Source organism: Stomoxys calcitrans, chromosome 2, assembly GCF_963082655.1.
Source record: "Stomoxys calcitrans chromosome 2, idStoCalc2.1, whole genome shotgun sequence".
Taxonomy (NCBI): Eukaryota; Metazoa; Arthropoda; class Insecta; order Diptera; family Muscidae; genus Stomoxys; species Stomoxys calcitrans.
The window spans coordinates 58,807,690-58,944,733 of NC_081553.1; the positions used below are offsets into that span (position 1 = coordinate 58,807,690).

The 137,044-nt window shown below is 36.6% G+C and overlaps 1 protein-coding gene across 1 annotated transcript; it reads left to right on the top strand.

Moving 5' to 3' along the window:
- The first annotated feature begins 31,970 nt into the window (after nucleotides 1-31,970).
- LOC106087126 (serine-rich adhesin for platelets) lies at nucleotides 31,971-117,026 on the top strand. Its single transcript, XM_013252047.2, has 7 exons — nucleotides 31,971-31,985; nucleotides 83,372-86,861; nucleotides 106,791-107,561; nucleotides 107,620-107,765; nucleotides 107,830-107,967; nucleotides 111,669-112,489; nucleotides 115,758-117,026. The coding sequence occupies exons 2-7, from the start codon at nucleotides 83,456-83,458 to the stop codon at nucleotides 116,188-116,190; spliced, it is 5,715 nt and encodes a 1,904-aa protein (XP_013107501.2). The 5' UTR covers nucleotides 31,971-31,985; nucleotides 83,372-83,455; the 3' UTR covers nucleotides 116,191-117,026.
- Nucleotides 117,027-137,044: the final 20,018 nt, after the last annotated feature.

Genomic DNA, 137,044 nt, shown 5'->3' on the forward strand with positions numbered 1-137,044 from the left:
TTTTGTCATGGTACGTACACTAATATTAAAGGCGATGCCTTAAAAATCACTAATTTTTCCTTAGCTTTAATTCGTTCGCCTTTGTATTCCTAAACATTGAACTTCAGAAGAGTTTAATCACGAACTTTTCTTTCAATTCACGTTCCCCTCGTCATCTATGTATATAATGATTAATTAATGTTTGGTATACCATAAATAATCGAACAACGACAACAAAGTAAAAGCTACAGCAGTTTTCTTCTTTTTTTTTCTTTTTGTTTGGAGTAGGATTCCAATACCCTGTAGAGACACTGACTTCTTGGATGATACTCTAAGCCGTAGCTTCACCTCTAATAAAATGTATTAAAGTGATGGACATCAAATGTTTAGTTAGACATTGAGTTTCCATGAACAAGTTCGAAAGTCGTTCATTTGTTAATTAGATTGCCATTCATCTGAGGCTGCTGCTGCTGCTGCTGCTAAGGGAGCCGGAGCAATACTAATTGTCTATCGTTCAAATCATTTATCCATCAAAGTGCTAAGTTATTGGTAATTTAGCAAGAGGAACAGACAGCAAAAATGCTTGGCTAAATGAAGAGATTATGTTTTCATAAGCAATAGGTAAAATTTTCTCTTGTTGCAGTTCAAAGTCTTTAATCTTTCTTTAACTTTTCAACTCAACCTCTTTTTACCCAATTGGGCAAGCATAGCTAAACAATTGACACCAAATGCTGTAAATAACGATTTAAATGTGGGGGGGAAACGAAGTTAAAACCATAGTCAATACACTAGTCAGCAACAAATCTGTAACAATTAAAACCGTGCTCGACAGGTTCGAATCTTATAAATACTCCACCGTGGATAGCATATGTCAAGTTCCGGCATATCTTTATAGGCCAACAAGGGATTATGAATTAGAATTCCTTGGGACTGGGCTACATCAAGTTATGAACCGATTCGGGTAATAGCAGAACAATCCCCTAAAAGCTCAAGAAGTGAAATCGGGAGATTGATGTATATTGGAGGTATATCAGGGTTTGAACTGATTCAATTCATACTTGACTCATCTGTTGAATGTTGTACAAAATTTCAACCAGATCGGAGAATATTTGCGGCCTCTGCAGGTTCAAGAAGTCAAATCGGGAGACCGGTTTATAAGGGAGCTATATTAAGTATTGAACCGATTCAAACCACATTGAGCAACGATTCAGACCACATCGTTTTGCAAAATTTCAACCAAACCAGACAAGAAGTTCTCTCTCTAGAGGCTGAAGAAGTGAAGTCGAGAGATCGGTGTATATGGGAGCTGTACCAAGTTTTGAGTGTCATAAAACACATGATGTTACAAAATTTCAGCCAAATTGGATAAAAAATGCGCCCTCTGGAGGCCCAAGAAGTAAAATCAGGAGATCGGCTTATATGGGAGCTAGGGTTGCCCAAAAAGTAATTGCGGATTTTTCATATAGTTGGCGTTGACAAATTTTTTCAACGGCTTGTGACTCTGTAATTGCATTCTTTCTTCTGTCAGTTATCAGCTGTTACTTTCAGCTTGCTTTAGAAAAAAAGTGTGCGAAATTTTGTTTACATTTGTTTGTTTGACGTCAATTTTAATATGGAGCCCACAAAGGAGCATTTTCGTCATATTTTACTTTATTATTTCCGTAAAGGAAAAAACGCGGAGCAGGTTGCTAAAAAGTTACGAGATGTGTATGGTGATAAAGCCTTAAAAGGAAGACAGTGTCAAAATTGGTTTCGCAAATTCCGTTCTGTAAATTTTTCACTTAAAGATGAGCCACGTTCAGGTCGGCCAAATGAAGTTGATGATGACCAAATCAAAGCATTAATCGAATTGGATCGTCATGTAACTGAGCGTGAGATAGAAGAGAAGTTAAATATACCAAAATCAACCGTTCATTATCACATAAAAAGTCTTGGACTTGGGAAAAAGCTTGATATTTGGGTACCACATGTATTGAAAGAAATCCATTTAACAAACCGAATCAACGCTTGTGATATGCACCTTAAACGCAATGAATTCGATCCGTTTTTAAAACGAATCATAACTGGAGATGAAAAATGGATTGTTTACAACAACGTTAGTCGAAAACGATCATGGTCCAAGCATGGTGAACCAGCTCAAACCACTTCAAAGGCTGATATCCACCAAAAGAAGGATATGCTGTCTGTTTGGTGGGATTGGAAGCTGCTTGCAAGGAACCAAATGATTAATTCGGATGTTTACCGTCAACAATTGGACAAATTAAATACAGCCATCAAGGAGAAGCGACCAGAATTGTTCAATCGTAAAGGTGTCATATTCCACCAGGACAACGCTAGACCGCACACATCTTTGGTCACTCGCCAAAAACTGAGTGAGCTTGTCTGGGAACTTTTGATGCATCCACCATATAACCCTGACCTTGCACCATCAGACTACCATTTATTTCGATCTTTGCAGAACTCCTTAAATGGTAAAACTTTCGGCAATGATGAGGCTATAAAATCGCAATTGGTTCAGTTTTTTGCAGATAAAGGCCAGAAGTTCTATGAGCGTGGAATACTAAATTTGCCAGGAAGATGGCAAAAGGTTATCGAACAAAATGGCAATTATATATTTGATTAAAGTTCATTCTAAGCTATATTAAAAATGCATTTATTTTCTTTAAAAAAAACCGCAATTACTTTTAAGGCAACCCAATATTTCTGGTTTTGAACCGATTCGAACCACACCAGGTACATCTGTTAATTGTCATACGAAACTTCATAGTACAAAACTGCATCCAAACTGGACAAAGACTGCGCCCTCTAGAGGCTCAAAAAGTGAAATCTGGAGATCGATTTATATGACAGCTAAATAATGTTTTGATCCGATTCGGACCATACTTGGCACTTTGTTTAGTTGTCATGCAAAATGTAATAGTACAAAATTGTATCCAAATCGAATAAGAATTACGCCCTCTAGAGCATCAAGAAGTCAAATCGGGACTTCAGCTATATCAAAACATGCATCGATTGGTCCCATTTACAATCTCAACTGGACTGCAGTATTTGTGCTTTCGACAGACGGACATGCCTAAATTGACATACAATGTCAGGACACTCCATATTTTGTTGGGTCTCTGATCATTATTTGGATGAGTTACAAAGGGAATGATGATATGCTGATTCAATGATGGAATTGCCCTATGGTGAACATAGTCGCTCGGTACTTCATTGTTTGTTATCTAAATCAGGAGTGTACCCATAGATCACATACCAAGGCAGTAAAAGCGGCCAGATAAAGAAACCACTTTTCCAGACTTTACCAAGATGGTCGAGTTAGTAGAAGCAATCAGACAGAGAAACCTATATTCACCTAAGCTACACTAGACGACTCGAATGTTTTGGGCACTCTTAGTGATTTTGAGTGCCACCATATCTTATGGGAATGATGGAAAGCGTACCCTCTTATAATGGTTGCTCTATATCATTCTCATTTTTATGCTGGGCACTCAGAGAGAACATTCAAGTTCTCTCCGAGTGCTCGAAGGATGTCTGATCAACTAAAGGAAGTACAGGTATCTTAACTGTAGCTAAAGGAAAATTGGCGCCAATGGTTGTGGTTTTATATAACATCTTTGATGTCATACTTTTAACCAAGACTCCTCATTGAGGGAGGTGGCCACTCAATAAACTCAGTAAGGCAACAGGCTTCTAAAAAGTAATGTGCACGATTGGAGCTCTCAGAGATGTGTTGGAGATACTTCTAAAAAGTAATGTACACGATTGGAGCTCTCAAAGATGTGTTGGAGATAGTATGGGCGGCTAGAGAAAGAAAGCTACACTCCAGGCCAGATACGAAAAAGTCAGTACTATAGCACTTTTTCGATTCGAGGAGTATCGTAGTACCCTCGGGACCGATTTAGTACCGTTTAAACTACAATGTCAATGCTAAGAGTCTTGATATATCTGAGCAATGCCGGATGACTAAGTGATATTTGTTTACGGTGCAACATAAGATATGGGAAGGTATGGCGAGCATCTTCATTCCGTTTGCAACATCATAAAATATTGGCAACGAAAAGCAGAGGTTCGCATGTTCAACTATGACGCAGAAGATTGCGTGGGTTCAAACCCCGAAGTGAACATCAGAATATATTTTCAGCGATGGTTATGCCTGTACTAATGCTGGCTACATTTGTGATTTATCCTGCTATTTTACAACTGTCAACTTCAAAAAGGATGCTCCTTATCATTGAGGTTAAATATGAGAGAAGTATCCCAATTACGATAGATAACTGCGAACAGAAATGCTTGATATACTTATGACATCTCTGCAGTCATCTCGTCAAGAGACTCGGAAAAGGTATAGCGGCAACTGCGGCAGGTTATGCTAAGAGTAAAGGACAGACAGGTCTCCCAGGTCTGTGCATGGCCAAAAGATCGTTATGATGACCAAGATATCGGCAAAATTTTAGGGGATCCGATTGAATACAAAGCTAGCCTATGTAGAGCAAATCCGGCACACGATGACAAAGGCCGCGAGGAAAACGTCGCAAATAAGTCAGCTGATTGTAAATCTGAGCCTTTCTTGAGCAGGCGCGTACTCTTAATGGATACTTGCCATAGCATCCTCGCATATGAGAGCGAATTACGCCGACAGCCAATACACACAGCAAGCGTAATTCCCGGTCTTGGTTCAGGGGACGGAGTCTGCAGCTCTTGTAATAGCTGATATGGTTACAATAGACCTATAGGCCAGGAACCGCCTAGGCTTTACACCGCAAGGTCAAATCTGAGAGTAGAGAAGGTGATTGTCCAACGTCTCATGAGATGAGACATGAGGGTAGATGAGTGAGATCCGGGACAGGTAGACGCTACGATTTATCCCCAAAGTAAGTCGTAACAAAACTCTTCGTGCCAAATCGGCTTTCAAGGGCTCAAGAAATAAAATCAGAATATCGGTTTATATGGGAGCTTTATCGAAATCTGAACCGGAATGGTCCATTTGCAATGCCCAACAACCTACCTAATAAGAAGTCCCTGTGCAAAATTCAAGTGGATGTCTTCAATTGTTCGACCGCTATCGTTATTTCGACAGACGGAGGAAGGGACTGGCGGACATGGCTAGATCAAATTAAAATGTCAGGACAATCCAAGCTATGCGCTTTCATTTTTGCACAAATATTTCCTATAAGTGCAGGTCGGTTGGGTTTGTAAATGGGCCATATCGGTCCATGTTTTGATATAGCTGTCAAATCGATCTTAGATGTTGACTTCTCTAGCCTCTAGTGGGAGCAATTCTTAACTGATTTGCCTGAAATCTTTTTTGGTTTGACTTCCAACAACTTTGCCAAGAAGAATGGTCTTAATCGGTCATAACCTGATACAGCTGCCATATAAACTGATCTCCACTTCTCGAGCCTCTAGTGGGAGCAGCTTTTATCCGATTTGTCTGAAATTTGTGGTCAAGGTCTTTTGTTTTGATTTTCAACAACTGTGCCATGTATGATTCAAAATAGTCCGTAACCGACCATACCTGCTGTATAAACTAATTTCGGATCTTGACTTCTTGAACCTCTAGAGGGAGCAATTCTTATCTTATTTGGGTGAATTTTTTTATGTTTTGACTTCCAAATCGGTTCATAACCTGGCATTGCTCCCGATCTCCTGATTACACTTCTTGATTCTCTAGAGCGCATATTTATTATCCGATTTGGCTGATATTGTGCACAATGACTTCTCCATCTCCAACATCCAAATCAAGTATGGTCTGAATCAGTCCATAACCTGATATAGCTCGAAGAGCAGGAATTCTTACCCATTTTCCTTTGTTTGCCCATAGAGAGATACCGTGCAAAGAACTTGACAAATGCCATCCATGGTGGAGGGTATATAAGATTTGGCTCTGCCGAACTTAGCACACTTTTACTTGTTATACTCTGGGGGTGTTTATCCCGCAGCCAGGGGCCTTTCTACGATTATGGCGTTTTCCCATACTGGGCCTCAACAACAAATAGGTTAGGTTAGGTTTTCCCATGCACATACCCCTAAGCCTGGAATGCACTTGTTCCGCGCTCTAAATACTAGAAAGTAACATCGAAAAAGAAAATTTAAGTCAGGTATTCCATGCTGCGTAAAAAACCCCTAATTGTTTTTCATATCACGCCTTAGTTGGTTTATGTCTGATATTGTGTCTCCACCTAAATGCCGGCGTTTGTTAGCCGCCAAAGCCGTGCAATGCCATAGGAAATACTCCAATGTCTCAACATGTGTAGCGGCTATCACTTGCCGCGCCGATTTTGAAGAAGTGAGCTCGTAGTCCTATGTGTCCCGTTATGATACCGAAAGCTATACTGACCTGCTGCTTGCTGTCTTTCTCACAATGCGGAACAAAAAAATAAAAAAATGGTTTTTCTGTTGTTGTTTTTGTAGCTACATTTTCATTTGGACGTAGCGATCCTTATCATACACCTGTAGGTGAGCAGGCTTGTTGTGGTTCAATCGCCGCGGGAACAGGTTGGCCATTGGTTATTTAAAGGCGCCAATAATTCACCTTGTCATATCGAGCATCACAGGCACCCAGTATTTGTGCAAGATCCGGTACCAACTGACCTATCACTGAGACTCTCCGCTCAATAGCGCTGATTGTCCCCGACTGCCGTTGCAGCGACTCCGTATAGAGTATTCCACTATTCGCAACCTGTGGACGCGCCCGGTAGCTTACAGCTAAGCCTCTCGTGACAGCAATGAACATCACACAGATCGGACCTTAATGTTCCAGCCTTTGTGGTGCTCCCAGCTATCCGGTGACGGGGGCTTTCCTAATTGATTGGGGTTGATGTTCTCAGTCATTTCTAATACATCTACCACAACTCCAAGGGTTGCAATTGTAGATCTTTTTGCCAGGGAGCCAACTTATGTATCTGAGAGCCAACCCCCGTAGAGCAGAGGTAAGCCTGTCCGCCTATGACGCTGAACGCCTGGGTTCAAATCCTGCAAAAAATTTTTCAGCGGTGGTTGTCGCCTCCTAATGCTGGCGACATTTGTGAGCTACTTTGCCATATAAAAACTTCTCCCCAAAGAGGTGTCGCTCGGCGGCACGCCGTTCGGACTCGGCTATAAAAAAGAGGTCCCTTATCATTGAGTTTAAAATTGAATCGGACAGCACTCATTGATTTGTGAGAAGTTTACCCCAGTGACTTAATGGAATGTTCATGGGCAAATTTGCATTTGCAGTCAACCGATCACCCGATTATTTTATAATAGTCGACCAGTGTACGGTTATGTATTGCCAATAATCCGACTCTATGAATTTTTGTGGTATTTCATAGGCAGTGAAAAGGTTAAAGGTTCCATTGATTTTGATTAAAGTGTGGTAGGCAACAACTTAGTTTGCCAACAGCATACAACTGAAGAAGAAGTTGGAAACAAACCAAAATTGCCATTCATTGTTGCCCATGATCCAAAAAAGCATTTTCCAATAAAATCATCAAAAATTTACTTTCGTTTTTAGAAAAAAAAACACCAATATGAGTTTTCCTCTGACTTTCTGGGTTTCAAAAAGTCTTACTTGTGTTGTGTTTTATGTTGGCAGACGCCAGGATCACTTTCCTATCTGCTCTGTTGATCTCTAACGTCATTGTTTGACAAAAAATCGTGAGAAATTAAAGCATTATCTGTGGCATGACCCAAACACATCAACTCCTTTGGAAACGGCCAACGAATGCTCCAGTTTAAGTCATTTTCAAGTTTTTAAACATAAAAATTACAATATGCTCTTTATCTAGTGTAGATGTTTGCTGTTGCTATTGCCATTGCTTTTTCGGTGCTCTTTCAGTTTAATTTTGAATTGCCTGTCAGAGGAATTTCTCCTTCTGCTGTGTAATTAATTTTGTGTTACATTTGAGTCAATCTGCTCTGCGTCAATTTGGAAAACAACTTAAAAAGTGAATGAAACTTGCTTAGGAATTTTTTAAAGTACTTTGCAAATGTTGTATTTGAAAGTTTAAGAGTATCGCAAATGAAAAGGAGAATCGGTAAGCACAGTGGAAGTTTTTTGAAGAAGTTTTAATTACTAAAAGAATAAAAATTAACTAAATGTTAAGTGAATTTTCTTTGATGGAAGTACACCTTATTTACTGAAAAATTTTACTAAAAAGGTTTCAGGAGTTACTAAGGAGATGTCAAATCAACACATTATTGTGGATATTGCTTTCCGACATGGTTAAGCCTTGGTTAATTGAATCATGGTTAATAAAATCAATCAATTTTTCAATTGAAAATGATTTTTTGTTCAATTAAATTTTTAATTGAAAAATTTTTGTTGATTTCTTTTCTGTGAACATAAGATTCTAAATCGTTCTTATGTTACTTCAGAGATTAAATTAAAAGAAAAGCATTTCTTTAACATTTGTAATAATAATTAATAATCTTTATGTTCTGCTAATAATATGTTAATATTGAAATTAATTGTAATCATTATTTCTTGTTAATTCCACATGCATGCCTTTTTCCATCAGTTTCCTTGTCAAAACAATTTGTCGACGAGTGTCGAAGACCCTATCATAACTCACTGTCCCAAATTTCGGCAAAATCAGACAATAAATGCGCCTTTTATGGGCCCAAGGCCGTAAATCAAGAGATCGGTGTACATGGCAGCTATATCCAAATCTGAACTGATCTTTGCCTAATTGCAAAAAGATTTCGAGGGGCCTAACACAACTCACTGTCCTTAATTTCAACGACATGGGACAATAAATGCGTCTTTTATGGGCCAAAAACCTTAAATCGAGAGATCGGTCTATATGGCAGTTATATCCAAATCTAAACCGATCTAAGCCAAATTTCAAAAAAATGTCGAGTGGCCTAACACAAATCACTGTCCCGAATTTCGGCGACATCAGACCATAAATGCGGCTTTTATGGGCCCAAAACCTTAAATTGAGAGATCGGTCTCTATGACAGCTATATCCAAATCTGAACCGATTAGGCCCAAATTGAAGGAGGATGTCGAGTGACGTAACACAACTCGCTGCGCCAATTTTCAGCAAAATCGGATAATAAATGTGCCTTTTATGGCGGATCGGTCTATATGGGGGCTATATCAGGATATAGTACGAAATATTTTGTTGCCCAAAAAGTAATTACGGATTTTTTAAAAGAAAGTAAATGCATTTTTAATAAAACTTAGAATGAACTTTAATCAAATATACTTTTTTTACACATTTTTTTTTTCTAAAGCAAGCTAAAAGTTACAGGTGATAACTGACAGAAGGAAGAATGCAATTACAGAGTCACAAGCTGTGAAAAAATTTGTCAACGCCGACTATATGAAAAATCCGCAATTACTTTTTGGGCAACCCAATAGTTCATATTCGAACTTTAACCTAATTCGGTCAAATATTGCAGCTTCCAGGGGCTAAAAATGGGAAAACGCTTTATAGCTATACCAACTTATAGACCTATTTGGACCGTACTTATCACAGTTATTGAAAGTCTTAAGAGAACACCGCATGCCGAATTTTAGCCAAATCGGAAAAAATTGAGGCTTGTAAGGACTCAAGAAGTCAATTTATATCAGGTCAAGAAGTCAATTTATGTCAGGTACCTGGCACAGTTGTTGGAAGTCATACCAAAACGATATGTGCAAAATTTCAGCCTAGTGGGATATGAATTGAGCCCTCTAGAAGCTTAAGAAGTCTAATCGGGAGATCGGTTCATATGGCAGCTATATCAGATTATAGACCGATTTGAACCATACTTAGCACAATTGCTGAAAGTGATACCGAAACACGCCATACAAAATTTCAGCCAAAATGTATAGGAATTGCGCCCTCTATAATCTCGAGAAGTCTAATCGGGAGATCGGTTTATATGGCGGCTTTATCAAATTATGGACTGATTTAGACTATACGTGCACAGTTGTTGGGAGTTATACGAGAACACATGCAAAATTTCAGCCAAATCAGATAAGAATTGCGCCCTCTAGAGGCTCTAGAAGTCAAGACCCTAGTTCGGTTTATATGGCAGCTATATAAGGTTATTAACCGATTTAGACATTACCTGGCACAGTTGTCACGTGCAAATTTTCAGCTCAAGAAGTCAAGACCCAAGATCGGTCCATTTACAGTTCCATCCGAAATTTGTTCAAAATTTCAAGCGCCTAGCTTTACTCCTTCGATAGATAGCGTACTTTCGGCAGACAAACAGACGGTCGGGCGAACATGGGGTGAGGATAAGAATATATACACTTTATGGAGTCTTAGCTTGAGGTGTTACAAGCTGAATGACGAAATAAGTATACCCCCATGCTATGGTGAAGTGTATAAAAACACAAAAATATCACCCAAATCGGATAATAATTGGGCGATCGGTTTGTATAGCTGCTATATCAGACTACGGCCCAATTTAGACCATACCTGGCGCAGTTGTTGGAAGTCATAACGAAACATTATGTATCGGATTAGAATTTCGCTCTCTAAAGGCTCAAGAATTATTGTTGGAAACATGGGCCGAAATGACCCTTTTACCGTCCCAAAACGGAAGTAGTAAGGATATGATAAGAAGTATTTGTGCAAGATAAGAAGTATTTGCGCAAAATTCCAAGTACCTAGCTTTACTACTTCGGAATTTAATGTGCTTTCGACAGACAGACGGACGGATATGGCTATATTGATTTAAACTATCATGGTGATCAAAAACATATTCACTTCGTGAGGACTTAGACCAATATTTCGATGTTTTACAAACGGAATGACGAAATTAGTATAGCCCCATCCTATGGTGCAGAGTGTAATAAGGCAGAAGGAACTGCTGAGTTATCAGCTCATGTGAATAATGCACAGGAACAGGAGAACGAAGATGCCTTCTATCATATCGCTTGATCGCTTTGAAAAGACTTGCGAATGTTCACATCCGTTAAAACACTCAAGTTCTCAAAGAAATGAGAGTGGAACTCCTTCTGCCTTACGGTACGTTGTTGTTGTAATCTTATTTTCATGTGGAGGTGGCGATCCTTGTCAAGCTCCTGTAGGTGAGCAAGCTTGTTCCGGTCCAAAGGACCGATCGCCGCGGGAATAGAGTGGCCATTGGTTATTTAAAGGCGCCAATAATTCGCCTTGTCACATTGAGCATCACAGGCACTCAGTATTTGTTTAAGAGCCGGTGCCGCCCGGCCTCTCACTGAGACTTTCTGTTAGATACCGCTGATTGTCCACGAATGCCGTTGCAGCTACTCCATATGAAGCATTCCACTATCTGCTACCTGTGGACCCGCCCGGTAGCTCGCAGCTAAGCTTCTCGTGACAGCAATGAACACCACACAGACCGGACCTCAATGTTCCAGCTTGTGTGGTGCTCACAGCTATACCGTGCCAGGTGGCAGTAGGGGACATACACACAGCAGATGTTCTATAGTCTCTGCCTCCTCGACGTACTCAAAGCTTCTGCAAAAGTCGTTACTTACAACCTACAGTCTATCACCATGTTTTCCGATCAGACTGCGACCTGTCATAAAGGACACAATGACTGAGACGTCGGTTCTGGCCAAGTAGATCTCTTCAAGTCTAGATTGGGTTACATAATTTTGGAGTTTTCACAGCCACCCCTTTTTTTAACCATCTGTCATTCGTTGCCCTACGAGCCTGATGCTGAAGACATAGCTTACATGTCCACATATTCCAGTTCTCCCTAGTGGAATGTTCATGGGCACAATTTGTAATATGTTTACTCTTGATCAAAAAGCAGCTCAGGATGTGTATAATCCATACTGCCTGGGATATTAGACATTGTATCAAGGTGTAGGTGTAGCATTAAATTCAGTGCATCAGATGGTGTCGTCTTCAGTGCGGCTATGATGCACAAACAAGCCATACTTTGGACCTGGCTGAGTATTGAACAGCAGGTAGACCTATCAAGCGCCGTCCACCAGACCACAAAACCATATAGCATAAGAAAAATGATTTGTAATGTAAAAGGCGATTCAGTCAGCTTCCTTGATTCATTACCAAAATACCTCGCTCATGTAAAAATTTTGTGAATTGTTGGTGCCTGTTAGATTTCAATTGCGTCCTAAATAGTGTAAAAACCTCATGTACTACCATCTTTTTACAACAAGAAAACTGCTGTTGAGCTGCTTTTTAGAAAAAACACATGTTACAAATTTTTAACTTTTTGTGTGTTCTCTCTTTGCCATAATTGTATGCAAAAAAGTCAGGCAAAACAGAAAAAAAGCATCCAACATCCGAATAAGATAGAATTTCATAATTTTTTGTGTAAGCGAAACCCACAACACATAACAACACTTGATGGCGCCCTCATGGGTCTCCCCTACCCAAGTCAAAGGCGGGCCACATGGTGGTGATGTAGTTTGCAGTGAATTCGCACTGAAGAGTTGTTTGTAGAACTTTGTCATTCGTATGTGGTTGCAGCGTTTTTTTTGCTGCGTATTTCAATTTTGTTTTCATTGCACAAATATTGTCGTCGTCGTCGTCGTCGTCGTCGGCGGTGTTTCGCTTCTCTTATGTTCTGTTCTAGATTCCTGTGTATGGCTTATAGAACTCAAAACCACAACATGGGGCATGGGGCAGCAGCACCCAACCAACCAACTGCATTCAGTCACCGAACATTTCGCTTAATTAGGAAATGACAAGTCGTTGTTTTTGGGGAGAAGGAGTCCTTCAAGTACGCATTCGACATTTGTTTGTTTTGCCATGACTTAAAAAATCAACTCAAGTTGGTTTTAAGTTTAGTATGGAATGCATTTTGCTTTTTTGTTTGTTTGGTTTTTTTTTTGTCGCTCAAACTCGAATGGTGGTAATTTATTACAGAAATGAGCATAAACAGCAAAAAAAAAAAAAAACACACAAAACATCAACTAAATGATGTATTTTATGAATCATTAAAACGAGGGCACTGGAAGGCATACAAATTGTGATGATTAGGGCGGTGGTGGTAAAACAAAAAGACCTTGAAAGCATTTTTATGGACTTGTCGTGTATTTGAGAAGGAAAAAGTGCACTAAAGCTTTAAAAGGAGGAACAAGGAAAAACACGGCAAACAACACGCAGAACAAAGTTTTCGTCTATTCCTTTGCATTCTTCTCTACAATAGCTTTCGCTTAATTCCATACTTAAGTACCCTATTTCCATATTCTACAGTCATTTTTCTTTAAAAGGGATTTTACCGAAAAAGGTTAAAAACTTTTCACAGCTTTTTACATTATTGAAGATATTTCAGAATAGATCTTTCCTTCTTAGTTTACATGTTTCTTTCTGCTTTCATTTTCTAACAAATTTTATTTTTTCTTTACAGGTATGTATCGTTGGCAAAAATAATTACACATATTTAAGTAAGTGATTCATTAAACATTTTTTTCAAATTTTGGAAAACAATTGACATTAGGTTGAATCAAATTTTCTAGAGATAGTTGAAAACAGAATTTATTTTTTTTATTAAAAATTAATTTTTCTATGAAAAATTCATTTTCTATGAAAAATTAATCTTTCTATGAAAAATTAATTTTTCTATGAAAAATTAATTTTTCTATGAAAAATTCATTTTCCTATGAAATATTCATTTTCCTATGAAAAATTCATTTTTCTATGAAAAATTCATTTTTCTATGAAAAATTCATTTTTCTATGAAAAATTCATTTTTCTATGAAAAACTCATTTTTCTATGAAAAATTCATTTTTCTATGAAAAATTCATTTTTCTATGAAAAATTCATTTTTCTATGAAAAATTAATTTTTCTATGAAAAATTAATTTTTCTATGAAAAATTCATTTTTCTATGAAAAATTCATTTTTCTATGAAAAATTAATTTTTCATAATAAAATGAATTTTTCATAGAATGCATGAATATTTCATAAAATCCATGAATTTTTCATAGAATGCATGAATTTTTCATAGAATGCATGAATATTTCATATAATGCATGAATTTTTCATAGAATGCAAGAATTTTTTATCTATCCATTTTTCTATGAAAAATTCATTTTGCTATGAAAAATAAATTTTTCTATGAAAAATTCATTTTTCTATGAAAAATTCATTTTTCTATGAAAAATTCATTTTTCTATGAAAAATTATTTTTTTTATGTAGACGGGCCGTAGCCTCGAAATGGGGCCTGAATACTAGGATAGTCCACTGGCTCTACAGGAGCGTGATTAGACCAATACTTACTTACGCCTCAGTAGTTTGGTGGACTGCTATGGAGAAAAGGTGCAACATAAGGACCATACAACAGGTTCAGAGAAAATGTCTTGGCATAGGCGGATCGATGGGGACCACGCCCACTAGGGCACTAGGGACTTTTCTAGATATCCGACCCATTGACATACAGATTATGTGTGAGGCAGCCACTGCGGCTATGAGACTTAAGGCGATGGGAGAATGGATTGATGATTATACCATCGCGGTTTAATCAAAGAGACGATAGGAAACCTGGAAGGAAGGGAAGAGGTTTCCGATCGGATACCTGAGATGAACATTGAAGTCGAGTGCGGGGCACTTGCCGCTATCGGCACAGTCGTGGATTGACGGAACCCAAGTATTGTCATCTGGAGGATCATGTTACACGGATGGATCAAAGCTAAATGACAGAGTAGTCCGGGGGGTTTACATTGAAACCCCAGGGACTGAGATCCGTTTTAGATTGCCTGAACATAATACGGTCCTGCAGGCGGAGATCCGGGCGATCACGGAATGCGTGAAGTGGAATGGTGCTCATTTTCTTAATATTTTATCACCATTTAGCGAAGAAAGCTGGATTCAATGATTTAAGCATAAAATGGAACCTGATGTCAAGAGAAGCCATCCGTAGTGCAGAGGTTAGCATGTCCGCCTAGGACGCTGAACGCCTGGGTTCGAATCCTGGCGAGACTATCAGAAAAAATTTTCAGTAGTGGTTTCCCCTCCTAATGCTGGCGACATTTGTGAGGTACTATGCCATGTAAAACTTCTCTCAAAAGAGGTGTCGCACTGCGGTACGCCGTTCGGACTCGGCTATAAAAAGAAGGCCCCTTATCATTGAGCTTAAACTTGAATCGGACTGCACTCATTGATATGTGAGAAGTTGGCCCCTGTTCCTTAGTGGAATTTTGAACAAAATTTTCGTTTGATTTTTGCGATATAAAAAGTTGGCGACTTTCGACAAGCCAATATTCCCCCAAAAACATGACGGTAAAAATTGTTGTTACTGGTTTTAGTCGTCCACTTTACACCAATCCAAATGTCATTACGATACCTCTTTCCTAACTCTAGCTAGAATTCTTCTAAGGCAGCTCTATTCTTGGGTATTTTTCGTCGTTTACGCAAACCTGGGCACACGGAGCAGCAGCAAACGCCGTAGCCGTTGTCTAGCATTCGAAGCTAGAAAACTTCCAAAAGATATTTGCAATCAGTGCAAAATTCACAAATATTACATCTGATGATTGCGTACCTGCACCAAATCGCGACCACAATTTTCAAAAAAAAAAAGAGATAACTTTTCTAATTTCACAGTCACAGAAGAATTTTGGCAATTTTCGATTTTGAAAATATGTCCTGGCTGCGTCCCTGGCTCCCATACAAAACCGATCTCCCGATTTGTCTTCTTGAGCCTCTGGAAGCCACAGTTTTTATCCAATTTGGCTGAAATGTTACGCATAGTGTTCTACTATGACTTTCAACAACTGTGCTTAGTAGGGTCCGAGGTATAAACCGATCTCCCGATTTGACTTCTGGCGCCCTTCCAAGCCGGAAATTTTGGCCGATTTGGCTGAAGTTTTGCACGTCGTGTTTCGTTACGACTTCCAACAATTAAGTCAAGTACGGTCCGAATCGGTTTATAATCTGATATTGCTCCCATATAAGCCGATCTCCCGATTTGACTTCTTGAGCCCCTTGAAGCCACAAATTTCATTCGACTTGGCTGAAATTTTGCACATAGTGTTCTCTCATGACATCCAACAACTGTTTTGAGTACGGTTGTTATACCCTCCACCATAGAATGGGGGTAAACTAATTTCGTCATTCTGTTTGTAACACCTCGGAATATTCGTCTGAGTCCCCATAAAGTATATATTCTTGATCGTCATGACATTTTAAGTCGATCTAGCCATGTCCGTCTGTCTGTCCGTTCGTCCGTTCATCCGTTTGTCCGTCCGTCTATCTGCCTGTCGAAAGCACGCTAACTTTTGAAGGAGTAAAGCTATGCGCTTGAAATTTTGCACAAATACTTCTTATTAGTGTAGGTCGGTTGGGATTGTTAATGGGCTATAGCGGTCCATGTTTTTATATAGCTGCCATATAAACCGATGTGGGATCTTGACTTCTTGAGCCACTAGAGGACGCAATCCTTATCCCATTTGGCTGAAATTTTGCATGAGGTGTTTTGTTATGATTTCCAAAAACTGTGTTGAGTATGGTTCAAATTGGGCCATAACCTGATATAGCTGTCATATAAACCGATCTGGGGTCTTGACTTCATGAGCCACTAGACGACGCAATTCTTATCGGATTTGGCAGAAATTTAGCATGAGGTGTATTGTTATGATTTCCAACAACTATGTTGAGTATGGTTCTAATCGGGCCGTAAACTGATATAGCTGTCATATAAACCGATCTTGGGTCTTGACTTCTTGAGCCACTAGAGGACGCAATTCTTATCCGATTTGGCTGAAATTTAGAGTGGGGTGTTTTGTTATGATTTCCAACAACTGTGTTGAGTATGGTTCAAATTGGGCCATAACCTGACATAGCTGTCATATAAACCGATCTGGGGTCTTGACTTCTTGAGCCTCTAGAGGACGCAATTCTTATCCGATTTTGCTGAAATTTTGCATGACGTATTTCGCTATGACTTCCAACAACTGTGGCAAGTACGGTTCAAATCGCTCTATAACCTGGTATAGCTCCCATATAATTCGGTCACTCCATTATCCTTATTCGGTTCCTAGAAGCTTAAATTTTTGCTGGTTTGACAGAGGTTGGTATGTAGAATAAAATTATGCCCTTCCACGGAATTTAGTTTGCATAAATTTTTAGCAGAATCCATGGTGGTGGGTTCCAAAGATTCGGCCCGGTCGCAAGCTTTTACTTGTATTATTTCCATTGTCTCTTGTATTGTATGCAATTTTTTTATTCGTATAGCGTTTATTAAGTTATTTCGCAATATTTATTAAGATGTTTTTCTGTAGGTGTTATAGTTTTTTCAGTCCTACGTTATTATGTTTAGTTGAGGGTGTATTTCAATTTATTTTCAAGCAAAATCCAACAAACCAATTAACATCACAACTCTATTGTCTGAATATGAATATAATTGATTAGCTAGCAATTTTTCATTTATCAAGTTATTTAACAAATTAAAAATTATAATAAAAACATACATTTATTCTTTTAGTAATTTGTAAATTTTGTTTTGTGTTTTTTGAAGTGTGGGCCTAAACTCTACGCGGAGGTTTAGCGTAACCATCTACCATGAACATAAGAGTTGCATATGTTTTTCAAGTGATATTCGTGAATGTTTTAATCTTATGAAGTTATCAAACGATCAAAGGAAGAAGCAGAGTTTTATTGAGAATTGATATAGAAAATTAGTTAGGCCAAAATAATTTCGTCAAAACAAAATTTTATATTTTACCTTTTCTAGAACTTATCCTATGGGGAAATTGGATAGCCCTCCTCTAAAATTTGTTGTAGTTATTTAGAAGATTTAACAATATCTTTTCAAAGTTTTTAACATTTTGCTGTTAAATTTCTTTGTCCAGCTGAAACCAATAAGCTTTGATTTTACTTCTAATTAGAGAAGAAAAAAAATAAAAAATTAAAAAAAAAAATTTTAAAAGTTAAGGCAAAATGTTGTATGCTATAAATGCATTCAAAAGTCTACGGAGATCGCCTTTGCGGAGCTGACCAAAGCTTCACCATAAGTTCACTAAGCCCCAAAGATTACATGCTTCCACTACACACTTATTAGTGAGCTGACCAATGGTGGCATGTCTCTAAGAGTTTGTTAAATTTTAAGGGAAAATTTCTTTGATGAATGATTTTTTTCTTAATATTAAGAACATTTTATCCTAACTAGAAGAATAACATATCCTCAACTTTCTTAAAAATTGAATTTCTTGAAAATAAGATGTTTCAAATGGAACTCCTTAGATTTAGTAAATTTAGTACGGAAAATTACATTCTTGAAAAAGAATTTCGTTCAAGTGAAATACCTTAGATTTTGTAAATTTTTTCACCTCAAGACAAAAAATTCCCTTAATAATAAATTTTCCTAATATAGTATTTTAAACTAAATTTTTTAATGTGAAGAATATACATCCCGTACTGAAAATTTTTATATTTGTTTTAAAGATTTTTTGTAGGAAAAAATATTCTTAGGTTAAGGATTTTTTACTAAGCATTAACGATATTGTATACTACATGGTAGTATATCGTATTCATAAAGTTATTCAAGTCAAATCACCTATAGTTCGTTAATTTCAATGTTTTTTTTTAAATAATTTTCCAATTATATTAGGAATATATTCCTTGGATATAGTATTTTTTACTTGCTATTAAGGATGTTATATCCAAAATAAAAGTAATACCTATACTTAAATTTATTAAAAATTACATTTCTCGAGAAAAGAACATTTAAATAAAATACCCTAAAATACGTTAATTTAATAAAATAATTTCTTAATTGTTTTAGGACTAAATTCCTTAGGTAAACAATTTTTTACTTGGTATAAACCACACTCGATAACCCTGTCTATTAGCTGTACTTTTCCCAATTCATGTATTTTTGTGTAATGACAGACATTCTTTCTGTGACAAATTACACTTCTTCCGTACTACACATGATTTTATGCATCTGTTGGATGTTGTATTGATGGCTTCGAACGCGAAGAACCTGCACGCCCAGGTTCGAATCCCGGCCGGGCTCTGCCGAATTTTTCATTTTTCAAGTTTTTTGCCTGTTAGGGCGAACATCATTAAATTTTGCAGTTTCTGTTTGTTTCTCTTTCGAGACGAACTCAATTATCGGAGATGCAAATGGAAGAGGAGAGCCAAAGATAGCAACACACCAATATGGTGTGGTTGGTGTGTGAAAATTTCGTTAAATTTTGACAAAATTCTAATTTTATGAATATTGTAATTTTATAAGAATTTTGTTAGTCAAATTTAAAATTTTGGGAATATTTAAACTTTAAGAGAAAAAAATTGAACATTATGAAAATTTTGTCAAAATTCCAATATTATGAAAATCTTGTCAAGCTTTGAATTTTGTGAAAAATATGTCAAAATTCCAATTTTTTTTTTCAAACTTTGAATTTAATGAAAATTTTGTCAAAATTCCAATTTTATGAAAATTTTTTCAAAATTCCAATTCTATGAGAATTTTGTCAAAATTCTAATATAATGAAAATTTTGTCAAGCTTTGTATTTTATAAACATTTTCTGAAAATTTTTTAAAAATTCCAATTTTATGAAAATTTTGTCAAAATTCCAATTTATGAAAATCTTGTCAAAATTCTAATTTTATGAACATTTTGTCAAAATTCTAATTTTATAAAAATTTTGTCAAGCTTTAAATTTTATGAAATTTTATAAGAATTTTGTCAAAATTCCAATTTTATCAAAATTTGGTCAAAAGTCCAATTTTTGTGCAAATTTTGTCCATTATTGAATTTTATGAAAATTTGGTCAAATTGAATGTTTTATGAAAATTTTGTCGAAATTTAAGTTTTACAATGATTTTGTCAAAACTTTTATCTTATGCAAATGTTGCTAAAATTAAATTTTTTTAAATTTAATGAACATTTTATCAAACTTTAATTTTAATATATTTTTTTTTTATTTTATAAATTCTGCACATTTTGATTTTTTTTTTGTAAATTTTATGGACACTTTGTTAAAATTGTTATTTTAGAAAAATGGTCTCAAAAATTTAATTTTTATAAAAATTCGTATATTTGGAGTATTTTTGTTACATGAAAATAAGTTTCGTTTGTAATAATTCACAGAAAATCCCATCAGCATTGTTTTTCCAAGAAAATGCCATCCTAACCTTCTCTTATTTCTCATTTTCAAACTTCCTTCCAAGTAATATGCCAACTATAGTTGGAAACAAAAACTAATTACAAAATTCTGCCCAACATAGTTGCAATGCTTTGCTAGCCATTATATTCTTGCTATAAACTTGCATTTAATTAAAAATAATTTCTTTGTGCCAATACAAAGTTTAAAACAATTGAAAGAAAAAACGAACAAAAATCAAGTATACCAAACCAGTATCAAACGTCGATAACAAGCATAGCGCATAACAAAAAATAGACAAACTTGCAACGAACAAAATGCAAAAAAAAAAACTTGGAGAGGCCAATCAATGCACCATCAACATGTCAAAGATGACCTTTAACAAAGGAGAAGTATAATAAAAAACGACAACAAACTTAACTAAACAAATAATAGCAGGCTGCCAGTAGAACATATAGACCAGGGGTTAGTTGGGGCGTATGAGAGGTGGCGAGAAGAAAAACATAAAACAAACAACATATAAGTACACTCTTTACAGCTTATTAAGAAAATGTATGGGGGCAAAAACAAAAACAAGACACTATTATTATTACGTTTTGAACCCAGCAAACATTTTGGAAGCAATTCAAAAAAAAAAAGGAATATACATATTTTATCATGACACTAGGCCTCTCAGAAGAACATAGCAATGATGAACAATGACGTTAAACGCCTGAGTGAAAAAAATTAAAAAAAATTTCTTTTTTTTTGTTGAACACTAGCCAAACCGGGCCCGCTCCGCTGCGCCTTCATTAACTCTCTAATATCTATTTAGGGTGGGGACACTTCGCTCTGAATGCAGATATCGAATTCGTGCCATTATAGTGTATGACGCTGAACGCGTTCGAATGCTGGCGAGCACATCGGACAAAGCGGTGTTTATCCCCTCTTAATGATGGCGACATTTGCATGGTCATTTAAAAAAATTGCCCTAAAGAGGTGTCGCACTGCGGGACTCCGTTCGGACTGGGCTATAAAAAAAGGTCCCTTATCATTGAGTGTAAACTTGAATCGGAAAGCACTCATTGATTTGTGAGAATTTGCTCCTTCTCGGTTCCTGGGCAAATTTTGACTCTACTCCCATACGGCTTTCTTTAGAGTCCTATATGAGCGTTTTGGTTTTATAGAAAATTTTGTCAAAATTTTGTTTTTATTGAAAATTGTGTCAACATTTTATTTTTATAGAAAATTTTGTCAAAATTTTATTTTTATAGAAAATTTTGTCAAAATTTTATTTTTATAGAAAATTTTGTCAAAATTTTATTTTTATAGAAAATTTTGTCAAAATTTTATTTTTATAGAAAATTTTGTCAAAATTTTAATTTTATAGAAAATTTTGTCAAAATTTAATTTTTATATGAAACTAGCCGAACCGGGCCCGCTCCTCTGCGCCTTCTTTAACTCTCTAATATCTTTTTAGGATGGGGACACTTCGCCCTGAATGCGGATATCGAATTCGTGCCATTGTAGCCTATGACGCTGAACGCGTTCGTACCCTGGCGAGAACATCGGACAATACGGTGTTTATCTCTTCTTAATGTTCATGTCATTAAGAGGGGATCATTTAAAAAAAAAAATTCCCAGAGAGGTGTCGCACTGCGGGACGCCAAATTCGTTCTTTATTCCTTATGGAAATGAAGTTCAGTTTAGGGGGTGCTTTAGGGCGTACCCCAAAACACTTGGCTCAAAAATTGGATATCAAATTCGTTTTCTACTCTCAAATACCTTTCATTAGAGTCCCATATTGTCATAATGGGTCAAATAACCCTTTTGACATATCTTAAGGAAGAAAAGCGCCACCTAGACTTGAACGCAAATTTTAATGTCACATACGTAATCTACTCCCTAATACCTTTCATTTGAGTCCCATATAGCCATGGTCGGTTAATATTGCCATTTGGGGATATTTAGGGGTGAACGACCTCCCTTTACTTGGACCTAATGTTTTATGTCATATTTCCCCGAATACTTTTCATTTGAGTCCCATACTGACGTGAATTTCGAATAAATATGTTTAGAGGAGTTTTGGGGTTGGGGGGCCGCTGGGTACTTGGACCCAAATTTTAATACCATATTCGTTTTCTGATCTCCAATACATTTCATTTGATACCCTTATTGTGCCCAAATTTCGGATATAGGTGGCGGAAGGTCAGCCTCCACCCGATATCTAAAAATTATATTGCCTATGTTTTCTTCCAGACAAATATACACAATTTATGAAAATTTTAAAAAACTCGGTTCAGCCAAGTATCATATAGTCATAATGGGTTTAATGGCGTTCTTGAGGCTTGGCTTGACCACCTATACTTCGATTTGATTTTGTATGCCAGATTCGAAATCTACTCCTAGATACCTTTCATTTGAGCCCCATATTGAAATGAACGCCCAATATGTCAGTTTTGGGGTGGGTCGCCAACCCCCCCCCCCCCCCCAGGTACTTGGATCCAACTTTTATTATGAAATTCGTTCTCTACTCTTGAATACCTTTCATTTGAATCCCATGTTGTCCCGATCGGTCCACTTTTATTTTTGGGTAGGACTTTTGAGGTAAGGGGGAGGGTCCGCCTCCCCTCCCGATATCAAAATATTATTTAGCCATAATAGGTCGAATAGCGTTCTTGAGGGTTGGCGTGATCACCTATACTTCGATCTGATTTTGTATGCCAGATTGGAAATCTACTCCCGAATACCTATGTTTCCTTCCAGACCAACCTACACATAAGCGAAAATTTCAAGAAAATCGGTTACGACATTTTTCAGTCTATATGGAACAAACAAACCGTAATATGGGTTTGAGGGTTTTTGTGGGGATGGGGTGACCACCTATACTTCGACATGAATTTTTATGCCAGATTCGTTATCTACTCCCGCATAATTTTCCTTTGATACCCATATTGTCCTTTTCGGTCCACTTTAGATATTGGGTCGTGTTGTTTTTGGGGTAACGGTGGAGGGTCCGCCCCCTTCTATTATCAATAATATATAAAGCCTATTCCTATTTCCTGACCATATTCGTATTCTACTCCCCAATACTTTCCATTTGAATCCCGTATGGTCATGATCGCCAAATAAACCTATTTCAAAGGGTTTGGGGGCTGGGTCGCCCCCCCACCCCAGGTACTTGGATCCAACTTTTATTATGAAATTCGTACTCTACTCTTGAATACCTTTCATTTGAACCCCATATTGTCCCGATCCGTCCACTTTTATTTTTGGGTAGGACTTTTGTGGTAAGGGGAGTGTCCGCCTCCCCTCTCAATATCAAAAAATTATGTAGCCATAATGGGTCTAATGGCGTTCTTGAGGGTTGGCGTGACCACCTACATTTCGATCTGATTTTGTATGCCAGATTGGAAATCTACTCCCGAATACCAATGTTTCCTTCCAGACCAACCTACACAATCTGTGAAAATTTCAAGAAAATCGGTTCCGACATTTTTCAGTCTATACGGAACAAACAAACCGTAATATGCCCATTTTGAGGGTTTTTGTGGGGATGGGGTGACCACCTATACTTCGACATGAATTTTTATGCCAGATTCGTTATCTACTCCCGTATAATTTTCATTTGATACCCATATTGTCCTTTTCGGTTCACTTTAGATTTTGGGTGGTATTTTTGGGGTAACGGTGGAGGGTCCGCCCCTTCCGTTATCAATAAATTATAAAGCCTATTCCTACTTCCTGACCATATTCGTAATCTACTCCCGAATACTTTTCATTTGAGACCCATATTGTCATGATCGTCAAATAAACCTATTTCAAAGGGCTTGGGGGCTGGGGCGGCCCCTAGGTACTTGGATCCAACTTTTATTATGAAATTCGTACTCTACTCTTGAATACCTTTCATTTGAATTCCATATTGTTCCGATCCGTCCATTTTTATTTTTGGGTAGGACTTTTGAGGTAAGGGGGAGGGTCCGCTTCCCCTCCCGATATCAAAATATTATATAGCCATAATGGGTCTAATGGCATTCTTGAGGGTTGGCGTGACCACCTATACTTCGATCTGATGCCAGATTGGAAATCTACTCCCTTCCAGGCCAACCTACACAATCTGTGAAAATTCAAGGTAATCGGTTCAGCCGTTTTTGGGACTATACACAAATTGAATTTTATATATATGATAGGTTTAATTTAGCGACACTAGCACTCCAATTATGGATTTCAGACCTCTACAGATTGTTCAACATTTTTAATTTATCTGGGTTACGTTTTGTTTTAGCCTAAGCCCCAACATAATCTATATTCTCTTTATACATGTGTGGTTATTTTTTGCGTAAAATAGACTTTAACATGCACAAAGTAGACTTGACTATGAACGTTCATAGGAAAAAGACAGGCCCAAGAAAACGCAACAAAAAAACCTCAATCTTTGCTAGACAAAGCAGCACACCAAGAACCACACACAATCGTAGTAACGTAACATTGTACCACTATCTACCTTGGCTGCCTTAATTGGTAACTCGTATTACCAGAGCATTACTTAATTTGAGAGAACGCCATAGGAAAATGGCAAAAAAAACGACCCAAAATCTCCTCTTAAAAAAACATGGCATGAAAAACAATTCTCCCAAAAACAAAAAAGAGAAGTGAAACCCATATCGTAAGAACCTAACCTAAGAGCCACAACAACAACGATAAAATAATAAAGTGACTTAGTAGAATCCCTTGTTTTCTATGCTCATCCAACCATCATTGGATAAGTACCCACATAGGAACAAAGGAACAAAGGGCAGAGGTTACAGGGTGCCACAATTGTTTGGAGTTTACAAATTAAGGATAATGAAAAGAAACTTTTTTTTAATTTTAAAACACTGCACTTATTGATATGAGAGAATTATCGCTTGTTCCTTAGTGGAGTGTTCATGGGAAATTTACTATTGAGTTAGTTTAGAGGTTAGCATGTTCACATATGACGCTGAACGTCTGGGTTCAAGTCCTGCCGAGAACACCAGGAAAAAAATGTCCGCGGTGGTTATCCCCACCTGATGCTAGCGGCATTTGTGAGTTACTTTGCCATGTAAAAACTTCTGCCGAGGTTAGGTTAGGTTTAAGTGGCAGTCTGCCATCAGACTCACTAAGACGTTTTCGTCCATTGTAATACCACAGGAACCGAAGAAGGAAGATCCCTTCTAGTTCCTAAGTTGAACCATCCAAATCGTTTTAAAAACCCCAATAACTTGCGAATGATCACATCCTTTAGCTTTTATGACGCTAGAGACATATCCACAGATTCCTGTATCACTGAAATGTGTAAGTTAGTACCTAGTCTAGCAAGCCCGTCCAGTTTACAATTCCCTGAGATATCTCTGTGGCACGGCACCCAGAACAGTTGAATTTTGAACTGTTCAGCCATCTCGTTGAGAAATCTGCGAAAGTCGAGGGCGGTTTTTGTGTTCAGAATTACGTTCTCCAGGGATTTAATGGCTACCTGGCTGTCTGAGAAGATATTTACGCAATCGTGCTTGCGTAGGAAGGGCGTTTCACGCCCGCTTTGCTTTTCATCTTGGGAACCTACCACCGTGGATTCCACTAAAATTTTATATAAAATAAATTTATTTGAAGGGCATAATTTTATGGTTATTTGGACTGTAATTGTCACAGTTGTTGGAAGTCATAACAGAACACTATGTGCAAAATTTAAACTAAATCGGTCGAAAATTACGGCCTTCAGGGGCTCAAGAAGTCAAATCTGAAGATCGGTTTATATTGGAGCTATATCAGGATGTAGACAGATTTAGACCACAGTTGTTTGAAGTCATAACGAAATACTTTGTGCAAAATTTCAGCCAAATCGGACAAAAATTGCGGCTTATAAGGGCTCAAGAAGTCAAATCGGGAGATCGGTTTATATTGGAACTAAATCAGGTTATACACCAATTTGGACCATACTTGGCATAGGTGCTGAAAGTCGTAAAAGTACACCGCATGTAAAATTTCAGCCAAATTCGAAAAAATTGGCGCTTGAAGGGGCTCATCAGGCGGGAGCTATATCAGGTTACCAGCCGAACCGGGCCCGCTCCGCTGCGCCTTCTTTAACTCTCTTATATCTTTTAAGGGTGGGGACACTTCGCCCTGAATGCGGATATCGAATTTGTTACATTGTAGCCCATGACGCTGAACGCGTTCGAATCCTGGCGAGAACATCGGACAAAGCGGTATTTATCCCCTCTTAATGTTGGCGACATTTGCGATGTACAATGCCATGCATGGTCATTAAAAAAATTTTCCCCAAAGAGGTGTCGCACTGCGGGACGCCGTTCGAACTCGGCCATAAAAAAAGGTCCCTTATCATTGAGTTTAAACTTGAATCGGAAAGCACTCATTGATGTGTGAGAATTCGCCTCTTCTCGGTTCCTGGTGGTAATGGGTACTTGGACCTTAATTTTTTATTCCAAGTTCTTTTTATGGTCTCCAATATCTTTCATTTGCTACCCTTTTTGTGCCCATCGGACCACTTTAGGATATTGGTGGAATTTTTGGGGTAAGGGGGAGGGTCCGCCTCCACCCGATATCTAAAAATTATATAGCCTATGTTTCCTTCCAGGCAAACGTACAAAATCTATGAAAATTTTAAGAAAATCGGTTCAACGAAGTATTATATAGTCATAATGGGTCTAATGGCGTTTTTGAGGGGTGGCGTGACCCCCTATACTTCGATCTGATTCCCGAATCTACGAAATCTAATCCCGAATCTACTCTACTCATTTGAGCCCCATATTGAAATTAACATCCAATATGTCTTTTAAGACGTATTTTGGGGTTACTTCGACTCAAATTTTTATACCATATTCGTAATCTACTCTCCAATACCTTTCATTTGATACCTATATTGTCCCAATCGGTCCACTTTTGATTTTGGGTTGTGTTTTGGCATAAGGGGGAGGGTCCATCCCCCTTCCAATACCGAAAAATTATATAACCTATGTTTCTTTTCAGACCAACTTATACAATATGCGAAAATTTCGAGAAAATCGGTTATGCGTTTTTCGGTCTATACGGAACAAACAAACCGAGTCCCATATATCCGGGATTGGCGAATGTGCCCATTTCGGGCGTCTTTGTGGGGGTGGGGTGACCCTCTATACTTCGAAATGAATTTTTATGCCAGATTCGTTATTACACTCCCTGATACTTTTCATTTGATACCCATATTGTCCTTATCGGGTTCTCCAGGGATTTAATACCCATATTGTCCTTTAGAGTAACGGTGGAGGGTCCCTCCCTTTCCGTTATCAATAAAATAAAAACCCTATTCCTACTTCCGTACCATATTCGTAATCTACTCCCAAATACCTTTCATTTGAGTCCCATATTGTAAGGGGGAGGGTCTGCTCCCCTCCCGATATTAAAAATGTATATAGCCTCTGTTTCCTTCCAGACCAACCTACACAATCTGTGAAAATTTCAAGGTAATCGGTTCGACCGTTTTTGAGTCTATACGGAACAAACAAACACAAATTGAATTTTATATATAAGAAGATAGACCGATTCAGACTGTACTTGTCACAGTTGTTGAAAGTCATAACAAAACAGTACATGCAAACTTTCAACCAAATCGGACAAAAATTGCGGCTTCCAGGGGCTCAAGAAGTCAAATCGGGAGATCGGTTTATATGGCAGCTATATTAGGTTATAGACCGATTCAGACCGTACTTGGCACAGTTATTGAAAGCGACAGCAGAACATTACGTGCAAATTTTCAACCAAATCGGACAAAAAATTTCAGGGGCTCAAGAAGTCAAATCGGGAGATCGGTTTATATGGGAGCTATATCAGGTTATAGACCGATTTGGACCGTACTTGTCCCAGTTGTAACAGAACACTCTGAGCAAAATAACAGAACACTTTGAGCAAAATTTCAGCCAAATAGGACATAAATTGCGGCTTGTAAGGGCTTAAGAAGTCAAATCGGTAGATCCGTTTATATGGGAGCTATATCAGGTTATAGACCAATTCGGACCGTACTTGGCACAGGTGTTGGAAGTCGAAACACTATGTGCAAAATGTGAGCCAAATCGGACAAAAAATGCGGCTTGTAAGGGCACAAGAAGTCAAATCGGTAGATGGGTAGATGTGGGAGCCATATCTAAATCTGAACCGATATGGCCCATTTTCAGTCCTCAATGAACTACATCAATTTGAAGTATCTGTGCAAAATTTCAAGCGGCTTGCTTTACACGTTCGACCGCTATCGTGATTTTGACAGACGGACAGAGGGAAGGACCTGGCTAGATCGACTCAGAACGTCGAATCGATCGAGAAGATATATGCTTTATGGGGTCTTTGACATATATTACGAGGTGTTACAAAAGGAATGACTAGATTAGTATATCCCCATTCTATGGTGGTGGGCATAAAAATTTTAGTTGTTTCGACCAAAAATGCATATAAACATAGATAATTTGATGCCGCATGGTTTCGCAACACCCTGTTAAAAAAAGTTTTTATTCTTCTTCGGTACCAATAACATGGTAAAGTAACTTTGCTCTACACCGTACACCATAGAAAAACACAAACTTGGTTAAGAATATGAGATTGTTTGTTAGACATATTCAAATAAATGCAAGTGTATGTGTTACTTCAAACTTTATGTTTTTTAGTTGTTTTTAAGTTGTAAGTAAAACTAAAACAAAACTGCAATAACAACTACTCAGCCATTAGTTGTACTTTGGAAAAATAACATTTCCAAAAAACAAAAACCTTTGCTTGTGGTTTTAAAACAATAACAGAAACGACAGCAAAGATCTATCTCTGAAAAAGCAAACAACCCCCACAACGGATTTGACAAATTTTCAACATTATTTCAACTTGTTGTTGACACCAGACATGACGACAAGAAGGACAGACGGACAAAGACCTTTATTGTTTTAAAGATTTTTGGTATCTTTTGGTTTTTTTACTTGGGGCTAGGAAATGTCAGACAAACCATTTGTATTGACAACATTGAGGAATAAAACGAGAAAAAAAGTTTATGAAAAAAAAATGTTAAAAATATCTTGTGACATATTTTTTTTGTAAACTTTTTTTCGTTGACAGGAAGTATGGCATTTCTTTGAAATATGGTTCTTTTTTTGTGAGACAATTTTTTAGATATTGTAGAACTTGCTAAGCTTAACTCTCAATTTGGTATGCTTAACTTTTCTGTTTTGCATAAACTGCTCATATTTGTTTCTAAGCTGAACTGATTCAGTTTTTATACCCTCCACCATAGGATGGGGGTATACTAATTTGTCATTCTGTATGTAGCTCCTCGATATATTCGTCTAAGACCCCATAAAGTATATATATTCTTGATCGTCTTGACATTTTAAGTCGATCTAGCCATGTCTGTCCGTCTGTCCGTCCGTCTGTCCGTCTGTCTGTCGAAAGCTCGCTAACTTTCGAAGGAGTAAAGCTAGCCGCTTGAAATTTTGCACAAATACTTCTTATTAGTGTACGTCGGTTGGAATTTTAAAAGGGTTATATCGGTCCACGTTTTGATGTAGCTGCCATATATAAACCGATCTGGAATCTTGACTTTTTGAGCCGTTAGAGAGTACAATTCTTATCCGATTTGACTGAAATTTTGCATGAGGTGTTTTATTATGACTTAGAAAAACTGTGCTGAGTATGTTTCAAATCGGTCCACAACCTGATATCGCTGTCATATAAACCTATCTTGGGTCTTGACTTCTTGAGCCACTAGACGGCGCCATTATTATCCGATTTTGCTGAATTTTTGCATGAGATGTTTTGTTATGATTTCCAACAACTGTGCTGAGCATGGTCCAAATCGGTCCATAACCTGATATAGCTGCCATATAAACCGATCTGGGGTCATGACTTCTTGAGCCACTCGAGGGCGCAATTAGTATCCAATTTGGCCGAAATTTTGCATGACGTTTTTAGTTATGACTTTCAACAACTAAGCTAAGTATGGTTGAAATCGGTCTATAACCTGGTATAGCTGCCATATAAACCGACCTGGGGTCTTGACTTCTTAAGCCGCTAGAGGGCGCAATTATTATCGGATTTGGCTGAAATTTTGCATGAGGTGTTTTGTTATGACTTTCAACTGATGTGCTAAGAATGGTTCAAATCGGTGTATAACCTGATATAGTTGCCATATAAACCGATCTGGGGTCATGACTTCTTGAGCCACTAGAGGGCGCAATTATTATCCGATGTAGCTGAAATTTTGCATGAGGTGTTTTGTTATGACTATCTACAATTGTGCTAAAAATAGTTGAAATCGGTTCATAATCTGATGTAGCTGTCATATAAACCGATCGGGGGTCTTGACTTCTTGAGCCACTAGAGGGCGCAATTAGTATCCAATTTGGCCGAAATTTTGCATGACGTTTTTAGTTATGATTTTCAACAACTGAGCTAAGTATGGTTCAAATCGGTCCATAATCTGATGTAGCTGTCATATAAACCGATCTGGGGTCTTGACTTCTTGAGCCTCTAAAGGGTTCAAGTATTATCCAATTTGGCTGAAATTTTGCATGACGTTTTTAGTTATGATTTTCAACAACTGAGATATGTAGGGTTTAAATCGGTCCATAACCTGATGTAGCTGTCATATAAACCGATCGGGGGTCTTGACTTCTTGAGCCACTAGAGGGCGCAATTATTATCCGATTTAGCTGAAATTTTGCATGAGATGTTTTGTTATGATTTCCAATAACTGTGCTGAGCATGGTTCAAATCGGTTCATAAACTGATATAGTTGCCATATAAACCGATCTGGGGTCTTGATTTCTTGAGCCACTAGAGGGCGCAATTATTATCCGATTTGGCTGAAATTTTGAAATCGGTCATGACCATTAACATACGTGTCGAATATTGTATGGATCGGTTTATAGCGTTATATAGCTCCCCTTTAAACCGATCTCTCTATTTTACTTCTTCAGCCCCTAAAATGCGCCATTCTTACTAAATTTGGCTGAAATTTTACACAATGACTTCTACTATGGTCGCTAATATTCAATTCAGTTATGGTCCGAAATGAACCATAGCTTGATATTGTTCCAATGGTGGTGGTGGAAGGTATATAAGATTCGGCCCGGCCTAACTTGGTACGCCTTTACTTGGTTTTTTTTTTCTCTCTTTAAAACATCAACTGAGTCATATGAGCCTAAATAAGCGGATTTGTTATTGTGATTACATTTAAAATTGGCCAGATTTCACACTCTATAATAAATTAAAAATTTGCGCCTTCAACATTTTGTAATCTTCTCGAAATGAGCTCATAAAATCCGATTGTAAATTAAAGTAGGTGAGGAATTTAAATTCTGTGAAAAATAGAGACCAGATTTTAGAAATACCTCATTTGATTTTAAAAGAGTTTTTAGATTTCACAATGAAATGCTTGCATTAGTGACTGTTGAGATGATTAATTTCTAAGGAATTTTTATGGATGAACAGAATTTTATTTCATAACATAACAAAAAAACTTGAAATTCGACTTTAAAAGCATCAGCAATCAATGAGAAGATACAAATGGACAGTTTAAAATTGTTAATGCAAATAATAGGTCAAGCAAAGAGGAAACTAGTGGTAGCAAATTTTGTATATTCACCAAAGGAGTGGAATCCATACAAGTATTAGCCTAGTCGTTCTAAAGTCCGCTGAGGGGTTTTTTAGCGTGGGTGGCCAAGTGTTTGCATTTCATTCCCAAATAACTTTAATTTGAGTCCCATATTGTGCCGATCGGTGTATATGTCCGCTCGGAAGGCTTTTGCGTTGAGGCATTCCCCCATCTATCCATCCACGAATTTCAATATTACATGTGTTTGAGAGAAAGTGCGATATCTACAGTTATTGAATCATATTGGCTTTGCCCAACTTCGATCCGCACACATTTGTTCTTATTTCTTTAAATTTAAATATTTATTTTAATTAATCAGGGTTTCATTTTTTATTTGCAGATTAACTTGGAGAAGCCAACGCCAGAGAAAAGGAATATCTAGAAAAAATAACAGGAGGTAAGACAATAATTTTTATGTTCAAGAAAGAGGAAAAAATATTTTTAAGATTTTTAAGCCCTCTATCTTAAGATGGGGGTGTACTAATTTCGTCATTCCGTTTGTAACACATCGAAATATTGATCTGAGACCCAAACAAAGTCGCCTTGGTATATTTAGAGTCGATTTAGCCATGTCGATACATCTGTCTGTCCGTCTGTCGACGGACAGACAGATTCTTTACTTTCTAACGAGTAAAGCGAGGCGCTGAAAATTTTCCAGAAATTCTCACTATTAGCGTAGGTCGGTTGGGATTGTGAATGGGCCAAATAGTCTCATATATAGTTGCCATATAAACCGTGTATACCAAGGTACAGGTCGCATTTGTTGTTCGATTATCGTAAAATTTTGCACAAGTCATCGTAGAACGGACCAAAAGTATTATTTCTAGAGCCTTAAAATGACATAACGGATGAAAGATGTACATGGGAGCTACATCTAAAACTGAACCGATTGTGATAGATTGTGATTATATAATTTGTGAAAATTGGACTAAAATTATGGCAACTAAAGCCATAAAAGACCATATCGTATGAAATATATATATGGGAACTATATACTCAACGACCTACATGAATAAGAAGTATCTATTAAAAGTTTTAAGCGGCTAGCTTTACGCATTTGACCGTTGTTGTGATTTCGACAGACGGACATGGCTTGATCGACTCAGATCATCGAGACGATCAAGCATATATATAGACATTATGGAGTCTTATACGAATATTTCGAGGTGTTACAAACTGAATGACTAGATAAGTATACCCCTATCCTATGGTGGTGGGTATAAAAATGTTTAAGTCGAGAGGCGCGGATTTTATTTTAGATACATGGTTTCTTCAGAGAAACTTCTTAGAACTGTAAATAGTTTACGTATTTGCTATACAATTTTGCACATTTTTTATCCATACAAATCAACCCGGCCTATTGTGCAGACACTTTGCCCAAAATATTTTTTTTTCATTTAAATTCATTATTTGTAGGATTCCTACGCCTCTTTTTTAATGTATGCCACATATTTTTGTCATCGGGTTATAAGTCCATTTGGTGGGATTTTGCGGAGGGACAAGCATAAGAGACCTAACTTTATATAGCCACTTCAGGTGCTTACCTTACATACTATTTACAGCTTTGACATGTGAACAGAAGAAATTTTTACCGCACTGCCATATACCCTACATTTGAATATCATATTGCCATTTTTGGGCTACATGTCATCTTGGGTATGAGGCGTACTCTCAGCCAATGCTTAAATGCTTCAATGTTACGTTCGAACTTTACTCTCAAAACCCTTTCATTTAGATCCAACATGTCCGCAACATGTCCCTTCGAAAAGGTTTGGATGCCCTTGAAATTGTTGGCTCATAAATTCGATTTCAAATTCCTACTCTATTCTCAAATACCTTGAATTTGAGCCCCATACTGTCATAGTAAGGCTACATGTACGTTGGTGCACATTGGGGTAAAACTCCCCGAAATTTGAATCCACATTTCAAAGTAAGGTTCATACCCTACTTGTAAAACTCTTATTGTCAAGATAGGTGGTTTAAGGAGAAACACTTGAGGTCATATTTTATGTCAGATTCATTCTGCCTTCCATTTGAGACCCCATAGCTAACTATTTCATTCATTAAATGCATAGGTTGGCCACACAACAAGTTACTTTAACTTCTTTTAATGTTTACTTTGATGCATTGCCACAGGCGTCATTATACATAGCCGAAGCTACTAACAGACCTCCATGCCAAAGAACACCAAGTAGGGCCACACGAATCACACCAGCACACACCCGCTTCCCCTCTTTTAGAATATTGTTTCTCTCATACATATCAGTCACCTCTCGCACCGTCTTTTTGAAATCACATGGCATGCAAGTCAAACTCTTGTATTTTGTGCAAAAAAAAAGTGGGATATCCCGATTCACATCTTTGAAGAAGTACGATCCAATGATTCCGCCAACCCATAAACCGCACCAAACTGTGACTTGTTCTGGATGCATTGTTAGCTCTAGCAATGTTTCTGGCTGATCTTAACTCCACAGTCGACAATTATGCTTATTTACGTACCTATTGAGCCAAAAATGAGATTCGTCGAAAAATGAGAGAAGAGAGCAATGAACTTTTTTAAAAAAGCATGTATTTTGATAACAAAATTCAATAATTTGCAAGCTTTGTTCGTTTCTATGACGATTCATAGTTAACTTATAGACCAAACTGTAGATGTTTGATGGTGAAACAAAACACGAAACGTGCGCCAGGTGTTTAAACCTATCCCAATTTCGGGCCTCAAGACCTTTTATTGCTGTCATATCCTATCCTAATCGGTCTTCATATAAAATTTTTAATTCCTTTATGTTAAGGATAGGATGGGGAAAGGGGGATTACCCTCTGACACATCCTTTGATTTGTGTACAATATGTTCTCAATCGTCCTACATGACAGTAGAGTGTTGTTTATATTGGGAGGAGAGGTTCAGTCCCCCCGATGCTATGACCCAAAAGACCATTTATTTAAGTCCTTTATGGTCGCGATCTACATGTCCTGATGAATGGCAGGACGTGACCCAAATGCTTGGATCCTTATAGCAACATTACATTCGATTTCTACTGTCATAGACCTTTCTTTGAATTCCTATATTATGCCCTATTGAAGGGTATTTAGTGGGTGGGCCGGTCCCAGATACCAAATATACCGGATTCGTAGTTAACTCCCAAAGAATTGTTATTGGACATTCATGCCCGTTTTGGAGGGTTTTTGGGGTTGGGGAGGCCCCGGAAACATCTTGGACCAAATTCTTATAACAGATCTGTACTCAACTTCCAAACACGTTAAATTTGATATCCATAGTGTCTCAATCGGTAAACTTGCCCTGCTGGGGGGTTTCGGAAGTTGGAGAGTCCTCTTTTTAAGTCAGATTTGTATTCTACTTTTTAATACCTTTCATTTGATACCATATTTCCCAAAGCGGAGAAAGTATCCTGTTGAAGAGTTTTTTGGGAGTGGGGGCCCCTCCCGACCACTCAGGTTGAAATTTGTATTCCAAGTTCGGAATCTATTCTTAAATACCTTTCATTTGATACCCATATTGTCTCAATCGGTAACAATGTCCGTTTGGATGGGTTTTGTGATGGGGCGTCCCCCCAGGTTATTTAATCCCAAAAGTTTATACCAATTTCGTGATTTTAGGTAACCAGAAGGTGGCATACGCTTTGCTTAAATCGGTGCAACCACCTCCGAGATCTGGCGTTTTTGAAAATAGGAGTAAGGGGCAGGGTCCGCCATATTTATACCCTACACCACTACTCTGGTACAAGGTATTATAATTTAGTGCATTTGTTTGTAACACCCAGAAGGAAGAGAGATAGTCCCATTGATAAGTATACCAATCGACTCAGAATAACTTTCTGATTAGATTTAGCTACGACCGTCTGTCTGTCTGTCTGTCAGTTTGTCTGTCCGTCTGTCTGTCCGTCTGTCTGTCCGTCTGTCTGTCCGTCCGTCTGTCTGTCCGTCCGTCTGTCTGCCCATGTTAATTTGTGTACAAAGTACAGGTCGCAGTTTTCATCCGATTGTCTTGAAATTTGGTACAGGCGCATTTTTCGGCCTAGGGACGAAGTCTATTGAAATTGGAAAAAAATCGGTTCAGATTTAGATATAGCTCCCATTTATATGTTCGTCCGATTTGCAATAATAAAGCCATAAAATGTTCATTTGTTAACCGATTCTCTTGAAATTTGGCAGGAAGGATTTTCTTACGACTCTCGACATTAGTAGTGAGTTTCCTGGAAATGGGTTTCAGATTTAGATATAGCTCTCATTTATATATATATATATATATATATATATATATATATATATATACCGATTTTAACTTTTAGAGTCACAGCAAGCGCATTATTTGCCCAGTGGTCTCATCGATGACTACTACATTATCTGAGAAGTTTGCTCGAAATCGGTTCAGATTTAGATATAGCTCCCATATAGATGATCGCCCGATTTTGAGAAATATTGCAATAAAGTGCTCATTTGTCAACCGATTCTCTCGAAATTTGGCAGAAAGGATTTTCTTTTGACTCTCGATATTGCCGTGAATCGTGTATTGTGAATTTCATAGAAATCGGTTCAGATGTAGGTATAGCTCCCATATATAGGTTCGTCCGATTTTGAGACATATTGCAGTAAAGTGCTCATTTGTAGACCGATTCTCTCGAAATTTTATAGGAAGAATTTTCTCTTGACTCTCGTTATTACTGGTGAATTTCATAGGAATCGGTTCAGATTTAGATATAGTTGCCACATATATGTATATCGCCCGATTTTCACTCCAAGAGCCACTGCAAGCGCATCTATTGACCAATCTTGACCAAATTTTGCACACCGGTTTCTTCGATGACTACCACAATATCTGAGTTTGCTCGAAATCGGTTCAGAATTAGATATAGCTGCCATATATATGTTCGTCAGATTTTGGGTAATTTGCGTTAATGTTGTCATTTGCCAACCGTAGTTATCATAGTTTGAACATATTTGCTCGAAATTTGATACGGATTGTTTATAACCCATCTGAAAATATCCGCCGAGATCCATCAAAATTGGTTCAGAATTGGATGTAGGCCCACATTGTACTTATAGGGTAGGTGTAGGGTATTATACAGTCGGCACCACCCGACTTTTGCCTTTCCTTACTAGTTTTCTTACATATTTTATTTTTTATGTTTTTTTTCGCATTCCAAAAAATTTTGAAAAATTTCCCTTTATTGCCTCTCATAGTTTTTCATCGTTGATAGCTAATCTTTTACACCATCACATTTCATAAATTTTCAAATGAAGCCATAGCAAATCTGGATGATAGAGAATTTATTACCTTACAGCACATTGAGCACAAACATTCATAAATACTAAATCAAAAGTAAAGATGCCTGCGCTAAGCATCCACCCCCCCACCCAAGACAGAAATTTCTGTATTTTCTTCAAAAACCACAATCTTCACATTCATACGTACGTGATTGTGGTCTTGAGAATATTTCCAACTGCCTCTGAATTGTTTTCATCTTTGCCTATTAAATCTAAACTGGATTTTTCCATAATCTTGGCGAAGTAAAAAAAAAATTTCCTCCCATAGCCGCAGCTCCTTCTTGCCAGGCACTTGGCACCACTCGTAAGAGCATTTCCAGATGCAGCAGCACAAGGCCCCACAAACATATATTCCATAATTTATGATTATCTCCAAAGGCATTAAAAGTGGGCCATATGATATTTTTATGCCAAACTAACGTGAGACTTGTTCCTAGACTACACTATGTGAAGTGAAGTGTGCGCGAGGCCTAGCATCGAATTCGAATCAAATAGTTCAAATTTTTTTTCATTCATAAGTTTTTTTTAAGCTTTTTGTAAACAAAATTCAGATATTCGCTTTTAAAAGATTTTATTTTTCTGCATTTGAGGTGAAAAAAAAAAAATTGGAGAGAAAAAAACTACAATCATATCTACCTATGTGAAGAAAAATATGCATAAATTAGCCACTATTTAGCCGCGATGATAAGGGAGGAGAAGAAGCGTTGATGGAATCGCCAACTATTTAAGAATTGAGATGAGTACGTTGACACAATTTTAGGGAGCACCGTGGTATGAGTCAAATTAAAATGGCTTCAAGATATCGTGGGGGCATAGAGAAGGCATTGGCAATTCTTGCATTGGAGTGCACAGGAGTTAAACCAAATCCTGCGATTTTTACACCCTCCATCAAAGGATTGCAAATTGCAAATTTTGCCCATGAACATTCCACTAAGGAACAGGGACAAACTTCTCACATATCTATAAATGCAGTCCGATTCAAGTTTAAGCTCAATGATAAGGGGCCTCCTTTTTATAGCCGAGTCCGACCGGAGTGCCTCAGTGCGACACCTCTTTGGAGAGAAGTTTTACATGGCACAGTACCTCACAAATGTTGCCAGCATTAGGAGGGGAAAACCATTGCTGACAATTTTTTTCTGATGATCTCGCCAGGATTCGAACCCAGGCGTTCAGCGTCGTAGGCGGACATGCAAACCTTTGCGCTACGGTGGCCTCCCCATCATAGGATTGAGGTTGACTAATCTAGTCATTCCGTTTGTAATACTTCAAAATATTGATCAGCGACCCCACAAAGTACGTAATATATTCTGGATCGTCTCGACATTCGGAGTCGAACTTACCATGTCCGCCCGTTCGTTAGTCCGTAGAAATCTCGATCGAAAAGCTGTCGAATGAGAAAAACTAGTCGCTTGAAATTTTGCACAGATGCTTCTTATTGATGTAGGTCATTGGGGAGTGCCAATGGGTCATATCGGTTCAGATATGGACATAGCCCCTATATAAACCGATTGCCCGATTTGACTTCTTGAGAACCCAGAAGCCTCAATTTTCATCCGATTTGGCTGAAATTCGGAACAAAAACTTGAGTTATAACTTCTGACATCCATGCTAAGTATGATCCGAATCGGTCTATAAACAGATATAGCCCCCATATAAACCAATCCCCGGACTTAACTTCTTCAGCTTCTGGAAGCCTAATTTTTCACCTGATTTGGCTGAAATTCGGAACAAAATCTTGCGTTACGACTTCCAACATCCACATCAAATATGATTTTATCCAAATCGGTCAATATGGTGATATAGTCCTCCCCATAAACCGATATGACTTCTTGAGACCAAAATAATTCAAATACAAGCGCAGTTAATAATGGTAAATTTGTAGCTGAATCCATGGTGATGGGTACCCACCCTACACCACCACCTACAGCAACGCTTTATGTATAACATTTTTATACCCTCCACTATAGGATGGGGGTATACTAATTTCGTCATTCTATTTGTAACACCTCGAAATATGCGTTTAGACCTCATAAAGTATATATATTCTTGAACGTCATGTCATTTTAGGTCGATCTAGCAATATCCGTCCGTCTGTCCGACCGTCCGTCTGTCAAAAGCATGCTAACTTTCGAAAGAGTAAAGCTAGCCGCTTGAAATTATGCACAAATACTTTTTATTAGTGTAAGTCGGTTGGGATTGTAAATGGGCCCAAACGGTCCACGTTTTGATATAGCTGCCATATAAACCGATCTTGGGTCTTGACTTCTTCAGCCCCTAGAGGGCACAATTCTCGTCCGATTTAACTGAAATTTTGCACGTGGTGTTTTGGTATCACTTCCATATTAAATATATTTCAAATCGGTTCATAATCTGGTAAAGCTGCCATATAAACCGATCTTGGGTCTTGACTTCTTGAGCCAATAGAATGCGCAATTCTCATCCGATTTCGCTGAGATTTGGAATGAGGTGTTTTGTTATGACTTTCAATAATTGTGCTAAGTATGGCGCAAATCGGTACATAACCTGATATAGCTGCCATTTAACTGATCTGGGATCTTAACTTCTTGAGCTTCTAGAGGGCGCAATTCCTATCCGATTTGGCAGAAATTTTGTACAACGGCTTCTCTCATGACCTTCAACATACGTGTTCAATATGGTCTGAATCAATCAATAGCTTGATACAGTTCCCATATAAACCTATCTCCCGATTTTGCTTCTTGAGCCCCTACAAGGCGCAATTCCTTTCCATTTATGGTCAGCATTCATTTGTGGTCCGAATCGGACTAAAACTTGATATAGCTCCAATAACATAATAATAGATATTGAACTGAAACAATGCACAGGTTCTTTTTTTCATGTCCATAAGCAGGTTAAGTTCGAAGATGGGCTATATCGGCCCCATATAGACCGATCCTCCGATTTACGGTCTTAGGCCCATTAAAGCCACATTTTATATCCGATTTTGCTGAAATTTGGGACCGTGATTTGTGTTAGACCCTTCAACATTCTTCTTCAATTTGGCCCCGATCGGTCCAGATTTGGATATAGCTGCCATATAGACCAATCTCTCCGATTTAAGGTTTTGGGCCCGTAAAAGGCGCCTTTTTATCCGATGTCACCAGAATTTGGGACAGTTATTCAAGTTAGGCCCCTTGACATGTTTCTGCAATATGGCTCAGATCGGTCAAGATTTGGATATAGCTGCCATATAGACCGATCTCTCGATTTAAGGCCTGGGGCCCATAAAAGACGAAATTATTGTCCGATTTCGTCGAAATTTGGGACAGTGAGTTAAGCAAAGCCTCTCGACATCTTTCTGCAATATGGACCAGATCCGTCCAGATATGGATGTAGCTGCCATATAGGCCGATCACTCGATTTGGACCCATAAAAGACGCATTTATTGTCCGATTTCGTCGAAATTTGGGGCAGTGAGTCAAGTTAGGCCCTTCAACATCCTGCTTCAAGTTGGCCCAGATCGGTCAAGGTTTAGATATAGCTCCCATATAGACCGATCTCTCGATTTATGGCATTGGGCCCATAAAAGGCGCATTTATTGTCCGATTTCACCGAAATTTGGGACAGTGAGTTGTGTTAGGCCCTTCAACATACGGCTTCAATTTGGCCCAGATCGGTCCAGATTTGAATATAGCTGTCATGTAGACCGAGCTCTCGATTTAGGGTTTTGGGGACATATAAGTCACATTTATTGTCCGATGTCGCCAAAATTTGAGACAGTGTGTCGTTTTAGGCCCTTCAACATTATTCTTCAATTTGGCTTAGATCGGTTCAGATTTGGATATAGCTGTCATATAGACCGATCTCTCGATTTAAGGCCTTGGGCCCATAGATTGCGCATTTATTGTCCGAAATTTGGTACTCTTCGACATTTGTTGGGCTATTCAACATTCGTTTTAAATTTGGCTTAGGTCGGTTCAGATTTGGATATAGCTGCCATATAAACCGATCTCTCGATTTAAGGTTTTAAGCCCATAGTAGGCGCCTTTGTTGCCCGATTTCGCTGAAATTTGGGACAGTGAGTTGTGTTAGGCCCCTCGACATTTTTGTGCAATATGGCTTAGATCGGTCCAGATTTGGATATAGCTGCCATATAGACCGATCTCTCGATTTAAAGTCTTGGCCCCATAAAAGGCACTTTTATAATCCGATTTCGCTGAAATTTTACACTTACGTTAGGCTTTTCGACATCCGTATCGTTTATGGTTCCAATTGGTCTTTATTTGGATATGGATACCAAAAAGACCAATATTTTGTTCTACAAAATTGAACAATGAGTTGTACATGTAAGACCACTCAATGTCCGTGTCGAATTTGGTCCAAATCGGACCCTATTTCGATATAGCTGCTTTAGGGGCATAAATTATGCATTTTCAAGGGATTATGACGAAAGGTGGTTTACATATATACCCGAGTTGGTGGGTATCCAAAGTTCGGCCGGCCGAAATTAACGCCTTTTTACTTGTTTACATTTTGTTTTCACATTTGTCCATTAAGGGACAGTGGAGATACTTCTGTCATATCGTTGAATGCTATCCGACACCAGTTTTAACTCAATGATAAGGGGTCTCCTTTTTAATGCCGAGCCCGCACATTTTACCCCACACCGACACCTCAAGCGGCGCCTGGAATAGGAGGCACCAGCATCGCTGAATTTTTTCAGATGTTCTCGCTGGTATCGTTTATCGGTATATCATGTAATTTTTTCATTTTACCACAAAGGATATTTCTTTACCGGCACGTATTTCATACATGAGTATGGTACGTACGACTCCTTATATGGGCTGAATAGAATTTTTTCTCAATAATATCCCTACGTAGTTACTAGGGCGTATACCTAAACCACTGTGTCTTATGTAGTGTAAACACTCGGGAAAAAGCCACTTTGAACTAAATTTAAAAATTTATGGCTTGTTCCGTTTTTACACTTTGTCTTGCACTTCCTTCTCCAAAATGAAAAACAAATTGATTTTCATCGGTGCTGTAAATCATTGCGACCCACAAAAACACAAATGGAAGCTAACAGATCGACATATAATTTTGTTTTATTTTTTTACGAATATATCCCTCACATATCCAGAAAGTGCAACGATTGTTCCCAAATAAAGTGATAGCTGCTAAAATAAAGGAGTGTAGGTGGTGTTGGCAGCGGTGGCGTCGGATATTGCTAGATCTCAGTATTTAAACGTCGCTGTAGGCACTAATCGCCTGCCTATAAAAATTTGTGTTGTTTGTGATAAATCGTATGTTGTGATTTTTAGTGGGATTTTTGTTGACCCAAATATTTGTTTTGAAGGGGGTACTAAAAAACGGGGTGAACAGGTCCATTGTTGGGATTGTTTAAAATGTTCTGTTTCTAATGCATTTGTTTAGGATTTTGGCGTTTAAGTTTTGCCCTTTTTATAGTTGCATTTTTGTTTTTTGGGTAAAGTGTCTTTTTTATTAGTTTCGTGGAAAATGTTCCCCTTTGAACAAGTTCCCGTCTTCGATTAATAGCCAAACTAATGAGGCATGAAGCAACCAATCAAAAGGTAATCTTATGTTTTCTATCCCTTGTTAACATGTGTTCAAATCTATGGTGAAATTAAACACAAACATACATAAATGTGATTCTACGAAAAGGCTTTAAATGTTTTATTATTGATGAAATATGGATTTGGTTGCCCTTAAACACCTAGTAGAGAATTATCTGAGAATTTATTTTTATAGACATACTAGCCGAACCGGGCCCGCTTCTTTAATTCTCAAATATCTTTTTAGGGTGGCGACACTTTGCCCTGAATGCGGATATCGAATTCGTGCCCTTATTGGCTATGACGCTGAACGTGATCGAATCCTGGCGAGAACATCGGACAAAGCGGTGGTTACCCCTCTTAATTTTGGCGACATTTGCGAGCTATGCCATGCATGGTCATTTAAAAAATTTTCCCCAAAGTGGTGTCGCATTTCGGGATGCCGTTCGGACTCGGCTATAAAAAGGAGGCCCATTATCATTGAGTTTAAAATCGAATCGGAAAGCACTCATTGATGTGTGAAAAGATAGCCCCTGCTAGGTTCCTTGTGTTTTTAAAAATTAGGGAAATGAGAATTGCTTTTTAGGGGAGGGATGGCACCTCAGCCATTTTGACTCAAATATGGATATCAAATTCATGCTGCCCTTCCAAATCCCTTTAATTTGAGCCTCATATTGCCATGGACGGTAAATATAAACCGTTTGGAGGTTGCTATGGGGCTGGGGCGGCCAACGGCACTTTGCACTGACAAACGATATCAAATTCGTTCTTTATTCCCTACGGAAATGAAGTTCAGTTTAGGGGGTGCTTTAGGACGTACCCCAAAACACTTGGCTCTAAAATTGGATAAAAAATTCGATTTCTACTCTTAAATACCTTTCATTTAAGTCCCATATTGTCATAATGGGTCAAATAACCCATTTGACGTATCTTTGGGAAGAAAAGCGCCACCTAGACTTGAACGCAAATTTTAATGTCATATTCGTAATCTACTCCCTAACACCTTTAATTTGAGTCCCATATAGCCATGGTCGGCTTATGTGCCCATTTGGGAAAATTTGCGGGTGGGCGTCCTCCCATTACTTGGACCTAATGTTTTATGTCATATTTGCAACCTACTGCCTAATAATTTTCATTTGAGTCCTATATTGACATGAACTTCGAATATATATATTTAGAGGAGTTTTGGGTTTGGGGTGCCCGCTGGGTACTTGGACCCAAATTTTAATACCATATTCGTTTTTTGGTCTCCAATACCTTTCATTTGATACGTTTATTGTGCCCATTGGATGTGGATGGCGTTTTTGGGGTAAGGGGGAGGGTCCGCCGCCCCCCATGTCTAACACAATCTATGAACATTTTAAGAAAATCGGTTCAGCCATGCATCATGTAGTTATAATAGCGTTTTTAAGGGGTGGGGTGACTCCCTATACTTCGATCTGTTTTTGTTTGCCAGATTCGAAGTCTACTCCCGAACACCTTTCATTTGAGCCGCATATTGAAATGAACGTCCAATATGTCAGTTTGGGGGAGTTTTGGTGTTAGGAAGGCCCGATGGGTACTTAGACTCAAATTTTAATACCATATTCGTATTCTACTCTCCAATACCTTTCATTTGATACCTATATTGTCCCGATCGGTCCATTTATGATTTTGGGCTATGTTTTTGGCATAAAGGGGAGGGTCCGTCCCCCTTCCGATATCGAAAATTTATATAGCCTATGTTTCCTTCCAGACCAACCTACACAATATGCGAACATTTCAAGAAAATCGGTTCTGCCGTTTTTCAGTCTATACGGAACAAACAAACCGAGTCTCATATATCCGTGATTGGCTAATGTGCCCATTTTGGTCGGTTTGTGGGGGTGGGATGACCCCCTATACTTCGACATAAATTTGCCAAAAACTCTGCCAAATACTGTCCAAATATAAACCGATCTCCCGATTTGACTTCTTGAGTCCATACAAGCCGCAATTTTTTCCGATTTGACTGAAATTTTGCATGTGGTGTTACGTTATGACTCTATTAGCGCCCATGTACATCGATCTCCCGATTTGACTTTTTGAGTCCTTACAAGACGAAATTTTTTTCCGATTTGGCTAAAATTTTGCCGTTTCTTTGCACAGAGCTCACTCGTGTATGAAACAGCCAATGGCAACAAATCACGCTTGACGGCATGCTGTTTTGTGTTTGATCTACCTGAGATGATCGTCACCCAATATATCGCTGTTATTGCATGCCATGTCGCTCTTGGGCTTGGTTGCATGCATTTGTGTGTTTAATATACAGTTGTGATGGCCTGTAAAAATCTAAGACGATCTAGACATGTCCGTCCGTCTGTCCGTTGAAATCACGCTACAGTCTTTGAAAATAGAGATATTGAGCTGAAACTTAGCACAGATTCATTTTTGTCCATAAGCAGGTTAAGTTCGAAGATGGTCTATATCGGACTATATCTTGATATAGTCCCCATATAGACCGATCTGTCGATTTAGGGTCTTAGGCCCATTAATGCCACATTTATTATCCGATTTTGATGAAATTTGGGACAATGAGTTGTGTTAGGCCCTTCGACATCCCTCATGAATTTGGCGCAGATCGGTCCAGATTTGGATATAGCTGCCATATAGACCGATCTCTCGATTAAAGGTTATGGGCCCATAAAAGGCGCATTTATTGTCCGAAGTCGCTGAAATTTGGGACAGTGAGTTGTGTTAGGTCCTTCGACATCCCTCGTTAATTTGGTCCAGATCGGTCCAGATTTGGTTATAGCCCCCATAAAGACCGATCCTCCGATTAAGGGTCTTAGGCCGATAAAAGCCACATTTATTATCCGATTTTGCTGAAATTTGTGACAATGAGTTGTGTTAGGCCCTTCGACATCCTTCTTCAATTTGGCCTAGATCGGTCCAGATTTGGTTATAGCCCCCATATAGACTGATCCGCCGATATAAGGTCTTAGACCCATAAAAGCCCTATTTATTGTCCGATTTTGCTGAAATTTGGTACAGTGAGTGGTCTTAGGCCCTTTTACATATTTCTTTAATTTGGCCCTGATCGGTTCAAATTTGGATATAGCTGCCATATAGACCGATTTCTCGATTTTAGGTTTTGGGCCCATAAAAGGCGCATTTATTGTCCGATGTCGCCGAAATTTGGGACAGTGGATGTCTTAGGCCCTTTCACATTTTTCCTTAATTTGGCCCTGATCGGTGCAAATTTGGATATAGCTGCCATATAGACCGATCTATCGATTTAAGGTTTTGGGCCCATAAAATTCGCATTTATTGTCCGATGTCGCCGAAATTTGAGACAGTGAGTTGTCTTGGGCCCTTTCACATTTTTCCTTAATTTGGCCCTGATCGGTGCAAATTTGGATATAGCTGCTGTATCGATTTAAGGTTTTGGGCCCATAAAAGTCGCATTTATTCTCCGATGTCGCCGCAATTTGGGACAGTGAGTTAAGTTAAGCCTCTTGACATACTTCTGTCATATCGCACAGATGGGCCAGATTTGGATATAGCTGCCATATAGACCGATATCTTGGTTTTTTTTTTAATGTCCAATGTCGCTGAAATTTGAGAAAGTGATCTTAGTTAGGCTCTTCGACGTTCTTCTTCAATTTGGCCCAGATCGGTCCAGGTTTGAATATAACTGCCATATAGACCGATCTCTCGATTTAAGGTTGTGGGCCCATAAAAGGCGAATTTATTGTCCGATTTCGCCGAAATTTGGGACAATGCTTTGTGTTAGTCTCTTCGACATTTTTCTGCAACTTGGCCCAAATCGGTACAGATTTGGATATAGCTGCCATATAGACCGATTAATCGATTTAAGGTTTTGGGCCCATAAAAGTCGCATTTATTGTCCGATGTCGCCAAAATTTGGGACAATGAGTTAAGTTAAGCCTCTTGACATACTTCTGCCATATCGCACAGATGGGTCCAGATTTGGATATAGCTGCCATATAGACCGATATCTCGGTTTTTTTTTATTGTCCGATGTCGCTGAAATTTGAGACAGTGAGCTTGATTGGCCCAGATCGGTACAGGTTGGAATATAGCTGTCATATAGACCGATCTCTCGATTTTAGGTTTTGGGCCCATAAAAGGCCGAAATTTAGGACAGTGCTTTGTGTTAGGCTCTTCGGAAATTTTCTGCAACTTGGCCCAAATCGGTGCAGATTTGGATATAGCTGCCATGTAGATCGATATCTTGATTTAAAGTCTTGACCCCATAAAAGGCGCATTTATAATCCGATGTCGCCGAAATTTGGGACAGTGAGTTAAGTTAAGCCTCTTCTGGGTTCAGATTTGGATATAGCTGCCATATAGACCGATATCTCGGTTTTAGGTTTTTGGGGCCATAAAAGGCGCATTTATTGTCCGATGTCGCTGAGCAGTGAGCTTATTTAGGCCCTTCGACGTCCTTCTTCAATTTGGCCCAGATCTGTCCAGATTTGAATATAGCTGCCATAGAGACCGATTTCTCGATTTAAGGTGTTGGGCCCATAAAAGGCGCTTTATGGTTTTTTTTTTTTGTTGATGAAGTACTGTTTCGTTTTCACCTGACCAATATCGCATATTTTGCATTAATAAACTCTATAAGCCAAAAATGAGCTTCGTCACTGAGTTTACGCTCTTAAAGTAGCGGCCACCAACTCCAAATTTCGGTTGTAAATTTTCACGATTAGCAAACGTTGTTCGTTCGTGTAGTTTACCATGATGAAAATGTTGAGTTTACTGGCTAAATTGACAATGACAGTTCGACGATTAGTGAAAAAGTGCGTTCACAAATTAAATTTAAAGTTATCAAGTCCCTATGCAAAAACCTTTATAACTCATGATCCATCCTATATTGGTACTCTTTAACTAAACTGATTGGAGGTTATCTTGGGAACAGATTTATTCTCTTACACACTCTAAGAGATTTCGCACCGCCTTCCCGTTGTACATGGTACTCTATACAAGCTATCAAATTTTGTTCGTTTAAAGCAGAGCTTTGTCCTTACTTCAAGCCTTTATGTGCTTGAAGTTAGAAGTTAAATTGTCAAAAATAAATATATTACCCTCAACTTCTCGAAAATTTCAAGTCTTCTTCTAAATTTATAAACGGCATCTATTTAAACAATATTTACATTCAATACTTCCCGTTGCCAAATATCGAAGGCAATCGCAAGCCAAATAATTTCATGGTTGTTTCAGCTCAAATACGAAAAATTCAATTTCCTTTATTGCCATATTTGGCAAATATTTGCCATGTGCGAGTATGTTCAATAATTTTGCTCCCATGCTAGATATTTAAATTTCCTTATTTGTTGACATTCCACTGCAGCTACACACTACACATCTATCTATACAAAATACACTGATAGTTTAGCATTGATTATTACATCATTTTCAAATTTGCCATTTATGGTAGGCTAAAAGGCTTTTGTTCATACATATATGCTACCGCTACCAAGCGTGTGTCAGCTTCTCGGATACATCTGGCTCAGAGATGCCGCATAGTTGCTGTTAAAATATTGATTGTACCTGTCAAAATCATGACAATTCACTTCAGCTCAAGAGGGGGAATGGACGAGACGAGTGAGAGTGGGTGCTTGTTCATGTGTCTATCTGTGTGTATACCTGCAGCAGTCATTTGCAGATAACTGACAGCTAGTTGACTACACGAAAATCCTTATGGACTTTGGGGCAATTGGCAATGTAAACCAATCAATGAGCAGGAAGTTCAACATCCCCAGCAGCTCATCTCTCCCACCATTCAAACACCATGTTTATGGCGTGTGATTACTCTTACCACAGTGAAATCAGGTGCAGAGACAGTGGTAACCAGGAAAATGTGGGATTTACATCAAATTTGTAAGGATTTATAAAATTCAGAAATCTATCGGTACCTACTGCATTGTTAAATTTTTCTAATTTCGACTAAAAATGATCTTACAAACATTTCATTAAGAAACAAAGGGGAGATTTCTCTTATATCAATGAGTCCATTTTAAATGTTCATTGATAGGGACTCCCTTTGGACATAAGAAATTTTACGTAGCTGAAGTCCTCCTAAAAGTCTACAAAAAGGAAAGACCTCAGGATTTCAGCTGCATTTGTATATAACCCCAATCGCCCTTATTTGGCCATATTGTAATATGATATGTTTTTAAAGTCTTTCAACTATAAAATTGAAAAGGTTTGACATTATGAAGGTGAGAAGTGCGTCTTTCAAACAAGTGGTCGCTTGTCATTTTTATACCCTCCACCATAGGATGGGAGTATACTAATTTCGTCATTCCATATGTAATACCTCGAAATATTCGTCTGGCGCTTACAATTTTGCAAAAATACTTCTTACTAGTGAAAATCAGTTGGGATTGTAAATGGGCCATATCGGCCCATGTTTTGATATAGCGGCCTTATAAACCGATCTAGGATCTTGATTTCTTGAGCCTCTAGAGGGCGCAATTATTATTCGATTTGGCTGACTTGGCATAAAGTGTTTTTTTTCGTCTTCCAATAACTGTTCCAAGTATGGTTCGAATTGGTTCATAACCTGATGTAGCTCCCATATAAACCGATCTCGGATCTGCCGCTAGAGGGCGCAATTCTTTTCCGATTTGGCTGAAATTTTGTATGAAGTGTTTTGTTTCTTCTTTCAACAACTGTGTATGGTCTAAATCGGTTAATACCACGATATAGCTCCCATATAAAGCGATCTCACGATTATATTTTTGGAGCCTATAGAGGGCGCAATTCTTATCCGATTTTGGTGAAATTTTGCACAATGACTTCCACTTTGGTCTCAATCGGCCCCAATCGGCTTATAACTTGGTTTGGATCCAATAGCATAGCAATTCTTATCCGTTATCCTTTGTTTGCCTATAAAGAGATATCGGGCAGAGGATTTGACAAATGCGATCCATGGTGGAGGGTATGTAAGGTTTGGCCCGGCCGAACTTAGCTCGCTTTTACTTGTTGAATTCTTTTATATCCAAAACATATATTGTGAAAAATCATTAAAACTGAACTGTACAACAAAGTTTCAGGGTGATTCCTATTAAGTATATATGTATGCCTCCCCTCTTTCAACCTACGCCCCTGCGGTTTTGCCTTACAAAAAATTATGCATAATTCGATAGGATGACATGGAAGTGAATGTATGCATGCAAGATTATGAATTGTACGCGGTATTAGGTTTGGCATTTTCAATGTTATGATGCTTATACGGTGCATGAGTATATCATAAAAGCATTGTATAATGCACTCTGCCTCCTCTTTTTCCACTACTGAAGATGACGATGACGTCTACGATAATGATGGCGATGATGATTGTGGCGGCAATGAGTTACAATTTAGTTGCCGGTTGTGGCTGCCAAAGGTCAAATGTCATTTGAAATGCACATTGAGAAGATTTAAGATCGCTTGCATGGATTTAATAGCAGTTACTGTAGTCAATATTGAATGTGGTTGTGGGAGGTTATTTAAAGAGTTATTATTGAATGAACTGAATTGGGAATAAAGAATTGTCTGATGGAGAGTTCTAGAGGGAAATTTTACCAAAAATTTAATAACCATCAAAAATTTTATCAAATTTATTTCTGTGGGAAAATTTTTAAAAATTTCGTTATTATTGGAAGTTTTATAAGGAAACATTTTTTTATAGGAATTTTTCTTTAAACTTAATTTCTTTGGGAACCTTTGTTAAAATATGACTTATGTAGGAAATTTGTTCAAAATTTCATTTTTACTATAGGAAATTTTGTCAAAAGTTCAATTTTATGGCAAATTTTGTTAAAACTTCAGTTCTTTGCGAAATTTTGTCAACATTTTAGATCTAAATCTATTTTGTGATGTAAGGGACGAGTCCTCTTGGACAAGATAATGGTCCAACTAGAGGGCTTTACCTTAGTTTTTAATAAATTAAATTAAATTTTATTTTATTTTAATTTTATTCCTGGACTAGAATAAGGCAGTACTGCACTGTATTCGTCCTAGGATTTCGCTAGCTGCGGTAGTCTTAAAGTCTTCCCGAGTCTAAGCGAATATTTTGGTTTTATATTGTATGTTATTATATATTTTTTGTTAGGCCTTTCGAGTAAAACAAGCGTGTTTTAAGTTTAAACAACTTTATTGTCCAACAGTCTGACAAGAATGATGATTTTTATCGACATGTACATAGCTTTTAAGACTTTCACAGAATCACTCTAACCATCTAGAGTGGAAACAAAATCTATGTTCGAAAGAATTACAAAAACAATTATTCTTAACTATCGAAATCTTGAGCAAAAGAGCGTTCATTAGATTACAATTATCTTGAGTCTTGACAAAAGAGAGTAATTATATGTTATGCAAAACAAGATAGAGTGAGACAGCAATAGTTACCGATTATCTAGAGCGTAACATTATCACATTGTAACATTGTAATTTTATAAGAGATTAACATAACACAAAAGAGTAGGTATCCTTATTGTTTATTTTTAACATTGAGATATTATGCAGTTAAGTTGTTGGTGACCTTAACATGTTTGTAAATGCTGGGCTGTTACAACCTCCCCCTCAGTTGCATCAATCGCCACGATGATGTAACTGAATATTATTAAATATTTTTGGCTACACGCGCAGACCTCCTCGGTGCTGGTGATGGCTCTTTTCTACAATGGGTTTCTTGTTGGTTACCATGTTGTCCCTGCTGCTGCTGAAGTTTCTTTTCGGTTTGTTGTTGACTATTTTGGTCATGTTGTTGTTTATGTGGCTGACGATGCTGCTCGTGTTGTTGCTGTTTGTGATGATAACGATGCTGCTCGTGTTGTTGTTTATGTTGTACATGGCTTTCTTTGGAAGGGTGACCTCGTTTACGTTTTGGATAAACAGGATCCATATCTTCGCCTTCGTATGGTATTAAAGCAGACGAATGTACTGTTGCTACTGGTAGATTAGGTTCATTAATAGCCGCAATACTATAGCAATTGGAACCTTTCTTTGCAATAATTACATACGGCCCATCTCTTTTGGGAACGAACTTAGAGGTTATGCTATCTTTAGCTTTGCTTAATATATGAGTTTCTGCCAAAACTTTACATCCGACTTGAAAGTCTGGCTGACTTTTACGCTTGAGATCCACTACCCTCTTATTTTTGTCCTGCATTTTAATTTGAGTTTCATTGGCGATCTCCAAAGTATCGGCTAGTTTCAATAAATATGGTGTGATTTGTGGGACAAAGTTTTCAGCCTTTACGATGGCCCTAAAGTCATAATGCACTTCCGTTGGCGTTCGAAGCTCTCTTCCGAAAGTAAGATACGCTGCTGTTTGTCCCGTACTGTCGCACTTTGCAGTATTCATTGCAAATCTTATTGCTGGTAGCATTATACTCCATTTTTTATGGTCTGTACCTACGCATATGGAAAGTTGCGCTTTCAAATCGCGATTTTTCCTTTCCACGGGATTTGATTGCGGATGATAAATTGGGGTAAAAGTTTGTTTAATTCCCAAACAAAATGTTAGTTTCTGCATTAATGCCGATATAAATTGAGTGCCATTGTCTGTGTGTATTCTACGAGGGACCCCATATCTCAAAACCACTTCGTTTAACAAAGTTATAGCACAATTTTCTGCAGTGGCATCCTTAAGAGCAAATAACTCCACCCATCTACTGCATATGTCTTCTACGATTAATATCCACTGATAACCCTCTATTGTCCTTGGCAAGGGTCCAAAGAGGTCCACTGCAATTATCTCAAAACGCTTGTTAGTGGATATTGTTTGTAATAATCCGGACGGTTTCATGTTTGAAGGCTTATAACGCTTACATTCTTCGCATGATTTCACATAGTTCCCAATATCGTTTCTTATCCCTGGCCAATAAAATAGTGCTGTTATTCGGCTAGTAGTTTTATCTTTTCCGTAATGGCCAGATATAGCATCCTTATGGTATTTATATAAAATTTCATCACGAAGTGATTTTGGAAGGACCAACTGTCCGTTCTCTGAATCTTGTTCACAACAATATCTATACAGTACACCGTCAAGCATCATATATCCACGATTTGTATGTCTAAGTACATTCTCGTCATCCTTTTCGAATGATGTAATAATTTGCCTTAGATCATCATCTTCAAGCTGCGCTTGACGAAAGTCTTCAAGTCCTTTTCGCGGTAAGTCAATATCTATAGCATTACATTCACAGGATTCGATGCATACTTCGTGAGAACATGGTGGTCTGGATAACGTATCCGCTATGACATTCTGTCTTCCGGGAGTATAGTTAATTGTAAAATTGTAACTTTGTAATAGCAAGGACCATCTAGCTAAACGGCCCGTTGGGGATTTTAAGGAGAATAGCCACTTCAGCGGCTGATGATCTGTCAAGATAGAAACCTCAGATCCTTCTATATAACCGCGAAATTTCTGAACTGCCCACACGACAGCTAAAGCTTCGCGCTCTGTGGTGGAATAGTTTCGCTCCGCTGGTAAGAGAAGGCGGCTGGCATATTCAATTGGGTGTTGTTCGTCCTCTTTCTCCCCCTGAAGTAGAACAGCCCCGATCGCATAATTGCTTGCATCTGTCCTTAAGAAAAACGGCTGATTCTCTTTTACTTGTTGCAAAATTGGTGGTGATGAAAGCAGTCTTTTTAGCTTTTCGAACGATTTATTTTCCTCTTCGGACCATTTCCATACAGCAAGCTTCTTTGTTAAATTCGATAATGGCTTTGATATTTTGGCAAAATCAGGTATGAACCTTCTGAACCAGGAACATGTTTGCAAGAAAGACATAAGCTGTTTAACATTTTTAGGAATTGGTCTATTCAGGATTGCCGATGACTTTTCAGGATCTATTTTTATACCACCTTGTGTTAAAATGTGGCCCAAGTATTTGACTTCCGGCTTAGCGAAAAAACATTTATCCTTGTTAAGGTGAAATCCAATAAATTTGAGCTTTTTAAATACCATGTCCAGGTCTTTGATGTGGGAAGCAAAATTTTGCGAACATATTATAATGTCGTCCAAATAGGCCAGAATTAATATGCTTGGGAGACTAGAACGAAATTTATCGATTATCCTTTGAAAGGTTGCGGGCGCATTTTTAAGGCCGAAAGGCATTCTATTAAAAGCAAAAATGCCGAAAGGAGTAGTAAAAGCCGTTTTCAACTTATCGTCTTCTGACATTCGTATTTGCCAATAACCTGATTTTAAATCGAGGGTTGACATAAAGGGTGTTGTTTTTGCTGCGTGTAAAAGGTCCTCCATACGTGGCAAAGGATATGTATCTGTAACTGTAATTGCGTTTAGTTTTCGGTAATCGACGCAAAATCGAATGGAACCATCCTTTTTCGGTATAAGAACGACGGGAAAAGCCCAAGGTGATTCAACCTCTTCAATTATACCCTTTGTCAACATGGAATTTATTTCCATCTTCAACTTTTCCTTCATAGCCGGTGAAATTCTATATGGCGGATTTGATATGGGTGTATGACCACCCGTGTTGATTTTGTGCGTAATACCATTAATGGGCGAGCTAATATTTTCAAATATATCCTCATGGGATGTCAAGAAAGATAAAAGCTCCCGTTTCTGGGATTCTACCAAATACGAATTTTCGTCCTCACAAATATTAAAATCGAGGGAATTCAGTTCAAATGCCAATGGACTCCAAGACTCTGAATCTTTGCGAGTTTTCTTCAAAGGAGGAAATAAATCAGCTGATTGAGGCATTTCAAACCCGTTTGGCAGTGAGTCTTCAAAAATTTTAAATAAGCCCCCAGGTGAGTAATTTTCGGGCTTTGAGTACAACTCACCCAATGGTGGGTTTTCTTTACAATTCGACTCAAACCATGACATGAAATCTTGCAAATTTGAAGATGATTTTGGTTGTGCATCTTCTATGTGGGCTTGGCTAACTGCGATACCTTTGACATTGACCGTTTTCGTTTTAAATTTGAAAAATTCTTTTGGCTCGTCCTTAAAATACCAGACCCTTTGGGCTAAATCCATTACAATGCCAGCCTGCTCTAGAAAATCAATGCCCAAAAGTGTCCTATTGCACCTGGCATTTGGAAGACAGATAAACCTTATACGTTTTAGACGTTTTCCTATTATTATATCCACAATTGTAGAACAGACAACTTCTTTTCGAGCAGCTCCATCTGCCAAGGTTATTTCTGCGAATACTTTCTGGAATTTGACTTCTTTCTCGACAAGTTTTTGAAACAAGTAGTACCCTGCCACACTGGTTCTCGCTGCCGTGTCCAAATAAGCTTCGCCATTCAAGCCGTTTACATTAATTTCAACAGTGGGCACGTCGTGGCCTACGAGGGTTGTCTGTATGCTATTGAAATCAAGCGTTTTTGGACTTTCTAAGATGTTACGGTTATTACAAGTTGGACAATTGGATCTGTAATATCCCACAGCGCCGCATCCGTAACAGTTAATTTTATTTTCTTCGGGTTTCCCCCTTTTCTCTATTTCAATGCGTTTGTAACACACATCTGCTGTATGGTTTTTCTTTCTGCAGTAAGAGCAGCGTATTTGTGGTTTTTCTGAGGAACTAAACGTTTTGTTACCTTCAGTTTTATTTTCATTTATTGACAGTTCAATATCTCGAGCTTTGTATAGAAGTTCTTGGAAAGTCTTGACGCTTTCGCGAGGAATTTTCTCTCGGATTTGAATACTAATTTGTGAAAAAATCATGTTTATAATAGTGCTCTCTGGAAGTCTTTCTTTTAACTGAGCGAAAAGGCTTCTCTTTCTACACACGAAACTATCAGTCGACTCATAAGGTCTTTGTTTATCCTGAAATATTTCAGAGTAGATCCTCCAATCTGGTTTTGGCGGTGAAAAAGCATCGCGTAATAATGCTATGGCATCTGAAAAGGTTCCGGCTTCAAACTTGACGCCTTGCCACCAAGAGGATGCGTAACCTTCGAGTAGCAATGGAAGGCTAAGAAGAGCCATGGAATCTGACATATTTTCTGCCTCTTTGTACACCAAGATCGTAGCAATAAAATCTTCGACTTTTGCTGTGCTTCGACCACCATTGAAACGTGCGCTGCAAGAGCTAAAAGTAGATCGACTTTCTTGACGGACAGAATTTCCTAATAGATGGGAAAATTGGCTTTCTGAAAGGCTCACAGTAACGGGGACGGAATTTGAATTGGATCTAGATTGATTTGGAACAGGGTTACTTTGCATAGGAGCAGGATTTTGTTTTCTAGTAGATGGTGCATTAGAAGGGGTTTGAGGAGTATTTGGAACGGTCGAAGAAGTGCTTGTGCCTCCAGCAAGTGCTTGCTCTGGAATCGGGCCTACAGCATTTATTGAGTTCATTGTAGTTCTTGGCATACCTCAAGCGATGAAATTCGTTTTATTATTTTATCGTAATTAGAGCCACACGTTCTCTAGCAACTATTTGCTACCATAGGCAAACGTAGTACTAACAACAATTATAGGCAGATCACAGAGGTCCAATTTAACAACAACAACACCTATTGATCACTGATGGAGCAATTTCAAAACAACAACAACACATATGATTTACCGTTGCTTATGAGTCCAATATATGATGACCAATAAATCCACGTGAAGCAAAATTGAAGCCTCGATGGTTTAAATTTTCGATTTGATTTGAAAAGTTATTTTTTCCAAAATTTTCCGTTGGGCGCCAATTGTAAGGGACGAGTCCTCTTGGACAAGATAATGGTCCAACTAGAGGGCTTTACCTTAGTTTTTAATAAATTAAATTAAATTTTATTTTATTTTAATTTTATTCCTGGACTAGAATAAGGCAGTACTGCACTGTATTCGTCCTAGGATTTCGCTAGCTGCGGTAGTCTTAAAGTCTTCCCGAGTCTAAGCGAATATTTTGGTTTTATATTGTATGTTATTATATATTTTTTGTTAGGCCTTTCGAGTAAAACAAGCGTGTTTTAAGTTTAAACAACTTTATTGTCCAACAGTCTGACAAGAATGATGATTTTTATCGACATGTACATAGCTTTTAAGACTTTCACAGAATCACTCTAACCATCTAGAGTGGAAACAAAATCTATGTTCGAAAGAATTACAAAAACAATTATTCTTAACTATCGAAATCTTGAGCAAAAGAGCGTTCATTAGATTACAATTATCTTGAGTCTTGACAAAAGAGAGTAATTATATGTTATGCAAAACAAGATAGAGTGAGACAGCAATAGTTACCGATTATCTAGAGCGTAACATTATCACATTGTAACATTGTAATTTTATAAGAGATTAACATAACACAAAAGAGTAGGTATCCTAATTGTTTATTTTTAACATTGAGATATTATGCAGTTAAGTTGTTGGTGACCTTAACATGTTTGTAAATGCTGGGCTGTTACAGTGAACATTTTGAAAAAATTTTCTAATTTTGGCAAAATTTCTCAATTATAACAACATTTCCCATTTCTGACAAAAATTTCCAAATTTTTAAAAAATGTCCCATTTTTCAAAAAAAGACATTTTCCAGTTTTGACATAATTTCCAAAAATTAACAAAATTTTCTCATTTGGACTAAATTTTCTAATTTGGACTAAATTTTCTAATTTGGACTAAATTTTCTAATTTGAACTAAATTTTATAATTAGGCCAAATTACCTAATATCTCTAATCTAACCAAAAGTCCTAATTTTGACACAATACTTCCAATTTTGAAAAAATATATCCCAATTTGGAAAAAATTTCTTAGTTTTAGCAAAATTTCCAATTTTAGCAAAATTTCCAATTTTATCAAAATTTCGAATTTTAATAAAATTTCCAATTTTAACAAAATTTCCAATTTTAACAAAATTTCCAATTTTAACAAAATTTCCAATATTAACAAAATTTCCTAGTTTTTACAACTCAAAATTTCTCAATTTGATAAAAATTTCCCAAATTAAAAAAAAAATCTGAAGTTTTCCTATCTTGAAGGCACCGGAGACAATGTCAATGCAGAAGCGGATGTCCGATCGTACTGTCATGATATACATGGACATTTAGGTATCTCTGAAGGCTTTGGCGTCGGGCCATGTTAGGATGAAACTCTGTCGAACTTGAAGGAAGTTCCTTCCAGTCATGAGGAAGGCTATCAGGCTCTGACGTGTCACGACCCATCAAGGAGTGGGGGGGAACGTGGTGGACGACAAGCCGCTGATAAGCTCCAATCGTACACCCGAATCGGTGAAACCTTCTCAGTCCGAGATACTTAGCAGGGTGGACGATTTTATGATAATCGCGAGAATAAGGCTTTGGCTGACACCGACTCCTACATTGTTTGCAGTGACAAGGAAATGTTTAAAACAGCCCGGCACAATAGCTGTCATTGCCCCGCAATTGCGAAGAGAAGACACATGGATGAACACTTGTTTTCGTGGTCGAATTCGAAAATTTACAAAAAAAAATCTCAAAATCAAAATTTCCCATTTCTTGAAAAAAGTAAATTTTCCAATTTTCATAAAATTTCCCATATTTAACAAAAATTTCGCAATTTTGACAAAATTTCTCAATTTTAACAGAATTTCTCAATTTTCACAAAATTTCTCAATTTTCACAAAATTTCACAATTTTCACAAAATTTCACAATTTTCACAAAATTTCACAATTTTCACAAAATTTTCCTATTTTCAAAATATTTCCCAATTTTCACAAACATTTGAACATTTATCTTCGTGCTTGGATTCCCAAATTTAAAAACAAAATTCTCAAACTTTGACCAAATTTTCCTCTTTTTGTAAAAATGTAATATGCTAATTTTGACCAAATTTCCCATGTTAAACAAAAATTTCGCAATTTTGACAAAATTTTTCAATTTTCACAAAATTTCCGTATTTTCAAATATTTCCCATTTTCACAAAATTTCCCAATTTTCACAAAATATCCCAATTTTAACAACATTTCTCAAAATTAACAAAATTGAACAGTTTTGACACAATTTTCTTAATTTTGAAAAAAAAAATATTTGTTTCAACAAACTTTGACAAAATTTCCCAAATTTTTAAAAAATTTCCCTAATTTTGACAAAATTTCCCATTTTGAAAAAGGAAAATATTCTAATTTTGAAAATTTTTTCAGTGTTGACAAAATTTCCCAATTTTGAAGAAATATCCCAATTTTGAAAAATTTCCCAATTTCGAAAAAAATTTCCCAATTGTAACAAAATTTTAAAATTTTCACAAATTTTCACAAATTTTCACAAATGTTCCCAAATTTTCCCAACTTTCTGAACTTTAACAAAACTTTAACCCAATGTTGACCAAATTTCTAAACTGTGACAAAATTTCTCAATTTTGAAGCTACCCTACGGGATATGGGACAGGTCCCAAACCTGTCACTTGATGGGTTCTCTGGTGATAGGGACCTGTCCCAGTTCTCGTCCCCTTAAATGAAAAAAAAAAACCTATCACTTTTATAAAGGTTTGTCGTTCGAGGTGACGAATTGCCACCATTCTAACACCGTAGGATAGGTCCTGGGTTAGTTCGAAAGGGATAAGTATACCCAGCTTTTGGGTATAAATGGGTAAATACCCGGGTATTTATTTGGACGGTACTTGGCACATTTGTTGGAAGTCATAACAAAACACTTTGTGCAAAATTTCAGCCAAATTGAATGAAAATTGTAGCTTCCAGTGGCTCAAGAAATCTAATAGGAAGTTCGTTTTATATGGGAGCTATATCCAAATCTGAACCGATATGGCCCATTTGCAATCCCCAACGACCTACATCAATATTAAGTATCTGTGCCATATTTCAAGCGACTAGCTTTATGCGTTCGACTGCTATCGTGATTTCGAAAGACGGACATGGCTAGATCGACTCAGAATGTCGAGACGATCAAGAATATATATATACTTTATGGGGTCCTAGACCTTCGAAGTGTTACAAACGGAATGACTAGATTATGGTGGGCGGGTTTATGGTTTATACCCACCACCAAATACTTTTTATTAGTGTAGGTCGGTTGGGATTGTAAATGAGCCATATCGGTCCATGTTTTGATGTAGCTGCCATATAAACCGATCTTGGGTCTTGACATCTTGACATCTTGAGCTTCTAGAGGGCGCAATTCTTATGCGATTTGGCTGAAATTTTGCACACATCGTTTTGGTATGACTTCCAACAACTGTGTCAATTATGGTGGTAATCAGTCCATATCCTGATATAGCTGCCATATAAACCGATCTCCCGATTAGACTTCTTGAGCCTCTAGAGGGCGTAATTGTTATCTAATTTGGCTGAAATTTTGCACATATCGTTTTAGTTTGACTTCCAACATCTGTGTTAAGTATGGTCTAAATCAGTCCATATCCTGATATAGCTGCCATATAAACCGCTCTTGGGTTTTGATTTCTTCAACTTCTAGAGGGCGCCATTCTTATCCTTATTTGGCTGAAATTTTTCATATGCCGTTTTAGTATCACTTCCAACAACCCTACCAAGTTTGGTCTAAATATGTTCATAACCTGACATAGCTGTCATATAAATTTGACTTTCTGAGCCTTTTGAAGGCGCAATTATTACTCGATTTGCCTGAAATTTTGGAGGTGATCTTTTTATATGACTTGTACGGCATGACAAGTACCGTCCATATCGGCCAATAACTTGATATAGCTCATATATATTTGAAAAAGTCTTTTAAAGAACATGACAAATGCGATCCATGATGGAGAGTACATAAGATTCGGCTCGGCCGAACTTAGCACACTTTTACTTGTTATTAATTTTTTTTCAATTAACTCTCTCTCGCATTTACTTAAGCCAAGAAACTCAAATATGTGACATTAGAAAGGCCTTGAAGTAATTTAAAAACACTTATTGTTGCCATTCTACTCCTCCATTTTCCAAAGCGAACACTTGGCCAAAGCCACCATCATCATCAACAGCTTACAAGTCACATCGATCTTTTTTTTTTTTTTGGCTAGAAGGTGGAGTTGCAACACCAAAAGATTGCAAACTGCATGGGCTTTATGTCATAGCATGGCTGCAGGCACGACATAGGCGTTGTCAACCTCAACTTTCAATGATCACATAAAAATGTGGGAAATCTATTTAAGAAAACTTTGTTTGCATTTTTTGTGCCTAACTTGGAAAAAAAATTATATATTCGATAAAAACTGTTAAATCACATTTGCCCGCATCGCATCGCATATATGTGGCATAAATGTGAAACGTTTTTTTTTTTCATCCCAAATGCCGAAGAAGAATGCATGCCTGCAGAGTGGGAATACATAGTCAATTGACACCGATTTTCTTTGAATGAAAAATGCCACAAGTTTTTTTCCTAGGAAAATTTATTTTTTCTCATTTCTTCCACAAATTCAATTGCAACTATATTGTTAGAAGGAAATCATGTTATTGTCGTCGCCTGAAGTAGTGGGGCAAACGACATCTTCATATGATGTGTGTCTGTCTGTCTGTCTGCCCGTCTTCTTTGGAAATTTTGTTTTACTTATGGTTTGGCTTTGCAGTGATTGTAGCAAAACGAGTTATATTTGCTAAAGTTGATTGAGTCGATTAGTTTTCATGTGAATAAGATTTCTTTTTTAATTATTTCAGAAAGTCTCAGAAAATGACTTGGCTCAGCCAAGGAAAGGAAAATAATCTCTTAATAATAAAAGGAAAATTGAAAACATTGAGTTTTTTTTTTTGGGAAAATTTTAATAAATAAACAAGTAAAAGCGTGCTAAGTTCGGCCGGGCCGAATCTTGAATACCCTCCACCATGGATCGCATTTGTCGAGTTCTTTTCCCGGCATCTCTTTTTAGGCAAAAAAAGGATATAAGAAAAGATTTGCTCTGCTATTAGAGCGATATCAAGATATGGTCCGGCTCGGACCACAATTAAGTTATATGTGGGAGACCTGTGTTAAATGTCAGCCAATTCGAATAAGAATTGCGCCCTTTAGGGGCTCAAGAAGTAAAATAGAGAGACCGATTTATATGGGAGCTGTATCAGGCTATAGACCGATTCAGACCATAACAAAGACGTACGTTAATGGTCATGCGAGGATCCGTCATACAAAATTTCAGGCAAATGGGATAATAATTGCGACCTCTAGAGGCTCAAGAAGTCAAGATCCCAGATCGGTTTATATGGCGGCTATATTTGGATATGAACCGATTTGAACCTTATTTTGCACAGTTGTTGAAGGTCATAAAAAATACGTTATGCAAAATTTCAGCCAAATCGGATTAGAATTCCGCCCTCTAGAAGCTCAGGAAGTCAAGACCCAAGATCGGATTATATGGCAGCTATATTAGGTTATGGGCCGATTTGAACCATACTTCGCACAGTTGTTGGATATCATAACAAAACACGTTGCGCAAAATTTCATTCCAATCGGATAAGAATTGCGCCCTCTTGAGGCTCAAGAAGTCAAGACCCAAGATCGGTTTATATGTCAGCTATATCAGGTTATGGACCGATTTGAACCATAATTGGCACAGTTGTTGGATACCATAACTAAACACGTTGCGCAAAATTTCATTCCAATCGGATAAGAATTGCGCCCTCTAGAGACTGAATAAGTCAAGACCCAAGATCGTTTTATATGGCAGCTATATCAGGTTATGAACCGATTTGATCTATACTTCGCGCAGTTGTTAGATATCATAACAAAATACTTTGTGAAAAATTTCATTCCAATCGGATAAGAATTGCGTCCTCTAGAGGCTCAAGAAGTCAAGACCCAAAATCGGTTTATATGGCAGCTATATCAGGTTATGGACCGACTTGAACCATACTTGGCACAGTTGTTGAATATCATAACAAAACACGTTGTGCAAAATTTCATTCCAATCGGATAAAAATTGCGCCATCTAGAGGCTAAAGATGTCAAGACCCAAGATCGGTTTATATGGCAGCTATATCAGGTTAAAGACCGATTTGATCCATACTTGGCACAGTTGTTGGATATCATAACAAAATACTTCGTGAAAAATTTCATTCCAATCGGATTAGAATTGCGCCCTCTAGAGGCTCAAGAAGTCAAGACCCAAGATCGGTTTATAGGGCAGACATATCAGGTTATGAACCGATTTGAACCATACATGGCGCAGTTGTTAGATATCATACCAAAATACTTCATGCTAAATTTCATTCCAATCGGATTAGAATTGTGCCCTCTAGAGGCTGAAGAAGTCAAGACCCTTGATCGGTTTATATGGCAGCCATATCAGGTTATTGACCGATTTGAACCATACTTGGCACAGTTGTTGGATATCATAAAAAAAATACTTTGTTAAAAATTTCATTGAAATCGGATAAGAATTGCGCCCTCTAGAGGCTGAATAAGTCAAGACCCAAGATCGGTTTATATGGCAGCTATATCAGGTTATGGACCGATTTAAACCATACTTGGCACAGTTGGTGGAAATCATAACAAAATACTTCTTTAACAATTTCATTGAAATCGGATAAGAATTGCGCCCTCTACAGGCTCAAGAAGTCAAGACCCAAGATCGGTTTATATGGCAACTATATCAGGTTACGGACCGATTTGAACCATACTTGGTACAGTTGTCGGATATCATAACAAAATACTTCTTTAACAATTTCATTGAAATCGGATTAGGATTGCGCCCTCTAGAGGCTGAAGATGTCAAGACCCAAGATCGGTTTATATGGCAGCTATATCAAAACATGTACCGATATGGCCCATTTACAATCCCAACCGACCTACACTAATTAGAAATATTTTTGCAAAATTTCAAGCGGCTGGCTTTACTCCTTCGAAAGTTAGCGAGCTTTCGACAGACGGACGGACGGTCGGACGGACATGGCTAGATCGACATAAAATGTCTCGACGATCAAGAATATATATACTTTATGGGGTCTCAGACGAATATGAATATTAGTATACCCCCATCCTATGGTGGAGGGTATAATGAATGATATCAAAAATTCCCTAAATCACCCAACATGCCTTAAAAGTGTAAACCAAAAATTTCCCAAAACTTATTGCGGCATCATTGCTGAGGGATTTTCCTTAAATTTGACTAATTGTTATTTCCAATGCCCTTAGGAACTCAACATTTCCCACTACATGAAATAGACTTTCTAATGCGTTTAAGGCTTCAAAAGAATTTCAAGGATATGTGGTTTTCTTTCATGCTCCATGGTGGTTTCCCCATGAGTCTTACTGCGTATGGGCGAACTTTAGGGCGTTTGCTGAGTCACAAAAAACTCAACGCAAAAACAGAAACCCATTTGATTTGGTGTCGTAACAGGAGGCCACAAATGTCTTGGTGCGGAAAACTGAGAAAATGGAAAACTACACATTGTTGATTTTCGTTGGGACGTTTGTCAATTTTCATGCCTTCCTGCTCCAAATCCCTAACTTTTGCAAGAATTAAAGGAAAATTGCTGAAAACCCTGGCAAGCAAGGTTTTATGGCCACAACCACCATACTTCACTCATGCCTTCATTCATTTAATGTTCGTTGTTTCCTTCTAAGACTTTGCTTGAGTTGCATTTGTTGGCTTTTAAGTCGATTTTTAAGCTTCTTACGGTCGGTGGGTAGCAGAAGGCGGTAGCATTTGCATCGCATATTTTCGACATGAGTTGCAGCAGCATTTGAGTTGGGGGATTTTGTTAAAGTTTGAATTATTTGTTAAAGTTTAGCGCTGTTGAGGTAGAAACAAACATTTGTTGGTTTTTATTTCTGGGATTTGTTTTGTGTTGCCTTATTTTTTTTACAATGGTCCCGTAGTAAAACACGTGGTGTAGCCTATGCTCATAGCTGCAAATGTCTACATTGTTGCATTTTTGGACATTTTTATGGTAATTTGGTAAAATTTATATGATTATAATGACAGTTTGAGTTACGGCATAATTGAAACGCTTTGAGGCCAAATTGTGAGGAAATGACATGGTGAGCTATTGATTCTTGATTTGCCCAAATCCAAAGAACAAAAAAATGCATATGAGGGACCACAAATAAAATTGATAATTGGTCAATGGGTTGACACAAATAAATTTTCTCACGATACAAAAGCTATTTGGCGAAGGACATTTTTCCCAAATTTATTAGTCTAAACATTGTCTGATTTTCATTTCTAAAAGAAATTTAGAAAAAATTTTTTGCTATGAAAATTTTGTCAAAATTTGATTTCTATAGAAAATTATGTCAAAATTTCATTTGTGAAGGGATTTTTGTCCAAATTTCTTTGCTAAGGAAAATTTCGTTAAAAATTAATTTTTGAAGGATATTTTGTCAAAGTTTCATTTCTAAATGATTTTTTTTTTTTGAATGGAAATGCTTCGAAAAATTTTTTTAAATTAATTGCTGTCAAAACTTTTTAAGGTATTTTTTTTAATTTTTTTCTAATAAATTTTTTTTAAAACTCCATTTCTGCATTAAATTTTGTCTAAACTTCGCTTTTGTAGAAGGTAAGTTAGGGTTAATGTGGCAATCCATTACAGACTTATTTAGAAAGTTTGAAGTCCATTGTTATACCACAGAAGCGAGGAACCAAGGCCTCTGTTGGGAAACCATCCCTCGCACTGGTGATCCTCGCAGCGCAACCAATTCGGCTACAGTGGCGCGAGTTTCCAAATTTTCCAAAATTTTATTTCCAGAGAAAATCTATTTTCAGTAGCAAATGTTGTCCAAGTGACGAATTTTGCCAAATTGGAAAATTTTGTCAAAATGTAAAATATTTTCAAGAGGGAAATTTTGTCCAAGTGTTAAGTTTTGTCCAACATTTGTCTAAATGGAAAATTTTGACATTTTGTCTAAATGGGAAATTTTGTCAAAATGAGAATTTTTCTCAAAATTGTAAATTTTCACGAATCCGTACAAAATTGTCAACATATCTTTTATATAGAAAACCTGGCTCAGTCAGATTTGTACTCTACTTTGAAATACCTTTCATTTGATACCCATATTGTCCAAAGCGGTAATTGAGTCTTCTTCGCTGAAGGAAATTTTGTCCAAATTTCTTCGCAAAGGAAATTTTTGAAGAAATTTCTTCTCTAATTGAAATGTATGAAAATTTTCAATTTTAAAGGCTTTTTTTTCGCAATTTCATATCGTGAAAAATTTTGTCAAAGTTGAAAAAAATAGGAAATTTTGTCTAAATGGGAAATTTTGTTAAAATAGGAAATTTTGTCAAAATGAAATGGTTTACAAAATGGGAAGTTTTGTCAAAATGGGAACTTTCGTCAAAATGGGAATTTTTTTGTCTAAGTGGTAAATTTTGTCAAAATGGGAAGTTTGTTCAAATGGAAGATTTTCTCAATATGGAAATTTTTTCAAAATAGGTAATTTGGTCAAAAGGGGAAATTTTGTCAAAATTGGGATATCTGGTCAAAATGGGAAGTATGGTCAAAATGGGAGAATTTCTAAATATGAGAAATTTTTCAAAATATATAGTTTTGTCAAAATGCAAAATTTTGTCTAAACGGGAAATTTTGTCAAAAGTCAAAATGGGTAATTTTGTCATAACAGGACATTTTGTCAAAATGGGAATTTTTTGTCAAAATGGGACATTTTATTAAAACGGGTAATTTTGACAAAATGGGAAATTTTGTCGAAAAGGGAAATTTTGTCAAAATATGAAATTTTGTCAAAATATGAAATTTTGTCAAAATGGGAAATTTTATCAATATGGTAAATTTTATTAAAACAAAAAATTTTGTCAAAATTGGAAATTTTGGGATGTTTTGTCAAAATGGTTTAGTTTGTCAAAACGGGATATTTTAGTCAAAAGCGACATTTTGTCCAAATGCGTAATTTTTTTAAACTAGAAAATTTTGTCAATAGTGGAAATTTTGTCGAAAATGGGAAAACTTTCCAGAATGGGAAATTTTGCAAAATGGGAAATTTTGTCAAAATGGGAAATTTTGTCAAAATGAGAAATTATATCAAAATGGGAAATTCTTTTGAAAATAGGAAATTTAGTTAAAAGTAGGAACTTTTGTCAAAATGGGAAATTTTGTCGAAAATGGTAAATTTTGTCAAAATGGGAAGTTTTTTCAAAATGGCAAATTTTGTTAAATGCAAAATTTTGCCAAAATGAGAAATTATATCAAAATGGGAAATTTTGTTGAAAATAGGAAATTTTGTCAAAATGGGAAATTTTGTTAAAAATAGGAAATTTTGTCAAAATGGGGAATTTTGTCAAAATGGGAAATATTTTCAAAATGGGAAATTTTTTTCAAAATGGGAAATTTTGATCCAATGGAAATTTTTTCCAAATGGAAAATTTTGTCAAATGTATTATCTGTTGAAAATATTGTGATTTTTTTATATTGAATATCGTTGAAAAAATAGGAAATTTTGTCTAAATGGGAAATTTTGTCAAAATGGAAAGTTTTGTCAAATGGAAAGTTTCGTCAAAATGGGAAATTTTTTTCAAAGTGAAAAATTTTGTCAAAATGGGAAGTTTGGTCAAAATGGGAGATTTTCTCAATATGGGAAATCTTGTTAAAAAAGGTAATTTTGTCAATATGGTGAATTTTATCAAAAGAGGAAATTTTCTCAAAATAGAAAATTTTTTTAAAATGAGAAACTTTGTCAAAATGGGATATTTTATCAAAACGGGAAATTATAACAAAATAGGAAATTTCGTCGAAAAGGAAAATTTTTGTCAAAATGGGTAATTTTTCAAAATGAGAGTTTTTGCCTAAATGGGTAATTTTGTCAAAATAGAAAATTTTGCCAAAAGGGGAAATTAAGTCAAAGAGGGACATTTTGTCAAAGTGGGAAGTTCGGTCAAAATGAGAAATAAATTTTTCAACATGGGAAATTTTGTCAAAATAAGTTTATTTTGTCAAAATTTTTCAACATGGGAAATTTTGTCAAAATATGTTTATTTTGTCAAAATGAGAAATTTTTCAACATGGGAAATTTTGTCAAAATAAGTTTATTTTGTCAAAATAAGTAATTTTGTCAAAATGGGAAATTTTGTACAAATGGAAAATTTTGTCAAAATGGGAAATTTTGTCAAAATGGGAAATTTTATCAAAATGGGTTATTTTGCCAGAATGGGTTATTTTGCCAAAATGGGTAATTTTGTCAAAATAGGAAATTTTCTTAATAACGGCAATTTTGTCAAAATGGGAAATTTTGACAAAATGGGAAGTTTCGTCAAAAGGGGAGATTTTATCGAAATTTTTAATTTTGTCAAAATAGGAAATCTTGTCAAAAAGGGAAATTTTAACGAAAGAAAATTTTGTCAAAATGGACATTTTTGTCAAATTTGAAATTTAGTCACAATATGAATTTTGGTCAAAATAAGAAATTTTATTTAATAACAAATTTTGTTAAAATGATAAACTTTGTCAGAATGGAAATTTTTTCTTTGGAGGCCACCGCCAGAACTCTGAGGTCAGCATGTCCGCCTTAGCCACTGAACACATGAGTTCGAATCCCAGCTTGAACAAAAGAAATATGTTCATCTATGGTTATTCTCTCCTCCTGTTGGCGACAATTGTGAGGTACTATGCCATGAGAAACTTCTCCACAAAAAGTTGTCGCACTTTTACACACCGTTCGGGTCAGCTTTAAAAAGAAGAACCCTTATCATTGGGCTTATACTTGATCCAGAAAGCACTCATTGATTTGCAAAAAGTATGTCCCTGTTCCTTAACCGATGGCTCATGGGCAAATTTGCATTTGCATGAAAAGTTTCCTTAGAAAATGTAGTAAACATTTCTTTTCTTTGGGAAATTGCTATCAAAATGTCACTCATTGTCACAAGTTATGGGTATTTTTTCAAAATTTTATTTGTAAAAAATTTATTTCCATTTCAGTGTTCCCCTGTTCCTTAATAGTTGTTCCTAGGCACATTTACATTTGCATGGAACGTTTGTATAAAAATTTCATAAATATAGAAAAATGTGTTAAAATTTCTTTGCTTAAGAAATATTTGTCAAAATTTCTTTATGAAGGAAATTTTTAAAAATTTTAATTTTTACAGGAAATTTTGTCAAAATGTTATTTCTTTAGATAATTTAGTCAATATTTTATTCTTAAGGAAATGTGGTTAAAATTTTTTTTCTTTGGGAAATTATTATCAAAATTTTATTCAATGTCAGAATTTCAGTTCTATAGAAATTTTTCAAAATTGTATTTCTATAGGGAATTTTAAAATTTTGTTAAAATATATTATTCTATCCCACTGTGCACATTATCGTCATAAAAAATTTAGGAACAGTTTTGCCAACATGGGTCTTCTTTATAAAAAACAAACTGAGCTGAGATTCCTAAATTAACTTCAACTGTGTACGTCGGCAAAAAAAGTTCCTCATACAGTGGCAGATGCTCAAAACACTAGGACAGAAACTCCAGCCACACCAAGATGTGCAAGCGGTCTTACCTGGACTAAGCCATTTGCAATGTAGCCAAACAACGAAATAAACAGTTAACATAAATTAAACTGCCTCCACAGAAAATGCAACAAAAAGCACCATGCCTATTTGCAAACGCAGAAATTGGTGCAAGCACAGCGGTATGAATGTTGCCTCATTTGCATAGATCTCGGGGTGGTTTGTTTTTCATCTCTTCTCTCGATTTTAGCACATTAACAACATTTAAGTGTTGCATGGCAGCCTGAGACGACTGTTTAACTATTCTTCGTTAAAACTTTAGCAGAGTCAGAAACAAAAAATGAAAAATTCAGGCTTGAGAAGAAAAAATGATGCAAATGATGGAAAGAAAATCTCCAACTGTGAATGACCCAAAAATGGTAGAATTGCGACATATTTCATTTGTGTACCTCTTATCGAGACTGCTTGCTGCTCTGTTGAGCTGCTTTTCTACATTAGGTAATGTGGCTGAAAGATGAAGTTTTATGCAACAACAATTTTTGAAAAAATAGAAAATTAAAATGATGAAGATGATGTTATCCGCACAATTTTCTTCACCATCTAGACAATGCAAAAAATGAAAATAAGGAAAATGAAAAAAAAAAATTACAATACAAGACAAAATTTCCAATAGATATGAAATTTTGGAAAGATTTCCTATAAAAATTTTGGAAAAATCTTAGTTTACATATCTTTTAACATAAAAATGAATTTTTTGTTTGTCGGCTGAACCGATTTCCTTGAAATTTTCACTGATTGTGTAGGTCGGTCTGGAAGGTCTGATCTGGTTGGTCTGGAAAGAAAAGAAGGAAACATGGGCTTAATAATTTTTTGATATCGGAAGGGGGGCGGACCCTCCCCCCTTACCCCAAAAGTACTGCCCAAAAATAAAAGTGTACTGATCTAAACAATATGGGACCTGAAAGAAAGGTATTCAGGAGTAGAGTACGAATTTGATACTAAAAATTGGGTCCAAGTAACTGCGGGGCCGCCCCAACTCCAAAACACCTAAAAAAGACTTATTGGACGATCATGACAATATGGGACTTAAATGAAAGGTATTCGGGAGTAGATTATGAATATGGTCAGGAAGAAGGAATAGGCCTTATATCATTTGTCGATATCGGATGGGGACGGACTCTCCCCCGTTACCACTAAAACAGCACCCAAACTCAAAAGTAGACCGATTAGCACAATATGGGTATCAAATAAAAGGTATTGAAGGATAAAATACGAATATGGTATTACAAATTAGGTCCAAGTACCCAGGAAGTCGACCTAACCCCAAAACTCCTCCAAGCAGATAAATTGAACGTTCATTTCAATATGAGGCTCAAATGAAAGGTATTGGGAAGTAGATTACAAAATCGGATCGAAGTGTTTGGGGTCACGTCACCCCCCAAAAACACTCTAAATGGGCATATGATCATATCATATCAATATGGGGCTCAATTGAAAGGTGTTCGGGGGTAGATTACAATTCTGGCATATAAAATCAAATCGAAATGATTGGGGTCACCTCACCCCCCAAAAACACTCAAAATGGGCATATGACCATATCATATCAATATGGGGCTCAAATGAAAGGTATTCGGGAGTAGATTACAATTCTGGGATACAAACCCAGATCGAAGTGTTTGGGGTCACCCCACCCCCCAATAACACTCTAAATGGGCATATGACCATATCATATCAATATGGGGCTTAATTGAAAGGTATTCAGATCGAAGTGTTGGGGGTCACCTCACCCCCCAAAAACACTCAAAATGGGCATATGACCATATCATATCAATATGGGGCTCAAATGAAAGGTATTGGGGAGTAGATTACAAATCTGGCATACGAACCAAGATCGAAGTGTTTGGGGTCACCCCACCTCCCAAAAAAACCCTAAATGGGCATCATGACTGTATGGGACTTGTTTGTTCCGTAGAATCACAGATTGTGTAAGATTGTCTGGAAGGAAACATAGGCTATATAATTTTTGATATCGGATGGAGGCGATTTCGCCCCTTATCCCAATAATGCCACCCAAAACCAAAAGTGGACCGATAGGCTCAATATGCATATGAAATGAAAGTTATATTTTATTAAAATTTGGTCCAAGTACCCAGTGGGCCACCCTAAACCAAAAATTTTTCTAAGCAGGTATATTAGACGTTCATGTCAATTTGGGTCTCAAATAAAAGGTATTCGACAGTAGATTACAAATATGACATAACAAATTAGATCCAAGCAATGGGAGGTCGCTTCAGCCCCAAATACCCCCAAATAGGCATATTAGCCACTATGGCGATATGGGACTCAAATGAAAGGTATTTGGGAGTGGATTAGGAATAAGACATTAAAATTTTCGTTCAAGTCTAGACGGCGCTTTTTCATCCGAAATTAAGTCAAATAGGTTGATTGATCCACTATGACAATATGGGACTCAAATGAAAGGAAAGGGACTCAAAGAGATTAGAAAACGTATTTGATATCCAATTTTGAAACCAAGTATTTAGGGGTACGCCCTAGAGCACCATCTAAATTGAACTGCATTTCCGATTATGGCTATATGGAGCTCAACTCAATGGTAAAGAACGAATTTGATATCTATTTTTAGGGCAAAGTGCTGGTGGCCGCCCTAGCCCAAAACACCCTCCAAACGGTCCAGGTTCATATTTACCGACCATGGCAATATGGGGCTTAAATTAAAGGGATTTGGGAGTGAAGCACGAATTTGATGTCCATACTTGAGTCGAAATGTCTGAGGTGCTACCCTTTTCCTAAAAAGAACTTTTCATTACCCCTAATTTTCTGAAAGACCAGATCTCGGAGATTGGTGATGTGATTCGTTCTAAAATTTTTTGCACTCTCACAGTCAAAATAAACCATGGTTTCTATTATTGGGGTCGGGTGCTTCGGAGGTCGTCCAAAACCCGCCAAATTTGTATATAGACCAATCACGACGATATAAAGCTCAAACGAAAGGTGCTTGGGAGAAAAAAACGAATTTGATATCCAATTGAAGAGCCACGTGTTTGGGGAGCCGCCCCATCTCAAAATACCTCCCAATTATATAAAAACTATTTGGGGGTGGAAATTAATTGATTTTCGGGAAATTGTTACTCATATTCGGGACAAATAGTCTGGGGTCCCACCCTCAAACAGATCTTATTTACCGATCAAGTCATTATGGGGCTCATATGAAATGTATTTGAAAGTAGAGCACGAATCTTAGATTTACTTTAAGGGTCAAGTGTCTGGGTGGCCACCTCAACCCCCAAAATACCCCCTAAACCGGAAATATTTACCAATACGCTCATATAGGACTCAAAAGAAAGGCATTTGGGAGTAGAGTAAATATTCGCAAGGAACCAAGGAGGGGCAAACTTCCCACACATTAATGAGTGTTTACCGATTTATGCTTAAACTCAATGATAAGGGGCCTTTTTTATAGCCGATTGCGAACAGCGTGCCGCAGTGCGACACCTTTTTGGGTAAAATTTTGTACATGACCATGCATGGCATGGTACCATGCAAATGTCGATAGAGTTAAGAGGGAATAACCACCGCTTTAAATTTTGTCTGATGTTCTCACCAGAATTCGAACGCAGCCGTTCAGCGTTATAGGCAGACATGGGCTACAGTGGCACGAGTTCGATATCCACATTCTGGGCAAAGCGTCTCCACCCTTAAAAGATATAAAAGAGTTAAAGAGGGCGCAGCGAACGGACCCTGTTCGGCTTGTATGTTATAGAGTTGGGGGTATCGGCTTTGGGTTTTGAGAATTCGATGGCTTTTCCCAACTTTTTTGTTGAAAAACGCCAATATTGTTTTTCACAGATCTTCTATTAAAGTTAACACCATTTAAAAAATTACACTTACAACGCATCTGCACTAAGTCTTCTTTATAGTACAGTAAGCAAAATTGATTGTTCTGGGCCAAGTTTTCGTATAGAGACGAAACAATAAAATTACCTTTTTTTCGAAAAAAATTTAAAAAAAAAAATTTTTTTCACATTTTTTTTTTTTGTAACTCTCATAACTTTTGACTGAAGGAGCGGACCTTAGCTTATATCTCCACAAAAAAATAGTAAATTGTATTAGCTTTCCAAATCAGTTAAAAAATTGAAATTAGTTCAGAAATACTTTTACAAGCAACAAAATAAGAGACCAGCCTTTTGTGAAAACTTAGAAAACAAATTTTCTATTCAAATTTCTTGAACACTTTAAAAGATATCCCGCACATTTAGGCCTGTTTTTGTAGGGCTTTTTAAGCACTTTCCAGCAAAAAAAAATTTTAAATCAGATAATAAATGCGCTTTTGACAGCCCGAACAAAACTTTGTAGGGCCAAGGTGATCAACTTTGAAGGCCCACCAGTGGGCCCCTGGGACTTTTAGGGCCCTGCATATAAACTGTACAACACCTCAGCAACAACCATGTAAAATGTCATAAAGATATCTCCATCCATTCCAAAATGGCATACTTATTTCAACTCATTTTTTCTCCATCCCACTGTGCAGCGTGCCGCATAGAGACAGTAGAGAACATAGAGAAGTTTTAGCATGGCAGGATACCTCACTAATGTAGCCAGAATTAGTAAGGGGAAAATCACCGCTGAAAAATTGTCTGATGTTCACGCCGGGATACCTGTCGCCCTCTGTCCACAAAACACAACATCACAGAGTCCCTGAATATGCATCAGCAGCCCCAACAGCGCGGTGGAGCCATTACCTTCCTTCTTCAACTTTTTTCCTATAAAAATTAAATTTAGACAAGATTTCCTATAGAAACTAAATTTTGACAAAATTCTATAGCAAAGAAATTTTGACAAAATTTCCTATGGAAATAAAATTTTGAGAAAATTTCCTACAATGATGGAATTTTTACGAATTTTCCACGTCCTTATATTAATTTTTTTTTAAGAAACACTTACATTCACTGTCTACACCTCTGTTACAGTTTACTGCCATTATCACAGTAAGTAGACATCCTAACAAATCTTCATCTCCTAAACTGTAGTAATTAGCATACGTCGAAATTCTTCAAGTCTATTTGTAATTCTGTTTGCTTTTTTAGTTGTGTTTCTTCCTTTTCGGCAATTTGTTTACTGCTGCTGTTGCTAAATGACTTAAATTGCAAAAAAAAGAAACAAAAAATTTATGAACTTTATTTTTGTTCCTCGGCTATTTGTTAGCATTAACAAAAACGGTGCTAATTCAAGTCCGTCATATGGTATGGAACACCGTCTGTTTGTGGTTTTGTGGCAGAAGTAAGCGCAGTAGCTGTTTAAAAAAATATTGCGGAACGAATGCTATTCATTGCAAATTCAAGTCGGGCTCTGAGTTCTATATTGCCTTGGCAAGTATTTGTAAAGTCTCAGATGCAAATGTGATTCGGGGTGTTTCTGTGCTTCTGTGTTTCTTTTTTTTTTAAGATTTGCATTGCATGACATATTGCTCCAATTCTCACACCCGGTTTTTGGTGGCTGCCAAAGGCACGGAGGAATTTTGTAAACCAATGAAAATATTAAGGTGTTGCCACAAGATTACTGTTTATTAATAATTTTCATTATTTTTTATTATTCACTAGCCGAACCAGGTCCGCTTTGCTGCGCCTTCTTTAACTCTCTAATGTGTTTTTAGGATGGGAACAGTTCACCCTGAATGTGGATATCGAATTCGTGCAATTGTAGCCTATGTCCGCCTATGACGCTGAACGCCTGCGTTCAAATCCTGGCGGAAACATCGGACAGAATTTAATGCAGTGGTTACCCCCTCTTAATACTGGCGACATTTGCGAGGTACCATGCTATGCATGGTCATGTAGAAAATTCTCCCCAAAGATGTGTTGCACTATGGCACGCCTTTCGGACTCGGCCATAAAAAAGGTTCCTTATCATTGAGTTTAAGCTTAAAGCACTCGTCGATGTGTGAGAAGTTTGCCCCTGCTTGGTTCCTGGGCAAATTTTCACTCTACCCCCAAATACCTTTCTTTTGAGACCTATATGAGCGTATTGGTGGAGGCCACCGTAGCACAGAGGTTAGCATGTCCGCCTATGACGCTGAATGCCTGGGTTCGAATCCTGCCGAGACCATCAGAAAAAAATTTCATCGATGGTTTTCCCCTCCTAATTCTGGTAACATTTGTGAGGTAGTATGCCATGTAAAACTTCTCTCCCAAGGGTTGTCGGCTATAAAAAGGAGGCCCCTTATCATTGAGCTTACACTTGAATCGGACTGCACTCATTGATATGTGAAAAGTTTGCCCCTCTCGTGCTCTACTTTCAAATACATTTTGAATGAACCCCATAATGGCATGATGGGTATATAAGTTATGTTTTAGGGTGAAGTGGACCCCAGGGTCTTTGTCCCGAAAATAAGTATCAATTTGCCGAAAATCAAAAAATGACCAGCCCCAAATAGGTTTTATATAATTGGAAGGTATTATGGGATGGGGCGGCTCCCCAAACACATGGCTCTTTAATTGGATATCAAATTCGTTTTTTCTCTCAAGCGCCTTTCGTTTGAGCTCTACATTGTCGTGGTTGGTCTATATATCCATTTGACGGGTTTTGGGCTGCCCCCTACTGTTTCTTGTCTTGTTTTTGGTGACTGTGAGGGTACAGAGAGAGTAAAAGATTTCGAACGAATTGAAAACTATGACAATGAAAAGTGATTTTTAGGGGAGGGATGGCACCTCAGACATTTCGACTCAAGTATGGTAATCAAATTCGTGCTCCACTTCCAAATCCCTTTAATTTGAGCCCCATATTGTAATGGTTGGCTAATATGAACCGTTTGGAGGTTTTTTTGGGGCTCGGGCGGGCATTGGCTCTTTGCCCTGAAAATAAATATCAATTTTGTTTTCAACTCCCAAATACCGTTGATTTGAACTCCATATTTCCATAGTCGAAAATTCAGTTCAGTTTGCTTTAGGCGTACCCTCAAACACTTGGCTCCTAAATTAGATATCAAATTCGTTTTCTACCCTTAAATAATTTTCATTTGCATCCTATATTGTCATAATAGGTCAATTAACTTATTTGAAGTATTTTTAGGAGGAAAAGTTCCACCTAGATTTGAACGCAAATTTTAATGTCTTATTCGCAACATACTCCCAAATACCTTTCATTTGTGTCCCATATAGCCATGGTCGGCTAATATGCCCATTTGGGGGCATTTTGGGGTGGGGCGTCCTCCCATTACTTGGACCTAATTTTTTATGCCATATTTGGAACCGACTGCCGAATACTTTTCATTTGAGTCCCATATTGACATGAACGTCTAATATATCTGTTTAGAAGAGTTTCAGGTTTGGGGTGGACCGCTGGCTACTTGGACTCAAATTTATATACGAAATTCGTTTTCTAGTCTCTAATACCTGTCATTTGATACCCATATTGTGCCTATCGGTCCACTTTTGGTAGCCCTTTTGGGATAAGGGGAAGGGTCCGCCCCCATCCGATGTCAAAAAATTATATACTCTATGCTTCCTTCCAGACCAACCTGTGAAAATTTTAAGAAATTTCGTTCAGCCGCTTGGAATGAACGTTCAATTTGTCTGCTTGGAGCAGTTTTTGGGGTTAAGGCGACTTTCTGGGTAATTGGCCCAAATTTTTAATACCATATTCGCATTCTACTCTTCAATACCTTTTACTTGATACCCATATTATCATTATGGGTCAACTTTTGATTTTGAATGATGTTTTTGGGGCAACGGCGAAGGGTTCGCCCACTTCCGATTTCAATAAACTGTAAAGCCTGTTCCTCCCTCCTGGCCAGATCCGCAATCTAGTCCCAAATGCCTATTATTTGAGTCCCTTATTGTCATGATCGTCAAATAAACCTATTTTTGGGTGTTTTGCGGTTGGGACAGCCCCCAGTTACTTGAACCCAATTTTTATATCCTTCACCATAGGATGGGGGTGTACTAATTTCGTCATTGTGTTTGTAACTACTCGAAATATTCGTCTGAGACTCCATAAAGTAAATATATTCTTGATCGTCGTGACATTTTATCTCGATCTAGCCATGTCCGTCCGTCTGTCTGTCGAAAGCACGCTAACTTTCTAGCTAGCCACTTTAAATTTTGCACAGATTATAAATGGGCCATATAGGTTCATGTTTTGATACAGCTGCCATATAAACCGATCTTGGGTCTTGCCTTCTTGAGCCTCTGGAGGGCGCAATTCTTTTCCGATTTGCCTGAAATTTTGTACGACGAATTCTCTCATGACCATCCACATTCGTGTTTATTATGGTCTGAATCGATCTGTAGCCTGATGCAGCTCCCATATAAATCGATCTCTCTATTTTACTCCTTGAGCCCCCAAAGGGCGTAATTCTTATTCGAATTGGCTGACATTTTGCACAGGTCTCCAACATATAATATAATTGTGGTCCGAACCGGGCCATATCTTGATATCGCTCTAATAGCAGAGCAAATCTTTTCTTTTATCCTTTTTTTTTGCCTAAGAAGAGATGCTGGGAAAAGAACTCGACAAATGCGATCCATGATGGAGGGTATATAAGATTCGGCCCGGCCGAACTTAGCACCTTTTTTCTTGTTATGATGAAATTCGTACTCTACTCCTGAAGACCTTCCATTTGAGTCCCATATTGTCCCGATCGGTACATTTCAGGGTCCGCCCCCATTCCAAAATCAAAAATTTGTATAGCTTATCTTTCCTTCCAGATTTCAAGGTAATCGGTTCAGCCTTTTTGAAGTCTATACGGTAGAAACATACAAATAAACGAGCAAACACATATGATTTTTTTATATAAGAAGTTGCTATTTAATTTTTTTATTTTATTTTATTTAACTTTATTTTATTTTATTTTATTTTATTTTATTTTTTTTTTATTTTATTTTTTTTATTTTTCATTTTTTTTTATTCCATTTTTTCGTTTTATTTTATTTTATTTTATTTTATTTTATTTTATTTTATTTTATTTTATTTTATTTTATTTTATTTTATTTTATTTTATTTTATTTTATTTTATTTTATTTTATTTTATTTTATTTCATTTTATTTTATTTTATTTTATTTTATTTTATTTTATTTTATTTATTTTATTTTATTTTATTTTGTTTTGTTTTATTTTATTTTATTTTATTTTATTTTATTTTCTTTTATTTTATTGTATTTTATTTGATTTAATTTAATTTTATTTTATAGAAATTTAATTTGCTTAAAACTTTCCTCCAGATTTTCCCCAAAATACTTTCCCTTGATTACCCCCTACAAATCACTGGTGTATGACGAGTTAAACTAAAATTAAAGAACTTTGTGCTAAATGCCAATTTCTCTGCTACTCTCGGTTTTCAATTTCTTTTCTGAACAAATGATAAAATTATATTTCTTCGTTTTTCAATTTAATTTCTTCAGGTAATGTTTTTCTTTGATGTTTGTTCGAAATCTTTTGTCCAAACGAAAGGTAAACTTTTCTTTTCAACTTTAGTGATGGAAACTCTTTAGATAATTATAGATTAGTTCTGTCCAAAAAAAAAAAAAGAAAAGTGGATAGATTTTCACTTTGAACTGTTCTCTGTTCAGTTGTGTTTTCTTTCAGTTATTGTTATTAAGCCATAACTGTTTGAAAATGAAATGGAAACTTAATTACGGTGTATTATGAGAACGAACTTGAAAGATTTTTTGAGTAGTAGAAAAAAGAAATAACAAAAGAATTTAGGGTAAACTGTTAAAGTGGTATTAAGCGTGGAATTGGTTTCATGTCGATTGAAAAAGCCGTAGCCTATTGAAGTTGTCTTAGGGCTTTCATTCAAAATTGACTTTTCTTCATTTACATCATGAATATTTAGCAAAAACAGTTATTCCACAAACCTTCACCCTAACATTGTTCAGAAGAAGCAACTCATGGAATATAAAGCCTCCACGATGCTGAGACTTCTTTTCGAGTATGATGCTCAGACATGATTTGAAAATCCATAGCGTTTTGCATCATCAGTGTCTCCACTTCCACATGTTAAGTAACATACTACTGAATACTAAATTTCCCATTAAAACTCCATCAAGAAACAGGGGATACTTCTCTCATTTCAATGAGTGCAGTCCGATTAAAGTTTAAGCTTAAAGATAAGGGGCCTCCTTTTTTATCTTGAGTCCGAACGGTAGAGAAGTTTTAACATGGCAGTATACCTTACAAATGTAGCTAGCACTAGTAAGAGAATAACCACTGCTGAAAATTTAGTTGATGTTCACCCCGGGATTTGAACCCAAGCGTTCGGCATCATAGGCGGATATGCTAACCTGTGCGCCACAGTGGCCTCCATATAAAGGTGGTTGCTGATAAAACGGAGTGACTATGCTCTGTTCCAGCAGGACTTTGAACTGGTCCCAAACTGGTGATTTCGTCGGTTTTCAGTGACCAGTGGCTGGACCCCCGTCTATCTAAATTACCAGTGATTTTATAAGAAACCAATAATTAGGAACCAATAATTTTGAACCGGTCATATTATCGGTTTAAAACACTGGTCATTGCACTGATATAAAAATCGGTAATTTCACTGGTTTGAAAAATCGGTAATTTTTAAAAACCCACCACTTCAACGGATTGAAGAAACTAGTCATTTCCCTCGTTACCTGTTTTAACAATTTTTATACCCACCACCATAGGATGGGGGTATACTAAACTATGTATTCCGTTTGTAACACCTCGAAAAATGTCAAGACCCTATATTGTACATATATACTTGATCGTCTCGACGTTCTGAGTCGATCTAGCCATGCCCGATCGAAATCACGATAGCGGTCGAACGCGTTAAGCTAGCCGCTTGAAATTTTGCACTGATACTTACTATTGACGTTTCCTCAATAAGACGATTTCGATATCTGACAAGGTCAAATTCTCAGGTGTGATCTTGGACAGGAAACTAAATTGGAAGTGTCACATTCAGAAGCGTACTGAGAAGGCTCACAGATGTTATGTACTATGTAGACGGGCCGTAGGCTCGAAATGGGGCCTGAATCCGAGAATAGTCCACTGGCTCTACAGGAGCGTGATTAGACCAATATTTACTTACGCCTCAGTAGTTTAGTGGACTGCTATGAAGAAAAAGTGCAACATAAGGATCATACAACAGATTCTGAGAACATGTTGTCTTGGCATAGGCGGAGCGATGAGGTGCACGCCCACTAGGACACTGGAGACTATTCTATGTATCCGACCCACTGACATACATATTAAGTGTGAGGTTTTGGAAGACTTTGCAGAAATACATTTTCCAGATGCTGTTGTTGTATACGGAGACGTCAGCCCTTGCCGATTAAGGAAACCATCAGGTAAATCCGGTACGTACAATCGGCTGCCATGGGATTGATATTTTCCAGATCGGCCGCTGTGGACACGGATATGAATAAAACAAGTTCGTCCTCATCAATCATTGAAGGCAAGATGGAACCATGACATCTAAAGGATTAGATTACAAATTGTTGTTCTATATATTGCAAAGGAAGGCATAGCGGATCGTGCTTGGGCGGCCTAGTAATAATAAAATCAAGCAAACATTCATTCATCAAATTCACACTTGAATACTACGAAGTGTTGGCTTCTCTTGCAAAAATTAATTAAAATTTTCGACCAGACAAAAGAAAACTGACAAATGAATTGAAATTCAATTAAGTTGCAAAAAAAAATTAGTATGAATTTTTATCTACATTCACACACTTTGTGAATGATATATGAAAAAGAAAATACAAAACATTGACTCCATGAATTGATGCTATTCAGCCATATAGCCCACCTAAAACAATGTAAGCTGATTTAGTTTAATTTAAACAAGTAAAAGCGTGCTAGTTCGGCCCGCCGAATCTTATATACCCTCCACCATGGATCGCATTTGTCGAGTTCTTTTCCTTCTTAGGCAAAAAAAAAGTTAAAGAAAAGATTTGCTCTGCTCGGCTCAAGAAGTCAAGATCTCAAATCGGTTTATATGGCAGCTATATCAGGTTATGAACCAATTTGAGCCTTATTTGGCACATTTGTTGAATGTCATAATTAAATACGTCATGCAAAATTTCAGCGAAATCGGATTGGAATTGCGCCCTCTAGAGGCTCAAGAAGTCAAGACCCAAGATCGGTTATATGCCAGCTATATCAGGTTATGGACCGATTTGAACCATACTTGGCACAGTTGTTGGATATCATAACGAAACACGTAGTGCAAAATTTCATTCCAATCGGATGAGAATTACGCCCTCTAGAGGCTCAAGAAGTCAAGACCGAAGATCGGTTAATATGGCAGTTATATCAAAATATGGACCGATATGGCCCATTTACAATCCCAACCGACCTACACTAATAAGAAGTATTTGTGCAAAATTTCAATCCGCTAGCTTTACTCCTTCGATAGACAGACGGAAGGACGGATAGACGGACGGACGGACAGACGGACGGACGGACAGACGGACGGACGGACAGAAGGACGGACGGACAGACGGACGGACAGACGGACGGACGGACAGACGGACGGACGGACGAACGGACAGACGGACGGACGGACAGACGGACGGACATGTTTGGATCGACTAAAAATGTCACGACGATCAAGAATATATATACTTTATGGGGTCTTAGACGAATATTTCGAGTAGTTACAAACTGAATGGCGAATTTAGTATACCTCTATCCTATGGTGGAGGGTATAAAAATCGTTGAATACATTATTTGGTCTATAAAAAGAGCACACAACAATTTAATATGAATAATTGAATATGAAACAATAAGATTGATTGATTTTGACACAGTGGAAACACACAAAAATCAAAAGAGTTCAAAGGCTTCAAGCTTTACAAAGCAGGTCAATTCCGTGGCAGAAGTTCAATTTGAAACAAGAGAAAAAATTGGATTTGATTCTTTTGATTGGCGGGTTTGTCCTTAACCATTTTCTAAATTCTTTTAATGTTCAATTTTGTTTTTTTTTTCAACTTTTCCGTCTTTCAATTCCCACTGTGGCTACCCTTTAACTATTTCACACATTGCTCTTATTGGAAATCACTTTCCTTTATTACATGGAGACGTTATCATTTTAAATAGCCATCGAAATTGAATCATCGGCATTGTTTGGCGATTTTGTTTGATTTTTTTATATTGTATTCTCCTCCAACCCAATGATGTCTGATGACTTCATGTGTTGTACATGTATTTTGAAGGGTAAAGTTGATGACGAGTTTTTCTTAGATTTAAGGCAAGTCATGTTTGGTCATTTAAACTGAGTAAATGATGTAGGGAGTTGCATATTAGCCTTTATGGGTATGAACGCCTGTCGATAATGCTTTACAATGATGAGATGATTATTTTCTTTATTTATTTTCTTCTTGGTAACAAATTAGCATTGTATAAATCTTGGTGTGGAAAAGAGAAAGTTTTTCTTGATTATAAATTAAAAGTTTAAGCTCAATGATAAGGGGCCTCCTTTTTATAGCTGAGTCCGAACGGCGTGCCGCGGAGTGACTCCTCTTTGGAGACAAGTTTTACATGGCACAGTACCTCACAAATGTTGCCAGCATTAGGAGGGGAAAACCATGCTAACCTCTGCGCTACGGTGGCCTCCCCATGGGAAAAGTCGTTGTACAAAATGTCTGCCAGATCTGATGAGCATTGCACCCTGTAGAGGCTCACGAAGTCAAGATCCCAGATCGGTTTATATGGCAGCTATATGAGGTTATGTGCTGATATGCGCCACACTAAGCACATTTGTTGGAAGTGATACCAAAACACAATGTGCAAAATTTCAGCCAAACTGGACAAGAATTGCGCCCTCTAAACGCTGAAGAAGTCAAGACCCCTGTTTGTATGGCAGCTATATGAGGTTATGTACTGATTTGCGCCATACTAAGCACAGTTGTTGGAAGTCATAATAAAACATTTCATGCAAAATTTCAGCCAAGTCTGATGAGCATTGCGCTCCCTAGCGGCTCAAGAAGTCAATATCTAAGATCGGTTTATATGGCAGCTATACCAGGTTATGAAACGATTTAAACCATACTTAGCACAGTTATTGGAAGTGATACCAAAACACAATATGCAAAATTTCAGCCAAACCGGATAGGAATTGCGCCCTCAAAACGCTGAAGAAGTCAAGACCCTTGATCTGTTTGTATGGCAGCTATATTAGGTTATTGACGATTTGAACCATACTTAGTACAGTTGTTGGAAGTTATACCAAAACACCACTTGCAAAATTTCAGTCAAATCGGACGAGAATTGCGCCCTCTAGCGGCTTAAGAAGTCAATACCCATGATCGGTTTACATGGCAGCTATATCAAAACATGGACCGATTTGGCCCATTTACGATCCCAACTGACCTTCACTAATAAGAAGTATTTGTGTAAAATTTCAAGCGGCTTGCTTTACTCCTTCGAAAGTTAGCGTGCTTTCGATAGAAAGACGGCTAGACGGAGGGTCGGACGGACATGGCTAGATCGACTTAAAATGTCATGACGATCAAGAATATATATACTTTATGGGGTCTTAGACGAATATATAGAAATTAGTATACCACATCCTATGGTGGAGGGTATGAAAAGAAGATAGGACTCCTCAAGACGTTTTTTTTTTAACAAAAAAATACATTGTTACAAAAATTTTTTGTATACATTTCTACTTTTTTCCCCTCTTTATTAAATCTCTCCGTGTTATGTTCTTCTCTTTCCAGATTATGGCCTAGAACCCGAATGGACTAATCATCACATATCACACTTCATCCATTGCCACGCACACAACGTTAGCAGCACTCAAGATGTCCTCCTCAATATGTACACATTTCTCCCAGAATGCCTGGAAGAAAGATCTATGCTCGAATTGTTTCAAATCCAAAGATGAACACAAACAGGCAGCAGCTGCTTTGGCTGCATCACGCTCCAAGTATACATCAATCTCTACGAGCTTAAGTGCCAGTTTAAGTTCCAAATCCACAGCCAGCAGTCATAGCAATGATACAAAATCAGATTATCCCAATAAAAATAAGAAGCCAGCAAAAAGTATAATCAAAAGAGTGGCGACATCGGCAACGACATTGTCCTCAACGACATCGTCATCGAAGACTTCGAGCAAACATAAATCCCACAAAGTCAGTTTTCCCAAAAATCTCTCCGAGGTTATAGGCTATGGTGGGGAATGGTCTGATGATTCAGATGATGATCATGATTTCATGAATTTGGCCAATGATAAGGATGATGACAAGGCCTTGGGCACAGATGATGAGGAATCGCTGGAGTTGAAGCGCATCACTCGAGCCAATACCGATTTCAATATGAACAATGGCAACTTGTTGGGTGATCCCCAGGAGAACATAAAGAAGACATTTGCCGCTCTTAAGCTGGGAGCTCCCCAGGTGGACAAGGAGGGCAAGAAACAGACCTTGCAAATCAATGTTTTGCCATTTGGGGCAGGCAGTGATGCCAAGGAGACTACACAGAGTAGCAAAACCCAGATAGCAACAACTTCTAGTTCAAATACAAGCAAGAGCTCTGTCAAAGCCAAGTTTGAAAGTAAAACCGAGACAAAAAGTGTGGTAAGAAAAACAACCACTACAGCCATAAGCAGCACCAGCACTACAACTTCGGCAAGCAGCTCTTCAAAGTTGATCACTGACCCTATGCCTTCGCTGGAAAGTGATGGCAAAAACAGTCCCCCCATAGAAAGAGCCATGGAGAAATCTTTGTTGGATGAAATTTCCGAGACTCTGGAAAAGAATCAAACAGCAGAAAAATTGGCCACCGAACAGAAATCTAGTGGTGGAAACTCCGGGAATACCACTACAACATCTTCCTCCACCTCCGCCTCCTCAACAGGGGCAAGCAACAAAATCAAATTCGAAATTGGCAGTTTGGCCGAATCGCTGGAGAACAAAACCTTTCTCGACCTTAAGAAGCCAATCGTGCGTCACACGCCTATCACAAAGGATCAAATCAAACCCAAAGTGAATGTCTTCAATAAGTACTGTGACTCGGACAGTAACTGCTCCGACACAGAGAATGGAGTCTCAGCCTATTATGATGTGGTGGAGACTTCCACAACCTATGAAAATTTACCCGATGGAAAATATGAAGCCAAGGAGGTGAAAAAATCTTCGGTAACCAGCTCCTCAAAGGTGGTAGACCAAACTGATACATCCTCCAGTATCTTCTCCACTTCCCAGTATATCACCGATATGCTATTGTCCTCCAAGACTAGGGCTGCCTCCTACAATCTGCATGAGGGCAATTTTATGACCAGTAAAATAACCTCAGATGGCCTTATTGTGACCAAATGCAGCTCCGACGATGCCTTGGACTCTACGGGCAGCAGCTTTGATGGCAGCAGTGATGAGGAGACCTCCTACAACATGATACGCAGTGAATCCGATTCTGGCATAGGCATAAGCATAGGCCATGACTACAAGAATATACATGTCTCAGAAAAAGAAAGGGATCGTCTGAGAATAGAAAAGAAACTGAGTGCCAGTACCAATAACTCTGACTATGAGGATATACAAGTCAATGACCAAAGGCCTTCGTTGCCTTTGAAGGAAGCCAAAAAGGCTGATAAGCCCTCCTTCAGCTTGGAAAAGTCCCGTGAGTTGCATGGAGAACCTGATGGCAGTGCCGATCCCGATGGCAGTTTGGAGAATCAAGATAATCAGGAATTACCTGCCTTGCCCAAGTCACCGCCGCCTTCGACAAAAGTCATAGATGCACGTCCTTCGTTTTTGCATGGCCTGCAGAAGCAACATCCTCCCATACTCCTCAAGAAACCAGATTTGCCGGTCAAACCGTTGGTTTCACCTTCCTCCAGTCCCATGAAATCATTTTTGAATAAGAGAAGCCCAGCTGGTGCGGCAGCTACTGCCGATCAACAGCAGGTTATATCGCAGCTGCAAATGATTATGTCCAAGACTTTGGATACCCAAACCGATTGCGATGCCGTAAAGGACGAGTCAAAGCTGAAGAAAGGCAAGGCTCCAAATCCTCCTCCCTCGGCTTCTGGTGGAATAGAACAGAAATCCAGTGCACCTCCTACACCTGAGCGAGACTATAGCCTAGAGGAAGAATTCTCCCAGGAGCAGCGAAAAGAAACCTATGCTCAGCCCCTTAAAAAACAGGAGGAGACTCCCAAACCTTCACCACCCTCTCCACAGGAAAGTAAGGCAGCCTCAAACTCAGCAACGGAATCGGGCAATGCTTCTCCCGCCGCTTCCATGTATACGCGCAAAATAGGCGCCATGACCAGTGCCGGCACAGTGGGCAAAAATTCTGCTGCTGCAGCTGCCATTCGAGAGAAAGATAAACGCGATAGAGCTGTCATAAATCCCAAATTCCGCAGCCTTAACACCTTTGCCACACAACGCAGTAATGCCATTAAAAATCTACAACTGCAGAATGCCACCTCCTCAATTAGTTTCAATCAGTCCATGACACCTGAGGCCAAGCCACGCAATCCCAAAAGTCTTTCGGCTTCTGAGGAAAATCTCAATGCTGAGGCTGCTGCCTCCAAAATGGTAACCCCTTCCATGTCCATAACCAATATAGCAGCAGCCTCGCAGTCAAGCGATAAAAAATCCTCCACCTCTTCTTCGCCCTCTGCCAAAACGAAAACCAAATTCTCCATTAAGAAATTCCTACGCATGGGCGCCAGCAAGACAACGGAGAATTTAAGCAAACCCAGCAAGGAGAGCATTTATTCGGAAATTTGCACTGGCGAAGATATGGGTGTCTCCGGCAAGCCCCGCTTAGTCATTATTCATCCCATAGACATCAATACCACTGCTGTTGAGGTGGTCAAGGATATAACCAAGACCAATGATGCGGTGGCAACCCAGACAGTGGCTGTGGTCACGGCCAAGCCGCCAGCACCACCGTTACGCTCCCTGGACACGCAACGTAATCATGAAATGAATAAACCGGCACGTCCACCACCGCCAAAAAGTGCTGAATTACGCAGGAAGCAACAGATTGCATTGACCACAAGTTCGGCCTCATCATCTACAGCGACAGCAACGGCAGCAACTTCAGCCGGCACCACAGGAGGCAGCAGTGTAACTTCCTCGCCCAAAACTTCAACGTCATCATCATCGTCTTCAGCAGCCGGTAACAACATCCGCATAATCGGGGAGCAACAAAGCGGCTCGATAAAAAGCAAATCGGACAATGTTTATGCCAATTTAGGTAAGTACACGAACTTAAACGTTGCCACAGCAATCGTAAATATTTAACTTGCGTTTGGGGTTCCAATGTCCGGCAGACAGAGTGGTAGCTGTTTGAGAGGGGAAGATGTAGAAATAAAATGCAAAAAGGCGATTTTTGAGGCAGTTTTTTTAGAATTCTCTTAGTATAGCAGCCAACTGTGTACGAAGTGGCCACATTACATTGCAGAGTTGCCACAGTTTTCATTTTTGAGGCAACTATTTACAATCAAAAATACAATACCTGGGCTGATGCGTAACACGGTGAAAAAAAACTGACTGGAGAACTAACTGAACGAACTAGTTCAGTGAGCTATAGTCAGCGGTCACTTTCATGCGGGCTATTACTTCACTGATATTTAAGGCGGTAAAAGAGGTCAGTCCATTTTACAGAAGAAGTGAACTAAGTTAATGAACTAGTTCAGTGAGCTGAAGTAAGCGTAATCGGCTAACAAGACTGACAGGTGAGATAGTAAACTAACGAAACGACCTAGTTTGTGAGCTCAAGTGAGCGCTTAACTTCTCGTGATTTCATGAGGCCTTTTACCAAACAGATGAGCTGACATTTCAAAAGTTGAAAGAGACTGACGGATGAATTGTGAAGTTCTGAACTAACTGAACGAACTAGTTCACCGAGCCAAAGTGAGCGGTTGCTTTCGTAAACGATATCACCCAACTGCTGAGCAAGCTTTTAAAATGATGATAAAGTGAACTACATTAAAGAACTAGTTCAGTGAGCTGAAGTAAGCATAATATGGTGAAAGAGAGTGACCGATGAAATACTAAACTTACCCAACAAAATAGGTCGTGAGCTGAAGTGGGTAACTTCTTTCGTGCGTGCTACTACCAAACAGCTGATCTAATTTTGTAACGGCAAAAAGACTCACCAGTCAATAAGTGAACTAAGTTAGCGAACTAGTTCATTGAGTTAAAGTAAACGCAATGTCCTGAAAAAGACTGGCCGGTGAGATTCTAACTAAATGAACGACTAAACTAACGTGAGCTGGTTACTTTCGTGAGCCCTTTTACCAATTAGCTGAGCTCAAATTCCAAACGATAAAAGGGGCTGGCCGTAAATTACTGAACTAACTGATCGATTATTTTCAGTGCATTTGCTCATCACGAGCGTAATACAAAATAAAAAAAATTGACATGTAAAATACTGAATTAACTGAATGAAGTAGTTCACCGAGCCGAAGTGAGTGGCCGCTGAGCTGACATTTAAATCGGTGAACTTCCTTAACGAACTAATTCAGTCAGCTGAATGAAGCGTAATATGGTGAAAAAGACTGACCGGTGAAAAAGTGAACTAAGTTAACGAACTAGTTCTTGAGCTGAAGTGCGCATTTACCAAACAAATGAGCTATTTTTACCAAACAGCTGAGCTAGCTTTTGAAACGGCAAAATGACTTACCGGTGAAAAAATGAACTAAGTTAGCGAAATAGTTGAGTGAGCTAAAGTAAACGTTATGCACTGAAAAATACTGACCGTTGAAGTGGGCGGCCACTTTCAAGAGCGGTATTACCAAACAAATAAGCTATTTTTACCAAACAGCTGAGCTAGCTTTTGAAACGGCAAAATGACTTACCGGTGAATAAATGAACTAAGTTATCGAACTAGTTGAGTGAGCTAAAGTAAACGTTATACACTGAAAATTACTGGCCGTTGCGAAACTGAACTAACTGAATTCAGAACATTAACTCTGCGTGAGCATGATATGATGAAAGAAAACTTATCTAAGAGAACCAACTTTAGTAACTAGTTCAGTCAGCTAAAGTAAGCGTCATATAATGTAAAATACTGACTGCTGTAGTACTAAACTATCTTAACGAACTGTTGGTGACCTAAAGTGGGCGGCCACTTTCATGAGCGCTATTACCAAACAAGTGAGCTAATTTTTAAAACGACGAAAATACTGACGGGGGAAGAAGTGAACTAACTATAGGAACTAGTTCAGTGAGCTGAAATAAGCTAAATAGGTAAAATAAACTGAGTGATAAAAAAGTGGACTTACTCAACGATCTAGTTCAGTGAGCTGAAGTGAGCAGTCCCTTTGATGAGCGCTATTGCCAAACAACTGAGCCATCATTTGAAACGGTGAAAGAGACTGAACGGTGAGATACTGAAAGAACTAGTTCCGTTAACATAGTTATTCGTAACACGGTGAAAACCACTGGTCGGTGATATAATGAACTAAATTATCGAACTATTTCAGTAAGCTGAAGTAAGCGTAATATGGCGAAAAAGACTGACCAGAAAAGTAATGAACTAACTCAATGAGCTGAAGATTACGGTTTCTTTCATATTCTCTTTTAGCAAACATCTGAGCTTAATATTTGAAACTTTGAAAGAGGCAAACAGCTGAGCTTAATATTTAAATCGTTTAAAGAGGCTGAGTTGTGAATTAGCGAACTAAGCTAACGAACTTGTTCAGTTAGCTAAATACGTTGAAAAAGACTGATAAGTAAAATGGAGAACTAACACAACGAACTAGTTCAGTGAGCTAATGAACGATGTTACCTAACAGCTGAGCTGGCATTCAAAAATGTAAACGAGTCGGACCATTGAACTTGTTGAGCGTACGAGTTCAGTGCTTTAGCTCTGCGTAAGCGTAATACGGTGAAAAAGACCGACCGGTGAAATGCTGAATGAACTAGTTCATTGTGCTAAAGTGAGCGGACGATTTCATGAACGATATTACACAACTGTGATGGCACAAACTGAACCGTAAACTACCTGAACGGACTAGATTAGTGAACTGAGATGAACTGAACTTACTTTAAAGAACGTCATTCAAAATTTGTTAAATACATTCCTATTTTCTCCTAATTTCTTCAATTCTGGTTCGAATTCGACTTAAGCTTTTTCCTCTACGTTTCTGAAATCAGCAATCGTTCAATCCATCTAGCTTTTCTGAAATTTTCTCATCTCCTGCAGCCATTGCTGTTAAAAAGATATTTGTTTTCATGTTCACCTTGCCCATCATCTTCCGGCGATCTACTCTGCAGCATATTCTCTGCCAAATTGCGTGTTTAGCACACATTATATAAAGCTGATGAGATCTTGAGTCAGAACTATTTTACCTCAACAATGACAGTCTCTGGCTGTTGTCTACGACTGATGCTGATGTTTCTGCTTTCCTCAATGGAGTAGTTAGTTGCCGGCAGCAGCAGCAGCTGGATGATGAAGAAGGTCTGGATTACCAAGACCATGAGGCCATCATCAACAAGGCCAACTTCATTCAAGTATCGTTTAAATGCAATTAATTGTAAACTTTTTTCTATGGCTGCCTTGTTTCGCTGAAACTTGATGGTCATCATTGGCATCATCACCAACATCGTTGTTGTCAACATCATCATCATCTCTATAGTCGCCATCATCAATGTTTTGATGGAAAAGTCCATTATAAGCGTAGTCCATTGCATGCTTATCAAATTGCGTAGTGCTTTGGGCTTTTTTCAGAGCTCATGAATTTTTTTTTAGCTTTTTTTTTGCTGGATTTTCCTTTTTTCCCTATTCCATTTCTGTTGGTTTGAATATTTCCTGGAAGTGAAGCATTACTCGTATAGTTCAGACACCCATAGAATTTTTGTAATATGTTGGATGTTGGTTTTTCTTTTTGTTTTTGTTTCCTTGTTTACTGCCCACAGGATGTGGAATGTTTTTGCAGGAAAGCTTGTGATTGAGATTAAATTGAATCGAATGTAATGATGTGGCTGGCATAATGGAAAATAACAGAATGTTGTATATGAAAGGGAAAAACAAACCTTGCATGACTCATGGGATTTTAAGGAATGAGTTCTAATAATAAAATCCAATTTTTATGTGAAAGTTATAAAAAAAATGCATAGGAATTTAATATAATTCAAAGGATAATAGGATATAAGCAAAAAAAAAAAACCAATTTGGCTTTTAAAAAAAAAGTATCTTGAAAAACTCTTTTTCAAAAGTTTAACTATTTTTTTACCCTATTGTATTGGGTTGCCCAAAAAGTAATTGCGGATTTTTTAAAAGAAAGTAAATGCATTTTTAATAAAACTTAGAATGGACTTTAATCAAATATACAAGCTAAAAGTAACAGCTGATAACTGACAGAAGAAAGAATGCAATTAGAGAGTCACAAGCTGTGAAAAAATTTGTCAACACCGACTATATGAAAAATTCGCAATTACTTTTTGGGCAACCCTATAATTACAATTGCCATCATTTCGCCCTCACTTGTACTGGCGATATATGTTAGGCTTTGATCCAAATAAGGCTTAACCACGAAAATAAGCCACGAACGCATTTTAAAATCCACACATATTTGGGGAATTCTCTAAAATCCACGAGTGTTTGGAGACTTTTTTAAAATCCGCGAGTATTTGAAGGCATTTATAAAATTACGCTTATTTGAGGATTTTTCTAAAATCTACGCATATTTTGAGACTTTTCCAAAATCTATACATATTTGGAGACTTTTCTAAAATGTAACTATGTTTGTTTTGAAGTTTTTTCTAAAATCTACGCATATTTGACGAATTTTCTTAAATCTGCAAATATTTGGAGACTTTTCTAAAATCCGCGCATATTTGGAGACTTTTCTAAAATCTACGCATATTTGGAGACTTTTATGAAACCCACGTGAATTTGAAGACTTTTTTAAAATCTACGCGTATTTGGAAACTTTTTTAAAATCTGCCCGTTTTTGGAGACTTTTTAAAACAAACGCATAATTGAAGACTTTTCTAAAACTTGTGCATATTTGGAGACTTTTCTAAAATGTGCGCATATTTGAAGACTTTTCTACATATTTTAGGTTTTTCCTAAAATCTACACATATTTGGAGACTTTTTTAAAATACAGGCGTTTTTTGAGTTTTTTCTAAAATCCACGCATATTTGGAGATTTTCTTAAATCTGCGCATATTGGAAGACTTTTCTAAAATCGACGTGTATTTGGAAACTTTTCTAAAATCAACGGATATTTGGAGATTTCTCTCAAATCCCCACGTATTTGAAGTTTTTTCTATAATCTACGTATATTTGGAAACTTTTCTAAAATCTACGCATGTTTGGAAACTTTTTCGAAGACTTTTCTAAAATCTATGCATATTTGGAGACTTTTCCAAAACCCACATGTATTTGGAGACTTTTCTAAAATCGGTGCGTATTTGGAAACTTTTCTAAATACATATTTGGAGACTTTTCTGAAATCTAAGCATGTTTGGAGACTTTTACAAAATGCACGTGTGTTTGGAGATTTTTCTAAAATCAACGCGTATTTGGAAACTTTTTCAAAATCCACGTACATCTGGAGACATATTTCAAATCCAAGCCTATTTTTAAAATTCAAATTTATTTTAAAAATAAAAAAAATTTTAATCCACTCAAATTTTGTGAAGTTTTTAAAATCCAAGCACTTTTAGAGAAATATTAGAAATCAACACATATGTGGAGACATATTTGAGAACCCCTTATATTTTTAAAACAACTCTGTTTTGGCAATTTTTAAGAACTCCTCATATTTGGAGAAATTAAAAAAAATCCTTGTTTTTTATAGAGATTTTTTTAAACTGAACCGTTTTGGAGATATTTAGGCATATTTGCAGACGTTTTATAAATTCATGCATATTTGGAGACATTTCAAAAATCCATGCATATTTGGAGACATTTCAAAAACCCATGCATATTTGAAGACATATTTAAGTTGAAGCATTTTTGGAGATATATTTAAAATCAAAGCATTTTTGGAAACATTTTTAAAAACCCAAGTGTTCATGGAGACCGTTTTGGAATCCACTCGTATTTGGAGACTTCTTTAAAACACACTCTTATATAAAGAAATATTATAAATGCCACAATATTTGTAGACATTTTTGAGACCATTCCGTTTTGGAGACATTTTTCAAAAGACTGTATGGAAAAATCCGTGTATTTGGGGACATTTTTAAGTTCCCCTATATTTGAAGAAAATTAAAATTTAAAAGTGCAATTAAGTTAAAACTGCAATTTCGGCGACATTTTTAAAAACCACGCTGTTTTAAAGACATTTTTAATACCATTGTATGCTTGAAAATACTTTTAAAATCCACATATATGTGGAGACATTTAAAAACTACTCATGTATTTAAAGACATTTTTACAGTTCCCCGTTATTTGTTTCCTTTAAAAAAAAACTGTGTTGTTTTGGAGGCATGTTTTAAAACTACGCTGTTTTCGACTTAATTTTATAATCACCGCATACATGACGATATTATTTAAAACGCAAATACATGTGGAGCTATTTTAAACCACTCATATTTGGAGACAATTATACAATCCATGCACATTTTGCCCATGAACATTCCACTAAGGATCAGGGGCGAAATCCATGTCTATTTAGAGATATTGTTAAATTTCATATATACAATATTTGGAGTAATTTTACAAATCGATATCTGTTTGGAGACATTTTTAAAATATAACCATATTTGCAGAAAATTTTGAAATCCATGCATATTTGGAGACTTACATAAAATCAGCCTATATTTGGAGAAATTTTTAAAATGCGTGACATTTGGAGACATATCTAAAACCCATACTTTTTGGAGACATTTTAGAATTTCCCACATATTTGGAGACTTAATAAGAATCCCCCTTATTCGGAGATATTTTTAATATGCCCGATATTTGGAGACATTTTGAAAATCCACGCTTATTTCGCGAAATTTTTGATAACATGCAGTTTATAAAACCACATAAATTTTGAAACATTTTTAAAATCTAAGTTTATTTTGAGACATTTTAAAAATGTTTATTAAAATTTTAAATCAACGCTTGTTTGGAGAAATTTTTAAAATTAACGACTATTCGGCGAAATTTTAAAATTCAAGCATATTTGAAGACATTTCGGAATATTGGAGACTTTTTCAAATTCAAAGCATATAGACATTTCTAATATGTACTTAAACTTGGGAAATTTTTAAAACGCATAAATTTATATTATTCTAAAATCCACTTGTATTTAGAAAAAAGATAAAAAATCCTAAACATTTATGAAATCCAGGAATATTTGGAGACATTTATAAAAGCCAAGCATATTTAGAGACTTTTTTGAAAATCCACGCATATTTAAACACATTTTTAAAATCCGCGCATATTTGGAAAAATTTTTAAAGTCGACACATATTTGGAGACATTTTTAAAATTGACTCATATTTGTAAACTTCTAAAATTCACGCATATTTGTAGAACTTGAAAAAAATCTCCATAAATTTGTGGACATTTTTTTTAAATCCATGCATTTTTGGAGACATTTTAAATCTCCACATATTTGTAGACATTTTTTTTTAAATCCATCCCTATATGGAGACGTTTTTAAGCTCCAAACCTATTTGGAGACTTTTTACATTCTTTGTAGACATTTTTTTAAATCCAAGCTTATTTGGAGACATTTTAAATCCCCACACATTTGTGGATTTTTTTTTCTAATCCATGCATATTTGGAGTCATTTTTAAACTCCAAATCTTTTTGGAGACTTTTTAAATTCTTCTAATATTTGGTAACGTTTACAAAATCCTAAAAATCTACGGGAATCTTAGGCACTTTCTATTTGAAAACATTTCTTAATGACAATTTATATGCATGTTTGGAGACTTTTATATTTCTACATGCTATGTACATGTGGAGTCTTTTCCAAAATCCATATTAAAGGCATATTCCAAAGACTTTTTTGAGAAACATTGCTTACTTAAAAACATTTCTGTGTTTTCTAATTTCTGTCTTTTTAACAAATATTCTGAAAGGCAAAATTTAAATTCTAACAATTTGCTTCGCATACTTTATTTATTTAGGTTCTCATGAATTTTAAGTGGCTTTCAACTTCTTACCAAATGGTAGCTTTTATCATTATTGCCTTTGATGTATAAATGTGGGATAAATGTGTTCTTGGGAACCCCATTACAGCCACACCTGTACAAAATAAATGTTCCCTACAATTGAAACTCTCTTTTTGGACTGCAAAAATACCAAAAAGCTAAAATGATTAATAGCCGGAACAAATTCCTAATACAAATCCAATATCGTCATTTGCCATCAAACTTCAATACCAAAAGACTATTACGCTTAAGAACTCATTAATCTTAATTAAGTCTCCACTTCAGCTTAGGTACCATATTATCAAAGTGTTTTGTTTTTTTTTTCTCTTCTAAAACATTACAATCTGCAAACAGTGAACATTTGTCTTACGATAATACCTATAAAAATTCCAATAATCTCAAAGAAATTTAATGGTCACCACGAAGAACAAACCTGTCCCTCGTAGCAGCTGAAATGGAAATTCTTAAATTTAAATAACAGCAACAGCATTTCTTCAAGAAAAAATACTCAAACATAACCGTAAAATGTAGTCATACCAAAAAAGTAAGAACTTCTAACCCAAATCACGTTTTATGCGCCAAATGATACTGTGGGAGGGGGTAGGGGGAGAGAGAAATACAACACCATCTACGACCTTCAAGAATATGTGTAGAGTTGTGCGTCGGGTGGCGGCTTACCCATTAACCTCAATAAATGAATGATTATGGAAGAAAAACCCAAAGTACGTTGCTACGTTATGTGCGTAACCTAACATGGCATTAACCCACACCATTGCCATCACAAAACCCGAACCTCAAGCTCTCCCTCTCTCTCCCTCCAACAATCCAGGTAAATTAAATAGACATCAACTGGATGATGAAATGAGAGGTATGGAAAGACGAACGGACGGACGGACGCATGGCTGGCATATATCACAAAACCCCAATAAAAACTTGGACTTTGGTCCAATGGCAGTCAATGTACCCATATTAATTGGTGATGTTGTTGGTCATCTCTAGAACATAACCATTGCAGGCTTTTAGGTGATGATTATGGATAAACCTCATTACCACTATCATCATGATGATCATCATCGTCATAATCATTGACAGCATCCTCAACACGTTTTTATGAGCCTCCGCATGAATCATGAGGAGTTAACTTTTATGCCGAAACAAAAAATATTCAGAAAAACAAATCTGCACAAAATTATTAGTCCGCAACAAGGTACATCATCGACATATAGACAACGTGGTCGTTAGCTTCTGTTTCGTTGCACAGTGGGTTTATTTTAGAAAAAAGTTTTTGGAGAACTATTCTTTTTTAAACATTTCTAGAAAATCTCTTTTGTCTTCAACATAATGAAACAACCAAAATAAAAATAGCGCAAAAAACAGATGAATGAACGAACGGCACGCCGGAAAATGTTTGCTGGGATATGCACACATAGAAACGAAGCTATTTAGCCCGGCACGGAATAGCTGTGAGCACCTCACAGCCTGGAACATTGAGGTCCGAGCTGTGTGGTGTTCGTTGCTGTCACGAAAAGCTTAGCTGCGAGGTACCGGGAGCATCCACAGGTTGCGGATGCACCATATGGAGTAGCTGCAACGGAAGTCGCGGACAATCAGCGGTATCGAGCGGAGAGTCTCAGTGAGAGGCCGGGCTGCACCGGCTCTTGCACAAATACTGAGTGCCTGTGATGCTCGATATGACAAGGTGAGTTATTAGCGCCTTAAAATAACCAATGGCCAACCTGTTCTCGCGTCGATAGGTCCTTTGGACCGGAACGAGCTTGCTCACCTACAGGAGTTTGGCGAGGATCACCACCTTCACAAAATCTGGCTACAACAACAACAACTATTTGGTAAACGAAGATTGCTGGGTAACAGGTTTGTTTTTGTGTTGCTGATGCCCCTGTTCCTTAGCGGAATGTTCATGGGCAAAATTTGCTAAATTTTTTGCGTGTTGCTGATGCTGAATGTTCTTTTTAGGTTAGAGATATTGGCGGTTGGTGGCCTACCTTTCTTACTGCACTCGACGAAAGGTACCCTAATATGATCCAATGTTCGTCTCAAAAAGACATGCTTCTATCATTGCACAGCACACTAATTAGTGAGTAGTCTTTATGGCGCCAAATTGACAGATAACGAATTTGGTTTCGAAATCGCGATCTCCATAGCCTGTCCAATGCATTTTGACTAAAACTTTTTAGAAAAGGGTTTTTGTTTTGCTTTCTATTGTTAATAGAAACAAAAAACAAACCCTGTTGGTCTCAGCTGCACAAATATTTTATTTTTATGTATTTTTTTTTCGGAGGCCACCGCAACGCAGCGGTTAGTATGTCCGCCTATGACGCTGAACGCCTGGGTTCGAATCCTGGCGAGACAATCAGAAAACAAATTTTCAGCGGTGGTTTTCCCCTCCAAATGGCAACATTTGTGAGGTACTATGGCATGTAAAACTTCTCTCCAAGGAGGTGTCGCACTGCAGCACTCCGTTTGGACTCGGCTATAAAAAGAGGCCCCTTATTATTGAGCTTAAACTTGAATCGGACTGCACTCATTGATATGTGAGAAGTTTGCCAAAATTTGTATTTTGTATATTTTTTTGATTTTATTTCAATAGAAAAATAAAAAATATCATTTATTTTTTATTTAATTTTTATTTTTTAATTTATTTTTTTATTTTGTCCAAATTTTATTTTATTTCAATAGAAAAATAAAAAATATCATTAATTTTGTGAATAATTTTTTATTTAATTTTTATTTTTTAATTTATTTTTTTATTTTGTCAAAATTTAATTTCTAAAGAATATTTTTAAAGATTTTATTTCATATTTTTTTATAGTGTTATTTTATAAAAATGTTCTCAAAACTTTGTCAAATTTTGTCAAAATTTTTTTTCTAAAGAAAAATTCTTCCAAAAATCTATTACCTTAAATTAGGTTAGGTTTAAGTGGCAGTCTGCCATCAGACTCACTTAAACGTTTTCTTCCATTGTGATACCACACGAACAGATGAAGGAAGATGCCTTCTACTTCCTACCGTTGAACCATCCAGATCGCTTTCAAAATCCCAACAACTTGCGAATGTTCACATCCGCTAAATCAGACAGGTTCTCAAAGAAATAAAAACCTAAAGTGGAACTTCTTCTGACTGCCAGTGCAGGTCACTCACACACACAGAAGGTTTTCTTCGATGTCCTTACAGCTCCTAAAAAAATCGTTGCTGGCAACCTTCAGTCTGTCAGCATGTTTTCCGATTAGACAGTGACCTGTCATGACGGACACTATGACTGAGACGTCAGTTCTTGCCAGTGACAGCAAAGCGGTAGACCTCTTTAAGTCTAGATTAGGTGAGGTGTTCTAGATTAGGTAGTGCCCTATGTCACTATGGACATACACCTAAGCCAATAATCGGCTTTTTCTGCCCTCTAAATACCAACAAGTAAAAAGTGTTAAGTTCGGCCGGGCCGAACTTTGGATACCCACCACCTCGGGTATATATGTAAACCACCTTTAGTCATAATCTCGTGAAAAATTCATAATTTAAGCCCCCCTAGCAGCTTTATCGAAATATTGTCCGATTTGGACCATTCTACACGGATATTGAGTGATATAATAAGTACAAGTCATTGTTCAATTTTGTAGAACAAAATATTGGTCTTTTTGGTAGCCATATCCAAATATAGACCGATCTGAACCATATACGACACGAATGTCGAAAAGCCTAACATAAGTCACTATGTCAAATTTCAGCGAAATCGGATTATAAATGTGCCTTTTATAGGGCCAAGACTTTAAATCGAGAGATCGGTCTATATGGGAGCTACATCCAAATCTGAACCGATCTGGGCCAAATTGAAGAGGGGTCTCGAAGGGCCTAAAACAACTCACTGTCAAAAATTTTGGCAAAATCGGACAATAAATGCCCCTTTTATGAGCCAAAAACCTTAAATCGAGCGATCGGTCTATATGGCAGCTATATCCAAATCTGGACCGATCTGGGCCAAATTGCAGAAAGTTGTCGGAGAGCCTAACACAACTCACTGCCCAAATTTCGACGAAATCGGATATCAAATGCGCCTTTTATTCGCCCAAAACCTTAAATCGAGCGATCGGTCTATATGGCAGCTATATCCAAATCTGGACCGATCTGGGCCAAATTGCAGAAAGTTGTCGGAGAGCCTAACACAACTCACTGTCCCAAATTTCGGCGAAATCGGATAATAAATGCGCCTTTTATTCGCCCAAAACCTTAAATCGAGAGATCGATCTATATGGCAGCTATATCCAAATCTGGACCGATTTGGGCCAAATTGCAGAAAGTTGTCGGAGAGCCTAACGCAACTCATTGTCCCAAATTTCGACGACATCGGACAATAAATGGGCCTTTTATGGGCCCAAAACCTTAAATCAAGAGATAGGTCTATATGGCAGCTATATCCAAATCTGGACCGATCTGGGCCGAATTGTAGAAGGATGTCGAAGGGCCTAACACAACTCACTGTCCCAAATTGCAGCAAAATCGGATAACAAATGTGGCTCTTATGGGCCTAAGATCCTAAATCGGAGGATCGGTCTATATGACAGCTATATCCAAATCTGGACCGATCTGGATCAAATTGAAGAAGGATGTCCAAGGGCCTAACACAACTCACTGTCCCAAAGCCCCCATATAGACCGATCCTCCGATTGGCCCAGATCGGTCCAGATTTCGATTTAGCTGCCATATAGACCGATCTCTCGATTTAAGGTCTTAGGCACATAAAATGCGCATTTATTGTCCAATTTCGCCAAAATTTGGGGCAGTGAGTTGTGTTAGGCTCTTCGACGTCCTTCTTCAATTTGACCCAGATCGGTGCAGATTTGAATATAGCTGCCATATAGACCGATCTCTCGATTTAAGGTTTTGGGCCCTTAAAAGGCGCATTTATTGTCCGATTTCGCCGAGATTTGGGACAGTTTTCGACATCCGTGTCGCATATGGTTCAGATCGGTTTATTTTTAGTTATAGCTTCTAAAAAGACCAATATTGTGTTATACACAATTGAACAATGACTTGTACCGATTAGTATTTGGTCCAAATCAGAACATATTCCGATAAAACTGCTATGGGACATAAGGTATGCAATTTATACCGGATTTTGATGAAAGGTGGTTTACATATACACCCGAGGTGTGGATATCCAAAGTTCGACCCGGCCCAGCTTAACGCCTTTTTACTTGTTATATATAAGAATTTTGTCGAATTCCAACCACTGTCCATGTTTATATTGCAAATAGTTTTCATTGCCTATCAGGCTGCCTCATTTGTTGGCTTCATCTCTCTTTCTCCCTCTCTGGTGATGGTGATGACCATGTTGATGTTGATTAATAAGAAGCCCACCAAAATGGACAGCCACGCATTTTAATCAAGTTAACGGTATTCAGTGATACCACAAATAAGAAAGTCCACTATGGGCCGAGAAAAACGAATGAAAAAAAAAACCATACAACCACCATTTGGCCAAACTCAAGCCGGTGAGGCAACATTCATTCTATAAACCATACGAAGTAACAACAACAGTGACTAGGTTGGAATAACCACGGTGACAAAAGTCAAGCCGTGGCCAGTGTGGAGTCAGAATATACAAAACCTGACTACCAACAACAATATGGCAAAGCAGAATAAGCCAAGAAGCTCATGAATTTCAAAAAACATGCTTGAGTTGGTTGGTTGCTTGGTTTTTTTTTTTTTTTTGGCCCAAGATTAAAGTGGGTTAAGTGCAGCAGCATTGCTTTGCGCAGGCAGCCAAGAAGAAAAACGTTAAACTTGAAGAGATTATGGCTCAAAACAAAAACTATGTATTTAAGCACGCTGGAATATAGGGGGAGAAGGTAAAAAATGAATGAAAAAAAAAACCAAAGAACCACTCTACTGCTGCATGGTGTGTTCTGTTCTCTTCACTTTTTAAGAGAGGTAGGTCATGCGGAGAGGGGTTTTACACTAAGGTGTCAATATGCAATGTCCGATTTTTTTTTTCGAAAACCTGTTTACCTTTTTCTTTAAGATAGCCATTCTCTTCTTATGCTTCTTATCTGCTGACTACTGGATAAGACCTCTTCTTACTCCTGCTTCGCTTGCATGTTGGAAGATTTACTCCAACTCAATTGCTCATATGGTACATCCATGGGGGAGGGGTGATTTCGGAGGATTTTATATGATAAAGTTCCATAAAGAACATGTTTATGTTCGATTGGTATCAGGCTTATTATGATACATAACTCTGCGTTAGGGGTATTCCGGATTTTATGCAATATTTTAGTATCGAAAAAGTTTATAAAGTTAATACATGCATACAAGGCAGCAGGAGACGATAGGTTGCTAAGAGAATTATTTAATATCAGAACGACACGCTGATGAGGTGTATGCATCATGCATGGACATCTACTCAATCTGGCTATTAAAACTCTTAACTGACGATTGGATACTCAGTATACTAGGTTCCGAATGCAAGAAAGGAGAGAAGAGAGTATATGCCAACTTCAGAAGATATAGAAAGTCACCTACCCATACAGTACAAAATATTTTCATCCGTATGGAGTGAAAAATTAAAATGAAAAGTGAATGCGACAGTTATATTTTAGAACTGGTAAATTCATCATAAATGCCAAATTCTTCAACATCAGCCTCATTTGCGCCCATGCCCTGGCGGAAGACAAGGACGAACAGATCACTTTTATTTTCCACAAGTGCCTGGAAAGAGAATATGACCACTGTCCCGCCACTGATATTAAAATCGTTCTGAGAGATTTTAATGCCCAAATAGGAAAGGAAAACATCTTTGGCCCAACAGTCGGAAAGGTGGGGACATAATATCCCATGAACCATCTAAGGGCCGTGGTATGGAAAACAATAACGATTTTCTAAGTAGCATAGAATTCCTAACTAAAATTTCCTTTTTCGAGGTTAGTATTTAGAACGAACGAGGTTAGTATTCGAACTTAACCTGCTTGTGGACAAAAAAATAATCTGTGCAAAGTTTTAGCTCAATATCTCTATTTTTAAAAACAGTAGCGTGATTTCAACAGACAGACGAACAGACGGATGGACATGGCTAGATCGTCTTAGATTTTTACACTGATCAAGAATATATATACTCTATAGGGTCAAAAATGGATATTTCGATGTGTTGCAAACGGAGTGACAAAATGAATATACCCCTCCTTCGGTGGTGGGTATAAAAATTATATTATTTTTCCATCCAGACCAAACTACACATAATGTAAAATGTTAAGAAAATCGGTTAAGCTATCTTCGTTCATATTTTTTCAAAGTTATGAATAGCCTTGTCTTATCTAAGCAATTACCATATTCAAATCTCATTCATATATTATAAATATTTTGGAATATTATCGATATCCTTTAACATCCATGTTAAATTTTATAAATTTCCATGTCCTAACTCTGCCTTATTCATGAATTATCCATATCTTTCCGTATTTTAAATATCAGCCATTTATTCCCTTTAAAGGCAAATGCTCAGTGAATACCCCTAATGACTGTACACTTTAAAATCCGACTTGTTTCACACACACACACATACACACACAACCACCAATTAAAAACTAATACACAACAACAACAAACCTGTAACACACCTCACAATCGCCAAGCATGTTGCCGGACCAACATACCTGTTAGCACTTGTAACAATTCCCAATGATTTGGGTCTTCCAATGTTCTGGCTATGGCAGCGGCTATGACTATTTATTATTATTATTTATTATTATTTATTAATAGATTGAATTCAAATTACAATTCAAGAATAGTATTTCATAAAGTTCTTAAATACAATCTATGTTAGGCTTAGCAAAAATGCTGTTAGCCGTAATACAATGCTTATCACTAAATTGTTGTTTGTTTCTATATGTTTCTTGCTTTTTCTTTTTTCATTTTGGTTATTAAAAACTGAATTCATTAATAATTAATTTTCTATACTTAGTAAAATTTTCTATGTATTTATATAGTGATGAGTTATTCGTGCCATTTAATATATTTAATACTTCGGACTCATTAAGGGAATATTTTCCGAAATAACTTTTTCTAAATTCTCTGTATAGTGGGCAGGCGCCAATAAAGTGAAGTGTATTTTCATCTTGATCTGTATTACACATAGAACAAGTGCCATGGGTGTTACTTCTGAATGATCTCGAGTTAAGGTCGAGTAAACCACCTCTAGCTTTAATGATTAAGCTAGTAGCTCGTGAAGATAAGTCAGCAGTATGAAATGGAATTATATTATACTCAAGCACAGAATAAAGATCGTGGAACTGTGAATTTCTTGCATCTGATTCAAATTCACGTTGTTCTTGAATTCTCAGTAATTCTACTATTTTGTCTGAATACATGCATATCGGATTTGTAGCATTAGCAGGAATATATTGTAGGGTTTGGCAAATATTTGACCATTCTTTTGCCCATAATGCATTCAATTCTATGATTTTCTCCGCCAGCAAGCGGGGCAAGCGGTGAGAGCTAAGTCGCAATATTCTATTAATGTAGTTAAAATGGATTCTAAGAGTGTTACAAAACATAGAAGAAAATCCAGTTTCTAGATACAACATGTAATTTGGTGTATTATTAGGCAAATAAAGCATTTTCTTAGTAAAAAAGCGAAAGAGCTTCTCTACATCATCAAACCTTGTGTAACCCCAAACCTGTGCAGCGTAAAACATTATAGATCTGGAACATGCATCGAATATCTTCATCTTATTAGTTTTAGCAATACTAGGGTGACTTATATACTTCGACCATGTGCTATTTATGGCCAGTTTGGAATCCGCAAGCTTCTTCTGTAAGTGTTTTCTAAATGACAAATTGTAAGTTATTTCAACGCCCAGGTATGTGTAACTATTAACAATTTCAATATTCTGATTTCCAAAGCACCACCTTAAATTCGAAGAGATTCTAGAACCTCTACGAAAAACAAGAATTTTCGATTTAGAAAGGTTTACTTTCAAGCTCCACAACAAACAGTACCTCTCAAGTTCATAAATCATCTCTTGTAAGCCCAATGGAGAGTCAGATAATAGCACAATGTCATCGGCGTATAATAAGACTTTGACCGTAGTGTCCGCTACTCTTACACCACCAGGCAATATATAGGGAAGGTCATTCACGTATAACGAAAAGAGTACAGGACTGAGAATACAGCCCTGTTTCACACCAGATTCAACAGGAAAGTATTCAGAGAACGTACTTCCATCCCATACTCTACTTTCTGTGCCATCATACAGCATTCTTAATATAGTTACAAGTTTCGTAGATAGACCCTGACTAGATAGTTTATAAAAAAGGCTGTTTCTGGGAATCAAATCAAATGCAGAAGAGAAATCGACAAAAAACGCATATGTAATTTTGCCTTGTAGCTGGTTCAAAGAAACAATATTCACGAGGTTAAATATATTATCTATAGTAGAATACCCTCTTCTAAATCCAGCCTGAAATTCATTTAAAACATCGTGTCTCGTCAGCCAAAATGTTATACGGTTTAGCAGAACAGAGTTAAAAATTTTTCCGATAGTATCCAGAAGTGACAAACCTCTATAATTTGACGCCAAGTTTATATCACCTTTCTTAAATAGAGGTATCAATATTGACTTCTTGAAGGAAGTAGGAACATTTTCATGGAGGAATATCTTATTAAATACTACAAGTATTTCTTGCAGAAAACGGCGAGGAGCAAATTTATAAAATTCGTAAGGTATACCATCGTTCCCGGGGGCCTTATTCGATTTAAGTCCTTTTAAAACGGAGAGTAGCTCACAAAATTCAAAAGGGGAGTCTAAAAGTGGGTCTACATGAAACGGTATACACCAGCTGATAATTTTGGAATTATCTTCGTTAACTAGTAAAGAGTTAAAGTGTGCTAAGAAATCATCTGCGTCTAGATTTCCTCTACCCTTAACATTACGTTTATTCAGAGAATTTGCCAGATTCCACCAATCCTTGCTGCAGGAAACAGTATCTAGTTCTCTGAGGTTGCCATTGAAATATTGCAGTTTCTTCTCGTTACACATTCTATGAAACTTAGATCTGGATGAATAATAACGCCTTCTGTTGATAACAGTGTGTGACTTTCTGTATATCTTTAAATTTTTATGCATATTGGATCTTAAACGAAAGCACGTCCAATCGAACCACTTCTGCTTAGGCTCAAAAAATGTTCTATTGGTCTTCTTTACCTGAGCCCGCCTAATTTTATTTTTAATGTTCTCAACCAAATCCTCTGACGATAAAAAGACGCAATCATTTACTGGCTCTGCAAGTAAACTTAAGTTGTGATTGTATTGAGATCTATGCCTTTCATCCCAGTGTAGCTTCTGTATAGGCTGTTGAGTAGTTTCTGTCGAACTTTTCGGAATCTTAATATCTAAGCATAAGGGCATGTGATCAGAAAAGGGTTCAGTGGCCACCTTGAACTTGTCAATATATGACAGAAAACTCGCCGAACTTATACAGTAATCTATGACAGAACTACCCATTGCACCACAAAAAGTAAACTCCCCATCTATATCCTCTAAAGTTCTGCCATTTATGATAATACCGCCTATGTCATCAACAATACGTAGGAGATTCCTTCCCTGGGTATTAACGTTTCTGTCTTTGGAGCGTCTAGAATAGCTAATGTGGGGACAATCTTTAACAATGTTGTAATCTAGAACCTGTTCTTCGCCTATTCTTGCATTCATATCACCCATTATACAAAAATTCGTTGGGTTAAGGTCTTCCAAAAAAGAACCAAACCTTTCTACATCCACCTTCCAACGCGTACAGTTCAAATACGTAGGTATAAAATAAAATATATTTCCATCTAGACTAGCTGACAGCATTGTGTACTGAGAATCAGAGACGATAAAATTTAATTTGTATTTCTTTTTAATTTCTTTTTTGAAGCCGAAAAGACATCCACCACTGGCACGCCCAAATCTATTCACTTTAGTTGCGTCCTGCCACTGCAAATAGTAGTTTTGTAAATAAGACGAGAGATACGTTTGTTTATTGGGTAATACATGTGTTTCAAAGAGAAAGAAAATATCAAAATTATTAAGGTAGGTTATAAAATTTCCATAATTTAAAGAACTTTCGAGATTTGAAACATTATATGATAACAAATGGCACGAATCAAATTGCTATTGCGATGATGGGGGAACATTAAGGGTAACATTTTCAGCATTGTTGCAATAAACCTCAATGGGACTACCGTTATCAACAAGAATGTTGCTCAGAAAATCACTTAAAGTTGGAGCTAGTATTTTTCCGCGGCTATGACTATGGCTATGGCTCTCTCTTAGTATCTCTCGTTGGGAATATGGGTCAAAATGTCAATTAGATTTGTGGCACTTGTTCATCAAATCCACTTGAAAAGCCAAAACATAAACTCAAAAGGTTCTTAGACTGTGTGTTTTACTTTGCCCCGACAGGCATCGGCATAGGGTGGGGATTGTTGGATAATCATGACCAAGTTGTTGAGATGTATAATCCTGTTTGAAATAACAGCAGAAAAGGGCCAAAGAACAAAAAACAAACCATCATCATCAGCATGAGATCAACTGAGTGCTGGGTGAAGTGAAAAAAGTCAAGTGATGTATGCAATGGAAATGGAATTACAGGAGGGTGTCTGTCTGTAGATCTGTCTTCTGGGCAGCTACTGTTGATAGAGTCATAAATCACTGCCTTCTATTTGGACAGTGTGTAACTGTTGTCAGCGGGTAGTTATGTTGAGGTTGGAAAAAACGGGTACATTTCCCTTCAGCCTTTCAGCATGAAGTTTTCGTTTGGATACTCTGCGGTTTGTGCAGACTTTGGAGATTAATTGAAAAAATGTTTTATGTGAAATATGACCAAAAAGTAAGCTTGGTATAGAGATGACCCCAGAGCGATTAGAGGAGATATCAATTTCCGTTTAAGGACACTGGCAATTTGTGGGCATAAAGAAAAAGACTCCTAATCCCCAAAACACGGACAAAACTTTATTTTTTTTTTTCTTACAAACAATTTCTTAACTTTACTAGAAATTCTATTGACCCATTCTTCTTTCTTGCAGGTGAAATCCGTTCATCGATAGCACCTCGTAAACCGGAACGTACGGCCAGTATGCGTGAGCGTGAGGCACAATTGGAATTGGCACGCAAACGTCATATTGGAGGGGGAGCCCAACACCAGGGCAACAGTAATGGCAAGGAAAACGTTGATACTATCTCGATTTGCTCGTCAAATGGGGACATGGTATCTGCGGACCAACAACAACAGCATTCCACAAATCCCAATGGTTCTAACACGACAACAACATCAACATCAACAAGCACAACTACTAATGCATCTAAAAATCTTGGTAACATCATTAAAACTGCTCTAGCTGGCCAACTAAGTGGCTCTGGTGGTGGCGGTAGTCGCCTTGAAGGCAAACCACCAACTGGCAGTCGCACCAGCACCTTTGAACGCAAAAAGAATGAGGCCAAACCAACCATTTCGAATAAATTGGAAATATTTGAAAATGGAGGAAATGGAGGCCAGAACAACTCCGACACATGCTCCATTGCCAGTGATGGTCGCACCAATAGCCTTAAGGACAGTGTGCGCAAGATCAATAGCACCATTGATAATTATCTCAAGGACAAAAGGGACTATGAGAACATGTATGAATTGGTGAAGAGTCCAGCCTCACCTCCACCACCCCCTGCAAGGTCAGCGGATTTGCAAGCCACCCAAAGACTAATGCAGGCCAGGCGAAGGGAATTGGATACCATATCGGTGGCCAGTTATACGAGAAGTGAATATGGACCTGTTAGGAATTTTGGACTCAATACTAGTTTGGGTAAAAATTTACAAGAAATTTCATATCTAAGGAATTTATAATTTTTTTTCCATTTCAGCAAACATTCCTCGCATGATTTCGGCCTCTTACTGTGGCAGTGAAATGGGTGATTTGGACATTTATTCTCCCTACAGTTATTATGGCAGCGAAGCTGGTGGTGATCTTACCAGCGACATTAATGACAGTGTTTGGGGTTCACCTTCGGTATGTTGCTCGCTCATTGTCCCCTTTATGATTGTTGTGATTTTTTCTTCTTTTACTTTTTTAGGGCATGAAGAATCGTGTCAAGGCTACAAATCGTTTGCGCATGCGCAAAGGCCGCAGTGTTGTCCATAAAACCATTGAGGATAATTATTCTGCTGTGGTAGGCGCCAATCATGAGGCATTGGCTCAAGTTCTAGAACAGGTGAGTGGAAGAACAAAACAAAAAACAACTAAAGGAAGGAAGTCACAGTGGCGCAGAGTTAATCGTGGAGAAAAACAAAAAAATCTTTGAGAGGTGGTTGTTTGTATTAGTATTAGTATTAGTATTAGTATTAGTATTAGTATTAGTATTAGTATTAGTATTAGTATTAGTATTAGTATTAGTATTAGTATTAGTATTAGTATTAGTATTAGTATTAGTATTAGTATTAGTATTAGTATTAGTATTAGTATTAGTATTAGTATTAGTATTAGTATTAGTATTAGTATTAGTATTAGTATTAGTATTAGTATTAGTATTAGTATTAGTATTAGTATTAGTATTAGTATTAGTATTAGTATTAGTATTAGTATTAGTATTAGTATTAGTATTAGTATTAGTATTAGTATTAGTATTAGTATTAGTATTAGTATTAGTATTAGTATTAGTATTAGTATTAGTATTAGTATTAGTATTAGTATTAGTATTAGTATTAGTATTAGTATTAGTATTAGTATTAGTATTAGTATTAGTATTAGTATTAGTATTAGTATTAGTATTAGTATTAGTATTAGTATTAGTATTAGTATTAGTATTAGTATTAGTATTAGTATTAGTATTAGTATTAGTATTAGTATTAGTATTAGTATTAGTATTAGTATTAGTATTAGTATTAGTATTAGTATTAGTATTAGTATTAGTATTAGTATTAGTATTAGTATTAGTATTAGTATTAGTATTAGTATTAGTATTAGTATTAGTATTAGTATTAGTATTAGTATTAGTATAAGTATTAGTATTAGTATTAGTATTAGTATTAGTATTAGTATTAGTATTAGTATTAGTATTAGTATTAGTATTAGTATTAGTATTAGTATTAGTATTAGTATTAGTATTAGTATTAGTATTAGTATTAGTATTAGTATTAGTATTAGTATTAGTATTAGTATTAGTATTAGTATTAGTATTAGTATTAGTATTAGTATTAGTATTAGTATTAGTATTAGTATTAGTATTAGTATTAGTATTAGTATTAGTATTAGTATTAGTATTAGTATTAGTATTAGTATTAGTATTAGTATTAGTATTAGTATTAGTATTAGTATTAGTATTAGTATTAGTATTAGTATTAGTATTAGTATTAGTATTAGTATTAGTATTAGTATTAGTATTAGTATTAGTATTAGTATTAGTATTAGTATTAGTATTAGTATTAGTATTAGTATTAGTATTAGTATTAGTATTAGTATTAGTATTAGTATTAGTATTAGTATTAGTATTAGTATTAGTATTAGTATTAGTATTAGTATTAGTATTAGTATTAGTATTAGTATTAGTATTAGTATTAGTATTAGTATTAGTATAAGTATTAGTATTAGTATTAGTATTAGTATTAGTATTAGTATTAGTATTAGTATTAGTATTAGTATTAGTATTAGTATTAGTATTAGTATTAGTATTAGTATTAGTATTAGTATTAGTATTAGTATTAGTATTAGTATTAGTATTAGTATTAGTATTAGTATTAGTATTAGTATTAGTATTAGTATTAGTATTAGTATTAGTATTAGTATTAGTATTAGTATTAGTATTAGTATTAGTATTAGTATTAGTATTAGTATTAGTATTAGTATTAGTATTAGTATTAGTATTAGTATTAGTATTAGTATTAGTATTAGTATTAGTATTAGTATTAGTATTAGTATTAGTATTAGTATTAGTATTAGTATTAGTATTAGTATTAGTATTAGTATTAGTATTAGTATTAGTATTAGTATTAGTATTAGTATTAGTATTAGTATTAGTATTAGTATTAGTATTAGTATTAGTATTAGTATTAGTATTAGTATTAGTATTAGTATTAGTATTAGTCTGTTGGACGCGAAAGCCGGACAATGACAAAGGAAATGCTCCAACGTCTCATCATCTTCCCCACATGCCCTACACATGGTATTACTTGCCGCACCGATTTTACATAAGTGAGCTCGTAGTCCTATGTGTCCCGTTATGATACCAATAGATATACTGACCTCCTTCTTGCTTCCTTCCAGTAATAGCCTTGTCTTCTCACGATCTGGATCCCCCCATAGGATTTTCGCCGTCTTACCGACTGTTTCGCTGTTCCACAATGTTGCATGCGCATTCGTCGCCCACTCCCTTAACTCGGACTGCGTCAACCCGAAATACTTCGGGTTAACCAATTTTATTGACGGCAGTCCTCTGGTCTTCACCGCCAAATCGTCTGCCCCTTCATTTTCCGTTACTCCGTTATAGCCCGGCACCCAAACGATGCAGATTTTGCCATCCTCAGAGAAGGTGTTAATCTCCTTACACTGCCAGATTGTTCGTGACCTTACCGTCCTGGTTGTTATTGCCCTTATAGCAATTTTACTGTCATCAAAAGATGTATGATCCCCTTGAATCTCACCATGTTCGCTCTGTGTTGCACCTCGCGGTGTAGAATCTGGCCCTCTCCATTGCGTGGAGGTCTATCGAAACCATTCCAGGTATTACAAGGATTGCGGGCTCCGTCACTGTCCTGTAGGATGATATCACCCTAAGAGACCGCCGTTCTCTGTACCGAGAGCAGGAATTTTGCTCGGCAAGCTGTCTGCAGTGTCTGGCACCATTATCGCTCCCATGGCGAGTCCCGGATTTGCTATGCATAGGTCAGCTTTGTATTCAGTCGGATCCCTGGATATTTACCCGATCTCTTTGTTTTCACCCGTATGTCGTCTATGCGCATATCCATTTCAAAAGGGAGTTTTATTCGCATTAGAAGTAGCAACTCCGTGTATTTGCATTGCAAGTAACAACCCGTTAGAATCAAGCCAGTTCTTTGCTGCTAGCATCACCAGTCAAACTACGACTGCACCTCGCCGCGATGTTGTCTGGCATCTCTCTCGCAGCAATCCATCATAACTGGCATACCAGAGATCCGGTTCAAAAACTGCGATGTTGAAAGCCATGTCGTTCCATCTACTTCAATGATAGCGTGCAGGAATCGCGACTCTAAAAGCTTGCCGGTCTCTTCAAGTATACAGAGAGAGATGGGGATGGGGTGGATCTTCTTTGCCTTTACTTATGAGCATGAGCTTTGTTTCTGCAAGATCCCGATGACGTCCCAGAACCGCTCGTTCCGGTCCAAAAGACCGATCGCCGCGGGAACAGGTTGCCATTGGTTTTTTAAAGACGCCAATAACTCGCCTTATCATATCGAGCATCATAGACACTCAGTATTTGTGCAAGAGCCGATACCGCCCGGCCTCTCACTTAGACTCTCCGCTCGATACTGCTAATTGTCCGCGACTGCCTTTGCAGCTACTCCGTATGGAGCATTCCAATATCCGCAACCTGTGGACGCGCCCGGTAGCTCGCAGCTAAGCTTCTCGTGACAGCAGTGAACACCACACAGATCGTACCTCAATGTCCCATCCTGTGTGGCTATCCGGTGCCGGGAATTTAAGCCTTTTTTTAATCTAGTAAAATAATTTTTCAATCTTTTGCTATAAAAAAAAAGTGACAAATTATTTGCTCTTTGTAACGAATTCTCCTTCGATCTATTATCAAGTGCAAACGGCCCTTAAACACAATATGATGCCCTCCTATTATACGTAATTTTATGGTGCATACTATTAGGCTCTTATTTTATGCTTGCTGCTCAGCTTGCCATACTCAAATTGTCTTTTTATTTCTTTTTGCAGCTTCAACAAACCCCCATCATACCACCAGCTCTAAGGCCCCTCGCCAATGCCATCAATTTACGTTTCGAAGATTTCACCATACTCGAAGGTGCTCAGGCATTTGTAGTGGGCAAAAAAGCATTCCATGCTGCCCTCTGGACAACAGCACCAGTTACCTTAGCATTATCGGCTGATTGCAATCAATTGGCAGGCATTGGAGGAGAACTCAGCCAGCTGTCGGGTGGCGTTTCGGGTGCTCTCAATCCCATAACCGAATTTTGTGATATAGTGCCCAGTTTTAATTTGCCATTGATGCCCACAACTGAGGTGACATTGCTACAAGCTACCATCTCGGTATTGCCACGTTTACAATTGGATACATTGCAATCGATTGGGGCTATACTTAAGGGCAAATCACATGTCTTGGATAAGAGCAATTTCAATTTCCGTGGTTCCATACCCAATTTGACCATATTGAAAGATACCTCTTCGATGGCTGGTTTGGGAAGTGTAAGCGCTGGTCTGCGCAATGGTTTGTCAGTGCAAAATCTTACCACCTTAAGTGAGGAAACTGCAGGAACAGGAGATATGAGTCTGAAGCTGGCTGAACAACAAGATCAACAACAACAACAGGTTACTTCTGCAGTCACTACCAATGGCATACCAGCCTTTGATGATGTCATGACTCGAGAGGTGGCCTTCATAATGCTGCAACTCATCAATGGCATGAAACATTTACAAGTCAAGGCTGTGGAGGAAATGCCTCTCAGCTTATCGAATGTGGTGCTATCCAAGGAATATGACAACAAGGATGCTCAGGCGCGTCTGTGTGTATTGCAGGGGTAAGTTGGGGGAGTAAAAATTTTAAGAGGGGGTTTTGTAAGAAAAAATTTACCCAAATATTTAAAACATTGGATTTTTTTAAGAACTTTTTTATTTAGGGTAGGATATTTGTCTCCTGAAGGAGGTGGTCCACAGGAGACAGCCCGTCGTAGTTCGAAAGGGGGCATTCTGACAGATCTGAATATTATTCCACTGCGTGTCAAAAAGCTGACAAGACCACTCTGCATAACTCACCACAGGCCGGCCAATTGCTTTGTACGTGATCAACAAGGTTTCTTTGTCGGCATCCCAAGTGCTGCCGGCAAGTGACTTGAGGACCTTGTGTCTACTTTTGACTTTATCGGAAATTGGTGTGGCTTGTGGGTAAAAGTGTAGGAGCTGTCAAATGTAACGCCAAGTATTTTGGGACACTTGATGGACGGAATCATTTCTCCATCGACCATTACAGTCAGCCCGGCATTCACCTCACGCGTATTTGTAGTGAACTTTGTGGCTGAAGATTTGGTGGCAGATATCTTCAGATTTCTTCCAGCGAAATATGAGGCAAGCTCGTTGAGGTAGACGTTTAACCTATCGCAGATGTTATCAATGGGTTGGGGGCCTGTTGCCATGATCGTACAATCGTTCGCATATGATACGATCTCTATGCCGGGTGGTGGAATAGAGAAAAGGTAGAGGTTTAACATTGCCGGAGATATCACCACACCTTGGGGAACTCCCTGTTTCACTCTTTGATGCTTCGACTTCTTATCCCTAAATTCCCCAAATGGCTGGCGACCACACAGATAATTCGTCACCCAGCATTTCAGGCCTGGCTGGAGGGACGTGTTGGCGATGTCCTCAAATCGTTTGGCATGGCTGACCGTGTCGAATGCCTTCCAGTGCCACGAGGACCGTCCTATCACATGACCTGGGCTGATTGAAGCCACGGTAAATGTGTGAGGTAATGCAAAGCAGTTGTTGTGCTATGCAGTCCACGGAATCCATGTTGATGCTGCTGCGAATGGGAATGGAAATTCTTCAAAGAGGCTCAGGAGTAGTAGTCCCTCAAGTGATTTGGTTACTGGTGAGAGAAGATAGATTGTTCTGTACGACTCCTTCTTGCTCGGATATTTTACAGGAATCAGTAGCGGTATCATTCTTCCAGACTTTCACTCTTCCCAACCGGCACGGGATAGCTGCCAGCACCACACAGGTTGGAACATTGAGGTCCGATCTGTGTAGTGTTTATTGCTGTTACGAGAAGCTTAGCTGCGAGCTACCGGGCTCGTCCACAGGTTGCGGATAGTGGCATTCTCCATACGGAGTAGCTGCAACGGCAGTCGCGAACAATCACTGGTGTCGAGCGGAGAGTCTCAGTGAGAGGCGGGGCAGCACCGACTCTTGCACAAATCCTGAGTACCTATGACGCTCAATGTGACAAGGCGAGTTATTGGCGCCCTTAAATAACCTATAACCCTATACCTGCGGCGATCGGTCGTTTTGGCCCGGAAAGAGCTTGCTCTAATAGATGAAGAGCTAAATGAGGATCGCCAACTCCACATGAAAATATGGCTACAACAACAACACTCTTCCCATCTTCCAGACATCGGGTACTATAAAAGTGTTCAAAGACCAGTTTAGGGCGGTTCCCAATTCTTCAGCATCAGTGTAGAGATTCCGTTGGGGCCCAACACCTTGGATGATTTGGCGCTAAGGATGATATTCGTAACTTTGCCCAAGGTAAATAGTGATGGCGACGCATGGCTCTCCTGCTAGCCCTGTCACTTTCGGGATGCACAATAAATTGACGGTTGAACAACCTGAAGAATCTCTTCCGATCAGTCATAGGTACGTCGGCAAAAGTAACCGAGGTCCTGTCATCCCGTCTACCGGGGTTTGAAATGACTTAACAGTAGATCACAGCTTGCCTAAACCAGTCCCTAAGTGACATTGCTACATTTCCAGATTCAGCTCGCCGATTCTGGGGTCCGTACAACGAATCCCATCAAGCTTGTCTGCGTGTACCACTACCTGCGCCGGGAAATTAGTTCGCACTTGGAGTATTCGACTGGCTGGTATAAAGCGATTGGCTGCTGCGTTAATGATGTCTCGGAATTTCCCCTCGGCAGCTAGTACATTCAAGCGGTGGTGCCAGTTCACTGAAGCGATTGGTGTACTCTCTGAAGCCGACCCAATCGGACTTCTTCTGATTGATAAACTTCCGGTGTTCAGAGGTTATGAAGTCGGTTGGTCGGTCGATGGTGAGAATTATGGGAAGGTGGTCTGATCTGAGAATTATGGGGTGACGTCTTGCCAGCATACGTCACTCAGGAGATCAGGGGATGCAATGGAAATGTCTGGCGAGCTGCTGCATCTCCTCGTAATCCTAGTGGGGGCATCCTCAATCACCGTGCAAAACATGAAGCTTTCAATCTGGTCTGCTAAAGCTATGCCCCGTTGGTCGTTACATAGGGGAGAACGCCATGAAACATGATGCGCATTAAATTCTCCTACAGCCGGACGATTATCGCCAGACAGTAGCCCACATTGGTTGGGCTTGTAATCTGGGTCACAACCTCCCCATATTGTCATGATCTTGACGACCTATTTCAAGGTGTGCTTGGGGCTGGGGCGGCTCCCTGTTACTTGGACCCAATTTTTAATATGAAATTCGTGCTCTACTCTTGAATACCTTTAATTCGACTCCCATATTGTCCTGATCGGTACACTTTTATTTTTGGGTAGTACTTTTGGGATAAGGGAAGGGTCCGCCCCCCTTCCGTTATCAAAAAATTTTATAGCCTATGTTTCCTTCCAGACGAACCTACACAATCTGTGAAATTTTCAAGAAAATCAATTTAGCCGTTTTTGAGTCTACAAACATACAAGCAAACACAAATTTTGTCGAAATTTTATTTTTTAAAAATTTGTCAAAAGTCTATATTTATAGAAATTTTATCAAAATTAAATTTTTAAAGAAAATTTTGTGGAAATTTTATTTTTTTAAAATTTGTCAAAACTATACTTTATAAAATATTTATAAAATTTTATTTTTTAAGAAATTTTTTTCAAAATTTAATTTTTAAAGAAAAATTTTTCAAAATTTAATTTTTAAAGATTTTTTTTTCAAAATTTTATTTTATTGATTATATTTTTAAAATTTTATTTTTTAAGAAAAATTTTTCAAAATGTTATTTTTATAGATTTTTTTTTTAATTTATTTCTATAGACATTTTGTTTCTTTAGAAATTCTTATTAAATTTTTTTGTTTTCCTTTCCTCCTAGCAATCACCATGACGAGGACGAGCCCATGGGGACGCTTTGCAAATGCGCTCACATAGCCCTGACCGAAATGTTGCCCTCAACCAAAATGACACCCATTTTGGCAGACATCCTACAACAGGATCGCTCTGAATCGTTGTCAAAATCGAAATCTGTTTTGGAATTCATTCTCTGGGGACCATCAGATGTTCAATTGACGGGCTCCACCAAGGAACGTGAGACGGCATTACAACGTTGGTTGGACCTGGAGCGAGCTACCGTACTGCATGGCCTAGTGCGCACGCGTGTTGAGTTGACCGTCTACGACGAATGCCATTTGATGTTTTTGGTACGCTCCACAGCGAAAATAATGAATGATGCGGCTAAAATCATAGCCAATTATCAGGAGCATCAGCAGCAGCAGCAAATGAAAAATAATCAACTAACCAAGGATTAAGAATCCATGATAATTAGTTTTATTTTTAGTTTAATACACATCGAATATAGAATTTTTTTTGAAAAGAAAAAAGAAAAATTTTAACTCCCTACCATGTTACTACACGACTCACAGAGTTACAATCAAAAAAAATTGATTAGCTTACTTACCTTACTTCAGCCCTCTGTGTCTCTCTCTTCCCACACCCGGGAGGAAGTAAGCGTGTGCCAAATTTTCATCAATAACGAAATCTTGCTCAACTTTTAAAGAAAATTTTTATTTTCAAACTTCTTGAAGGAAAATAATTTAAAAAATTTTTTGTTATACATATTTGCGTTTCAATTTATGTAGTTTTTTTGTTACAATTTAAGTAAAAAAAAGTGAAAATGAAAAAAAAAATCTTCAAAAAATGCAGAGTATAAAAATTTAATTTCTTTGAATTTTCATTGACTCTCTTATAAATGATAAATAATAATAATTATTATTTTTTTATACTTAAAACGTATGCTCTTATTATTATTATTATGATTTCATTGTGTATATTTATGAATATTAATGTTAATTTTTTCTTTTCATTGCAAATGATGTCTAATTTTTATTTTTTTTTAATTCGTATTATACAAAGAGATGATTATTTAAACTTCTACGTGTTTCTTATTATTTTTTTTATTATTGGTGTTTGCGAACAAATTTATGAAATATCAAATATCCATATCGAATCGAATTATTCAAATACAAGCATACATACACATATACATACATATGCATATATGCCAGCTGCATACAAAAAATAATTATACATATATATATTTTGTAATAAAAAAAACAAATATTTATATCATTACATATTTAATTAACTTTGTTGCTTTTAGTTGCTGGGTTGCTACGGAGGTTAGTATTAAAAAAATAATTTTGTAAAATTTCACACATTATTTTTTTTTTTGGCAATTTTTAGCAAAGGCTAACCCCTATGAAAATTTTAAATTTTTGATGCAAAAAAAAAAAAAGTTTCGAGTTGGCTATACAGTATTAAAGATAATAGCAAAAAATTCGGTTAAGTGCAACTCCTATGTTTTTTCCTCAAAGACCAAGCTGAAAAACCCATGATTCATATGCGAAAAATGCAAGAAAAATCGAAGTGAGTTTGAAATTGCTGCAACTTCCTTAGTTTTGCGAACTTGAAAATTCTGAGGACAACGTTGGATTTGTGAAGAAAATCTCTTTCCATAATGGTGCTGGACAAAGCTAATACTATTTTCTTGAAAACCTTAAAGTATTGCTTCAAAATCGCACAACTAATATCCAAATATTCGAAAAAAAAACAAACTTGAATTTGCAATGGCTGTAACTTTCATAGTTGTGCGAACTTCACAATTTTTCATTCCGTTGGATTTTTGAGGAAAATCTCTTTCCCTAACGGTGCTGCATGAAGCAATACTGTAAAGTTTTCTATGAAAAATATCGCAAAAACCGATTTTAAATGGGCGCAAAAATTCAAAGTCGTTTTTAAGGTCAAAAACGCTGTAACTCCTAAATTTTGTTGAATTTCGAAAAATTTTAAGCATTCCGCAGTTCGAAATTCGAAGAGGAATCGTAAAATAAACAGAATTGCTTAAATTTTCACATTTTATTTTTTTGTAATTTTTTTAGCAAAGGCTAACCCCTTATGAAATTTTTCAATTTTTGATGGGAACAAATTTTTCGAGTTGAGTATACAGTTGTGAAGTTTGTGGCGAATAAATGCGGTATTGTACAATCCCGGCATTTTTCTTCAAAAAACAAGCTCAAAATCGCATAATTGATATCCAAAAAAAACGCATCAAAATCAACGTTAGTTTCAAAGTGCTGTAACTTCCTTAGTTTTGCGAACTTCAAAATTCTGAGGACAGCGTTGGATTCGTGAAGAAAATCTCTTTCTATAATGAAGATAGATGAGGCAATACTCTTTTCTATTTCTTTGCAAACTTTAGGGTATTGGTTGAAAATCGCATGATGGATATCCAAAAATTTCAAAAAAAAAACAGCATGAGTTTGCAATTGCTGTAACTTCCTTAGTTTTGTGAACTTTAAACACCGTTGGATTTGTATGGAAAATCTCTTTCCCTAACGGTGCTGCATGAGGCAATACTATAAAGTTTTCTATGAAAAATATCGCAAAAACCAAATTTAAATGGGCGCAAAAATTCAAAGTCGTTTTCAACGTTAAGAACGCTGTAACTTCTTAAATTTTTTGAATTTCGAAAATTTTAAAGCTTTCCGCAGTTTGAAATTCGAAGAGGAATCGTACAATAAACAGAATTACTTAAATTTTCAAATTTTATTTTTTTGCAATTTTTTTAGCAAACCCCTTATGAAAATTTTAAATTTTTGATGCAAAAAAAATTTTCGAGTTGAGTATACAGTATTAAAGATAATTGCAAACAAATTGGAATAAGTGCAGCTCCTATGTTTTTTCTTCAAAGAACAAGCTCAAAAACGCATAATCCATATCCGAAAATGCACAAAAATCGAAGTGAGTTTGAAATTGCTGCAACATCCTTAGTTTGGGAAACTTCAAAATTCTGAGCACACTGTTGGATTTGTGAAGAAAATCTCCTTCCGTAATAATGCTGGATGAAGCAAAACTCTTCTCTTCTTCCTTGAACACTTCAGAGTTTTGCTTCAAAATTGCACAATTGATATCCAAAAAATTCGAAAAAAACCAACTTGAGTATTCTATTGCTGTAACTTCCTTAGTTTTATGGACTTCAAAATTTTTTAGACACCGTTGGATTTGTATGGAAAATCTCTTTCCCTAACGGTGCTGCATGAGGCAATACTATAAAGTTTTCTATGAAAAATATCGCAAAAACCGATTTTAAATGGGCGCAAAAATTCAAGGTCGTTTCCAAGTTAAAAACGCTGTAACTCCTTAATTTTGTTGAATTTCGAAAATTTTTAAGCATTCCGCAGTTCGAAATTCGAAGAGGAATCGTAAAATAAACAGAATTGCTTAAATTTTCACATTTTCTTTTTTTGCAATTTTTTTAGCAAAGGCTAACCCCTTATGAAAATTTTTAATTTTTGATGGGAAAATTTTTTTCGAGTTGAGTATACAGTTGTGAAGTTCGTGGCGAATAAATGCGGTTTGGTACAATTCCCGTCATTTTTCTTCAAAAAACAAGCTTAAAATCGCATAATAGATATCCAAAAAACGCAACAAAAACAACGTGAGTTTGAAATTGCTGTAACTTCCTTTGTTTTGCGAACTTCAAAATTCGGAGAACAGCGTTGGATTCGTGAAGAAAATCTCTTTCTATAATGATGATAGACGAGGCAATACTCTTTTCTATTTCTTTGCAAACTTTAGGGCATGGGTTCAAAATCGCATGATGGATATCCAAAAATTTCAAAAAAAAAAAAACAGCATGAGTTTGCAATTGCTGTAACTTCCTTAGTTTTGTGAACTTCAAAATTTTTTAGACACCGTTGGATTTGTATGGAAAATCTCTTTCCCTAACGGTGCTGCATGAGGCAATACTATAAAGTTTTCAATGAAAAATATCGCAAAAACCAATTTTAAATGGGCGCAAAAATTCAAGGTCGTTTTCAAGTCAAAAACGCTGTAACTCCTTAATTTTGTTGAATTTCGAAAATTTTTAAGCATTCCGCAGTTCGAAATTCGAAGAGGAATCGTACAATAAACAAAATTACTTAAATTTTCAAATTTTCTTTTTTTGCAACTTTTTTAGCAAAGGCTAACCCCTTATGAAATTTTTCAATTTTTGATGGGAACAAATTTTTCGAGTTGAGTATACAGTTGTGAAGTTCGTGGCGAATAAATGCGGTTTGGTACAATTCCCGTCATTTTTCTTCAAAAAACAAGCTCAAAATCGCATAATTGATATCCAAAAAACGCAACAAAAACAACGTGAGTTTGAAATTGCTGTAGCTTTCTTAGTTTTGCGAACTTCAAAATTCTAAGGACAGCGTTAGATTCGTGAAGAAAATCTCTTTCTATAATGATGATAGACGAGGCAATACTCTTTTCTATTTCTTTGCAAACTTTAGGGCATGGGTTCAAAATCGCATGATGGATATCCAAAAATTTCAAAAAAAACGGCATGAGTTTGCAATTGCTGTAACTTCCTTAGATTTGTGAACTTCAAAATTTTTAAGACACCGTTGGATTTGTATGGAAAATCTCTTTCCCTAACGGTGCTGCATGAGGCAATACTATAAAGTTTTCTATGAAAAATATCGCAAAAACCGATTTTAAATGGGCGCAAAAATTCAAGGTCGTTTTCAAGTCAAAAACGCTGTAACTCCTTCAATTTTTTGAATTTCGAAAATTTTTAAGCATTCCGCAAAAAAAACCAACATGAGTTTGCAATTGCTGTAACTTCCTTACCTTAGTTGTGGGAACTTCAATATTTTAGATACCGTTGGATTTGTAAGGGAAATCTCTTTCTGCGATGGTGCTGGATGAAGCAATACCGCAAAGTCTTCTATGAAAAACATCGCAAAAACTAAATTTTATTGGACATGGCTCAGCTAAACACACAAATCCTCTAAGAGACGCCAAAGGCAAGAACCGAAGGCGATAACCTACTCACTCCTCGTCACATTATCCTGCACATATATTTATAACACAAGTAGCTTGTAATATAGAATTAAACCAATAAAGTCACCTTAATGTCAATCCTTAATTCAAATTAACTTGTGTTATCACTTGGGGTTTGTGGGTCCTTAAGTTGGGCGTAACTTCCTTTTATTTGCGAATTTCAAAATTCTTAGGACACCGTTGAATTTGTGACGAAAATCTCCTTGCGCAGTAGTGCCGGATGAAACAATACTGTAAAGTTTTCTATGAAAAACATGGTTTTAAATTTTTGAGTTGAATATACAGTATTAAAGATTACGGAAGAAAGTTCGTTTTACTGCAACTCCTATGTTTTTTTCTTTTTTCAATAAACAAGCTCAAAATCTCTTAATTGATATCCAAAAAATGCAAAAAAAAATCAACGTGAGTTTGAAACTGCTATAACTTCCTAAGTTTTGAGAACTTCAAAAATCTGATGGATTAGTGCTTCAAAATTGCACAATTGATATCCAAAAAATTCGAAAAATACAAACTTGAGTATTCTATTGTTGTAACTTCCTTAGTTTTATGAACTTCAACATTTTTTAGACACCGTTGGATTTGTAAGGAAAATCCCTTTACGTAATGGTACTGGATGAAGCGATACTGTAAAGTTTTCTACGAAAAACATTGCAAAAACTAAATGTAAATGGGCGCAAAAATTTAAAGTCGTTTTTAAGGTTAAAAACGCTGTAACTCCTTAATTTTGTTGAATTTCGAAAATTTTTAAGCATTCCGCAGTTCGAAATTCGAAGAGGAATCGTACAATAAACAAAATTACTTAAATTTTCAAAATTTCTTTTTTTGCAACTTTTTTAGCAAAGGCTAACCCCTTATGAAAATTTTCAATTTTTGATGGGAAAAAATTTTTTGAGTTGAGTATACAGTTGTGAAGTTCGTGGCGAATAAATGCGGTTTGGTACAATTCCCGTCATTTTTCTTCAAAAAACAAGCTCAAAATCGCATAATTGATATCCAAAAAAACGCAACAAAATCAATGTTAGTTTGAAATTGCTGTAACTTCCTTAGTTTTGCGAACTTCAAAATTCTGAGGACAACGAGGGATTCGTGAAGAAAATCTCCTTCCATAATGGTGCTGATGGATGAAACAACACTCTTCTCTTCTCCCTTGAACACTTCAGAGTTTTGCTTCAAAATCGCACAATTGATATCCAAAAAAATTCAAAAAAACCAACTTGATTTTTCATTTGCTGTAACTTCCTTAGTTTTATGAACTTAAACATTTTTTAGACACCGTTGGATTTGCAAGGAAAATCTCTTTTCGCGATGGTACTGGATGAAGCGATACTGCAAAGTTTTCTACGAAAAACTATGCAAAAACCAAATTTAAATGGGCGCAAAAATTCAAGGTCGTTTTCAAGTCAATAACGCTGTAACTCCTTCAATTTTTTGAATTTCGAAAATTTTCAAGCATTCCGCAGTTCGAAATTCGAAGAGGAATCGTAAAGTAAACGGAATTACTTGAAATTTCACATTTTATTATTTGCAATTTTTTTTAGCAAAGGCTAACCCCTTATGAAAATTTTAAATTTTTGATGCAAAAAAATTTTTCGAGTTGAGTATACAGTATTGAAGATAATGGCAAAAAATTCGGATAAGAGCAACTCCTATGTTTTTTCTTCAAAGAACAAGCTCAAAAACGCATAATCCATATCCGAAAATGCACAAAAATCGAAGTGAGTTTGAAATTGCTGCAACATCCTTAGTTTTGGAAACTTCAAAATTCTGAGCACACTGTTGGATTTATAAAGAAAATCTCTTTCCGTAATAATGCTGGATGAAGCAAAACTCTTCTCTTCTTCCTTGAACACTTCAGAGTTTTGCTTCAAAATTGCACAATTGATATCCAAAAAATTCGATAAAAACAAACTTGAGTATTCTATTGCTGTAGCTTCCTTAGTTTTATGAACTTCAACATTTTTTAGACACCGTTGGATTTGTAAGGAAAATCCCTTTACGTAATGGTACTGGATGAAGCGATACTGTAAAGTTTTCTACGAAAAACATTGCAAAAACTAAATGTAAATGGGCGCAAAAATTCAAAGTCGTTTTTAAGGTTAAAAACGCTGTAACTCCTTGATTTTTAGGAATTTTGAAAATGTTAAAGCTTTCCGCAGTTAAAAATTCGAAGAGGAATCGTGCAATAAACAGAATTACTTAAATTTTCAAATTTTATTTTTTTGCAATTTTTTTAGCAAAGGCTAACCCCTTATGAAATTTTTCAATTTTTGATGGGAAAAAATTTTTCGAGTTGAGTATACAGTTGTGAAGTTCGTGGCGAATAAATGCGGTTTGGTACAATTCCCGTAATTTTTCTTCAAAAAACAAGCTCAAAATCGCATAATTAATATCCAAAAAACGCAACAAAATCAACGTGAGTTTTAAATTCCTTTAACTTCCTTAGTTTTGCGAACTTCAAAATTCTGAGGACAGCGTTGGATTCGTGAAGAAAATCTCTTTCTATATTGATGATAGACGAGGTTATACTCTTTTCTATTTCTTTGCAATCTTTAGGGTATTGGTTCAAAATTGTATGATGGATATCCGAAAATTTCAAAAAAAAAAAACCAACATGAGTTTGCAATTGCTGTAACTTCCTTAGTTTTGTGAACTTCAAAATTTTTTAGACACCGTTGGATTTGTATGGAAAATCTCTTTCCCTAACGGTGCTGCATGAGGCAATACTATAAAGTTTTCTACGAAAAACATTGCAAAAACTAAATGTAAATGGGCGCAAAAATTCAAAGTCGTTTTTAAGGTTAAAAACGCTGTAACTCCTAAATTTTGTTGAATTTCGAAAATTTTTAAGCATTCCGCTATTCGAAATTTGAAGACGATTCGTAAAGTAAACGAAATTACTTGAAATTTCACATTTTCTTTTTTTGCATTTTTTTTAGCAAAGGCTAACCCCTTATGAAAATTTTCAATTTTTAATGGGAAAATTTTTTTCGAGTTGAGTATACAGTTGTGAGGTTCGTGGCGAATAAATGCGGTTTGGTACAATTCCCGTCATTTTTCTTCAAAAAACAAGCTCAAAAACGCATAATTGTTATCCAAAAAACGCAACAAAATCAACGTGAGTTTGAAATTGCTGTAACTTTCTTAGTTTTGCGAACTTCAAAATTCTAAGGACAGCGTTGGATTCGTGAAGAAAATCTCTTTCTATAAAGATGATAGATGAGGCAATACTCTTTTTTATTTCTTTGTAAACTTTAGGGTATTGGTTCAAAATCACATGATGGATATCCAAAAATTTCAAAAAAACAACATGAGTTTGCAATTGCTGTAACTTCCTTACCTTAGTTGTGGGAACTTCAACGTTTTTTTAGACACCGTTGGATTTGTAAAGGAAATCTCTTTCCCCGATGATGCTGGATGAAGCAATACCGCAAGGTCTTCTATGAAAAACATCGCAAAAACTAAATTTTATTGGACATCGCTCAGCTAAACACACAAATCCTCTAAGAGACGCCACTACAAACAAGCGCCCAAAGGAAAGAACCGAAGGCGATAACCTACTCACTCCTCGTCACATTATCCTACACATATCTTTATAACACAAGTAGCTTATAACATAGAATTAAACCAATAAAGTCACCTTAATGTCAATCCTTAATTCAAATTCACTTGTGTTATCACTTGGGGTTTGTGGGTCCTTAAGTTGGGTGTAAATTTCTTTTATTTGCGAATTTCAAAATTCTTAGGAGACCGTTGAATTTGTGAGGAAAATCTCCTTCCACAGTAGTGCCGGATGAAACAATACTGTAAAGTTTTCTACGAAAAACGTCGTTTTAAATTTTTGAGTTGAATATACAGTATTAAAGATTACGGAAGAAATTTCGTTTTACTGCAATATTCTTTTATAAACAAGCTCAAAATCGCTTAATTGGTATGTAAAAAATGCAAAAAAAAAAAATCAACGTGAGTTTGTAATTACTGTAACTTCCTAAGTTTTGAGATTTTTAAAAATCTGATAACGCCGATGAATTTGTGAAGAAAATCTCTTTCCGTAATGGTGCTGGATGCCTTCATCCAGTCTTTTCTATTTCCTTGAAATCTTTAGAGTAGTGCTTCAAAATCGCTTAATTGATATACAAAAAAACTCAAAAAACCAACGTTAGCTTGCAATTGAAGCAACTTCCTTACAGTTGGATTTGAGCGTAAAAATTTAAAGTCGTTTTCAGGGCCTAAAGCGCTGTAACTCCTTAATTCTTTTGAATTTCGAAGATTTTTAGACATTCCGCATTTCGAAATTCGAAGACGATTCAAAAAATAATTAGAATTAATTAAATTTGCAAATTTTATTTTTTTGCAATTTTTTTAGCAAAGGCTAACCCTTTATAAAAATTTTAAATTTTTGATGCAAAAAAAAATTTCGAGTTGAGTATACAGTATTGAAGATAATGGCAAAAAATTCGGTTAAGTGCAACTGTAATGTTTTTTTCTTCAAAGAACAAGCTGAAAACCCATGATTCATATCCGAAAAATGCAAAAAATCGAAGTGAGTTTAAATTTGCTGTAACATCTTTAGTTGCGAATTTCAATATTCTAAGGATACCATTTAATGCGTGAAGAAAATATGTTTCCTTAATGCTGCTGGATGAAGTAATACTTTTTTCAATTTTCTTGAAAACTTTAGAGTATTGCTTCAAAATCGTCTAACTGATATTCAAAAATTTAAAAAAAAACCAACGTGAGTTTGCACTTGCTGTAACTTACTCAGTTTCGCGAACTTCAGAACTTCTTTCAGACACCGTTGGATTCGTGACGAAAATCCCTTTTCGTAGAGGTGCTACATAAAGCTATACTGTAAACGTTGCTATAAAAAACATAGCAAAATCAATTTATTTTTGGCGTACAAATTCAAAGCTGTTTTCAAGGCCAACAACGCTGTAACTCCTTCATTTTTTCGAATTTAGAAGATTTTCTAGCATTCCGCATTTTGAAATTCGAAGAGGATTCGAAAAATAAACAGAATTACTTAAAGTTTCAAATTTTATATTTTTGTAATTTTTTCAGCAAAGGCTAACCCCTTATGAAAATTTTTAAATTTTTGATGCGAAAAAAATTTTCGAGCTGAGTATACAGTATTGAAGCTAATTGCAAACAAATTCGGTTTAGTGCAACTCCAATGTTTTTTCTTCAAGAAACAAGCTCCAACTCGCATAATCAATATCCGAAAAATGCAAAAGAAATCGAAGTGAGTTTGAAATTGCTGTAACTTCCTTGGTTTTGCGAACTTGAAAATTCTGAGGACAACGTTGGATTTGTGAAGAAAATCTCTTTCCGTAATGGAACTGGATAAAACAACACTCTTCTCTTCTTCCTTGAACACTTCAGAGTTTTGCTTCAAAATCGCACAATTAATAACCAAAAAATTCGAAAAAAACAAACTTGAGTTTTCTATTGCTGTAACTTCCTTAGTTTTATGAACTTCATAGACACCGTTGGATTTGTAAGGAAAATCGCTTTCCGCGATGGTACTGGATGAAGCGATACTGCAAAGTTTTCTACGAAAAACATTGCAAAAACCAAATTTAAATGGGCGCAAAAATCAAAGTCGTTTTCAAAGTTAAAAACGCTGTAACTTCTTAAATTTTTTGAATTTCGAAAATTTTAAAGCTTTCCGCAGTTTGAAATTCGAAGAGGAATCGTACAATAAACAGAATTACTTAAATTTTCAAATTTTATTTTTTTGCAATTTTTTTAGCAAAGGCTAACCCCTTATGAAAATTTTAAATTTTTGATGCAAAAAAATTTTCGAGTTGAGTATACAGTATTAAAGATAATTGCAAACAAATTGGAATAAGTGCAGCTCCTATGTTTTTTCTTCAAAGAACAAGCTTAAAAACGCATAATCCATATCCGAAAATGCACAAAAATCGAAGTGAGTTTGAAATTGCTGTAACTTCCTTAGTTTTGCGAACTTGAAAATTCTGAGGACAACGTTGGATTTGTGAAGAAAATCTCTTTCCGTAATGGAACTAGATGAAACAACACTCTTCTCTTCTTCCTTGAACACTTCAGAGTTTTGCTTCAAAATTGCACAATTGATATCCAAAAAATTCGAAAAAAAACCAACTTGAGTATTCTATTGCTGTAACTTCCTTAGTTTTATGAACTTCAAAATTTTTTGGACACCGTTGGATTTGTAAGGAAAATCCCTTTCCGCAATGGTACTGGATGAAGCGATACTGTAAAGTTTTCTACGAAAAACATTGCAAAAACTAAATGTAAATGGGCGCAAAAATTCAAGGTCGTTTTCAAGTCAAAAACGCTGTAACTCCTTCAATTTTTTGAATTTCGAAAATTTTTAAGCATTCCGCAGTTCGAAATTCGAAGAGGAATCGTACAATAAACAAAATTACTTAAATTTTCAAATTTTCTTTTTTTTTTGCTACTTTTTTAGCAAAGGCTAACCCCTTATGAAAATTTTCAATTTTTTGATGGGAAAATTTTTTTCGAATTGAGTATACAGTTGTGAAGTTCGTGGCGAATAAATGCGGTATTGTACAATCCCGGCATTTTTCTTCAAAAAACAAGCTCAAAATCGCATAATTGATATCCGAAAAACGCAACAAAATCAATGTTAGTTTGAAATTGCTGTAACTTCCTTAGTTTTGCGAACTTCAAAATTCTGAGGACAGCGTTGGATTCGTGAAGAAAATCTCTTTCTATAATGATGATAGACGAGGCAATAATATTTTCTATTTCTTTGCAAACTTTAGGGTATTGGTTCAAAATCGTATGATGGATATCCGAAAATTTCAAAAAAACCAACAGAATTAGCAATTGCCGTTACTTCCTTAATTTTGAGAATTTCAAAATTTTTTAGACACAGTTGGATTTGTAAGGAAACTCTCTTTCCCTATGGAGCAGGATGAAGCAATACTGCAAAAACTAAATTTTATTGGACATCGCTCAGCTAAACACACAAATCCTTTAAGAGACGCCACTACAAACAAGCGCCTAAAGGCAAGAACCGAAGACGATAACCTATTCACTCCTCGTCACATTATCCTACACATATATTTATAACACAAGTAGCTTGTAATATAGAATTAAACCAATAAAGTCACCTTAATGTCAATCCTTAATTCAAATTAACTTGTGTTATTACTTGGGGTTTGTGGGTCCTTAAGTTGGGTGTAACTTCCTTTAATTTGAGAATTTCAAAATTCTTAGGACACAGTTGAATTTGTGAGGAAATCTCCTTCCGCAGTAGTGCCGGATGAAACAATACTGTAAAGTTTTCTATGAAAAACATCGTTTTAAATTTTTGAGTTGAATATACAGTATTAAAGATTACGGAAGAAAGTTCGTTTTACTGCAACTCCTATGTTTTTTTCTTTTTTCAATAAACAAGCTCAAAATCTCTTAATTGATATCCAAAAAATGCAAAAAAAAATCAACGTGAGTTTGAAACTGCTATAACTTCCTAAGTTTTGAGAACTTCAAAAATCTGATGGATTTGTGCTTCGAAATTGCACAATTGATATCCAAAAAATTCGATAAAAACAAACTTGAGTATTCTATTGCTGTAGCTTCCTTAGTTTTATGAACTTCAACATTTTTTAGACACCGTTGGATTTGTAAGGAAAATCCCTTTACGTAATGGTACTGGATGAAGCGATACTGTAAAGTTTTCTACGAAAAACATTGCAAAAACTAAATGTAAATGGGCGCAAAAATTCAAAGTCGTTTTTAAGGTTAAAAACGCTGTAACTCCTTGATTTTTAGGAATTTTGAAAATGTTAAAGCTTTCCGCAGTTAAAAATTCGAAGAGGAATCGTGCAATAAACAGAATTACTTAAATTTTCAAATTTTATTTTTTTGCAATTTTTTTAGCAAAGGCTAACCCCTTATGAAATTTTTCAATTTTTGATGGGAAAAAATTTTTCGAGTTGAGTATACAGTTGTGAAGTTCGTGGCGAATAAATGCGGTTTGGTACAATTCCCGTAATTTTTCTTCAAAAAACAAGCTCAAAATCGCATAATTAATATCCAAAAAACGCAACAAAATCAACGTGAGTTTTAAATTCCTTTAACTTCCTTAGTTTTGCGAACTTCAAAATTCTGAGGACAGCGTTGGATTCGTGAAGAAAATCTCTTTCTATATTGATGATAGACGAGGTTATACTCTTTTCTATTTCTTTGCAATCTTTAGGGTATTGGTTCAAAATTGTATGATGGATATCCGAAAATTTCAAAAAAAAAAAACCAACATGAGTTTGCAATTGCTGTAACTTCCTTAGTTTTGTGAACTTCAAAATTTTTTAGACACCGTTGGATTTGTATGGAAAATCTCTTTCCCTAACGGTGCTGCATGAGGCAATACTATAAAGTTTTCTACGAAAAACATTGCAAAAACTAAATGTAAATGGGCGCAAAAATTCAAAGTCGTTTTTAAGGTTAAAAACGCTGTAACTCCTAAATTTTGTTGAATTTCGAAAATTTTTAAGCATTCCGCTATTCGAAATTTGAAGACGATTCGTAAAGTAAACGAAATTACTTGAAATTTCACATTTTCTTTTTTTGCATTTTTTTTAGCAAAGGCTAACCCCTTATGAAAATTTTCAATTTTTAATGGGAAAATTTTTTTCGAGTTGAGTATACAGTTGTGAGGTTCGTGGCGAATAAATGCGGTTTGGTACAATTCCCGTCATTTTTCTTCAAAAAACAAGCTCAAAAACGCATAATTGTTATCCAAAAAACGCAACAAAATCAACGTGAGTTTGAAATTGCTGTAACTTTCTTAGTTTTGCGAACTTCAAAATTCTAAGGACAGCGTTGGATTCGTGAAGAAAATCTCTTTCTATAAAGATGATAGATGAGGCAATACTCTTTTTTATTTCTTTGTAAACTTTAGGGTATTGGTTCAAAATCACATGATGGATATCCAAAAATTTCAAAAAAACAACATGAGTTTGCAATTGCTGTAACTTCCTTACCTTAGTTGTGGGAACTTCAACGTTTTTTTAGACACCGTTGGATTTGTAAAGGAAATCTCTTTCCCCGATGATGCTGGATGAAGCAATACCGCAAGGTCTTCTATGAAAAACATCGCAAAAACTAAATTTTATTGGACATCGCTCAGCTAAACACACAAATCCTCTAAGAGACGCCACTACAAACAAGCGCCCAAAGGAAAGAACCGAAGGCGATAACCTACTCACTCCTCGTCACATTATCCTACACATATCTTTATAACACAAGTAGCTTATAACATAGAATTAAACCAATAAAGTCACCTTAATGTCAATCCTTAATTCAAATTCACTTGTGTTATCACTTGGGGTTTGTGGGTCCTTAAGTTGGGTGTAAATTTCTTTTATTTGCGAATTTCAAAATTCTTAGGAGACCGTTGAATTTGTGAGGAAAATCTCCTTCCACAGTAGTGCCGGATGAAACAATACTGTAAAGTTTTCTACGAAAAACGTCGTTTTAAATTTTTGAGTTGAATATACAGTATTAAAGATTACGGAAGAAATTTCGTTTTACTGCAATATTCTTTTATAAACAAGCTCAAAATCGCTTAATTGGTATGTAAAAAATGCAAAAAAAAAAAATCAACGTGAGTTTGTAATTACTGTAACTTCCTAAGTTTTGAGATTTTTAAAAATCTGATAACGCCGATGAATTTGTGAAGAAAATCTCTTTCCGTAATGGTGCTGGATGGCTTCATCCAGTCTTTTCTATTTCCTTGAAATCTTTAGAGTAGTGCTTCAAAATCGCTTAATTGATATACAAAAAAACTCAAAAAACCAACGTTAGCTTGCAATTGAAGCAACTTCCTTACAGTTGGATTTGAGCGTAAAAATTTAAAGTCGTTTTCAGGGCCTAAAGCGCTGTAACTCCTTAATTCTTTTGAATTTCGAAGATTTTTAGACATTCCGCATTTCGAAATTCGAAGACGAAAAAATAATTAGAATTAATTAAATTTGCAAATTTTATTTTTTTGCAATTTTTTTAGCAAAGGCTAACCCTTTATAAAAATTTTAAATTTTTGATGCAAAAAAAAATTTCGAGTTGAGTATACAGTATTGAAGATAATGGCAAAAAATTCGGTTAAGTGCAACTGTAATGTTTTTTTCTTCAAAGAACAAGCTGAAAACCCATGATTCATATGCGAAAAATGCAAAAAATCGAAGTGAGTTTAAATTTGCTGTAACATCTTTAGTTGCGAATTTCAATATTCTAAGGATACCATTTAATGCGTGAAGAAAATATGTTTCCTTAATGCTGCTGGATGAAGTAATACTTTTTTCAATTTTCTTGAAAACTTTAGAGTATTGCTTCAAAATCGTCTAACTGATATTCAAAAATTTAAAAAAAAACCAACGTGAGTTTGCACTTGCTGTAACTTACTCAGTTTCGCGAACTTCAGAACTTCTTTCAGACACCGTTGGATTCGTGACGAAAATCCCTTTTCGTAGAGGTGCTACATAAAGCTATACTGTAAACGTTGCTATAAAAAACATAGCAAAATCAATTTATTTTTGGCGTACAAATTCAAAGCTGTTTTCAAGGCCAACAACGCTGTAACTCCTTCATTTTTTCGAATTTAGAAGATTTTCTAGCATTCCGCATTTTGAAATTCGAAGAGGATTCGAAAAATAAACAGAATTACTTAAAGTTTCAAATTTTATATTTTTGTAATTTTTTCAGCAAAGGCTAACCCCTTATGAAAATTTTTAAATTTTTGATGCGAAAAAAATTTTCGAGCTGAGTATACAGTATTGAAGCTAATTGCAAACAAATTCGGTTTAGTGCAACTCCAATGTTTTTTCTTCAAGAAACAAGCTCCAACTCGCATAATCAATATCCGAAAAATGCAAAAGAAATCGAAGTGAGTTTGAAATTGCTGTAACTTCCTTGGTTTTGCGAACTTGAAAATTCTGAGGACAACGTTGGATTTGTGAAGAAAATCTCTTTCCGTAATGGAACTGGATAAAACAACACTCTTCTCTTCTTCCTTGAACACTTCAGAGTTTTGCTTCAAAATCGCACAATTAATAACCAAAAAATTCGAAAAAAACAAACTTGAGTTTTCTATTGCTGTAACTTCCTTAGTTTTATGAACTTCATAGACACCGTTGGATTTGTAAGGAAAATCGCTTTCCGCGATGGTACTGGATGAAGCGATACTGCAAAGTTTTCTACGAAAAACATTGCAAAAACCAAATTTAAATGGGCGCAAAAATCAAAGTCGTTTTCAAAGTTAAAAACGCTGTAACTTCTTAAATTTTTTGAATTTCGAAAATTTTAAAGCTTTCCGCAGTTTGAAATTCGAAGAGGAATCGTACAATAAACAGAATTACTTAAATTTTCAAATTTTATTTTTTTGCAATTTTTTTAGCAAAGGCTAACCCCTTATGAAAATTTTAAATTTTTGATGCAAAAAAATTTTCGAGTTGAGTATACAGTATTAAAGATAATTGCAAACAAATTGGAATAAGTGCAGCTCCTATGTTTTTTCTTCAAAGAACAAGCTTAAAAACGCATAATCCATATCCGAAAATGCACAAAAATCGAAGTGAGTTTGAAATTGCTGTAACTTCCTTAGTTTTGCGAACTTGAAAATTCTGAGGACAACGTTGGATTTGTGAAGAAAATCTCTTTCCGTAATGGAACTAGATGAAACAACACTCTTCTCTTCTTCCTTGAACACTTCAGAGTTTTGCTTCAAAATTGCACAATTGATATCCAAAAAATTCGAAAAAAAACCAACTTGAGTATTCTATTGCTGTAACTTCCTTAGTTTTATGAACTTCAAAATTTTTTGGACACCGTTGGATTTGTAAGGAAAATCCCTTTCCGCAATGGTACTGGATGAAGCGATACTGTAAAGTTTTCTACGAAAAACATTGCAAAAACTAAATGTAAATGGGCGCAAAAATTCAAGGTCGTTTTCAAGTCAAAAACGCTGTAACTCCTTCAATTTTTTGAATTTCGAAAATTTTTAAGCATTCCGCAGTTCGAAATTCGAAGAGGAATCGTACAATAAACAAAATTACTTAAATTTTCAAATTTTCTTTTTTTTTGCTACTTTTTTAGCAAAGGCTAACCCCTTATGAAAATTTTAAATTTTTTGATGGGAAAATTTTTTTCGAATTGAGTATACAGTTGTGAAGTTCGTGGCGAATAAATGCGGTATTGTACAATCCCGGCATTTTTCTTCAAAAAACAAGCTCAAAATCGCATAATTGATATCCAAAAAAACGCAACAAAATCAATGTTAGTTTGAAATTGCTGTAACTTCCTTAGTTTTGCGAACTTCAAAATTCTGAGGACAGCGTTGGATTCGTGAAGAAAATCTCTTTCTATATTGATGATAGACGAGGTTATACTCTTTTCTATTTCTTTGCAATCTTTAGGGTATTGGTTCAAAATCGTATGATGGATATCCGAAAATTTCAAAAAAAAAAAAACCAACATGAGTTTGCAATTGCTGTAACTTCCTTAGTTTTGTGAACTTCAAAATTTTTTAGACACCGTTGGATTTGTATGGAAAATCTCTTTCCCTAACGGTGCTGCATGAGGCAATACTATAAAGTTTTCTATGAAAAATATCGCAAAAACCAAATTTAAATGGGCGTAAAAATTCAAAGTCGTTTTTAAGGTTAAAAATGCTGTAACTCCTAAATTTTGTTGAATTTCGAAAATTTTTAAGCATTCCGCAGTTCGAAATTCGAAGAGGAATCGTAAAATAAACAGAATTGCTTAAATTTTCACATTTTCTTTTTTTGTAATTATTTTAGCAAAGGCTAACCCCTTATGAAATTTTTCAATTTTTGATGGGAAAAAATTTTTCGAGTTGAGTATACAGTTGTGAAATTCGTGGCGAATAAATGCGGTTTGGTACAATTTCCGTCATTTTTCTTCAAAAAACAAGCTCAAAATCGCATAATTGATATCCGAAAAACGCAACAAAATCAACGTGAGTTTGAAATTCCTTTAACTTCCTTAGTTTTGCGAACTTCAAAATTCTGAGGACAGCGTTGGATTCGTGAAGAAAATCTCTTTCTATAATGATGATAGACGAGGCAATAATATTTTCTATTTCTTTGCAAACTTTAGGGTATTGGTTCAAAATCGTATGATGGATATCCGAAAATTTCAAAAAAACCAACAGAATTAGCAATTGCCGTTACTTCCTTAATTTTGAGAATTTCAAAATTTTTTAGACACAGTTGGATTTGTAAGGAAACTCTCTTTCCCTATGGAGCAGGATGAAGCAATACTGCAAAAACTAAATTTTATTGGACATCGCTCAGCTAAACACACAAATCCTTTAAGAGACGCCACTACAAACAAGCGCCTAAAGGCAAGAACCGAAGACGATAACCTATTCACTCCTCGTCACATTATCCTACACATATATTTATAACACAAGTAGCTTGTAATATAGAATTAAACCAATAAAGTCACCTTAATGTCAATCCTTAATTCAAATTAACTTGTGTTATTACTTGGGGTTTGTGGGTCCTTAAGTTGGGTGTAACTTCCTTTAATTTGAGAATTTCAAAATTCTTAGGACACAGTTGAATTTGTGAGGAAATCTCCTTCCGCAGTAGTGCCGGATGAAACAATACTGTAAAGTTTTCTATGAAAAACATCGTTTTAAATTTTTGAGTTGAATATACAGTATTAAAGATTACGGAAGAAAGTTCGTTTTACTGCAACTCCTATGTTTTTTTCTTTTTTCAATAAACAAGCTCAAAATCTCTTAATTGATATCCAAAAAATGCAAAAAAAAATCAACGTGAGTTTGAAACTGCTATAACTTCCTAAGTTTTGAGAACTTCAAAAATCTGATGGATTTGTGCTTCGAAATTGCACAATTGATATCCAAAAAATTCGAAAAAAAAACAAACTTAAGTATTCTATTATTGTAACTTCCTTAGTTTTATGAACTTCAACATTTTTTAGACACCGTTGGATTTGTAAGGAAAATCCCTTTACGTAATGGTACTGGATGAAGCGATACTGTAAAGTTTTCTACGAAAAACATTGCAAAAACTAAATGTAAATGGGCGCAAAAATTTAAAGTCGTTTTTAAGGTTAAAAACGCTGTAACTCCTTAATTTTGTTGAATTTCGAAAATTTTTAAGCATTCCGCAGTTCGAAATTCGAAGAGGAATCGTACAATAAACAAAATTACTTAAATTTTCAAAATTTCTTTTTTTGCAACTTTTTTAGCAAAGGCTAACCCCTTATGAAAATTTTCAATTTTTGATGGGAAAAAATTTTTTGAGTTGAGTATACAGTTGTGAAGTTCGTGGCGAATAAATGCGGTTTGGTACAATTCCCGTCATTTTTCTTCAAAAAACAAGCTCAAAATCGCATAATTGATATCCAAAAAAACGCAACAAAATCAATGTTAGTTTGAAATTGCTGTAACTTCCTTAGTTTTGCGAACTTCAAAATTCTGAGGACAGCGTTGGATTCGTGAAGAAAATCTCTTTCTATAATGATGATAGACGAGGCAATAATATTTTCTATTTCTTTGCAAACTTTAGGGTATTGGTTCAAAATCGTATGAGGGATATCCGAAAATTTCAAAAAAACCAACAGAATTAGCAATTGCCGTTACTTCCTTAATTTTGAGAATTTCAAAATTTTTTAGACACAGTTGGATTTGTAAGGAAACTCTCTTTCACTATGGCGCTGGATGAAGCAATACTGCTAAAACTAAATTTTATTGGACATCGCTCAGCTAAACACACAAATCCTCTAAGAGACGCCACTACAAACATGCGCCCAAAGGCAAGAACCGAAGGCGATAACCTACTCACTCCTCGTCACATTATCCTACACATATCTTTATAACACAAGTAGCTTATAACATAGAATTAAACCAATAAAGTCACCTTAATGTCAATCCTTAATTCAAATTAACTTGTGTTATTACTTGGGGTTTGTGGGTCCTTAAGTTGGGTGTAACTTCCTTTAATTTGAGAATTTCAAAATTCTTAGGACACAGTTGAAACTTCCTTAGTTTTGCAAACCTCAACATTTTTTAGACACCGTTGGATTCGTTTGGAAATATCTTTCCTTAGTGGTGCCGCATGAAACAATACTGTGCAGTTTTCTATGAAAAACATCTATAAAACTAAATTGTTTTGGGCCTAAAAATTCAAAGTCATTTTTAAGGTCAAAAACGCTGTAACTACTTGAATTTTTTGAATTTCGAAAATGTTAAAGCTTTACGCAGTTCGAAATTCGAAGAGGAATCGTACAATAAACAGAATAACTTAAATTTTAAAATTTTATTTTTTTGCAATTTTTTTAGCAAAGGCTAACCCCTTATGAAAATTTTAAATTTTTAATGCGAAAAAAATTTTCAAGTTGAGTTAAAGGTATTGATGATTATGGCAAAAAAATCGGTTTAGTGCAACTCCTATATTTCTCCTTCAAGAAACAAGCTCAAAATCGCATAATCAATATCCAAAAAATGCAAAAAAATCAACGTGAATTTTAAATTGCTGTAACATCCTTAGTTTTGCAAACTTCAAAATTCTGAGCACACTGTTGGATTTGTAAAGAAAATCTCTTTCCGTAATAATGCTGGATGAAGCAATACTCTTTTCTGTTTTCTTCAAAACTTTAGAGTATTGCTTCAAAATCGCATAATTGATGTGCAAAAGATTCGAAAAAACCAACTTGAGTTGGCAACTGCTGTAACTTCCTTAGTTTTGCAAACTTCACAATTTTTCAAACACCGTTGGATTTGTGGGGAAAATCTCTTTCCCGAACGGTGCTGCATGAAACAATACTGTAAAATTTTCTATGAAAAACATCGCAAAAACCACCTTTTTTTGGGAGCAAAAAATCAAGGTCATTTTCAAGGTTAAAAACGCTGTAACTCCTTCATTTTTTGTAACTTCGAAAATTTTCAAGCATTCCGCAGTTCGAAATTCGAAGACAATTCGAAAAATAAACAAAATTACTTAAAATTTCACATTTTATTTTTTTGCATTTTTTTTGGCAAAGGCTAACTCCTTATGAAAAATTTAAATTTTTGATGCAAAAAATTTTTTCGAGTTGGGTACACAGTATTGAAGATAATGGCAAAAATTTCGGTTTAGTGCAACTCCTATGATTTTTCTTCAAGTAACAAGCTCAAAATGGCATAATCAATATCCAAAAAATGCTATAAATCATCACGAGTTCGAAAACTCGAAAAATTTTTTCGCATCAACAAATTTAAAATTTTCCCAAGGGGGTAGC

Coding starts and splice junctions, on each gene's coding strand:
- LOC106087126 (XM_013252047.2), top strand. CDS start 83,456: ATGTCCTCCTCAATATGTACACATTTCTCCCAGAATGCCTGGAAGAAA. Junction 86,862..106,790: donor CAATGTTTATGCCAATTTAG/GTAAGTACACGA, acceptor TCTTTCTTGCAG/GTGAAATCCGTTCATCGATA. Junction 107,968..111,668: donor TGGCTCAAGTTCTAGAACAG/GTGAGTGGAAGA, acceptor TTCTTTTTGCAG/CTTCAACAAACCCCCATCAT.